At 43.8% G+C, this 132,241-nt stretch overlaps 3 protein-coding genes and 1 pseudogene across 4 annotated transcripts; 1 reads left to right on the forward strand and 3 right to left on the reverse strand.

Moving 5' to 3' along the window:
- Positions 1 to 8,751: 8,751 nt before the first annotated feature.
- On the reverse strand, positions 8,752 to 20,774 carry LOC120053508 (mitochondrial glutamate carrier 1-like). Of its 2 annotated transcripts, XM_039000638.1 has the most exons (10): positions 20,702 to 20,774; positions 19,242 to 19,555; positions 18,864 to 18,986; positions 17,798 to 17,853; positions 17,402 to 17,492; positions 14,102 to 14,217; positions 13,808 to 13,991; positions 11,699 to 11,871; positions 10,053 to 10,128; positions 8,752 to 9,961 (listed from the first exon to the last, which is right to left on the reverse strand). In XM_039000638.1, the coding sequence occupies exons 2-10, from the start codon at positions 19,259 to 19,261 to the stop codon at positions 9,820 to 9,822; spliced, it is 981 nt and encodes a 326-aa protein (XP_038856566.1). In that variant the 5' UTR covers positions 19,262 to 19,555; positions 20,702 to 20,774; the 3' UTR covers positions 8,752 to 9,819. The 2 variants fall into 2 exon arrangements, with proteins under 2 accessions (XP_038856566.1, XP_038856567.1); XM_039000639.1 differs by lacking the exons at positions 17,402 to 17,492; positions 17,798 to 17,853.
- Positions 20,775 to 27,746: 6,972 nt separating this feature from the next.
- On the forward strand, positions 27,747 to 95,754 carry LOC120053283 (cat eye syndrome critical region protein 2-like). The gene is given in 18 exon segments (XM_039000421.1): positions 27,747 to 28,010; positions 67,211 to 67,305; positions 68,836 to 69,019; positions 69,277 to 69,408; positions 69,844 to 70,033; positions 70,443 to 70,603; positions 73,887 to 73,976; positions 74,072 to 74,228; positions 74,870 to 74,999; positions 78,054 to 78,091; positions 78,251 to 78,342; positions 78,482 to 78,608; positions 79,116 to 79,483; positions 79,687 to 79,830; positions 80,004 to 80,835; positions 92,668 to 94,537; positions 94,640 to 94,707; positions 94,826 to 95,754. Coding segments are annotated over 17 exon segments (4,779 nt in total). The 5' UTR covers positions 27,747 to 27,890; the 3' UTR covers positions 94,689 to 94,707; positions 94,826 to 95,754.
- Positions 95,755 to 117,510: 21,756 nt separating this feature from the next.
- LOC120053284 lies at positions 117,511 to 119,281 on the reverse strand (annotated as a pseudogene).
- A 1,343-nt stretch (positions 119,282 to 120,624) lies between these two features.
- Positions 120,625 to 126,887, reverse strand: LOC120053509 (NADH dehydrogenase [ubiquinone] 1 alpha subcomplex subunit 9, mitochondrial-like). The gene is made up of 11 exons (XM_039000641.1): positions 126,815 to 126,887; positions 124,949 to 125,119; positions 124,622 to 124,719; positions 124,379 to 124,470; positions 123,949 to 124,090; positions 123,656 to 123,758; positions 121,832 to 121,902; positions 121,684 to 121,760; positions 121,227 to 121,322; positions 120,979 to 121,045; positions 120,625 to 120,886 (listed from the first exon to the last, which is right to left on the reverse strand). The coding sequence occupies exons 1-11, from the start codon at positions 126,867 to 126,869 to the stop codon at positions 120,716 to 120,718; spliced, it is 1,143 nt and encodes a 380-aa protein (XP_038856569.1). The 5' UTR covers positions 126,870 to 126,887; the 3' UTR covers positions 120,625 to 120,715.
- Positions 126,888 to 132,241: the final 5,354 nt, after the last annotated feature.

Raw genomic sequence — 132,241 nt, forward strand, 5'->3', positions numbered from 1 at the left:
GAAAATGACCTCACTGTAACGCTCTGGGTGTCGGGGGGTGTGAAGTCAGACGCAGGAACAACAGAGCTTCAATACGGTGCTTTCTTTTTAATGCACAACCGGCATACCAATGTCCAATACGGACTTACTGGGTGTCATAAAACAAACGTCCAAACACGAAAGACAAAACCCAGTCCACAATACATACATCCACTCCCGAATCCAAAAGTACAAATGAACAATCCCGCACAAAGAAGCGTACGGGCTGGCTGACTAATAAAGCCACACTAATTGCCAATTACCTAAACCCAGGTGATACAAATAAACACATAAGGAGGGGGAGGAAAAAGAGTCAGTGGCAGCTAGTAGGCCGGTGACGACGACCGCCGAGCGCCACCCGAACGGGAAGGAGAGCCTGCCTCGGTTGAAGTCGTGACAGTACCCCCCCTCTGACGCGCGGCTCCCGCAGCGCGCCGACACCGGCCTCGAGGTCGACCCGGAGGACGAGGCGCAGGGCGATCCGGATGGAGGCGATGGAAATCCCTTAACATAGATGGATCCAAAATGTCCTCCACCGGTACCCAGCACCTCTCCTCCGGACCGTACCCCTCCCAGTCCACGAGGTACTGCAGGCCCCTCACCCGGCGTCTCGAGTCCAGAATGGCCCGTATAATGTACGCCGGGGACCCCTCGATGTCCAGAGGGGGAGGAGGGACCTCCGGCACCTCACCGTCCTGCAGGGGACCAGCTACCACCGGCCTGAGGAGAGACACATGAAACGAGGGGTTAATACGATAATAGGAAGGGAGTTTTAATCGATAACACACCTCGTTTATTCTCCTCAGGACTTTGAAGGGCCCTACACACTGCGGCCCCAGCTTCCGGCAGGGCAAGCGGAGGGGTAGGTTTCGGGTCGAGAGCCAGACCCTTTCCCCCGGTACAAACACGGGGGCCTCACTGCGGTGGCGGTCAGCGCTCCTCTTCTGCCTTCTAGTAGCTTGTTGGAGGGACTCCTGGACGGCCCTCCAGGTCTCCTTGGAGCGCTGTACCCACTCCTCCACCGCAGGAGCCTCGGTCTGGCTCGGATGCCATGGTGCCAGGACCGGCTGGTACCCCAACACACACTGAAAGGGGGACACATTAGTAGAGGAGTGGCGTAGTGAGTTCTGGGCCATCTCGGCCCAGGGAATGTATCTCGCCCACTCCCCTGGCCGGTCCTGGCAATACAACCGCAGAAACCTACCCACCTCCTGGTTCACTCTCTCCACCTGCCCATTACTCTCGGGGTGATAACCGGAAGTCAGGCTGACCGTGACCCCCAGACGCTCCATGAACGCCCTCCATACTCGGGACGTGAACTGGGGGCCCCGATCAGAAACGATGTCCTCCGGCACCCCGTAGTGCCGGAAGACGTGGGTGAATAAGGCCTCCGCAGTCTGTAGGGCAGTAGGGATACCGGGCAACGGGAGGAGACGGCAGGACTTAGAAAACCGATCCACAATTACCAGAACCGTAGTGTTTCCCTGAGAGGGGGGAAGATCGGTCAGGAAGTCTACGGACAGATGAGACCATGGCCGTTGTGGAACGGGGAGGGGTTGCAACTTCCCTCTAGGAAGGTGCCTAGGAGCCTTACTCTGAGCGCATACCGAACAGGAGGAGACATAAACCCTAACGTCTCGAGCTAAGGTAGGCCACCAATACCTCCCCCGAAGGCTCCCCACTGTCCTCGTCACCCCAGGGTGACCCGAGGAGGGTAGGACATGAGCCCACCGAATCAGTCGGTCCCGAACACCAAGCGGTACGTACTTACGGCCCGCCGGACACTGAGGAGGCGCGGGTTCCGCCCGTAGCGCCCGCTCGATGTCTGAGTCCACCTCCCAGACCACTGGCGCTATCAGCCTCGAGGCGGGGATGATGGGAGTGGGTTCGGTGGTCCTATCCTCCGTGTCGTAAAGGCGGGACAGTGCGTCTGCCTTTACGTTTTGGGAGCCGGGTCTATAGGACAACGTGAACCGAAACCGGGTGAAAAACATGGCCCACCTTGCCTGACGTGGGTTCAGTCTCCGAGCTGCCCGAATATACTCCAGATTCTGATGGTCGGTCCAGATGAGAAAGGGGTGCTTAGCCCCCTCAAGCCGGTGTCTCCACACCTTCAGAGCCCTGACCACCGCTAACAACTCCCGATCCCCCACATCATAGTTACGCTCCGCTGCACTGAGCTTACTAGAGAAGAAAGCGCAGGGGCGGAGTTTTGGTGGCGTACCCGAGCGCTGTGATAGCACGGCACCCACCCCAGCCTCGGACGCGTCCACCTCCACTATGAATGCTAAAGAGGGATCCGGATGCGCCAACACGGGAGCATCCGTGAACAGAGCCTTCAACCTGTTGAAAGCTCCGTCCGCCGCCGCTGACCACCGCAACCGCACCGGGCCCCCCTTTAGCAGTGAGGTAATGGGAGCCGCTACCTGGCCAAAACCCCGGATAAATCTCCGGTAGTAGTTGGCAAAACCCAAAAACCGCTGCACCTCTTTTACCGTGGTCGGAGTCGGCCAATTACGCACGGCCTTTATACGGTCACTCTCCACCACCACCCCCGAGGTGGAAATGCGATAACCCAGGAAGGAGACGGCTTGTTTGGAGAACACACACTTCTCAGCCTTGACGTATAAGTCATGCTCCAGCAGTCTGCCAAGCACTTTGCGTACCAGAGATACATGCGCGGCGTGAGTAGTTGAGTAGATCAGAATGTCATCGATATACACAACTACCCCCTGCACGTGCAGGTCCCTGAGAATGTCGTCTACAAAGGATTGGAAAACGGCTGGAGCATTCTTTAACCCATACGGCATGACGCAGTACTCATAGTGGCCCGATGTGGTACTAAATGCGGTTTTCCACTCGTCTCCTTTCCGAATACGCACCAGACTGTACGCGCTCCTGAGGTCCAGTTTTGTAAAGAACTGCGCTCCGTGAAATGATTCCACCGCCGAAGCGATGAGAGGTAGTGGGTAACTAAACCCCACTGTGATGGCATTTAGACCTCTATAATCAATACACGGACGCAAACCTCCCTCCTTTTTCTTTACAAAAAAGAAACTCGAGGAGACGGGTGAGATGGAGGGCCGAATGTACCCCTGTCCCAGAGACTCCGCGACATATGTCTCCATAGCCAACGTCTCCTCTTGGGACAAAGGGTACACGTGACTCTTGGGAAGCGCAGCGTTAACCTGGAGATCTATCGCACAATCCCTACCCGGTCGATGTGGTGGTAATTTCGTCGCTTTCCTTTTACAGAAAGCGATTGCCAAATCGGCATACTCGGGGGGAATGCGCACCGTGGAACCCTGGTCTGGACTCTCCACCGACGTGGCACCAAGGGAAACTCCCAGACACCTTTCAGAACACTCCTCTGACCACCCCTGGAGAACCCCCTGTCTCCACGAAATATTGGGATTGTGCCGGGCCAACCAGGGAATACCCAGCACCACTGGAAACGCAGGCGAATCAATAATATACAGACTGATACGTTCCCTATGATTCCCCTGCGTCACCATGTCCAGGGGAACTGTGGCCTCCCTGACCACCCCTGACCCTAATGGCCGGCTATCTAGGGAGTGCACGGGAAAGGGAGAATCTATCAGCACAAGCGGAACGCCCAACTTACGGGCGAGTCCGCGATCCATAAAGTTCCCAGCTGCACCTGAATCGACTAGTGCCCTATGCTGGGAAGAGGGGAAAAAATAAAGGAACAAAATTGAGACAAACATGTGACCAACAGGGGGTTCTGAGTGAGTTTGGTGCTGACTCACCTGGGGTGATCGAGAAGTGTTCCGCCTGACATCTCGACTCCCAGACAGACCCCCCCAGCACCGATCGGCCGTGTGTCCTCTCCGATCACAGCTGGTGCAGGGGGGGCCTCCTCCTCCGGTACCCCTAGGCGCGGCCCCTCCCAACTCCATCGGGATGGGAGCCGGGGCGCTGGGTGGTGGAACGCACAGGACCCTCTCCGAACGCCCGCGGGCAGCCAGCAGATTATCCAGTCGGATGGACATGTCAATAAGCTCATCCAGAGAAAGTGCGATGTCCCGACACGCTAGCTCCCTGCGGACGTCCTCCCGGAGACTACACCGGTAGTGGTCAAACACGGCACGAAAACGACGGGTAAACTCCGGGTAGTGCTCCTTCGCGGAGTCCGGGCCATTCCAGACTGCGTTGGCCCACTCCAGAGCACGACCCGTTAGGCAGGAGACGAGGACACTCACCCTCTCCGCTCCCGAGGGAGTGGGGCGAACAGTGGCCAGGTATAGCTCCAGTTGGAGTAAGAACCCCTGACAACCTGCTGCCGCTCCATCATAATCCCTCGGGAGCGTAAGACGGAGCGCGCTGGAGCCGGGGGATGGAGATTCCTGGGGGGGGGGAGCCGAAGGTGGAGAGAGGAGCCCACTCCTCTCCCATCGCTCCATTCTCTCCATCATTTGGTCCATGGCTGATCCAATCCGATGGAGGACGGTGGTGTGGTGGAGAACCCGTTCCTCCATCGATGGGAGAGGGTTGGCTGCTGCTCCTGCTGACTCCATTTTAGTGGTGCGGGATTCTGTAACGCTCTGGGTGTCGGGGGGTGTGAAGTCAGACGCAGGAACAACAGAGCTTCAATACGGTGCTTTCTTTTCAATGCACAACCGGCATACCAATGTCCAATACGGACTTACTGGGTGTCATAAAACAAACGTCCAAACACGAAAGACAAAACCCAGTCCACAATACATACATCCACTCCCGAATCCAAAAGTACAAATGAACAATCCCGCACAAAGAAGCGTACGGGCTGGCTGACTAATAAAGCCACACTAATTGCCAATTACCTAAACCCAGGTGATACAAATAAACACATAAGGAGGGGGAGGAAAAAGAGTCAGTGGCAGCTAGTAGGCCGGTGACGACGACCGCCGAGCGCCACCCGAACGGGAAGGAGAGCCTGCCTCGGTTGAAGTCGTGACACTCACACTCAACGTCAACAAAACAAAGGAGATGATTGTGGACTTCAGGAAACAGTAGAGGGAGCACCCCCCTATCCACATCGACGGGACAGTAGTGGAGAGGGTAGTAAGGTTTAAGTTCCTCGGCGTACACATCACGGACAAACTGAATTGGTCCACCCACACAGACAGCGTTGTGAAGAAGGCGAGGCAGCGCCTCTTCAACCTCAGGAGGCTGAAGAAATTCGGCTTGTCACCAAAAGCACTCACAAACTTCTACAGATGCACAATCGAGAGCATCCTGTCGGGCTGTATCACCGCCTGGTACGGCAACTGCTCCGCTCACAACCGTAAGGCTCTCCAGAGGGTAGTGAGGTCTGCACAACGCATCACCGGGGGCAAACTACCTGCCCTCCAGGACACCTACACCACCCGATGTCACAGGAAGGCCATAAAAATCATCAAGGACAACAACCACCCGAGCCACTGCCTGTTCACCCCGCTATCATCCAGAAGGCGAGGTCAGTACAGGTGCATCAAAGCAGGGACCGAGAGACAGAAGCTGTTTTTCAATCTCAAGGCCATCAGACTGTTAAACAGCCACCACTAACATTTAGTGGCTGCTGCCAACATACTGACTCAACTCCAGCCACTTTAATAATGGGAATTGATGGAAATGTATGTGAAAATGTATCACTAGCCACTTTAAACAATGCAACTTAATATAATGTTTACATACCCTACATTACTCATCTCATATGTATATACTGTACTCTATATCATCTACTGCATCTTGCCATCTTTATGTAATACATGTATCACTAGCCACTTTAAACTATGCCACTTTGTTTATATACCCTACATTACTCATCTCATATGTATATACTGTACTCTATACCATCTACTGCATCTTGCCTATGCCGTTCTGTACCATCACTGTCACGTTCCTGACCTGATTTCCCTTATTTTTTATGTATTTAGTATGGTCAGGGCGTGAGTTGGGGTGGGTTTGTCTATGTGTGTTTTCTATGTTGGGTTTTTTGTGTTCGGCCTGGTATGATTCTCAATCAGAGGCAGCTGTCAATCGTTGTCCCTGATTGAGAATCATACTTAGGCAGCCTGGGTTTCACGTGTGGTTTGTGGGTGTTTGTTCCTTGTTAGTGTTTTCGCCACACGGGACTGTCACGGTAGTTTCATTTGTTATTTTGTATCGCATATTGTTTTTGTGTCTATTAAATTACCATGGAAACTAACCACTCTGCATATTGGTTCGATCCTTCTCGCCTCTCCTCGTCCGATGAGGAGGACGACATAGACTATCATTACAGAAACACCCACCACCAAAGGACCAAGCAGAGTGGGAAAGGACAGCAGCAGCAGCGGCAGAAGACACAGGACACATGGACTTGGGAGGAGATCCTGGACGGAAAGGGAACCTGGGCAGAGCCAGTGGAGTGTCGCCGTCCTAAGGCAGAGTTGGAGGCAGCGAAGGCAGAGAGGCGCTGGTATGAGGAGGCAGCGCGGCGACGCGTTTGGAAGCCCGAGAGTCAGACCCAAAAATTTCTTGGGGGGCGGCACACGCGGAGTGTGGCTAAGCCGGGTAGGAGACCTGAGCCAACTCCCCGTGCTTACCGTGGAGTGAGAGGGCGTCGTACTGGTCAGACACCGTGTTATGCGGTGGAGCGCACGGTGTCCCCAGTACGCGTGCTTAGCCCAGTGCGGGCTATTCCACCTCGCTGCACTGGCCGGGCTGGTTTGGGCATCGAGCCGGGTGCCATGAAGCCGGCCCAACGCATCTGGTCTCCAGTGCGTCTCCTCGGGCCGGCGTACATGGCACCAGCCTTACAAATGGTGTCCCCGGTTCGCCAGCATAGTCCAGTGCGGGCTATTCCACCTCGCCGCACTGGCAGGGCTACGGGGAACATTCAACCGGGTAAGGTTGGGCAGGCTCGGTGCTCAAGAGCTGTTGTACTCCTTCACGGTCCGGTATATCCGGTGCCACCTACACGTACCAGTCCTCCGGTGGCAGCCCCCCGCACCAGGCTGTCTCTTCGGGTTCTCTCTAAAGTTGCTCCCGCCTGTCCAGCGCTGTCAGAGCCTTCCTTTTCTCCAGCGCAGCCAGAGTCTCTCATCTGCCCAGCGCTGTCAGAGCCTTCCTTTTCTCCAGCGCAGCCAGAGTCTCTCATCTGCCCAGCGCTGTCTGAGCTGCCTGCCTGCCCAGCGCTGTCTGAGCTGCCTGCCTGCCCAGAGCTGTCTGAGCTGCCTGCCTGCCCAGCGTCATCTGAGCCGCCCGTCTGTCCCGAGCCGTCAGAGCCGTCCGTCAGTCAGGAGCCGCTAGAGCCGTCCGTCAGTCAGGAGCCGCTAGAGCCGTCCGTCAGTCAGGAGCCGCTAGAGCCGTCCGTCAGTCAGGAGCCGCTAGAGCCGTCCGCCAGTCAGGAGCCGCCAGAGCCGCCAGCCAGCCAGGAGCCGCCAGAGCCAGCCAGCCAGGAGCTGCCAGTGCCAGCCAGCCAGGAGCTGCCAGAGCCAGCCAGCCAGGACCTGCCGGAACTGTCAGTCAGCCAGGACCTGCCGGAGCCTGCAGTCAGCCAGGCGATGCCAAAATCGCCCTTCACTCTGGAGCTGCCGGAGGCGTCCTTCACTCCAGCGCTGCCGGAGTCTCCCGCCTCTCCGGCGCTGCCGGATTTCTCCGTTCATTCGGGACCCATGGCTAGGGTTCCCAGGCCAAGGTCGGCGGCGAGGATCGCCGCTCATAAGAGGCCACGGGGGCGATTAAGGAGGCGGACAAAAACATTGTTGAAGTGGGGTCCACGTCCCGCACCAGAGCCGCCACCGCGGACAGACGCCCACCCAGACCCTCCCCTAGAGTTTTAGGTGGTGCGCCCGGAGTTCGCACCTTGAGGGGGGGGTTCTGTCACGTTCCTGACCTGATTTCCCTTATTTTGTATGTATTTAGTATGGTCAGGGCGTGAGTTGGGGTGGGTTTGTCTATGTGTGTTTTCTATGTTGGGTTTTTTGTGTTCGGCCTGGTATGATTCTCAATCAGAGGCAGCTGTCAATCGTTGTCCCTGATTGAGAATCATACTTAGGCAGCTGGGGTTTCACGTGTGGTTTGTGGGTGTTTGTTCCTTGTTAGTGTTTTCGCCACACGGGACTGTCACGGTAGTTTCATTTGTTATTTTGTATCGCATATTGTTTTTGTGTCTATTAAATTACCATGGAAACTAACCACTCTGCATATTGGTTCGATCCTTCTCGCCTCTCCTCGTCCGATGAGGAGGACGACATAGACTATCGTTACAATCACTCATTCATATATCTTTATGTACATATTCTTTATCCCTTTACACTTGTGTGTGTATAAGGTAGTAGTTGTGGAATTGTTAGGTTAGATTACTCCTTGGTTATTACTGCATTGTCGGAACTAGAAGCACTAGCATTTCGCTACACTCGCATTAACATCTGCTAACCATGTGTATGTGACAAATAAAATTTGATTTGTGTGTGTGTGTATTTAGTGTTGAATGGGAATATATTGGATTAGAGAATGGATGAATTATTGTTACTTACCAATGTGATTAATACATACAGAAATGTGAATATTCAGTATTTTCATTTACAGTTTGTTCTCTCCAATTAATAATAAAATGGTTATTCCAGACCCATCACAAAATGTAGTGTTCGGCATTAAAAATGTACAAAACAAAATGCTTTTATTTCCACCATAGAGTTCGCAAGAAGCTAGTGCTTTAAAATGGCTCTTATCATAGGCTTCACTAAATTGTACATCAATACAGACATTCGAACACTTTCAACAATTATGCTGAATTCCAAATGTTAAGATTTACACACAAGTTAAATGTTGTGGACAAGAGATTCCATCAGCAAAATAAGGCTTTATTTTTATTATTTTTATTGTGTGAACCGACATGTCATTCATAGAAGCATTAAAAAAGTTAAGCTAACAGTAATACAGCTAGAGGAGGTTTGCTTCCGAGCCTCAGAGTTGTGGTGAACAGGAAGGTAAGGCCTCAGAGTGCAGGCCCAGCAGTCTAAACTATAGGAGAGGAGCCTGGCTGTTCAGCAGGTTACAGTACAGAGATAGGATTAAAGCATTAACAACTGACCCTATACAGTTAACTGCCAGTGCTTGACACAGAACGATTCCAAGATTACAACTCTGAACTCAAGGATGGGAAAGCAACTCACTGAGCTAATGTGGAGGTTAAGTCCTTTTTCATAAAACAAAACAAAAAGGATCTCTCTCCGTGAAAGGTGAACCATTTGCTTTCAAATGTGGGCCAAATTCTAGTTTAGACTTCTCATCAAACATGGCAATGTAGTCAACATTATACAACATTCATAAAAAGATTTGATAGTTTGAAAACAAATTTCAAGAGGGTTTTGTCACTGAAATAACACGATAGCTTGGCAACTTCCTTAGTGATGGCAAACTCAAGGACCCTTCTGCATAAGAACCATGGAGAGTTAGCTCTCAAATTGAAAATACAACCCTAAGACACCAACCTGGCTGAGACACACCTCCAGATTAGTCACATACATAAACACTCAGAAGCCTATATAACCTATAGAACCCTGCTTAGACATTTTAGAAATCTAGACAAACATAATTAGTGTGCAATGTTTCCCATGTTAGCAGTTAGAGCCTCCCCATCATACTTCACTCTCTTCCTCTTTTTCTCATCATTTGGTTAGCTGATTGTGACCTCTCTCTCTTTCGGTCTTTCTCTCGCTCCATGTACTCCGTGCTCATACAGTTAGGGCTACACTCTCCTCTCTCCCTCCATTCACTTTCACTGCTGAATGAAGCAGTATGTTCTATACTGTAAAGGGTCACATTCTGCTGCTATTCCAGTAGCCCTAGCAACTGCTCTCCTACGCCCAGAAAGTAGACTCCCTGTGCGATGCCAAAGAGCGGAGCAATGACCAGAGCGCGACATGTCGCTCCCTTGAGGAATGTTGCTGGGCCCTCTTTACTCCAGATCCGCCTATGGAAAGGTGAGAAACCTGCTGTCGGTGAAAGGTTTACACATACACATTGGAGCAGCAAACGTGTGGGTTTTCCGGTGCATGCCTTACCGTGTGCAGTCAACAATGCCACGGTATGTGTCCTCCCCCTCCCCCTTCTGCAAGGTCTGTATACGAGTCTTTATGACTGCCAACAAACACACACACAGAAATCAATGTCAACTCAACTGCCCTTCTTTATATAGTACAGACAATGAGGGCATCATTGTGCTCTGGGATTCCTGAGTTATTGATAATACCGTAGTTCATTCCATTGCACTTGGGGTATCATTTAATTGTAATCCGCTAAGTAAATTCAATAGCCTCTGCAACCCCAACCCAACACAGGATTCAGACCTTAAACTGTCCATTTTTAACATCTGCAGTGGCAAGAAAAATGTGAACCCTTTAGAATTACCTGGATTTCTGCATAAATTGGTCATAAAATTTGATCTGATCTTCATCTAAGTCACAACAATAGACAAACACAGTCTGCTTAAACTAATAACACAAACAATTATACATTTATGTCTTTATTGAACACACTGTGTAAACATTCAGTGTAATAACTGGTTGACCCGCCTTTGGCAGCAATAAACTCAACCAAATGTTTTCTGTAGTTGCGGATCAGACCTGCACAACGGTCAGGAGGAATTTTGGACCATTCATCATTACAAAACTATTTCAGCTCAGCAATATACTTAGGATGTCTGGTGTGAACCGCTCTCGAGGTCATGCCACAGCATTTTAAAATCGGGTTGAGGTCAGGACTCTGACTGGGCCACTCCAGAAGGCGTATTTTCTTCTGTTGAAGCCATTCTGTTGTTGATTTACTTCTGTTTTGGGTCGTTGTCCTGTTGCATCACCCAACTTCTGTTGAGCTTCAATTGGTGGACAGATAGCCTTATATTCTCCTGCAAAATGTCTTGATAAACTTGAATTCGTTTTTCCGTCGATGATAGCAAGCTGTCCAGGCCCCGAGGCAGCCCCAAACCATGATGCTCCCTCCACCATACTTTACAGCTGGGATGAGGTTGATGTTGGTGTGCTGTGCCTTTTTTTCTCCACACATAGTGTTGTGTGTTCCTCACAAACAACTCAACTTTAGTTTAAACTGTCCATAGATAAAGTAGCAACAGTGCTGAACTTTCTCCATTTATAGACAGTTTGTCTTACAGTGGACTGATGAACATCAAGGCTTTTAGAGATATTTTTGTAACCCTTTCCAACTTTATGCAAGTCAACAATTCTTACTCTTAGGTCTTCTGAAATCTCTTATATTCGAGGAATGGTTCACATCAGGCAATGCTTCTTGTGAATAGCAAACTCAAATTTTGTGAGTGTTCACATACTTTTTCCCAACCTACACTGTAAATGTTTAAATTATGTATTCAATATAGACAAGAGAAATACGATAATTTGTGTGTTATTAGTTTAAGCACACTGTGTTTGTCTATTGTTGTGACTAAGATGAAGATCAGATAAAATTTTAGGACTAATTTCTGCAGAAATCCAGGTAATTCCAAAGGGTTCACATACTTTTTCTTGCCACTGTACATAAGGATTAGGTGGTGTTATTGTGGGCATTACAGTGTAGGACTGAACAACATGTACTGCTCCTGAATAACGTGTATGTTACTGAATGACACTGTGAATACAGAGGTTTATCTCTGCTTTATGGCGCTCCCCCAGCCCTTCCCTGTCTCTGTCTCTCTCACCGTCCAGTGGGGTGACAGCTACAGCTGCCACTGATCCAGCTGTGCAGCCTGCCATGAAGGACTGCAGGAAGGGGGCCCGCTCCTGCAGGTCTCCATGGCTACTCGGCTCTCCTCGGCCCAGCGCATTCAGGTTGGCGAACATCGGGAAGTAGATCATAGAGAAAGGGACGTCCCTGGAAAATGAAAAATAACAGAGGTATGCCTCAGTCCACAGGAGGATTAACCCTGCCAGACATAACTGCAAGAACCTATTGATTTGCAGTACCAGTCAATTTTGGACACACCTATTCATTCCAGGGTTTTTCTTTATTTTTACTATTTAATACATTGTAGAATAATAGTGAAGACATCAAAAATATGAAATAACACATATGGAATCATGTAGTAACAAAAAAAGTGTTAAATCAAAATATATTTTATATTTGAGATTCTTCAAAATAGTCACCATTTGCCTTTATGACAGCTTTGCACATTCTTGGCATTCTCTCATTCTCTCAGCTTCATGAGGTAGTCACCTGGAATGCATTTCAATTAACAGTTCATTTGTGGAATTTCTTTCCTTAATGCGTTTGAGTCAAATCAGTTGTGTTGTGACAAGGTAGGGGTGGCATACAGAAGATTGCCCTATTTGGTAAAAGACCAAGTCCATATTATGGCAAGAACAGCTCAAATAAGCAAAGAGAAATCGTTACTTTAAGACATGAAGGTCAATACGGAAAATGTCAAGAACTTTGAAAGTTTCTTCAAGTGCAGTTGCAAAAACCATCAAGTGCTATGATGAAACTGACTCTCATGGGGACCGCCACAGGAAAGGAAGACCCAGAGTTACCTCTGCTGCAGAGGACAAGTTCATTAGAGTTAACTGCACCTCAGATTGCAGCCCAAATAAATGCTTCACAGAGTTCAAGTAACAGACACATCTCAACATCAATTGTTCAGAGGAGACTGCGTGAATTAGGCTTTCATGGTTGAATTGCTGCAAAGAAACCACTACTAAAGGACACCAATAAGAAGAAGAGACTTGCATGGGCCAAGAAACACGAGCAATGGACATTAGACCGGTAGAAATCTGTCCTTTGGTCTTGAGTCCAACCGCCGTGTCTTTGTGACACGCAGAGTAGGTGAACGGATGATCTCCGTATGTGTGGTTCCCACCGTGAAGCATGGAAGAGGTGTGATGGTGCTTTGCTGGTGACACTGTCAGTGATTTATTTAGAATTCAAGGCACACTTAACCAGCATGGCTACCACTGCATTCTGCAACGATACGCCATCCCATCTGGTTTGCACTTAGTGGGACTATCATTTGTTTTTCAACAGGACAATGACCCAAAACACACCTCCAGGCTGTGTAAGGGCTATTTTACCAAGGAGAGTGATGGAGTGCTGCATCAGATGACCTGGCCTCCACAATCACCCGACCTCAACCCAATTGAGATGGTTTGGGATGAGTTGGACCACAGAGTGAAGGAAAAGCAGCCAACAAGTACTCAGCATATGTGGTAACTCCTTCAAGACTGTTGGAAAAGCATTCCTCTTGAAGATGGTTGAGAGAATGCCAAGAGTGTGCAAAGCTGTCATCAAGGCAAATAGTGGCTACTTTGAAGAATCTAAAATATATTTTGATTTGTTTAACACCTTTTTGGTTACTACATGATTCCATGTGTTATTTCATAGTTTTGATGTCTTCACTTTTATTCTACAATGTAGAAAATACAAAAAAATTAAGAAAAACACTTGAATGAGTAGGTGTGTCCAAACTTTTGACTGGTGCTGTATTTTGGGCTTGATTAGCCAGTGTGCCAGTCAGACCCGAGATACACTAAGCACTGTACATAGAATGTAAGAGACAACTTATTTACAAAAAATGTCAAATGTTGAACAGAGGGATGCGATATGTGGTGTACGTAAATGAGGTAGCCTTCACCAGAAGTAAATCTGAAAGTCTTTGCCACGAACTAATCACCACTAATGAGACAATGAGACAAATCAGGCCTGACAGTGAGTCTAGCAGGTTACCTCAGTTCACTCAGTTCAGGACTACTCAGAACTGAGCAACAGAAACATGCTGTTGCCTATGTGAATTTGAGAGAAACAGAGAGTGTTTGACCTCATCAATGTGGCTCCTGCTCCCCGGTAGAGGCCAGGCAGGCCGCGTGTTTTCAGTAGCTCCAGGGTGATACGGATGGCAGTGGTCCGTGGTGGTGGGGCTGGCTGGGATGGAGGGGGGGCCACCAATGACGGCACTGGACCAGGAGCTGCAGTGGGTGCTTGGACCACTCTGGTTATGGCAGCTATAACACACACACCACATCAGTGTCAAAAAACTTCAGCAGTAGAGTCATTATCACTGCCTAGCACACACTGAGCTGTGGCCTAAGGACAAATGGTTCACAGAACTCACCCAACCTTCCTGCGTCTTGCAACTGGATCTTGAGCATCTCCATGGGTGTGGTCACTATCACCTGACACGTCCCCGCCCCACATCCTGCCAGTATCTCCCCCCATAGGGGCAACTTCCTGTGGGACACAATGACAGGGTTAGCAGGCTAATAAATAACACATAGCAATGGCACCACCATTTTGATAAATAGACACAGTGCACTGTAGCAATAGCACCTCCGATCGTCTGACTTTATTACAGTAATGTTATGTTAACTAAGTATTATCCATCTGATGACCTTTTTGCATAAATACAGTTGAAGTCGGAAGTTTACATACACTTAGGTTGGAGTCATTAAAACCCATTTTTCAACCACTCCACAAATTTCTTGTTAACAAACTGTAGTTTTTGCAGGTTGGTTAGGACATCTACTTTGTGCATGACACAAGTAATTTTTCCAACAATTGTTTACAGACAGATTATTTCACTGTATCACAATTCCAATGGATCAGAAGTATACATACACTAAGTTGACTGTGCCTTTAAACAGCTTGGAAAATTCCAGAAAATTGTCATGGCTTTAGAAGCTTCACATAGGCTAATTGACAATTTGAGTCAATTGGAGGTGTACCTGTGGATGTATTTCAAGGCCTACCTTCAAACTCAGTGCCTCTTTGCTTGACATCATGGGAAAATCAAAAGAAATCAGCCAAGACCCCAGAAAAAATATTGTAGACCTCCACAAGTCTGGATCATCCTTGGGAGCAATTTCCAAATGCCTGAAGGTACCACGTTCATCTGTACAAACAATAGTATGCAAGTATAAACACCATGGGACCACGCAGGCGTCATACACGTTCTGTCTCCTAGAGATGAACATACTTTGGTGTGAAAAGTGCAAATAAATCCCAGAACAACAGCAAAGCACTTGTTAAGATGCTGGAGGAAACCGGTAAAAAGGTATATCCACAGTAAAACGAGTTCTATATCGACATAACCTTAAAGGCCGCTCAGCAAGGAAGAAGCCACTGCTCCAAAACCGCCATAAAAAAGCCAGACTATGGTTTGCAACTGCACATAGGAACAAAGATCGTACTTTTTTAGAGAAATGTCCTCTGGTCTGATGAAACAAAAATGGCCATAAAGACCATCGTTATGTTTGGAGGAAAAAGGGGGAGGCTTGCAAGCCGAAGAACACCATCCCAACCGTGAAACACGGGGGTGGCAGCATCACGTTATGGGGGTGCCTTGCTGCAGGAGGGACTGGTGCACTTAACAAAATAGATGGCATCATGAGGGAGGAAAATTATGTGGATATATTGAACCAACATCTCAAGACATCAGTCAGGAAGTTAAAGCTTGGTCGCAAATGGGTCTTCCAAATGGACAATGACTCCAAGCATACTTCCAAAGTTGTGGCAAAATGGCTTAAGGACAACAAAGTCAAGGTATTGGAGTGGCCATCACAAAGCCCTGACCTCAATCCTATAGAAAATGTGTGGGCAGAACAAAAAGCGTATGTGAGCAAGGAGGCCTACAAACCTGACTCAGTTACACCAGCTCTGTCAGGAGGAATGGGCCAAAATTCACCCAACTTACTGTGGGAAGCATGTGGAAAGCTACCCTAAACATTTGACCCAAGTTAAACAATTTAAAGGCAATGCTACCAAATACTAATTGAGTGTATGTAAACTTCTGACCCACTGGGAAAGTGATGAAAGAAATAAAAGCTGAAATAAATCATTCTCTACTATTATTTTGACATTTCACATTCTTAAAATAAAGTGGTGATCCTTACTGACCTAAGAGAGGGAATTTTTACTAGGATTAAATGTCAGGAATTGTGTAAAACTGAGTTTAAATGTATTTGACTAAGGTGTATGTAAACTTCCGACTTCAACTGTAAGTACTTCAAGGCAGGGGTTCTCGAAGTGGAGTCCTATGCTGCCGTTTATCTCAATATCAAATCATTTCTGGATAACAATTAAGTACCTTACTGTGATTGTTTTCAATTAAGATTGTGCTATGCAGAAATCACTCCGCCATTTCCTGGTTGCTAAAACTATAATAATTTGCCTAATTTCAGTTTGTGACATAATAAGCTAGTTTAGTGTAGAGAATCATTGTACCATCTAAACCGCTGTGAAATATATTTTCATAACCAAAAATATTGTTGTTACAGCTGCTTGAAGCTGGTGCACAAAACAAAGTAAAAGAGACAAAAACAAAAGCATGGAAATAGCATACATAGAATATACAGTATCTACCGCTTCATAGAGTTGCTTTCAAGTAGAATGATAGATCTATAACTCACATTTCTGTGTCAATTTGGTTGGGTCGCCCACAAATCTACATATTGCCACTTTCAAATGGTCAAAAAGAAACAACATGGCAAAGAGCAATTTCTCACACAATTTTGCTAGGACTGTCTGGGAGTGGTCTGAATGGGGAGGGGAAAACTGAAAATTAGCTGTTATTGGCAGAGAGGTTTGGGATTCTCTTTCTTATTGGTCTATTAACTAATTGAGGTCACCAGGAAGGCCAAAACTCCATCCCACCAAAACAGGCTGAAATTTCAGGCAGCTCTTACACTAAAAGGGCATTATTGTCAATTTCCCAGTATTATTCCAACCTCATAGTGTGGAAATGTATATAAAACACAGGAAAATCATGTTTTTGACTGCACTGGGCCTGACAACAGATTAAACAAAGTTTGGCAGAGGGATCCGTGGAATAAGTTTAGAGGGTGTAATACAATACAATGTAATATTATTAATCTACAATTTATGTTCTTAACCATGGGCAACATGGGTCTGTGAGGGATATTGGTATCCACAGTAATCCACCAATTATCAATTCTGTTTTCCTTACCCAATTTTTTGTTCATAAATGCACTGTATTTCTTTTGCTTTAAAAGTGCAACGTTTTCTCTCTGCCTCAAGGAAAAATCTAAAGTTGCAGGATATTACCTTTAAAGCTGCAACAACAAAACATCTCTCTGCCACATGACAAAATCTGTAGAATTGCAGGAAATCCGCTTGAACTGCAACATTTTCTCTCTGATGCCAAGAGGTGTGCCTTTTAAAATGTTCCTTCCCAGGGCCCAAAACTTTGTTCCTCCTGGCGATGCACTGCCGAAGTCATAGTAAAACTCCTTATATGCTGATTTATGAGGGGGTCCCTGATGAAATTGCTATCACAAAAGGGGTCCCCGGCCCCAAAACGTTTGTCCCCGGCCCCAAAAAGTGTTTCTGTTTATGTATCTTTCAGTTGAATTGTGACAAAAGTGTAGGTGCTGTTCTAGGACTAAATGTGAGTTACCCATCCTTGGAGAGTTTCTGTCTGAAGATATCATTTGCTGCCAGTTTGATGGCTTTCTCTGGTGTGACAAGAGTGAGATTCACTACTGCACCTGAGGAGGGGTAATGGATTATAGCAACACAAAGTACTGTTAACGTCATACACAAAACCTTCCCCTGCACTGCACTGCCATATGATTAGCTCTAGGCTAGTTACTAACTGTGAGCGCTTGATTGGTAGGCCGTCATTGTAAATAAGAATTTGTTCTTAACTGACTTGCCTTGTTAAATAAAATAAATTAAAAAATACTTTAAAAAAAGTACAATACAAGGTTTACCGCAGTTATGTCAATTTAGGTAGTGTTAGCTAAATTCAAAACACAGAATTGTACATTCCATGAATCCAGGGAAATAGTACCTCTATACATCCCAAAGTAGCCTTCCATCTTAACGGTCTTCGTCAAACAGTCCAGCCTTCACATAACAAGGAGAAATATTAAGGTAAAATCAGTTTGGGTGAACTTTCTGAAGAATTCCATCCATGAAATTCATGATTTATTTTATAACATTTATAACTGATGCTTATTGACCATGCATAAACAATGAATACCTGAATGTTATGTAAATGTTGACTGCAAGTAGATTGTATGTTTTAATAATAATAAAAAATGTAAAAATGAATACCATGTAGGTAATTTGCATTTCCTTACAATACAGTGTCTTGTAAATCTTAACATAAACCCTACATAGTTGAATGTTGGTTGTTTGGTATCACTTAAACACAGCTACAAACACAAACATAATTGATGGACACTTTACTTTAATTGGTTCACATTGGGATTATACATTGATGTGATCAACTTCATGAGCAGCTACTAGATTGTTACTTAATTAAAAGACCATGTGTAGTCAGGATGCCAAAGGATCACTCCTGTGCCAACCAGTAACTCACTGGGCCAACATTCTGTCTTCACCAAGGTAAATATAGGCACAATGCCCACTCAACCCTGTTGCCATAGCACTGTCTTATCTGTACAGATGTATAGAGATAGATAGCTGTCTGTACTAGACAACCAGTAGAGCCAAGAATGTCAAGAAGTAATACCATTGAGCCAGGAATAAGCTTTTTTCCCTGTCGGATTTATTGTGAAAGCCACTCTGTAAATATAGCGCTCACCAATACAGCACCAAATGATTGTTTTGAATGCAGATGTGCAAAAACACATTTGACCCAATCTGCCCTCATGGACAGCTTAGTCGGATTACTTGTAAACAATTACTGTGTGTATGAGTCAAAACAGAACTATTTTCTCTTTTCTTCCAATTCAATAAACTGTATTCATCCCACAAGGGAAAACTCCCTCTTTCAAAAGGAGCGTCTCCCCGTCTCAAAGACCTCAAATCCCTGGTGTGAGTCAGAGGACAGGAAGTGTCTCAAGTCCCTTGTGTGGATAAAATAAAAGAGGAGCCAAGGCAGTACTCACATCCCGGTGTAGACTCGGGCACCCTGCTGGTTCTGTAGGCGGGTCTTAGCCAGATCAATAGGAAACACACAGGTCACACCCACCAGCCCTGCCACGCCCCCATTAATCAGCTTAGCAGGTAGGCTGCGGAGATGGAAACCACAAAACACAACCGAGGGAAACGCCGACCGAGGGAAACAAATCCATGCAAAAAACACAGACAAAGAGGAACAGATACATACAAACATACATACATACATACATACACGGAAAGACACAGACATAAACACTATGTAAATGCACAATGTTAACATAGGGCAAAACAAAATGTTTTCTCCTTTCACTCTATTGTTAGATTGAATCCTCAAGGTTCTAGGTGAAGAGATTGTAATTGTGTACCTAACTTTCTGCTCGGCCATGCTGGCTGTCACTGGGCTCCAGGCCCACGTCAGTTTCCTTCCTCCTCCTCCGATCGGCACACCTGCTTAGCCCCAAGGTATCACAACTACCGTACCCTTACCGGCCCACCTGACTCCAGCACAAATGCAGCTTGCCGCCTCTATGGTATCAATGTGGTGTTTGTTCTTCCACAGTGGGGAACCATTGGGGTTCCTCTCCGCTATAATGTGGCACCCACCACCTGAACTTAACCGGTGTCCTCTGGCCAGTCTTCCTGCTCTTCTGTGCTACACAGGAATACAAGTGGTCCCTGTCTGTTCCAAAAGAGCAAGGCCACACCAATGACATGGGTCAGGTTACCTTTTCCCATACCTCAGTATCATACAGAGGTCCTTTTATCTCTGTGTTAACTCTCTGAACTGCAGTGACAACTCTTTATAGCAATAGTTGTTCAGGGTATTGCAGAAATGTAATGTCCACAAACTGAATCAGAATTCTGAAGCCCATCCTGGTTATTATTGAAGCCCATCCTGGTCATTCATTACCAGGGTCCCAGATCTGTTTGCGCCATCATGCCACTCCTTGTCATGTTGGCATTGGACAAGGAGTTGAAGGTTAGCACAAACACGTCTGTTACCCAGGCAGGTCAGTCATAATACTGAGGCAGAATTTCCTGGGTCTCCCACATGTCTTAAGTCTCTCTAATCTTATTGCTAAAAGGGATAAGACTATTTGATCTACATAGGAGGGCAGAACTGAAAGATTTCCTTTTGCCGTGTATGAAAACTTGTAACATTGGTTTGACAACTTTTTTTCTGCCAACAATGAAGCTGGTCTGTACAACATTATTATAGATAATATTACCCAAGATGTAAAATTGACATCAGGTGTTCCCACCTCAAAAATTACCCTCTTCTCCTCTGTCCCCCCCTTACCCTTTTTTCCTTTCTTAATTTTTTCTCTCTCAGCTCCCTAACTAATCTCCCTCTTAATCTCCCCACCTCCATTCCCCTTCGGTCTATTTTTACCTCAGTAAACCTTCCGTCTATCCTCGCTTCTCTCTTCCTATTAAAATACAATCAATTCACCTTTCTCCATCTCTCACCTTTCTGTTGATTTCTCCTCAGTTCTTATCTTTCACCACAACCATCCTCCTCTTTTGAACCGTTCCTCTGGATCCCTCTCTTACTACAGCTCTGTACTTGCATTTCTAGTGCCCAATCACATTCTGCACATGCCTTTCACTGAGCCTCTCTGTGAAACTTTCTTTCAGCTCCGCTCCTTTCACACTAGTACCCTGCCAAAACACAGACAAGAGCGTCTACCCCACGCCAACCTCAAACCTAAAAGCCCCAACTTCTCCAATCTGCACCAGATCATCGAGCTCAGACAACATAGCTTGTTTTAAGTCTGACATTTTTCATTTTTTTTCATAAGAAAGATAGCAATGGGGAACTTACCCCTCTCAGTGCATCCCACAAGCAGGATCAAGCTGTCCACTTTTCTTTCGCTTCAACAATGTGTGCAGCAATGGTATTCAAGCGAGAGCGATCTGAGAGACCTAGTCGCCACTCAGGGGCCGTTGCACAAACACCAGCATTGTCCTCCTGCCTAAGTCCCTCCCTCTTGTGGTGACTCACTGTGACACAGCCCCGGCAACACAGCTCTGCACTAACGCAACGCGACATAAACTCTGCCTATAGTCACACCACAAAGCTACAGAAACTCAACTCCCCACTCACATAACATGCTGACTGTGCAAAAATATTGCTATTATAATCCACAAAAACCTGAGCTGCAATACTAAGGCACTTTATGTATTCAGTAGCAGCACAAACATGACATAATACCGCAGAGACCCAATATGAGCCACAACTGAAAGAGACACTGATATTTAAAATTCAATTAAACAACAGTAAACAAAAACGAATAGTTGAAATTCTATTCAAGCATTTAAAAAATAATTGTAAGAATAATATATAACTGAAACAACCAATGGAATAACAGCAACTCAGCATTACTGCAACAACTGATTCCACTAACACAAGCTCCACCCTGCCCCAACTGATTTATATAAGTATGGATTTTAGTAGTGATTTATGTTAATGAGAAAACAACTTCTGACATTGAAAATCAGTCACATCAACTGGCAAATACTTGCATTCCAGCAGTAAATGTCGCAAATACTTGCATTCCAAAAGTAAATGTCGCTTTTCGATGGATATTTCTCATTTGGGTTACAATCTGTTGTCACGTTACAGTACAAAGACAAATGTAAAAAGGGCTGGTAGAACACGTTTTCTTATCTTTTGGAGTGGTACACAAGTCAGAGTCTGTGAAACTCAAGTGGAAACAGGTGCGAGCTTCATATTATACATTCTGCATGCAGACTGCAGAGACACACTGGACTAAATTTTCAATTGCCATAACAAGACAGTGCTTGCAACCCCTGTTATATCCTATCTACAACTTTTATGTTTACATTTGTTATTATCTCATTATTGAGCGTGTTTATTTTCTTCCACAATGACATGGTCGTTGTAAGAGTGGAAGCATTATGGATGGTCTTTTTGTGGAGGAGAGGACTTGTCTTCTCTGAGCTGGCCGTTGAGCCTTTCAGAAAGCGCCAATGAGAGAGCGGCTCTCACACCAGTGTGTCGCAGTGGGTAAATGTGGCCCCCAGACTGCCTGGTGTCAGGTTACAAACACTGGACACCCCTTAAGTCCTGGTGAAGAGGATTTCACAGCTTTCACAGAGTAGACTGTGATTATGTAATGTATTCGTATTCCAGAGATCCTTTGTTTAGCCATATTGAGTCAGTGAGTTCTGGCTCAAATACTGTACAAGTATGTCCAGAGGAACAGTAGACAAAGTCATCACTGACAACGTCATGGGTATGATATTGATGACCAACCTGGGGTTGGATGCATGATCCACACCTTTCCTATTGCCTCAGTTTCATCAATCAATGTCCTATAAGGTTACACATACAGACAGTACTTAGAATAGCCCAACTATAGAGTACTTACACACTTTTGTCCCTTGCAACTAGAGTGCTTACACAACCAACTAGAATTCAACGCAAACTACATGATGACAAAGATCATGCTCACTGAGGTGACTCATTATTTGTAATCGTGCATGGTCTTTTAATCTTAAAACAATGGTCAGTCTATATTAGGACAAAGCTAGTGAGCTGCATGACATGGTATTGGATAGTCTTTTTGAGGCACATAGATGGCATGTTGTTGATCCCCTCTGAGAGTTGTGACTGGATGTTCTGAAAGAGCCTGGATCATTGAACAAAGTCCACGTTCTAAAATGAGTAGCCTACCTAAGCTCAACCACAGCCACACAGGACAACAGGCAGTCAGGATCTGTCTGTCTCCTAGCAACATGGCAGCACTGAAGGGGCACAGAGGCTCCCAGGGGACCTAAGCCCATCAGACCATTGACAGCACTGTGAAAGCTGTCCACCGCCTAGCCCTGAGGTGACTTCTCAATCAACCCCAGCCCTAATCAAATCAAAATCAAAATGTATTGGTTGCGTACACAGATTTGCTGGTGTTATAGCAGGTGCAGCAAAATTGTGTTTCTAACTCCAACAATGCAGTAGAAGGTCTCACAAATACAATACAAGTAATTTAAAAAAATCCTTATTGATGTCACTTGTGAAATCCACTACAATCAGTGTCGATTAAGGGGAGGAGACAGGTTAAAGAAAGATCTTTAAGCCTTGAGACAATTGGTAGGTGCCAGGCGCACCGGTTTGTGTCAAGAGCTACAACGCTGCTGGGTTTTTCACGCTCAACAGTTTCCTGTGTGTATCAAGAATGACCCACCACCCAAAGGCCATCCAGCCAACTTGACACAACTGTGGGAAGCGTTGGCATCAAACTGGGCCAGCATCCCTGTGGAACGCTTTCGACACCTTTTAGAGTCCATGGCCTGACGAATTGAGGCTGTTCTGAGGGTAAAAGAGGTGGGGGTGCATCTCAATATTAGGAAGTTGTTCCTAATTTTTGGTATACTCAGTGTACATACAGCGTGAGTATACAACAGTATATAAACAGAATATGAGGTTGTCAGCGTTCAATTACTCTACACGGTGCATTCGGAAAGTATTCACACCCCTTGACTTTTTCCGCATTACAGCCTTATTCTAAAATGTTTTAACTTGTTTTTTTCCCCTCATCAATCTACACACAATACCCCATAATGACAAAGCAAACACAGATTTTTGGACATTTTTGCAAATTTATTACAAATAAAAAACTGATATCACATTTACATCAGTATTCAGACCCTTTACTCAGTACTTTGTTGAAGCACCTTTGGCAGCTATTACAGCCTTGAGTCTTCTTGGGTATGACACAGAAGCTTGGCACGCCTGCATTTGAGGAGTTTCTCCCATTCTCTGCAGATCCTCTCAAGCTCTGTCAGGTTGGATGGGGAGTGTCGCTGCACAGCTATTTCAGGTCTCTCCAGAGATGTTAGATCGGGTTCAAGTCCGGGCTCTAGCTGGGCCACTCAAGGACATTCAGAGACCTGTCCCGAAGCCACTTCTGTGTTGTCTTGGCTGTGTGCTTAGGGTCGTTGTGCTGTTGGAAGGAGAACCTTCGCCCCAGGCGGAGTTCCTGAGCGGTCTGGAGCAGGTTTTCATCAAGGATCTCTCTGTACTTTGCTCCGTTCATCTTTACCTCGATCCTGACTACTCTACCAATCCCTGCCGCTGAAAAACATCTCCACAGCATAATGGTGCCACCACCATGCTTCACCATAGAGATGGTGGCAGGTTTTCTCCAGATGTGACGCTTGGCATTCAGGCCAAAGAGTTCAATCTTGGTTTCATCAGACCAGAGAATCTTGTTTCCCATGGTCTGAGGGTCCTTTAGGTGCCTTTTGACAAACTCCAAGCGGGCTGTCATGTACCTTTACTGAGGAGTGGCTTCCGTCTGGCCATTCTACCATAAAGGCCTGATTGGTGGAGTGCTGCAGAGATGGTTGTCCTTCTGGAAGGTTCTCCCATCTCCACAGAGGGACTCTGGAGCTCTGTCAGAGTGACCACCGGGTTTTAGGTCACCTCCTTGAACAAGGCCCTTCTCCCACGATTGCTCAGTTTGGCCGGGCGGCCAGCTCTTGGAAGAGTCTTGGTGGTTCCAAACTTCTTCCTTTTAAGAATGATGGAGGCCACTGTGTTCTTGGGGACCTTCAATGATAGAAATTTTTTGGTACCCTTCCCCAGATCTGTGCCTCGACACAATCCTGTCTCTGAGCTCTACGGACAATTCCTTAGACCTCATGGCTTAGTTTTTGCTCTGACATGCACTGCCAACTGTGGGACCTTATATAGACAGGTGTGTGCCTTTCCAAATCATGTCCATAAATTCATTCAATCCATTTTAGAATAAGGCTGTAATGTAACAAAATGTGGAAAAAGTCAAGGGGTTTGAATACTTTCCGAAAGGCACTGTACATAAGGCATTAGTCTCAAGGTGCAGGACAGAGTACCGAGCAGGTAGCTGGCTAGTGATGGCTGTTCAACAGTCTGATGGCCTGGAGATAGGAGCTGTTTTTAAGTCTCTCTGTGCCGGCTTTGACATAAAAAATAAAAAAAAATTACAAATGAGGGAGAGGATATTATCCTGTTACCACTCACCAGGCCTCTAACCTCCTGCCTGTAGGCTGTCTCGTCGTGGTTGGTAATCAGGCCTTCCACTGTCGTGTCATCAGCAAACTCTATGATTGAGTTGGAGTCGTGCGTAGCCACGCAGTCATGAGTCAATGGGGTCTGAGCACACACCTCTGGGGAGCCTCTGTGTAGAGGATCAGTGTGGTGGAGGTGTTGTTGCCGTGATTGTCAGAAGTCCCTGCCCAGTGACGCGAGCTTACCAGATGAGCTAAATGCCTTCTTGCTTGCATCAAGGCAACCAAAACTGAACAATGCATGAGAGCACCAGCTGTTCCAGACAACTGTGTGATCACATAGTCCCTGTGCCCAAGAATGCCATGGTAACCTGCCTAAATGAGTGCTGGGCCATAGCACTCACATCATGAAGTGCTTTGAAAGGCTGCATCCCAGAAACTCACTACAATTCACATACGGCCCCAACAGATCCACAGATGACACAATCTTCATTGCACTCCACACTAGCCTTTCCTACCTGGACAAAAGGAACACCTACGTGAGAATGCTGTTCGTTGACTCCAGCTCAGCGTTCAACACCATAGCGTCCTCAAAGCTCATTACTAAGCTAAGGACCCTGTGACTAAACACCTCCCTCTGCAACTGGATCCTGGACTACCTGACAGGCCGCCACTAGGTGGTAAGGGTTTGCAACAACACATCTGCAGCGCTGGGGACCCTCAGGGGTGTGTGCTTCGTCCCCTCATGTACTCCCTGTTCACCCACAACCACGTGGCGACACATGACTCCAACACCATCATTATGTTTGCTGATGATCACCGACAACGATGCGACAGCCTACAGGGAGAAGGTCAGTGACCTGTGAGTGTTGTGTCAGGACAACAACCTCTCCATCCATGTGAGCAAGACAAAAGAGCTGATCGTGGACTATATGAAAAGGGGGGCCGAGCACGCCCCGATTCACATCGACAGGGCTGTAGTGGAGCGGGTTGAGAGCTTCAAGTTCCTTGGCGTCCACATCACTGATAAACTATCATGGTCCAAACACACCAAGACAGTCGCAAGAGGGCACGACAACACCTATTCCCCCCTCAGGAGACTGAAAAGATTTGGCATGGGTCCTCAGATCCTCATAAAGTTCTACAGCTGCACCATCGAGAATGTCCTGACTGGATGCATCACCACTTGGTATGGCAACTGCTCTGTATCTGACAGCAAGGCGCTACAGAGGGTAGTGCTTATGGCCCAGTACATCCCTGGGGCCAAGTTTCCTGACATCCAGGACCTTTATATCAGGCATTGTTATAAGGCCCCAAAAAATGTCATAGACTCCAGCCACACTAGTCATAGATCTCTCTGCTATCGCATGGCAAGCGGTACCGGAGTGCCAAGTCTAGGTCCAAAAGGCTACTTAACAGCTTCTACCCCCAAGCCATTAGACTGCTAAGCAAAATAGCCACCCGGACTATTTGCATTGACCTCCTTTTTTATGCTGCTGCTACTTGCTGTGTATTATCTATGCATAGTCACTTTACCCCTACCTACATGCACATATTACCTCAACTAACCTGTACCCCACACATTGACACGGTATATAGCCTCGTTATTGCTATTTTGTGTTACTTTAGTAAAAATAAAAAATTATCTGCATTGTTGGTTAAGGGCTTTTAAGTAAGCATTTCACGGTAAGGCTACACCTGTTGTATTCGAGCATGTGACAAATACATTTTTGTTTTATTTGACATGCCTCTTGTGTCTGAGCCATTCAATTGCGACTCCACTTTGTTCCTGTAATGTTTTTGCCTCATTGATTGAATATAATAGAATACAGCTAGGTTAAATCGAAGGGCAGTTTCCATTTGTTACTGAATATGGCAATATGGAAAATGTTAAACAGATGGTTGTAGTCTGGAAATTGCAGTATTGCCCTTTGTCTTCAATCCATTGTAAAGTTGTGTAGCCTACTTATAAATTTGTGAATTATGCTATGTTATTTTGGTAGTCCATTTTAAGATAGCCGCCCTATAATGGCAGTTCAGAGACAAAATGACAGCGTTTCAGGCCAGTGGTCACTCACCTCCTGATCAGTGCACACTTATCTCCTTTAGGCTACATGCGCTTTCCCCTTCCTGCGATGGGGGGAGCCACCGCTTTAGATTCTAAACGTACTTACTCTCCATTGAAGGAGACTGCCGTTACAAAACAAATGTATTCAAAACCTTTTACTCACTATTCTAGCTAACCAATCTACACTTAACTGTGCTTTTATATAAACTGCAAGTTGAAATATGAAGGCTAATTGCTGGCCTATAATAGGAGTTGAATAAGGAGATTATTACCTAACTCATCATAACTGGACCAGGAAGGACAAAACAAAAGAAAAGCAACATCCAAAATACGGTCCAGTGATCAAATAAATGTAAGTCCATGTGAATGCACCTGCCGCTTTGCTTCAACTCTTGAAAACGCGCAACAGAAGAAGCACTCACAATTTTTATGCAGATACGGTACTTTTGAAAGACCATTCTGAAATCAGTAGCATACCCTTTAAATAGGGACCGGTCTATCAAGTCGAGGTGGTGGTGGATGTCTGCAGAAGATAGCATAAACAAAACAAATAAACCAGATAATCAAATGTTAGTACCAATATATATTAATTTAAGTAGAATTGCAAGTAAACAAATATTTTGATGTGTATTATAAAGGCTTGGTGGATTTTTGTATATTTTAATACGCTGCGTAAGTAACAACACCCCTCCTTGCGCCGAGGTGGTAGCACCACCCCATCTGTTCAGCTCTTGTGAAATTCTGATTGAAACAGATTGTAACTTGCTAGCTAGCACTCTCCGGACCGGGTTGTAATGGCAACTGACTGGATGGAACATCAACAGCAACTTTTGTAATTTATTTGAAGGAAGTTTCAATTAAGGAGGTTTTACACAAACCTTGAGGAAATTATTTCTAATGTGAGAAACCAAGTTATACAATTTTCGGTCCGAAAATGTCCCAGGGATGTACAATTTCTGTGGAAGAGATCCAGTCTTGGTGGGAAGTCCCCGCCATAGCCCACTTCTGTTCGCTGTTCAGGACTGCATTCAACCTACCAGACTTTGAAATTGAGGTAAAGAAGTTCTGGAAAATACATTTAGAATTTTGGGAGACATTTGTTTTCTATTTTTGACTGCTATATTACAATTTCCTTAATTTTTGCCTCGTAGAATGCGTTTGTAGGGTAGTTGAAAAGTACCAACAGTTAACGTTAGGTATAACTTAGCTCATCTTACTATTCAGTATTTCTCTGTTTAACTTACCTACTGTAGCTAGCCAAGTTAGCTAACGTTACTAACTAGCTAGTTGGCTAGCAAGTGCCTACAGTAGCTAGCTAAGTCAGAATGTTTGAAAACTCGTTAAGTCCCAGTTGAAATAAACGTGAACGTTTTATTTCATGGTATGTATGCTGTTACTTTGTATAATAACAAGCCATGTAACGTTAGCTACACCAATGGTTGTATTTTGATAACAACATTAACTAGCTAACGTTTAGTTCTTGCCAGCCGAAACAAAACCATGTGGTGGGATCCATTTGTTTTCATTTGGTGAAATCGAACGTTTCGCTTGTGTTTATAGCCATCCATAGTAAATCGCACGTCTTTGTCCAAATGTTAACCAAGTTATAGATTAAAACAAATGTAAATTATATCACCGTGAAATAGCTCGAAGTTATAGCTATTTGTAACGTAATTTATTAAGACGAGAGCCATAACTATTCTCTTTAGCGAATACTCTCAACGCAATAAATCACATGCACGTGAATAAAGGGTACTGTTACTTGCAGGTTGTATCTTACTTGTTTTTGATCCACTGTTGCCATGTTTTTATCAAATAGTCAAGTTCATGACGAGAGTTTCGAGTTTATTGTCTAGCAAGCCATCTGGCTTGGGTAGCATTTGACATTCTGCCATTGTTTTATTATCTCATGTTTTAACGTTAGAATGATGAAACAGTCGTTAAAAATTGTTTTCTATGAAGCAAACAGAAATGCATGTCGAGCGTCAGCGTACATTAGTAAAGTAACGCGCGAAATGACCGACTATGTGGTAATAATTTTACGTATTACACTTCTGTTACATAATTCAACTTTATCATCGGTTTCTAGCAATTCCAACAGAGTGGTTTCGTTTGTAGTTTGCTGCTCCATAATGAACACTGCTTGGCTGATTTAGTATGCAATAATGGGGATTGTTTGATCCATCGAAAAATGATGGGACTTGAAGAAAATGTGTAAGGTCAACAGCCCCCATTACCCATCCACCCCCACCCCTCTCGGGAGTGAAAATCACACGCAGGCATCGCTTTGTTATTGGATGAAGGATAGGGTGGGAAACATCACCTCTAGTTTGTAGGAAAGTTGATATGATCTTTTATAACTGTTAACAGGATATATATGAATGCATGTGAATATAAAACACAATACTGCAGCAATCGGCGAGTGATATCATGATACAAACGCCCCGATTCTGTAGAACTCCGTTTTGCACAATTGTGTTTTACGCGGTGCGCGTCTTGCAGCCACTGCGAGCGATTGACTGTCTATCTTTAACCGCATCACTAGGCACAGATCACTTGTGCTGCCTTGCCTGCATCCAATGTAGCTGATTTCGAGGAACATCTTATTCGATGGATCGTGTAATCATTGACGCATATCAATAACTACATCTATGATGGTGAGGTTTTGATAGCAGATATGTCCTGCGCAAATGCGCACCATAAACCGAGCCACCGATTTGTGACACTTTAATTTATAGATTTGAAGTCTTAGTCAGGCACACTCTTTGTTGTCCAAGGTCACACGTCTATTGTGCTCTGGGCAATAAAGTTAAGAGTAGAACCTATATTTCTGAATGAATGTCAAAGCCCTTCACTTAATTGATATAGCCAATTCAATCTACATACCACTTAAAGTGGTGAAAATCGACTTACCTCCATTTCAAAAATACTTCTGGGATTATGTAAAGGAAGAGTGTGCATACTCTAATCTGTCTTTGTCACTCTTAATTGCTAGAAGACAACATTGTAGAGAGTACAGATTGTATTGTGCTGTCTTTGAAACATTAATTTAGTAGATAACACTATCTGGTGCATTTGTTAACATGTGGAAGGAAACAGTTCTTCTCAGAATGTGCTTAACTTTGTTATGCATATTAATAAATGTGCCTTCTCACACCGCTACGGTGTGCAATAAATCCCTGGTACGCACCGTCTTTTGTGTGTTAATGCTCACTTAACCACTTTGCTTTCAGTATAGACCCAGTCGGTATTAGAATGCAGCCCTGTCTACCTGTGGGGAAAACAACCTGTGGTTACCCCATTGGTTTACAGCAAAAACTAAATTTAAGTCTAAAGATTACTTTTCAACATTCCCTGCTCCCGAGTGTTCTCAGTACTTAGAAAAACGTAATATTGTAGGGCTTCTTATGCCCCTTTTCACAAAGGTGCTAGCAGTCATGTGAGTGATTGCTAGCTAGCCAAGACCAACAACACAAACAAACTGACTATACAGATACAAATAGTGAGTGGAGTTTAGTATAGTCTGTTTTATAATAAGTTAAATGTCTTACCTGTGATAATGTTTTCCACACACATAGCTACATGTAGCCTACTTGGACACCGGGTCCACACATTTCTCACTCTTCCATGTCCCTACGTGGGAGCATTGCAAACCATAGGTCGGGGTATTTGACCTTCTTACATGTACATTGACCAACACTCCAGCTTTTCAGCAGGTTTTGTTAATTCTGTATAACTAAAAGCTCTTTTACAATGGGAAATGTTTGTTTCCCTCTAAATTGTGGTTGAGGGGAATTCCTTATTACGTCAATATATCTCTTGTTTAGCTATAGAGAATCAAGCTTTCTGTGATATTGTAATGCAATGACAGATTTAGGGTGTGTTTGTAAATTAGCTCTGGCTATCTACTCCGATTTCAGAGTAGTGATAGTGCGCTGAATAACTGATGAATTAACGATTGCTCAACACCTGTTGAATATGGCCTGTGTTATCAAAAAAATAAAAAAAATTGGTGCCTGCAGCACAGTTACATGCTGACCAAACCGCTCGCATACGCTCGCTTTGCAAAATAAATGTACACATGCATGTTATTCAATCATTGCACCCACACTGCTCGCGTGCGCCAACGAGTGTCTGCGTTGCCAGGCGCAAAAATAGTCAGTTCTATTCGTGAAGCTGAACGCGAGGCAAGTCCTGCCTCTCCCATCTCCTCATTGGTTTATAGAAGCAGATACCCACGTGCCATCTCCTTATTGGTTATCCCCACGTGGGTGATTGAAAGATGAACTGAGGTCGTCCGGTTGTGGGAATACACCTTAATATGAAAGTTCGATGCCAATCGCCGTCGAAATGGCCTGGAAGGAGGAGAGATTGTTTTGTGTGGCTTAATTGTCAGAGTAGAGGACCTTGTGCATTTCAGGTAAAATAACAACTCAACGTTTATGTCCCAGGACAAATTAGCCAGCAACAGCAAGCTAGCTAAATTGGACAAATTAATGCTAAATTGCCATAAATGTTTAATGCTTTTTCTTTTATTCATATTTTTTTTTTTTTTACCCCCAATTTCGTGGTATCCAATTGGTAGTAGTTAGTCTTGTCTCATCGCTGCAACTCCCGTACGGACTCGGGAGAGACGAAGGTCGAGAGCAATGCGTCCTCTGAAAGACAACCCAACCAAGCCGCACTGCTTCTTGACACAATGCACATCCAACCCGGAAGCCAGCCGCACCAATGTGTCGGAGGGAACACCGTACACCTGGCGACCTGGTCAGCGTGCACTGCGCCCGGCCCGCCACAGGATTTGCTAGTGCGAGATGAGACGAGGATATCCCTGCCGGCCAAACCCTCCCTAACCTGGACGACGCTGGGCCAATTGTGCGCTGCACCATGGGCCTCCCGGTCGCGGCCGGCTGCGACAGAGCCTGGGCTCGAACCCAGAATCTCTGGTGGCACAGCTAGCACTGCGACGCAGTGCCTTAGACCACTGCGCCACCCGGGAGGTGTTTAATGCTTTTTCGACCTGTCCCAAAATTAACATAATTGGTTCGGTGTTTGTTTTGATATTTCAACCTGCGTGTTGTGATCACGTTTGGTGTGGGGGGACAAAATCAAGTTGTGCACGATGGCTTCCGGTTTGGGCATGGTGTTCGTCAACAACGCTCTGGATAACAACCTAACCAGCTCTGCCTGGGTGAGTAAAATGGTCAGTGAGGTGTCCTGTCATTTGTGTGTGGAAGTAGCTAGCTAGCTAGCCTACGTTAGCCAGTTAGAACGGCAGTCAAGCACTCATGCTGAGGTCAGAACGCTCGGAAACAACCCTACTCCTCAGCCAGAGCGTCCAGTGTGCGCTCTGAAAGGGAAACGCTCTGATTTTATGTAAGGCAATCTGACAACGCTCTGAATTTACGGCACTCTGGCACTCCATAGTGAATTTACAAACGTGCCCTGAGACTCCCTGACGTATCAAAAAGTTTGTTCTGAAGTGTCTGTCCTATATCTAATGACAAAGTGAAACCTGTTTTTGCTTTGTCATTATGGGGTATTGTGTTTATTAATTTGAAATGTTTTATTTAACCCATTTTAGAAAATGGCTGTAATGTAACAACATGTGCAAAAATTCACGGGGTCTGAATGCTTTCCAAATGCACTGTATATAGCTATAGCCAACGTGATATCACTCTCAACCAATCTGATATATTCATTGCATAACATGACATTATGTGTTTAGGGGCTCTGACATCAGTCATTTGGACATTATAATTGCAACCTAATTGAACCTTTTTTGTTGAAGCATTTATTAATAAAAGCAAGGATTGTCTGAAAGCCTTACACAGGTAGGCTATTTATACACTGGCCCAAATGGAACTGAGCAGAAAGATTGCCGGTTCTCCTCACTGTTTGAGACAAACTAAGCCCAATCAGTGAATTGTGGTCCTGGGTGATCTAATGTGTTACATTAGCTTGCCTATAATGGAACAGAGCTTAGTGGATAGCTCTGTTCCTCATTTGGTTTGTTCTGTTTTTAGTCCTAATGTCTGCTCTTAAATGGCAGTGCTGATAAAAGCAGGTGGCTTGCTCAGTAAATAGCACACAAATCCAGGTTTAAGAGGATCTAGTGTCTTTGATGTGTCCTTGTCTATGGGGTGATCGTATGACCAAACCGGAGTAAATTATCAACTGAGATGAGACTAAACCTGTGTCTCACTTGACTGAACGGAGAGCCCAAGCACTTTAGGAGATCACTTCAAGCTCTTCCTGTATTCACCAGCATGTATACATATGCAGCCTAAATCACCTGTTGCCCAGACTAGATCTAATTACAATATTTTAATTGAAGGCTGCATTTTAGCCTTTAGGCCCACTTCTGGGATGTGAGTTCGAGTTTATAATGCTCAGTATATCTGCGAAGCCTTGAGGATATGTGGCCACACAGCTAGGATGTTCAAACTATGTTCGACCTGTTTGGATGGACTCCATGGTTTAGCGTATGTTTGAGAGAGCCCCCTCACTGGTGGTGTGGAGAGAGGGGTTCCTCTGAGGGATTTCTCCTGGGGCTCGGTGAACACTCTGGGGCTCTGTGTTAAGGCAGGGGGGACACTCTATATTTTTTTTAACGCTGCATACCATGAGATACCGTGGAGGCAAGCAGGCCTACAGTAACATGGTAGTCTTGACGAGTCCAGTCCACCATTGTCTCTGTCTTGAAGAGTAGTCCAACCGAAATGTTCCTTGTCTTAAATGTTTCCGGTTAAAACACCTATTTTTGGGTTTGATTAATTACGGCCAGTGAATAGAATGTTATTTCTTATCAAATCCTAGAACGTGAATAACATTCTTTACATAGAAGATGCAACCAGGCTGTTTCTTTGAACTCCACCACCACAGATCTTAGAAGATACTCATTTCCTGTGTTCGTACTGTCTGTGTCTTAGTGCTGCACAGAGCTAAGTGCCACCATCTGTGAGCATTGAGGTTGGGTTAGTGAAAGGAAAGATTAATCTATTTTGAATATTATCATTTTTGTGCATCTCTGAGCGATGTTCTATTGATCCTCGGGATTGTTTCATGTCTTCATGTGTATCTGAGCTATTGCCGTTCAAGCAAGTATAAATACAGCCGGTATGATGATTTTTGCATCTTTCCTTTTTAAAGAGTTGATGTGGAGGGAGGCAGGAAGTGGCTGTCATTCCCCTGACAGAATGGTCCGTTCTTCCTCTGGTATCGAGTGCTGGGTGATTTGAGTCAAACCTAGGTCAACATTTCATAAGTCTGTCTGTCCAGCATTTTGGACATAGCAACGCATGTCTCAGGGAGGCTGGTGTCCTGTCTTCCACATTCTCTAACACTGGATGCACAGGTTGGTCAACATTGTGTCCACTGAGCACTTCAACCAACTGTCCCTGACACATTCATTGGCTCTTGTTAATCTTCTGTTCTGGTTTTGTCCTCTTCTGTCAGAATTGGCAGTTGGGAGGAAAGCAGGGGTAGACGCACGTCTAAAATGCTTCGTGTTGTAATTTGTGCTTGGCATCACTCATTTTGCGCATCAGTTGCAGTTCTGTATTCGGATGGGAATTCACAAATGGGCATTCAATCGGCAGACAGCGCTCTGACTGTGTAGCTACTTTTCTTCAGTACTTTTTTCTCAGTGTAGCCTACTTTTAATAGGTAAAATATAAGATTTACTTCAAGCAAAACATTAGGAAATGTAGCTGGCTACATTCTGTCTATGATAAACAATATGATGGCCATGCTCATTTACTTGTGTGGCTGCTAGCCAAATAGCTTTGTGTTTAAGTTGTCATCTGATGAGAATTAAGCTATTTTCTGCCGAAATATGTTGCACTTATGTATTATCTGTGGAGGAAAACTATATTTGCACGTCGATCTCTTGATGTTCTGCGTTTTTAAAAATGCATATTTTTGAACTAGCCCTTATGAGTAATGGGCTTCTTGTGTGGAGAGAGTGTAAAGAACAGTTTTAGGCCTATTTTGATACCGGTCATCTCTGCAGAGGAAATTATCAACATGCTAGAGAGGCAAACGTGTAAGGATTGACTTAAAGAATGTATGTAATGCCTTTTTCCCACAAGCTCTACATGGGTCAAATAGCTTGTCTCTTGGTCATAAAGCTCAGGATGGCGGGAATGGCTCAGTGGGAAGAATGCACTGTGGATTTTTACCAGGAGCCCTCTTATGAATGTCACATAGCAGAACTTTTGTACCTTGTGAAATCGCTACCAACTGGACATTAACAAATCCAGTGGGGAGGTGGTGTTGTCGTCGAGCGGCTCTTCTTTTCCGGGCTGTGGTTCCGGTGGGTGGTGATGGAGATTTTTCTTGGCAGGGTCACAAAACGGCCCCTTGCACTTTGTTCCCCTGTTACACTTCACTGTCGCTCCCAGTCTCCCCTGGCCAAAGGGAGAGGGACTCTGCAGGAAGAGGCCTCGGCCAACCTGGCCGTCCCCCTGCTTCTTTGTCTCCGTGGAGGCACGCTTGATTTCCTGGCAGTGTGGCTGTGAAATGAGCCCTGAAATCTCAGAGCCTCCGAGCCTCCCCTGGATCCTCCAGGATGTGCCTTCCACCACCAGCACTGCCAGCCAGAGCCTATCCTTCTACTGGAGAAAGTTACATATCAGGATATTATTTTTGACAATATATCGTTCTGAAAATATCACACTATTTTTGTGCTAGTTTGCTGTCCCTGGACCAAAACTCCAGTATTTTTCATTCCTAGCTTGTTCTCAATCTTTTTAATTAGGGAGCCAATTTTAGTTTTTAGCGCTTTTGTTTCTATAACTGATCAAAACTTGTTCACATGGCTCTCTTGTCCCTCTACAGCAGACATAAACTCAGCAAAAAAAGACTTGTCCTCTCACTTGTCAACTGTGTTTTATTTTCAGCAAACTTAACATGTGTAAATATTTGTGTGAACATAAGATCCAACAACTGAGACATAAACTGAACAAGTTCCACAGACGTGTGACTAACAAATGGAATAATGTGTCCCTGAACAACTGGGGGATCAAAATCAAAATTAACAGTCAATATCTGGTGTGGCCACCAGTCGCATTAAGTACTGCAGTGCATCTCCTCCTCATGGACTGCACCAGATTTGCCAGTTCTTGCTGTGAGATGTTACCCCACTCTTCCACCAAGGCACCTGCAAGTTCCCGGACATTTCTGGGGGGAATGGCCCTAGCCCTCACCCTCCGATCCAACAGGTCCCAGACGTGCTCAATGGGATTGAGATCCGGGCTCATTGCTGGCCATGGCAGAACACTGACATTTCTGTCTTGCAGGAAATCACGCACAGAACGAGCAGTATGGCTGGTGGCATTGTCATGCTGAAGGGTCATGTCAGGATGAGCCTGCAGGAAAGGTACCACATGAGGGAGGAGGATGTCTTCCCCGTAAGGCACAGCGGTGAAATTGCCTGCAATGACCACAAGCTCAGTCCGATGATGCTGTGACACACCGCCCCAGACCATGACGGACCCTCCACCTCCAAATCGATCCTGCTCCAGAGTACAGGCCTCGGTGTAACGCTCATTCCTTTGACGATAAACCCGAATCCTACCATCCCCCCTGGTGAGACAAAATTGCAACTCGTCAGTGAAGAGCACTTTTTGCCAATCCTGTCTGGTCCAGCGACGGTGGGTTTGTGCCCATAGGCGACGTTGTTGCCGGTGATGTCGGGTGAGGACCTGCCTCGGTCCAACCTCTGTCCGCAATAGGCTGAGAGTCTGAGCACTGATGGAGAGATTGTACGTTCCTGGTGTAACTCAAGCAGTTGTTGCCATCCTGTACCTGTCCCGCAGGTGTAATGTTTGGATGTATCGATCCTGTGCAGGTGTTGTTACACATGGTCTGCCACTGCGAGGACGATCAGCTGTCCTCCCTGTAGCGCTGTCTTAGGCGTCTCACAGTACGGACATTGCAATTTATTGCCCTGGCCACATCTGCAGTCCTCCTTGCAGCATGCCTAAGGCGCATTCAGGCAGATGACCAGGGACCCTGGGCATCTTTCTTTTTGTGTTTTTCCAGTCAGTAGAAAAGCCTCTCTAGTGGCCTAAGTTTTCATAATTGTGACATTAATTGCCTACTGTCTGTAAGCTGTTAGTGTCTTAACGACCGTTCCACAGGTGCATGTTCATTTAATTGTTTATGGTTCATTGAACAAGCATGGGAAACAGTGTTTAAACCCTTTACAATGAAGATCTGAAGTTATTTGGATTTTTACGAATTATCTTCGAAAGACAGTCCTGAAGAAGGGACGTTTCTTTTTTTGCTGAGTTTATATGGTGTGCAATATGTTTATGTTTAACATCAAGTTGCAATGATCACAGTATTGAATTGAAATGCATATTGAATTGTGAGAATCGCAAAACATATCGTATCATGATAATATCGTATCGTGAGTTTCCTGGACATTCTTAGCCCTATTGGAGATGTGTTTGTCACTGTGCTGGTATTTGGTTCAGCGTGTCTGATTCCATACATCTTCATCAGCTGTCTGACGTTATCTGGAGAGCAGCAGGGAAATTGGCCTCTTTCTGGGGCTGTTTATTAAACTTGAGACAGGCAGAGGGATGAGAGCGAGGTACTAATTTGCTTTGAGGGTGAATCGATTAAGAGCCACGCTGAAGGCGGACGAGGCGGAAATCTGTCTGCTTCAGCTGCTGCTATCTGCACAGACGATACACTGAAACAGGTCCTGGTCCGTAAAAGATCAGGGGCATTCTGTTCTTTCCATTCTTTATGGAGCCAACCTACTGTGGAGAAGAGCCACAGGACCTGACCAGGCAGTTCTCAACAAACTGAAATTAACAAGTAATGTAGGTTTCTAGGTCCTTTTACCATTTTGGATGTTGTTTATTGGTCTGAAGCCGTTGAAAGTATTTCACAACCACTGCGTTCTAATTCCTACTTTTAAACAAACTCCTGCCGCCATTAGGGCTGGGAATTCCCAGGGACCTCACGATACAGTATTATCACGATACGTAGATTCCGTTACAATATGTATTGCGACTCTCAAGATTATATATCAATTGCAATTTGATACTGCGATTGGAACATCAATACATTTCTCACTATATATATGGTTATCCACTAACTGCACACAGTGGGTAAATAAGCACTTTAGTGATATCACTCACTATTTGATATTAAACTCTCCTTAATTAGGTCTTTGATCTTTGTGAAATACATCAATCAGAGAACCTAAAGTTCTCAAACAGCCACATCAAAAGTGATTTGTATTTTGTATAGAGAAGGAGAATCCTCATCCACCCTACTAGTGAGGCCTCAGAGTGCAGACAGTCCAGTGTATTTTACCAAGACCCATATAGGTATTCATGTTCTGAATAATTCAGTGGGTCTTTCAAATATTTCATTAACAGTATATCCAAAAAGTTAGATTTTGAAACCTAATACATCCGATAATAAGCACCGAGCTCTGACAGAGCGGTGCAGCTTTCTTGCCACCACTTTGGACGATTTTACATATTGTGGTGGTCGTCTGCAAGGTTGTTTCTGCAGGTTGCAACAGAAAAGTGAGCCTGTCAGGTAGCCTTCGTTCTCGCACAGCATCCAGCCTAGCTGATGCGACATGAAGCATGAAAATGCTAATATACAGTGCATTCGGGAAGTTTTCAGACCCCTTAGCTTTTTCCACATTTTGTTATGTTACAGCCTTATTCTAAAATGGATGAAATCATTGTTTTCCCTCATTAATCTACACACAATACCCCATAATGACAAAGCGAAAACGGGTTTATAGACATTTTTGCTTTTTTATCCATAATAAAAAAGATACCTTGTTTACATAAGTATTCAGACCCTTTGCTATGAGACTTGAAATTGAGCTCGGGTGCATCCTGTTTCCATTGATCATCCTGGAGATGTATCTACAACTTGATTGGAGTCCACCTGTGGTAAATTCAATTGATTGGACATGATTTGGAAAGGTACACACCTGTCTATATAAGGTCCCACAGTTGATAGTGCATGTGAGGGCATAAACCAAGCCATGAGGTCAAAGGAATTGTCCGTAGAGCTCCGAGACAGGATTGTGTCGAGGCACAGATCTGGAGAAGGATACCACAACATTTCTGCAGCATTGAAGGTCCCCAAGAACACAGTGGCCTCCATTCTTAAATGGAAGAAGTTTGGAACCACCAAGACTCTTACTAGAGCTGGCCGCCCGGCCAAACTGAGCAGTCGGGGGAGAAGGACCTAGGTCAGGGAGGTGACCAAGAACCTGATGGTCACTCTGACAGCGCTCCAGAGTTCTTCTGTGGAGATGAGAGAAACTTCCAGACAGACAACCATCTCTGTAGCACTCCACCAATCAGGCCTTTATGGTAGAGTTGCCAGACGGAAGCCACTCCTCTTTAAAAGGCACGACTGCTTGCTTGAAGTTGGCCAAAAGGCACATAATGGACTCGGGCCATGAGTAACAAGATTCTGGTCCTTACCCTGTAAGCAGTCAATGACTAACTTCTCTGAACAGGGAAGAAGAACAAAAATAACATCACAATTCTCTGGGATTACATTACATAGGATGAAGAAACTACTCTGAGCCGCAGCCCCATACTACTTGTTAGACAGAGAGCTGATACTATACACAGTGTGCAAAACATTAACAACACCTTCCTAATATTGAGTTGCCCAGAACAGCCTCAAATTGTTGGGGCATGGACTCTACAAGGTGTCACAGGGATGCTGGCACATGTTGACTCCAATGCTTCCCACAGTTGTCAAGTTGGCTGGATGTCCTTTTGGTGGTGGACCATTCTTGATACACACGGGAAACTGAAAAACCCAGCAGCGTTGCAGTTCTTGACACAAACCGGTGCGCCTGGCACCTAGTACCATACCCCGTTCAAAGGCACTTAAATCTTTTGTCTTGGCCATTCACCCTCAATTGTCTCAAGCCTTAAACATCCTTTTTTTAACCTGCTTTAACTTCCCCTTCATCTATACCAGCGGTCACCAACCACTCGATCTTGATCAACTGGTCGATTTCCAAGACATTCTTAGTCAATCGACAAAAATGGAAAAAGCACAACAATAAAGTCTTGCGTTCCTGTTTTTATTTATTTGTCTCGTGCAGTTGGCGGTAGGTGCACCCCATTTAGCTGCCCTGCACGCCGCTTAGGCAAAGTGTTCTCATTTGGAACCAGGTGGACCCTCAGTCTGCTGCTCTCTCCCTCCGCTGAGACTGACCATCAGATGCAGGCACTATCAGCCCAGTATAATCGAAAGCAAATTATTGAAATGTTTCTCACTCGGCTGTGCCTCAAGTAATACAATGACTGATCTATTACCGGTGTCATCATATAGTCTACCTCAAATTTTCCGAACAACAATGCATTGGCAGGGATTGCAATTCAAGCAAAGCCAATATGCGGTGATAATGTATTGGGCCTATAGCCTACTGCACAAACCTCATTTGCTACAGTACTGGTTTAATAGGTTAATTTAGCATAGGCTTGCTTTTTAAGTCAAGATTAAAAAAAAATATATATATATTTTTTTTAAGCATGAGTGGTTGATCTTGGCTTGCATTTTGACTCTGATCTTGACTCAAAGTTAGTGTCCACTGATCTACACTATTGAATTTAACCATTAAGAGATCATAGCTTCCACTCGGATTCACCTGGTCAGTCTGTCATAATGTTTTGTACAGTGTGTGTGATTGGTGTTGGGGGGGGGGGGGGTCTGTGGATGGCTTTTGACAAAGTTTGGTCCAAATCGAATGTTGGGTACTATATTTGAGTATTATATGAATCCTATCTTTAAATGGCTTTTTACATTTTTTGGGGGTGGAATCATTAGCTTAATTTCTTAAATTATATTTCAACAAAATGATGCATGAATGTTAATCTGATTCTAACAAACTATTTCAGAACAATCTGATGGTGGATGTCAATCCTTTTTATTGTACTTTTTGAGGTGGACTGACCCTACTAAGTTGAGTACATTTTTGAATATTATGTTTTAATGTCTGGATTCTGTCCGCATTCTCCGCACCACAGGTTTTTATAGGGCCCATGTCTCCCCACCCAACTTGGGCTGGGCTGTTCAGTGTGCCAGCGCTAAATAGCCTTTTATTCATCTAGCCACCAGAGCGGAGCGGCTCCAGCCCTGGCATCACCATGACTAAACCCCAGATGGTGGCTCTTTCTTTGCCTTCCCTCTGGAGGGTGGAGGTGCTGCTGACTGGGTGCTGCTGCAGCCTGTCTTGACTGGGTGGGGGCTTCTATTCTTCCTAGGCCTGCGCCTGATTGGAAAGGAAGATTTAGTCCTATTAGAGCGGGGAGCTGAGTGAGCAAGGCCTCTTGTCTAAAAGCAAATGGATTAGAGTGAAAGATCTATAGAGTTTGTGACGTCCCCCAAGTTTAGACGGTGCCCTCTGGTATCCGCTGATTTGCAGTGTGTGGATTATAAATCGGAGATAACAGTCACTTAAAGCGTGCTGCTGGAGTCTGGGTTGAATTAAGGGCTTTGATGTGAGGGTGGGGGGGGTCCTCAGTGGAGCTTCTGTGGTTTTTGGGAGGAAGTGAGCGTTGGTTGTGGGATCTGCGCTATCAATAAGGAATGGGTCAGCTGGCCATGTTGCAGCCAGCATAACGCTGCGTCTTGAAAAAGATCAGCGGTCATAGCTTTACCTTTTTTAACCCTGGCCTGCTCAGCTCTTTTGTCAGCCATACAACAATAATGAGCTTTTCATCATCCGTGTGTTTTATCGTACCGTCTCAGCTGAATACATCCAGAGTTCTCTCGTAGCTCTGCGCTTCACACCACCCAGCCTCCCAACACATCCCACTCCGACTCATCCTCTGAATGTGCCACACCTGCAACCCTCACACAGCTATGTTGGGTAACTCAAAGCGCAATCCTTTTCACACCCTGCTGTAATCCCTCAAGGATATGGATCCTTCATTAATACACAGGCACTCATACACACATTCTTAGTCCTTTAGAGTGCATGTCTCTCTAACAACCATGCCCAGGCATATTGTAAGAGCCAGCTTCCCTCCCCCAGCTGTGATTGACAAGTGAGAGGAGCAGTACATGCATGAGATGGTTTCACATCAGGAGATGGGGGGTGAGGGTCACGTACACTGGGGTTTGTTTCAACCAGCTCCATTGTTGCTGCTCCCCATGGCTCCCTCTCTCTGTCTCCAGTCTGGGGCAGCCTCTACCCTCGCTGCTCTGCTCTCTCAAGGGCTCCTCTTGTTGTTGGCTTGTAGAGAAGATCGAACATGGTAGAAGGTACGTTACTTATGAGCTTCTCTGAATCAGGTCTTGTCTAGGGGGATTCCTTGAAAGCCAGCAACAACTAAGCCTAACTAATATGTATTTAGTGTGCCTGGCAGCCGTGTGTTTGCGTGCCACGCTCAATACAGTGTGATGCAAGATCACATTGAGCAGGTAAGAGCGGGGTGGGAAATCTTTCGGACAGGAGGGCAGTGCTGTTCTTCCCTCAAGACAAGAGGGGAGAGTGTGTGTTGGTGGGGGTGAGTGCATTAACCAGCGGGAATCTCCCCACCGCCTCAGACTGGGAGAGGGGGTTTGCTGTTTGTGTGTGAGGAAGGCGTAGATTGGGGAAGACGTGTGGGACTAGGGCTAAGGGAGGAGGGTTTAAGGTGGTATGGATGGGTACAGGCTTGAGTCTGTAGTCAGAACGACCTTAAACAAAGAGTGTTCTAAATGGTTCTGTCAAGCATGCGTTTCTCTGTGATTTGTTTTAAGTCAATGTTTCCTTGTCTTTAGTAGGCTACATGATGTTCCCTGTAAATTATGCTGTGTTTTTAGTTTCACCTATTGCTCCTCCCTAGTTCCTGTCTCACTTCACTGTTCCGTTGTCTCACTTGTTGCCGTTTCCCCTGTCTCACTGCTGCTGTTCTCATGTTGCTGCAATTCTAGTCCTACCTCTGTTCTCCCATCTGCCTCGTGGTGTTTTCTCTGGCCCAATGCTCCCTCCCTCCTGCCTCCTCCAACCACATTGGTCAGATTTGTTTTTCTTCTTTTTTCTAAATGTTAATGGGCCCTGTGAGTGTGTGTTGGTATACAATGTGGGAAATGAGACCATAGGTGGTTGGCGTAAAGCAGGAAACTCCAGTTCTGGGGGGAGGGGGGGGTTAACTTCTTATGGCTGCAATTCCTTTAACGGGGTGATATGACAACAGCCAGTGAAAGTGCAGGGCGCCAAATTCAAACAACAGAAATCTCATAATTAAAATTCCTCAAACATACATGTATCTCATACCATTTTAAAGGTAATCTTGTTGTTAATCCCATCAAAGTGTCCGATTTCAAATAGGCTTTTCAGCGAAAGCACCACAAACGATTGTTAGGTCACCACCAAGTCACAGAAAAATTCAGCCATTTTTCCAGCCAAAGACAGGAGTCACAAAAAGCAGAAATATAGATAAAATGAATCACTAACCTTTGATGATCTTCATCAGATGACACTCATAGGACTTCATATTACACAATACATATATGTCTTGTTCGATTAAATTCATATTTATATCCAAAATCCTCCGTTTACATTGGCGCCATGTTCAGAAATGCCTCAAATATCTGGAGAAATTGCGAAGAGCCACGTCAAATAACAGAAATACTCATCATAAACTTTGATGAAAGATGCATGTTTTACATAGAATTAAAGATACACTTGTTCTTAATGCAACCGCTGTGTCAGATTTCATAAAGCTTTACGGCAAAACACAATATTCAATAATCTGAAAACAGCGTTCAGCCACAAAAGCAAGCCATACAGTTACCCGCCCAAATTGTGCAGTCAACAAAACTCAAAAAAGCATTATAAATGTTCACTTTGTTGATCTTCGTCGGAATGCACTCCCAGGACTCCCACTTCCACAAGAAATCATCATTTATGTCCAAATAGGTATTTTTGTCGCGTGTTTGGTATACAAATCCAAAGTCTGGGAAGTGCGTTCACTAAAACCTGACAATGTCCAAAAGTTCCGTAACAGTCCGTAGAAACATGTCAAACGTTGTATTGAATCAATCTTTAGAATGTTTTTAACATAAATCTGGATAACGTTCCAACCGGAGAATTACATTGACTTCAGATGAGCGATGGAACGGAGCTCCCTCTCATGTGAACGCGCATGGTCAAAGAATGGTCACCTCATGGCAGACCTGACTAATTCTCCTCTCATCCGGCCCCCCTTCACAGTAGAGTCATCAGACAAAGTTCTACAGACTGTTGACATCTAGTGGAAGCCGTAGGAAGTGAAAACTCATCCATATCTCACTGTGAATTCAATGGGAGCTTGGTTGAAAATCTACCAGCCTCAGAATTTTCACTTCCTGTTTGGATTTTCTCAGGTTTTTGCCTGCCATATGAGTTCTGTTATACTCAGACATCATTCAAACAGTTTTAGAAACTTCAGAGTGGTTTCTATCCAATATTAATAATAATAATATGCATATATTAGCAACTATGACTGGGGAACAGGCTGTTTACTCTGGGCACCTCTGTGCACCTTTCTTCCAAGCTACTCAATACTGCCCCTGCAGCCATAATAAGTTACCGTGTTTACCCGTGTGGTTGTGTAGGAATGAGCGTTCTGATGCTGGCCTCCCATCTCCTGTGCTTAATGATCCACACCCAGGGGGCTCTGCTGTCTGCACGGCAGTGAGCACAGCCCAGGAAAGATCTGCCCAGCCACCGGTCACAACTGGCCCTGACCATTGACTGCAATGAAAATCAGCCGGAGCCCCTACTTGATCGATGGGAATCAGCAATTTGCTAAGTGTGTATGCCTCTGGTTTACCTATGGTCATTTCCGTGTAAAAGGACCCATGAGCACCAACATGTGAAGTTTATAGCATGTCAAATCTGGTGTCAAATGAAAGATAAGAGACCATATTTTTAAGAAAAGGCATATCCATTTTTCAATTTTTCTCCATCCTACAAATTTGGAATAAGTAAAGGCTTTGATTTCTGGTCAAGCAGCTGGAAAAGGAGTCTTAGACAACATCTACCAGAAAGTCGTTAAAAAGGTATTAGAAATGCATAAATAGCCCTGCCAACTAATATCAACACTTGTAGTTTTGGATAAATGTTTCTGCCTTCTGTAAGTTTAAGAAACGTTGCCTCCTTTATGTAATTTTGTAACTCCTCTCCCTCATGAGGGAGGATAATGAAAGTTCGTACGTCTACCTTTAAGTTGTTACTTCTGTCAGTTTGTTAGTGTTTTCACTGATATCAATCTTTTTGAATTATTAAGTGATTAAAACACAATTCCGTTGCCAAATAGATAACGGAATTTCCGAAAAATCTGTAATGGAATTTTTGCAGTCGAGTTGGCCACAATGGGAATTCATAGTAGTTACAAACCACAGTTGGCTTCACAAGTTTTGACAGTACATCACAGTAAAGAAAAGTAGAATAGAGTACACTATAATGAACTGAACTATACTCTACTTTGCTGTACTGAAACCTGCTGTACTGCTCTCTGTCCAAACTTGTGAAACACAGATGTCTATGATGCGTTCGGAATTGGTCGGGACCAACAAATGTGGTCTTATTTGGGGGCAGAGCGCATTAAAATAATAGCCAGTGTGTAGAATAATACCCATTGTAGGTGAAAAAGTCCAATACCGTGGAATTGCCCCTATGTGTTATATGGTAAAGTAGTAGTAGAAGATAATTCACATGTAGAAGAGAATTCACATGTAAACAGTTTTGTTAAGTCCAGTCATTGTTTTCAGGGGCCAAATGGAGACCATAACCAGGTAGCACAGAGGGCATAATGTTAAATGTGGCAACATTGCTCCGGGGCTTCACAGCTTGCAGCAGTAAGTGCGAGATGGGCGGACCCATCACAAGTTCCAACGAACTCATTATGCATCCGGGATAGGTGGTATGCAGGCAAGGCATCCATCTTATTTATCTATCTTCTCAAGGTCAGGTATGCAACTGACTTCTCTCGATGCTCTCCAGAACGAATGCATGGCACATCCTGAGGATGTGAGGGCGTCTTCCTGTGTTATGGTGTGGGCTTTGCTGCGTGTCGTGTGGGAGGGGAGGGTTGAGTGTTGTCAGTTGATGGCTCCTGGAGGAGAGTAGGGGGAGGTAAGTGAGAAGATAAGAGCTTTCACACAACGCAGATAGGCCTCCCCTCCCCCAACCCCCTCGTCTAACTGCCTGCTTGAACTCCTCCTGGAGCTGTAAACGGCACTGGCATGGAAAGCGTCTGGTGTGAGGCTCTTCAGAGAGAGGCCAGCCTTGATACCTCGGCCTCTCTGGGTCTGCTAGAGCTCTGGGGCCGCCAGATACAGACCCAGCGGCAGGGCTTATCACGCCAGGCTTTCTCTCCTTCACAGATATGGATTAGGCCACACATTGTCGTTGGGACACGAGCAATGATTGGGAGAACTGGGTGCGACTTATTTTTTTTTAAATCTTAAAATGCACCTACCATGCTCCTCAGACTTTTCTGTTGATGAGAGGATCAGGCTTGTGACTGACTGAGCACGTGTCCTGTTTTCTCTGTAGTTTGGTCATATGGCAGATGACCATCCCCAGGAGGAGGGAGGGGGGGGCTCTCTAAATGGGCAGTGGTCTTTGACCCCGGGCTTCCCTGGCTCTACCTGGGGTATCTGCCAGCCTGTGGAGCGAGGAGCTCTGGGCCCTTTGTGCTCACTTCCAGCCAACCTGCTGTGTTAACCCACCACAGAGGCCCTGTTTACACAATCAGCAAATGTTTGTGAAGCATGTGGGTGTTTTTCTCTCTGACCAAGAGGCTTGTGGTGGGGTTAGCCCATCGTTGACAGGAAATATGTCTTGTGTTACACGTTATGACAGTTCTATGCACCCATGACTGTAAGTCGCTTTGGATCAGGGGTGTCAAATTCATTCCATGGAGGGCCTTGTGTGTGTGCAGTTTTTTTCTTCTTCTTTCAATTAAGTCCTAGACAACCAGGTGAGGGGAGTTCCTTACTAATTAGTGACCTTAATTCATCAATGAAGTACAAGGGAGGAGCGAAAACCTTTAGATACTCGGCCCTCTGTGGAATGAGTTTGTCACTTGTGCTTTGGATAAAAGTGTCTGCTAAATGGCATATATTATGCTGCTGATTTGCTCATGGCAGAGCCTGGGGTTCCTCTGCTGTGAGTCAGAATGCCGGACGCCAACCTCTGACCCTGTAGTCCAGGTGTGAAGCTGCAAGTGACCCCTGAGAAATAGCTGTCCAGGAGAAAAAAAATCCTATTACAAAATAATGCTTTTTAGCCTTTTCATTGATGGAAATACATTTGAGTGGTCATACTTATCGGTCTATAGGTTAATTTGTGGGAATGTGCATCTAGAAACATGGGCTGCGATACAGTACAGGAACGATACGTTTTACTTTGAAGCGATTTGGTTTGATTAGGGGAAAGAAGTGATCCAATACGGTTCGATACTATTCGATGCGCTAAAATGTTTTGCATGGACATTTTCCATTTATATATGTAAAATCTGCTGCTAATGGGAGCTCAAGAGCTGTGCCTCTCTGAGCTGGGATGACTTCTCTAAACTGTGTGTGTGTGCACCTGAGCGGAGCCAAAGCGCAGACTGAGCATCTACCATCCCACAAATCACCCACTGATTAACTTGTTATTTTTGCAGATTAAACATGTTTTGAGCTAGTACTATGTCAATATTTATATTTTATATACAGTTGAAGTCGGAAGTTTACATACACTTAGGTTGGAGTCATTAACTTGTTTTTACAATCACTCTACAGTTTGTTAACAAGAAACTTGTGGTTTTGGCAAGTCGGTTAAGACATCAACTTTGTGCATGACACAAGTAATTTTTCCAACAATTGTTTACAGACAGATTATTTCACTTATAATTTACTGTATCACAATTCCAGTGGGTCAGAAGTTTACATACACTAAGTTGACTGTGCCTTTAAACAGCTTGGGAAATTCCAGAAAATTGTCATGGCTTTAGAAGCTTCTCATAGGCTAATTGACATCATTTGAGTCAATTGGAGGTGTACCTGTGGATGTATTTCAAGGCCTACCTTCAAACTCAGAGCCTCTTTGTTTGACATCATGGGAAAATCCCCAAAAATCAGCCAAGACCTCAGAAAAAAGTCTGGTTCATCCTTGGGAGCAATTTCCAAACGCCTGAAGGTACCACGTTCATCTGTACAAACAATAGTACGCAAGTATAAACACCATGGGACCACGCAGCCGTTATACCTCTCAGGAAGGAGACGCGTTCTGTCTCCTAGAGATGAACGTACTTTGGTGCGAAAAGTGCAAATAAATCCCAGAACAACAGCAAAGGACTTTGTGAAGATGCTGGAGGAAACGGGTACAAAAGTGTCTATATCCACAGTAAAACGAGTCCTATATCAACATAACCTGAAAGGCCATGCAGCAAGGAAGAAGCCACTGCTCGAAAACCGCCATTAAAAAAGCCAGACAACGGTTTGCAACTGCACATGGGGACAAATATCGTACTTTTTGGAGAAATGTCCTCTGGTCTGAGGAAACAAAAATAGAGCTGTTTGGCCATAATGACCATCGTTATGTTTGGAGGAAAAAGGGGGAGGCTTGCAAGCCGAAGAACACTATCCCAACCGTGAAGCACGGTGGTGGCAGCATCATGTTGTGGGGGTGCTTTGCTACAGGAGGGACTGGTGCACTTCACAAAATAGATGGCATCATGACGAAGGAAAATTGTGGATATTGAAGCAGCATCTCAAGACATCAGTCAGGAAGTTAAAGCTTGGTCGCAAATGGGTCTTCCAAATGGACTAACCTCCATCCTATAGAACATTTTTGGGCAGAACTGAAAAAGCATGTGTGAGCAAGGAGGCCTACAAACCTGACTCCATTACACCAGCTCTGTCAGGAGGAATGGGCCAACATTCACCCAACTTATTGTGGAAGGCTACCAGAAACGTTTGACCCAAGTTAAACAATTTAAAGGCAATGCTACCAAATACTAATTGATTGTATGTAAACTTCTGACCCACTGGGAATGTGATGAAAGAAATAAAAGCTGAAATAAATCCTTCTCTCTACTATTATTCTGACATTTCACATTCTTAAAATAAAGTGGTGATCCTAACTGACCTAAAATGGGATTTTTACTAGGATTAAATGTCAGGAATTGTGAAACTGAGTTTAAATATATTTGGCTAAGGTGCATGTAAACTTCTGACTTCAACTGTATTAGCATGGCATTTAGCCAATTTAATTTAATGCACCTTTGGATTTTAACCGGTCTCAAAACAGAATGGTTTGTAATTTTACGGAGAGCTTCTCCTGCTCTCACCTATGAATACATGCAAATTACCCTGTTCAATGAAAAATGACCAAATACACTGACTGTTTTTAAAGCAAAACTACCAAAACTATTTCTTAAGGTGAACAATCCAAAATTAAATCTGAATGATTGAAAACCCCCAGTGAGCATTTTGTGTTGTCTGCTCCGGTAGGCTACATGACTCAGATAAAACACTATTTTCTACAGTACATTTGGTAACGATTACTCTGCAAATTACATTGGTTGTCACTCAACTAATAAAGCCCATGATTTGACATTCTGTAAGCCATTTTACAAACATCTGAATGAAGCTGTATGAATGGTTTATTAGAACAGGCCTAGGTCTCGCTGGCGTGAGCAGCTGTGCCTCCAGCACTGTGCGCTTAGTTATCTAACAGTCATACGCAGTTACATGCATAAAATGTCTAAGCTACTGAACCGAAGTAGAGGACTCATTTCAGTCACAAAATGAGAGGTATTTTCGGGAATGAGCTGTAGCAGCTGATGAGTAAAAAACATTAGTGGAACCGGTAATTCATAACATTTCAATCGGTGACCGATGCATGCTTAGTTTGGATTGGTTTGGGCTCCCGTGGAATCGTTATCCCTATTAATTTAGTTGAATTAAATTGGTGTGTGCATCTTCGTTAGTCCTTATGAGTCTTATCACATGTGCACATCATGCAAATACAGAGCCTAGAGAGTTCCTTTTTGCAGCGCTTCAGATTCCACGCGAAGTTATCGATAAGATCCAACTTGAACGTGTACACCGCCTCGGACAGAGAGGGCAGAGGTACGAACGCCCAATTGTTGCCAAATTTGCTTCATTTAAAGATAAAATAATGGTTAAAAGCCTGGGTAAAAGACTTGCTGGGACCAAAATTGGCATGAATGATCAGTTTCCGAAAGAAATTGCAGAACGGCGCAAAGTTCTGTATCCAATTTTCAAAGAAAATAGATTAAAAGCGAAACGAGTAGCTCTCGTCTTTGATAAACTATATATTGATAACCAGTTGTTCAGAGACACAAAGATTACTCCATGGTTATTTTAAAAATTACAAAGTTCTCATAGATGAGGAAAATAAACACAATTCAAGCCCGGTTACTGATTGTAACAATACAAAATATAGCTTTTCTATAAATCTTCACATATAACTAATTGAACACAAGCACTATTTCTACATAGTGAAGATAAAAACTAAGTAAACAGAAGGCACAGTATGTGTGGATGGTGTGGTGTGTGTTTATTTTTATTTGTTATGTTTGGAAAGTTGAGTGAGTGAGTAATGAAATAGTTGCATATCCCAGAGCCAGTGTATTGCTGTGGGCCGGGTATGAGAGGGCTTTCAATGTTGTTCAGATGATGGATATACTTTTATAATGAATTATACGTCTTATTTATTTATTGTCCTATCATGGGGAACTACATTTTTAAAATAAATTATATCTAATTATTTATTATCCTATTTTAATGGTACGGTCCATGGCCCTATACCCTAAACACCCACATGAATGGCCCAGATACTAAGGAGAAGTCCCTAACTGTTTTATGTGCATGCTGTAAGCGGTCTGTATGCAGCCAAAATGAGGTCAGGGACCAAGAGCAGCACTGCCCCCTCAAGATTCTGAGCCTGCTTGGCAGGGTTGGTCCTGCAAAGCCAAAGCCCCCTAAAGGGAGAGCATAATAAACAAGGAAATTCTCAAAGCTGCTAATGAGAACCTTGACGACCTTGTACCTAGCCGGTGGGGATTCCGGTGGGGTGCCCCCACCCAGGCAGTGGCAGTGCTGGCAACACTAGCTGCAGTAACCCATGGGGAGGGGGTCACACTCGGACATCCAGAGAGGGGGTATATTGTTGTGGCCCTGGTGGCACGAAACCAATCGGACTGCATGGAGATGCTTGGGAACATGGTCAAAATGGATGACCGTATTGTGGGTGTTTCAGGAAGAAGGTGTACATTTGACCTCCATCATCTAGGATGTGACAATGGTAAATAAATCTCTACATTTATGCTCATTTTTTGCGCGGTCTTGCAGGCCTTCTCATGCAGCTGCAACTGCAAGTACATTTGTAAATCATGACCCATCTTGAGTTGGGCTCTGGGATGGTGCAATTGTTGAGAGGGTGAGCTTATGGTTGTGTGGGGGTAAGGGCTGAATGTGTGTGGGTGTATGTGTGTATCCCACAACTGTTGCGAAGGAAGAAGTAAAAGATGTTAGGGACTATAGAGGATGATTCACAGCAATATGTAATAAAAATCGAGGTGAGGGCGATGGAAATGCATTTGGCAATGGATCTGCTTCGGTTCGGTGGATGGCGCTGTGTGCACTTTTCGAAGGATGGATCCCAGTCGGTCCGGGGCTGTGCGATGCGGGGGGTCGGGGGTGGTCTGCCGGGCATTGGGATGACAACCCAACTCGAGATGGGGGCTTTTGGCGGGTGGAATAGTGGGGACCAATTGGAGGTTTGCTTAGTGGAGATGCAAATGTCATGGTACAACTATATAGAAACTCAATCATTATGTTACTTTTTAATAGGACGTTTACAAACATATATTTTGATAAAAATAATTGAAAGGTGTGTCTCATTATGGTAAGTGGTGAAATAAGTATAGCCAGTTACAATTGTAATGGCTTAGCAGATAATAAGAAAAGACGATCAGTATTTACCTGGCTAAAAGAGAAGGATTATAATATCTACTGTTTACAGGAAACCCATTCGACAGTTTTAGATGAAGTTTTGTGGAAAAAGAACTGGGGGGGCGAAATATATTTCTCCCATGGGCAAAGAAATTCAAAAGGGGTGATGGTTTTAATTAATAATAACTTTGATCCAAATGTGCAACTTGTCCAAACAGATCCTCAAGGTAGATGGATTATTTTAAATATGTTATTGGACAATAAACATATATGGCTTATTAACCTATACGGTCCGAATAATGATGATCCAAGCTTCTTTGACAATATATATAAGAATGTATCAACTCTACAAGCAACACTAGACTCTATTATTATAGTGGGAGATTTTAATACGGTCTTAAATACCTCTATGGACCGGAAAGGAAATCACACTACAAACTATCACCCTCAGGCACTTAAGGAAATCAGGAATGTCATGGATATATTGGAATTAGTGGATATATGGAGACTTAAATACCCTGACCTAGTGAGATATACATGGCGGAGGCTTAATCAAGCTAGTCGCCTTGACTACTTTCTTATATCATTCTCTCTGGCACCAAAAGTTAAAAAGTGTTTGATAGGGGACAGAATGCGGTCGGACCATCACATAATTGGCATATATATTACTCTTACAGAATTTCCACGTGGGCGAGGATATTGGAAATTTAATCAAAGCCTACTAGATGATAAATTGTTTAGAACTAGGACAGAAGAATTTATAACTGACTTTTTTAGACATAACATAGGTACAGCAGATCCCCATATTGTATGGGACACTTTTAAGTGTGGCTTTAGAGGCCATGCAATTCAGTACTCATCTATAAAACAAAAGCAATTTCGATCAAAAGAGTCCATATTAACAAAGGAAATTGAAGGACTAACAGTACAGTTAGATAATAATAAAAACGGTACCATAGAGGCACAGAATAAGTTAGAGGAAAAACAAAAAGAAATGGAGGAACTTATTCAAGAAAGATCCAGTGTAATATATTATAAAAATAAAGCGAACTGGATGGAATATGGGGAAAAATGCACCAAATTCTTTTTCAATCTTCAATATAGAAATGCTACCAAAAAAAACTTATTAAAACTTGTTACAAATGATGGAGTCACGCATGATTCACCAAATGATATTTTGAAAGAGGAAGTAAAGTACTTTAAGAATATATTTTCGTTTCAGGCTCCTCCATCTCCACTAACTGAAACTAATTGTATGGATTTTTTCCCTAATAATAATGTAAAATTAACATCTGTACAGAAAGACTCATGTGAAGGCCTAATTACAGAGGAGGAACTACTTGATGCAATTGGGGCCTTTAAGGATGGGAAAACTCCAGGACTGGATGGCATACCAGTGGAAGTATACAAACATTTTTTTGATATACTCAAAGGACCATTATTAGCTTGTTTTAACCACTCCTATATAAATGATAGATTATCAGACACGCAACAAGAAGGTGTGATATCATTATTACTGAAACAGGACCCAAGTGGTATATATAAAGATCCAGTCCATTTAAAAAATTGGAGACCTCTTACACTTCAGTGTTGTGATGCAAAAATCCTAGCAAAATGCTTGGCGCATAGAATAAAAAAAGTTTTGTCAGATATTATTCATCCTAATCAGACAGGTTTTTTACATGGACAATACATTGGAGATAATATAAGGCAAGTACTGGAAACAATAGAACACTATGAAATATCGGGGACACCAGGCCTGGTTTTCATAGCTGATTTTGAAAAGGCTTTTGATAAAGTACGACTGGAGTTTATATATAAATGCCTGGAATATTTCAATTTTGGGGAATCTCTTATAAAATGGGTAAAAATTATGTATAGTAACCCTAGGTGTAAAATAGTAAATAATGGCTACATCTCAGAAAGTTTTAAACTATCTAGAGGAGTAAAACAAGGTTGTCCACTATCGGCATATCTATTTATTATTGCCATCGAAATGTTAGCTGTTAAAATTAGATCAAACATTAATATTAAGGGATTAGAAATCCAGGGCCTAAAAACTAAGGTGTCATTGTACGCTGATGATTCATGTTTTCTTTTAAAACCACAACTAGAATCTCTCCACGGCCTCTTAGAGGATCTAGATACATTTGCTATCCTCTCTGGATTAAAACCAAATTATGATAAATGTACCATATTACGTATTGGATCACTAAAAAATACACATTTTACATTGCCATGTAGTTTACCAATTAAATGGTCTGACGGTGATGTGGACATACTCGGTATACAAATCCCAAAAGAAAGAAATGATCTCACTCCAATAAATTTTTATAGAAAGTTAGCAAAAATAGATAAGATCTTGCTACCATGGAAAGGAAAATACCTGTCTATTTGTGGGAAAATCACCCTGATTAACTCTTTAATCATATCACAGTTTACCTATTTGCTAATGGTTTTGCCTACACCTAGTGACCTGCTTTTTAAATTATATGAACAAAAAATATTCAATTTTATTTGGAACGGCAAGCCAGATAAAATTAAAAGGGCCTATTTATATAACGAATATGAATTCGGAGGGCAGAAATTATTAAATATTAAAGCATTAGACCTCTCACTAAAGGCATCAGTCATACAAAAGTTATACTTAAATCCAAACTGGTTCTCTAGTAGATTGGTACGAATGTCTCATCCTATGTTCAAGAAGGGCCTTTTTCCCTTTATTCAGATTACACCTGCTCACTTTCGGTTGCTTGAAAAGGAAATAATCTCCAAAATATCTTTATTTTTTAAACAAGCCTTAGAAAGTTGGTTGCAATTTCAGTTTAATCCACCTGAAAGGACGGAACAAATAGTACAACAAATCTTGTGGTTAAATTCAAATATAGTAATTGATAAAAAAACTGTATTTATCGAAGAAATGTTTAAAAAAGGTATAATTTTTGTGAATGATATCATAAATAGGACTGGTGGAGTAATGTCACACATGCAGCTAACACAGACATATGGAAATGTCTGCTCTACCCAAAATTACAACCAATTAATTGCAGCATTACCACAAAAATGGAAGAGGCAGGTGGAAGGGGATAAAAGTAAGGAACTTGTATGTCGGCCTTATATTAAAGAACATAAATGGTTAAAAAAAAGTGTGATAAATAAAAACATATACCAATTTCATTTAAGGACCAAAAAACTTACAGCTGTGCCATATAAATTGCAAAATAGTTGGGAAGAGATTTTCGATGTACCCATTCCATGGCACATGGTTTATGAATTGATACGCAAAACAACGCCGGATTCAAAACTTCGAATTTTTCAATTTAAATTATTGTACAAAATTCTTGCAACTAATAGAATGTTATATATATGGGGGATACAATCTTCCCAGCTCTGTAGATTCTGCTGTGAGGAGGCAGAGTCATTAGACCATTTATTTTGGTATTGTCCGCATGTAGCTCGTTTTTGGTCACAGGTCCAGGAATGGTTGAAGAATTGCAACATTTGCGTAGAACTAACGCTACAGATAGCAATACTGGGGGATTTGAAAAGCCATAGTCAATCAATCAATAATATAATAATTATTTTAGCAAAAATGTTTATTTTTAATTTACAATCCGTGGAAGCTATGAGAATAGGAAGATTCAAATCTTTTGTGAAGCATCACAGCACAGTTGAACAATATATGGCAAATAAAAATCCGAAATGGATGATGTTGGAAGATAGATGGGAAAGGTTGAGTGGAGCTGAAGGGTGGGACTAATAACAAGATAAACAATGTAGGGCATACGGGATCTGTGAAATGTGTATAGGTGCGGAGCTATTGTGAAATAGCACAGTTACAAGTGGAAATCAAACTGGATGGACAACAGAAATAGAGGAAGGACTAAGAACAAACAAGAGAGAACTATTATAAAGTAGACTGTCTGTAAAATGTGTATAAGATGTATAAATTGAAGGTAAAAACAGAAATGTTTATCAGTTTACTCCAATTGGGGGATCGGTGGTAGGGTTTGCGGGGAATAATAATAAAGGTATACTCTTTAAAAAAAGTATGTATGTCTATGTAGGTATGTGTATGTATATATGTGTATATGTATGCATACGTGAATGGATATATATATTTACCCAAAAAAATATGGGGGATTGGAAATGATGCAGACAATTACATTGGAAGCAACATTCTTTCCGCAATATTAAGCTGATCCACCCCCCAAAAAAAATAAAAAAAATAAAAAAAAATACAGAGCCTAGTTTGAGCTGAAAGTCTGGTCAGACGGCGTGAGAGGTGCTGCTACAGCTCCTGTTGCTGCTGGAGTGTAATGTGATTTTTATAAGCCCAATCAGCGCAACAATTCTAAATGTAATCGCGTGTTAACAGTTTTGATGGCAGTTATTTAAAAAAAGTTTACTGTTTTTATTTCTCAACTGGTAATTGAAGTACGCTTCCCATTCACCATTCAAGTGCTTAGCAACGGTAGGCAGGCTTCAGCGCATCACACCACTTTGCAATGTGAGCTGAAAGCATAATGCCTTTTTGAAAACGTATACTTAATTGTGTGAAACCTTAACGTTTTACTTCATATTATGAGGCATTTCTTATCTTGCTTCAAAGTAGCCGAGACAAAATCCACTTATTATAAAAGTGGAGGCAATTATTTAATCAAGACTTCCATAGGCCATTGAAACCAGTAGCCTATTTCACATGTTCTACTGGATTTCAAATCAACCTTTTGTCATTGTCCAATAGCCAAAGTCCCAATCTTAGTCATATTAGCAACTGAAACTGCTCGCATGTGCAGTGCGCTTTTGACAATTGTGTTTTCTAGGCTTGGGTGGTATACCCTATATCGGGGCATTTGGATACTGTTAACTTTCTTTGCATTTTTTTTTTTTAAGTATACATGTTTATTTGTAGCTACTTAAGTAAATACCTGCAGTCAACTTGTGCAATATGTTAGGAGATAAAGATGCTTGTGTTCATTTCACCTTTAACAATTTTTAATTAGGAAACTTACCGGTAGTCCCCAGTCACATGATGTTTGTTTACAAGCCTTGTTAGTCACTCACTGTTGTGTTGTGCCGCCAGGTGATCTACACTAGAGGTCGACCGATTTATGATATTTTTTTCAACGCGGATACCGATTTATTGGAGGACCAAAAAAAGCCGATACCGATGAACTTCTTATGGGCAGGTGGGACGTTAGCGTCCCACTTGGCCAACATCCGGTGAAATTGCAGAGCGCGAATTACAGAAATATAAATATTTAACATTCATGAAAAAACAAGTATTATACATCAAAATAAAGCTTAACTTGTTCATCCAACCGCTGTCAGATTTCAGAAAGGCTTTACGGTGAAAGCACACCATGAGGTTATCTGAGGACAGCACCCCGCATACAAAAACATGAAAAACATTTTTCAACCAGGCAGGTGCGACACGGAAGTCAGAAATAGCGATATAATAAATGCCTTACCTTTGAAGATCTTCTGATGGCACTCCAAGGTCCCAGTTACATCACAAATTGTCCTTTTGTTTGATAAAGTCCTTTATATCATAAAAACTCAGTTTAGCTATAATCCACTGGTTTCCCTCCAAAATGCATACAAAATGAATCCCAAACATTACCTATAGACTTATCCAAACAAGTCAAACAACGTTTATAATCAAACCTCAGGTACCCTGATACGTAAATAAACTATAAAATTTAAGACTGGAATAGTATGTTCATTACCGGAGATAAATAACAAAGAACGCGCTTTCACCCATGTGCATGGAAACACTACAGCCAAAATGGGAACCACTTAGAAAAACTACAACTTCTAGCTTATTTTTCCAAAAACCAGCCTGAAACTCTTTCTAAAGACTTGACATCTAGTGGAAGCCCTAGGAACTGCAATCTGGGAGGACTTCACCTCATAATAAACATGAAAGCCATTGGAAACAGTGGAAGGCTGAAATAACATTTTTGGGGGTGGTTTGTCCTCGGGGTTTCGCCTGCCATATCGTTTTAGAAGCTTTAGAGTTTTCTATCCAAATCTACCAATTATATGCATATCCTAGCTTCTGGGCCTGAGTAACGGGCATATTACCTTGGGACGCGCTTTTCATCTGGACGTGAAAATACTGCCCCCTACCCAAGAGGTTTATCGGCCGATTTATAATTTATTTTATATATATTTGTAATAATTACAATTGCAACGATACTGAATGAACAATACACACTTATTTTAGTTAATATAATACATAAATAAAATCTATTTAGTCTCAAATAAATAATGAAACATTTTCAATTTGGTTTGAATAATGCAAAAACGGTGTTGGAGAAAAAAGTAAAAGTGCAATATGTGCCATGTAAAAAAAAGCTAACGTTTAAGTTCCTTGCTCAGAACATGAGAACATATGAAAGCTGGTGGTTCCTTTTAACATGAGTCTTCAATATTCCCAGTTAAGAAGTTTTAGGTTGAAGTTATTATAGGAATAGGACTATTTCTCTGTACCATTTGTATTTCATATACCTTTGACTATTGGATGTTCTTATAGGCACTTTAGTATTGCCAGCCTAATCTTGGGAGTTGATAGGCTTGAAGTCCATAAACAGCGCTGTGCTTCAAGCATTGCTAAGAGCTGCTGGCAAACGCACTAAAGTGCTGTTTGAATGAATGCTTATGAGCCTGCTGCTGCCTACCACCGCTCAGACTGCTCAAGTCATAGTTAATTATAATCTAATAAACACAAATACAAGCCTTTGGTTATTAATATGGTCAAATCCGGTTAACTATCATTTCGAAAACAACATTTTTATTCTTTCAGTGAAATACGGAACCGTTCCGTATTTTATCGAACGGGCGGCAACCCTAAGTCTAAATATTGCTGTTACATTGCACAACCTTCAATGTTATGTCATAATTAGGAAACAGGAACGAGCCAGGCGGCCCAAACTGTTGCATATACCCTGACTCTGCGTGCACTGAACGCAAGAGAAGTGACACAATTTCCCTAGTTAATATTGCCTGCTAACATGCATTTATTTTAATTAAATATGCAGGCTTAAAAAAATATATACTTCTCTGTATTGATTTTAAGAAAGGCATTGATGTTTATGGTCAGGTACGTTTGTGCAAAGATTGTGCTTTTTTTCGGCAATGCGCTTTTGTGAAAACATCACCCGTTTGGCGAAGTTGAAGTAGGCTGCGATTCGATGATAATCAATGCGGTGCCTGTTAATTTATGTGCAACACAGGACAAGCTAGTTAACTACACATGGTTGATGATATTACTAGGTAAGTGATTGTGAAGATTTGTTTTTTATAAGATAAGTTTAATGCTAGCTAGCAATTTACCTTGGCTCCTTGCAGCCACAAGGTCCTTTTGTCGCTGCACTCGCATAACAGGTGGTCAGCCTGCCACGCAGTTTCCTCGTGGATTGCAATGTAATCGGCATCCAAAAATGCAGATTACTGATTGTTATGGTAACTTGAAAACGGCCCTAATTAATCAGCCATGCCGATTAATCGGTCGACCTCTAATCTACACTGAACAAAAATATAAACACAGCATGTAACGTGTTGGTCCCATGTTTCATGAGATGAGATAATGTTCCTTAAGCACAAGCTTATTTCCCTCAATTTTGTGCACATATTTGTTAACATCCCTGTTAATAACTTCTTAGGGCTGCAATCCCGGTAACGGGATCGATATGACAACAGCCAGTGAAAGTGTAGGGCGCCAAATTCAAAAACCAGAAATCTCATAATTAAAATTCCTCAGACATACATGTGTCTTATACCATTTTAACGGTAATCTTGTTGTTAATCCCACTAAAGTGTCCGATTTCAAATAGGATTTTCAGCGAAAGCACCACAAACGATTATGTTAGGTCACACCAAACCACAATAAGCACAGACATTTTCCCAGCCAAAGATAGGAGTCACAAAAAGCACAAATAGAGATAAAATTAATCACTAACCTTTGATCTTCATCAGATGACACTCATAGGACTTCATGTTACACAATACATGTATGTTTTGTTTGATAAAGTTTATATTTTAAAAATCTGAGTTTACATTGGCGTGTTACGTTCACTAGTTTCAAAAACATCCAGTAATTTTGCATAGCCACATCTATTCAACAGAAATACTCATCATAAATGTAGATGATAATACAAGTTATACACATGGAATTATAGATATACCTCTCCTTAATGCAACCGCTGTGTCAGATTTAAACAAATCTTTACGGAAAAGCAAACCATGCAATAATCTGAGACGGCACTCAGAACAATAGTCAAATTAGCCGCCATGTTGGAGTCAACAGAAACCAGAAATTACATGATAAATGTTTCCTTACCTTTTGATGTTCTTCATCAGAATGCACTCCCAGGAATCCCAGGTCCACAATAAATGCTTGAGTTGTTCGATAATGTCCGTTATTTATGTCCAATTAGCTACTTTTGTTTGCGCGTTTGGTAAACAATTCCGAAGTCACGAAGCGCGTTCCCTAAAAGCTGACGAAATGACCAAAAGTTCAGTAACAGTCAGTAGAAACATGTCAAACGATGTATTGAATCAATCTTTAGAATGTTGTTAACATAAATCTTGAATAACGTTCCAACCGGAGAATTACATTGACTTCAGATGAGCGATGGAACAGAGCTCCCTCTTATGTGAACGCGCATGGTGAAAGCATGGTCAGGTCATGGCAGACTTGACTAATTCCTCTCTCATTCGGCCCCCCTTCACAGTAGAGTCATCAGACAAAGTTCTACAGACTGTTGACATCTAGTGGAAGCCGTAGGAAGTAAAAACTCATACATATCTCACTGTGAATTCAATGGGAGCTTGGTTGAAAATCTACCAGCCTCAGAATTCCCACTTCCTGTTTGGATTTTTTTCTCAGGTTTTTGCCTGCCATATGAGTTCTGTTATACTCAGACATAATTCAAACAGTTTTAGAAACTTCAGAGTGGTTTCTATCCAATATTAATAATAATATGCATATATTAGCAACTATGTCTGAGGAGCAGGCCGTTTACTCTGGGCACCTCTGTGCACCTTTCATCCAAGCCACTCAATAGTACCCCTGCAGCCACAAGAAGTTAATGAGCATTTCTCCTTTGCCAGTACAATCCTTCCGCCGGACAGGTGTGGCATATCAAGAAGCTGATTTAAACAGGATGATCATTACATTCTTAATTCCATTCTTTTACTTTTAGATTTGTGTGTATTGTTGTGAATTGTTAGATACTACTGCACTGTTTGAGCTAGGAACACAAGCATTTCGCTACACCTGCAATAACATCTACTAAATATGTCTATGTGACCGATTTTGACAGGTGCACCTTGTGCTGGGGACAATAAAAGGCCACTCCTAAAATGTGCAGTTTTGTCACAGAACACAATGCCACAGATGTCTCAAGTTTTGAGGAAGTGTGCAATTGGCATGCTGACTGCAGGAATGTCCACCAGAGCCATTGTCAGAGAATTGAATGTTCATTGCTCTACCATAAGCTGCCTCCAATGTCGTTTTTAGAGAATTTGGCAGTACGTCCAACTGGCTTCACAACCGCAGACCACTTGTAACCACCAGAGCAGGACCTGAGACCAGCCACCCGGACAGCTGATGAAACTGTGGGTTTGCACAACAGAAGAATTTCTGCATAAACTGTCTCAAGGAAGCTCGTCTGCATGCTCGTTGTCCTCATCCTGGTCTTGACCTGAGTGCAGTTCGGCGTTGTAACCAAAATCAGTGGACAAATGCTCACCTTCGATTGGCACTGGCACACTGGAGAAGTTTGCTCTTCACGGATGAATCCCAGTTTCAACTGTAACGATCAGATTACGTTGTGTGGGTGGGTTTGCTGATGTCAATGTTGTGAATAGAGTGCCCAATGGTGGTGGTATGGTAAGGGCAGGTATAAGCTACAGAAAACGAACACAATTGTTTTATCGATGGTAATTTGCAGAGATACTGTGACGAGATCTTGAGGCCCATTGTCATGCCATTCAGCTAACACCATTACCTAATGTTTCAGCATTATAATGAATGGCACCATGTCACAAAGATCTGTACACAATTCCTGGAAGCTGAAAATGTCCGTTCTTCCATGGCCTGCACACTCACCAGACATGTCACCCGTTGAGCATGTTTGGGATGCTCTGGATCGACGTGTACGACAGTGTTCCAGTTCCCGCCAATATCCAGCAACTTCGCACAACCATTGAAGAAGATGGGGACAACATTCCACAGGCCACAATCAACAGCCTGATCAACGTTATGCGACAAATGTGTTGTGTTGTGCTGCATGAGGAAAAGGGTGGTCACACCAGTTACTGACTGGTTTTCTGATCCATGCCCCTAAGTTTCTAAAGTTAAAAAAAAAAAGTTATCTGTGACCAACATGCATATTGGTGTTCCCAGTCATGTGAAATCCATAGATTAGGGCCTGATGAATTAATTTCAATTGACTGTTTTCCTTATATGAATTTTAACTCAGTAAAATCTTTTAAATTGTTGTGTTTTATATTTTTGTTCAGTGTAGTTGCAGTATGGAATTCACAGATAAATGTTTGCCAGCTAGATATCTTAAAACTATTAAGTTAACTGTCTAAAATGTGCTAAATGCTCTGGATCAAGAGGCTTACTGTCTGTTTTTGTCATTAGCATTTAGTTATAATTCTCTTTGATTTTACATGTACTCTTTAGCATTGCTAACTGTCGGATTACAATAGCGCCCCTTATGTTCAGTGCCGGTATTACCGAATATCCTGGTATGGCACAAGGTCGGTATGACAATCCGCCCAAGCCTAGTGTTTTCTCGCTAATTGCATTATGGAATGAACATTCACGTGTAGCCTGCTGTGTGCGCGTTGCTGTGCAGCTAGAATGTGAAGTAATTTTTTTTACAACATTTTAAGCCAGAGTCACAACATTTTCTGAGTCAAGATCACTTTCACAGTCAAAAAGCAACCCGAGATCTACCGCTCAGATTTGTATTTTTTTTACGTGACTTACAATGTAACATTAACCTAATAAAAACAGTTATGTAGGGATAAGATTTGTGCAGAAGGCTTAATAGGTTATCACAGCGTATTGGCTATATGCCTGCCAATATTGTTCTTCAGACCATATATTTCAAATCTCGAGCTTTGATAACAAAGTAGATCACTCGGTGTAGCAGTTGAGGCACAGCTGAACATAAAGTGAAATAATTTGCTTTTTTATTTTACTGGACTGGTGGCGCTTTCAAGACAATTGGGAACTCGGGGGTGGGGGGGGTGGGGGGGGAGGAGAAGAAGAAACTAGGTCAAATCATGACGTCAGTGATCTTTAGTTTGGAAGGTCGGAGCTCTAGAAAGTTTGACCATTCAAAAAACATTTTCCCAGGCATTAGTCTCAGCGGAGGGATGTAGAGTTAAACTCACTCATAAAAACAGCAGCGCTTTGCTGTGTTCTTTGACAGTATCTCTGGTCATGGTTTTAAAAGTTATGAAATCTAAAGTAGACTATCAAACTTTGCTGTGGCTAGGTCATGGAATCTGTATGCACTGGGATTTGAGCTATCCGATTTGACCAGCGCAACTCGATTTTGCCACAAATCTCCCGGCCTCTGGGTAGGCAGGGTTTGTCTTTTCAGACAAATTTGATGGTTCACAATGGGAACAACATTTGCCTACCTGGTGCGCATGGCTTCTGAATCCAGTACACCCACCGCCAACAGCACAACACACATTCTAATGGAGCGGAAGTCTTTTATCATTGGCTTTTCTACAGAAATGTTTGGTGATCGACTAGGAATGCCTTGAAGGTAGATTGTGATCAACCGGTTGGTGACCACTGTTTTTTAAGGTTCTGATCTGTTGCATCAGTCTCAATGCTTTTTAAAGTTATTTTGATGTACTGGTTGTATACATTTGGGATCTGTCCCAGAGTTTGTTTGGAATAAGCTATTTTATTTTCCACACAACGACAAGCTGAACAGTAGAATAGGTCAACTTTTCTATGGGAGACAGTAGATTGACATAGGCTAGTGATTTTGCTGTTGGCTGAGCAAGAACATTTGGACAATTATTCTAAAATCATGATGCGCATCGGAATTCGGTAAGTGGCATGTTCTGTTAAGATGAATTATGCCGTGGGTGGACGACATAATCAGGTTACACACCCAATGCGTAGGCCTATATGTCAAATTTTGAAATGCTTCCTGTCAAATGTCCAGCGCCACCCTGACACGAGCACACTCGCATTACTCCTCACTCTCATTTGCACTCTCCTGCTTTGACAGTGAGCCAGGCCAGCTACACTACCCTACCCTCAGTTTAGCAAGCTACAGCAGAGCCACTGACAGGCCTGAGGGGGTTTAGTGCTTTAGAGGATGTAACACACCTTTGACTTAACATTGACTCACCCTCCAATCATCCTTCAAGCATTTGACTCACTTGAGTGTTTACCAGCCTGCTGTCTAGTGCCTCGTGATAAGTCTGTCAACCGTCTGTGATTTGGACAAAGATGGAGATGGGCATATCTTTGTCTTAGACCAAGGATATCTGTACCATGCACAGATCATCGGAGCGCTTCGGCGAGCGAGGCGTGTCCTCACTTTGTTTGCGGGGACCAGTGTGAGCTCCTTGCATGAGCGCTGCAGTGAGTGTCCCTCACGGCCCTTAATCAAGCCTTGTGTGTGCTTATTTTTTACGGTGAGCTCACAGAGGGATCTCCGCCATGCTGTGCACACACCACATTAATTTCAATCCTTTGCATTCTGAGCTGCCGAGTGGCACTTCAAAGGTGGAGTCGGGTGGTGTTAATCCAGGGCTGCTCCACTGGACTGGGCCCCGGCTCTCCCAGCCGGCCCCAGGTTTGAAGTGTGATCAAAGTGCAGCCTGCCCCTGATTGATGGGCCCTCTCCGGCCCAGGGGCTGGCTGTCAGGGGACCAGGAAGTGCCAGGAAGCGTGACACAGGATCTCAATGTCCTCCTGTTGACAGGAAGGGGGAGACCAGATCAGAATCAAGAGTCCTCCATGATAACCCCTACATACTGAAATGGGGGAAGACCCTACAAACTTACTGTAAGGGTCATCATGGAGGACAGTTGGTTCTGGTCTCCCCCTTGTCGACAGGAGGACACTGAGATAATGTCACTCTCCCTGGCACTTCCTGGTCTCCTGAGACATGGGCACAGACTTTTGTTCACAAGCCTGTACACACCCGCTGCTACACACAAGTTTTTGTTATTGCACATGTACACATACTGTACATGTGCTATCATAACACTGTGAGCGTAGCTGTTGAAAGAGCCCCATGTTCTATGACCGAAATGGCACTGAGGCTAGAGAGGTGCCTTTTTGATTAGGCGGTTGATGCACATGTGCAAATGCCATTGAATACTAAGCAAATCTTGTCTGCTAAATGAACCAGTGTAGCCCACAGCCGTAAGGCATAGCCATATCGGGGCCTAACATAAGGACTACTGTGTGCTATTCTGTAATTCTGAAATAAACTACATTTTCGTCATATAATGTTTCTTTAGACCTGTCAAATAACTAATGGATTTATTGTGATGGTGTAGGCTATATTTAATGGAAAATCTACATTTTTAAAACATCTAAATCCAAAGGTCTGCATCAGTGGCTTGTAGGCTATGCGTGGACGCCAGGAGATGCTAAACGTGTTTATGTTAATTAACAGTCAATTACCCTGAGACGGGCAAATATTTGCTTAACAATCACCGGCTGACAAAATTGAATGACCCCCACAGCCCTACTCCCACGAGCTAACCATGTTATTGTAGATTAGTCCCAGGCCCTCCCAGAGTTGTGATATCCCCCTCCCAGGCTCTTCATATTGAATTATTCTGTAGATCCTTTAAAATCTTTCTAATTTGCCACGGTAAGCAGATTGATCAATAACTTTTTTTGCCATTAAAATGTGCTCAAGAAGCTTAATGAACTCTGTTTTGAATAAAAGGACTTGGAGATAATCAGCCCAGGCAGCTCCTCTTGCATGCTTCTGCTGCAGCACCAACCAGTCCTGAGTAGCTGTCTGAGGAGTTTTAACCCCAAAGCAGATGCATCCATCTTATCCTGTTTTTCAACCCCTCCCACCCTCCATTTTTCATCCTGCTGACTCCTGTCTTCTGTGCCTCTCCACAGCCGGGAGGTGTGGAGACTGACCCCCAGTGACCCGGCACTCACCGTTTCTCTAGAGGGGCAGCAATCTGTAGGCTGCACAATGAAATGGGCCTCCTTGCCCTTGAGTTTATTCTGGACTGTCAACATGCTTTTTCTTTGGGGAGGTGGAGGGGTGATGTGTTTTATGCAGAGAATTTGGAAGTGAGTTCTTTAGCTAGAGACCGAGGGGCAGTCGGCTGCAGGCAGATTCCTTTTTAAAGAGGAAGGGCCAATGCTGAAGAGTCGCTTTGCATCTTGGGAAACGGGGGAGGGGTTAAGTGAAATGGACAGTTGGTTGATGGAGCACTTTTCATTAGCATTTTTTGCCCTCTCAGCCTCCCTTGTCTCTCCCCCGCCTCTGCTCTGTAGCCGAGGGCCTTTGGGTATCCCGGGGAGAGAGAAAAGCATGCTGGGTAATGGTGTGGGGTGCTGTGGCCTGGTTGGTCAGCGGAGGAGGGGGGGGCGCGGGTCTGTAGCGGTGACCTTAGTCTCCTGCTGCCGTCTCTCCTTGGCTCTTTGAGGGCCTTTAGAGTTTGCTCTCCCGGTTACTGCCGCTTCATAAGCCCTAAACGGCGGCCACACAATGCCAGGCAGGAGAGGGGTCAGGGTTGAACTTGAACCTCGGCTCCAACCGCTGGCAGAAAGGACTCCTCTGAGAACATGTCTACTAATCCCTCCCACAGCAACTCAAACAGGTCCCCTACGCACAGCCTACCTCATACACACGTTCTATATGGTTGTTTGTCATGATCAAGAGTGTTAGACTCAAAAGCGTTAGAATACTGTCTGGTATTCTGGTCCCCTATGGCTCTTACAATATAAGTTACTAGTTCCAATATCCACACTTCAACCAAGTTTTGCTACAAGAGCTCCTGTTTCTTTGAAAATGTCAAACTATGTCTTGGAAGCCCTAAATTCCCATCACCACCTATGGTTTTACTCCAGGGCATCCGTATCACTCTGGAATCTTAATGCTTTTTTTTAACTGCACCGACCTGTGACTAACACCAACCATTAAATGTTATATGCCGACTTTAAAACTGAGATTTTCATGTGCCTTTAAAAAGTGGATCTCCATATAACTCAAAGGTTGACCTCTTGGCTGTGTCTCTCTCTCTGTGTGGTAGGAGCTGGAAGAGGCGCTACAGAAGCAGGACACAGACTTTCTGGCTGACCTCCTCGTCTCACTGCTGCAAGGATGCTACCAGCGCACAGATATCACGTAAGTAGTGCCCCCCAGGTTTCCTACATTCTTTATTTATATGGGAGTTCAATATTCATAGTTTTTCTTTCTAGAGAGCCTCAGAACTAGGCCTAACTTCTTAGCTCGCCAGCACACAGCAGCACATCTCTTTACCTTCTTTCTAACAGACCAGTCTTGGTGACAACATCCAGGGGCCGTATGGGCCTGAAACGGGAAGTTTGAGTCAAACCCTGTTTAGTAGTGAGCACATCAGTGTGCACAGCTTGTGTTGAAATCAGCCTTTGCAACTGAGTGAGGCTTCTCACAAAGGAAACTGGGGTTAGGCGGATTTTTCCCTGGGAGGGGGGGGGGCAGTTCCTTGATGACTAAATGTGAGCGAGAGGGAGTGGGAAGAGCAAAGGAAAGTGAAATAAATGTTCCAGCCCTGAAGGGGCCCCCACCCACCACCGCTACCTCCTCCTCTCCTGCTCTTGCTCCATCAGCACCACTGGGGTAGGCACCTATCAGCCTGTGACTCGGGAGGGATGAGGGAGGTTAAGGCTGATAGTTTCCACACCCAGGCATGCAGTAACAGGACAACCTGCCTTATTGGACAAGACAGCCGCTGGCATCCCGGGGGTGGCTCTGGCCTTTCAAAGAGCTGCCCTTTTCATCCGTACGCGTTAAACGCTCCGGCGGAGCTGGGGAGGGGGGCGGGGGTGTTGGCAGAGGAGGAGAAGGGGAGAGATGGGATAGTGGGGGGGCCTGCAGCTGTGTGAAAGTGCAAACTGCTCTTTCAAGATAAGCCATTTTTTTTCTCCTCCAGTTTTTCTCCTTTCTTTTCTGTTGTTGCATCGGCACTCACCCCTGCCCTGAGCCCTTGTTTCTGTTCGTCTGAGCAGGAACTGAAGGGTTCCAGATTAATCAGACAGATCTGACCCGGAACCAACATTTATTTACCAGCATCCAAAAGAACAATGAAACAAACCCACTCAAGTGCAAAGATATTGCTGTCTTTTTCCCCTCCTTTTCTCTCCAGAACCACTACGGTATGGCAGCTTGAATTATTTCTTGACTGTCTCTTTCACAATAGACAGCCTGTTGAAATTGAGAGGTTATATGCGCTTGCTTTACAAAGCACACTGTAAGGACAAGCATTTGCAAGTGAATGAATAGCGGTGCGCCATATTGTCGGATCCCAAGGACTCTTTAAAGGGCTATGTAGTAGCTCGACAAAAATAACAGCAATCGCCCTATCTCCCAATCAGCTTTTCTTTTGTTGTGTTGATTGGTATCAATACGAAGCACATGTTCCTTTTGACCTTTTGACACAGTAGGCGTTTGAGAATGAATGACTTCTAGTTGAAGAGATGAATGAGGTTGTGACATGAATGGGTTAGAAACAATTAACCTAGGCCTAAATTCTCACATTTTGTATGGGATCCTTGAATAGTCCGCACCAACCAAATTCACTGCAGTAGATCTCTCTGATTTTCTATTACCCACCCCTTCTCACTACTGTATTGTCATACTAGCATATGGGACTAATCACTGTCCCGCCCCTCTTAGTCCCCAGGCGTTCAGCAGTTATCTGGACGACATCATCAACTACCGCTGGGAGCTGGAGGAGGGGAAGCCCAACCCCCTGCGCCAGGGGCCCTTTGAGGAGTTGACCCCGCGCACACAGGTGGAGCTGCTGCACAGGCTGTGTGACTACCGCCTGGACGCCGCAGACGTCTTCGACCTGCTCAAGGTGCTACACACACACACACACCTTGTACCGCAAGCCTGCACCTGTTTTAAACTCCCGTTATTATGACCGTTTCAGAGTTAGCATGGGTAAACGGGCAAAACTGGGGAAACACTCATGTTTTGGTACCTGTAGTTTTGGTGATTTTTATTGGGATGCAGTTGATGGTGACTGACTTAAAAAAGTGCTGTCTAACCTGACGTAGTGAATTAAGTGGAACTGTAATATGCATCATTAATCCATGCAATGTTTGATCCCAGGGCCTGGATGCGGACAGCCTGCGCGTGGAGCCGCTGGGGCAAGATGGGAGCGGTGCCCTCTACTGGTACTTCTATGGTACCCGCATGTACAAAGAGGAGCCGGTCAAGAGGAAAGCGGAGCAGCTCGGGTAAGTGGGTTGCACCATCGGGCATCAGCTGTGGACGTTGGATGGTTTTGCTTGCCTGTAATTCACAGATAGAGGTCACAGAATGTGAACGCTATGCTGGTATATAACCAGTCATTTTTGTATCGATTCTCTGATACTCAGTGTATTGTTGTGTCTGCATTATATTATGTGTTACTGTGTATATATGCTCTATGGTTTCTGTAAGGCTATGAGATATGTAATATGTAAACAGTAGCACTTCCTACTGCTAATTCTGTTTTCTAACGAAGGACAAATTGAGCACCAACATAGTAATTACTATGTACCTACTAGCCTGTTAGAGGTTAATCATATGGGTCACTCCAGTAATAGCTACCCTGGTAAAAGGCCTGTGTAATTTAAAGTGTGGGCGGATATTTGTTTTTCACTCTGTTGTTGTCCCTGTAGTGAAGCCCCTGAGATCAAACCAACAGAGAAGAGGAAAAGGGGAAGACCTCCAAAGAAGAAAGTGGAGGAGATCCAGCTAAGGTGAGACCAGCAGCAAACTCTGTCCTTAGTGGTCTCGCGTTCTCTCCACTCTCAAACGTCTCCAGAGACGTTCACCACCTTTATTCCCCAGACCTTGTTCATGCAATGCTTTGGAGTGGATGGTAAATACTGAATGGGCTGGCCTGTTGTTTTTTTCAGTGAGGTGGAGAGCGAAGTGAAGAAGGAGAATGGACTGGAAGGTCTACACTCAGGCACAGGTGAGAAAAAAGGCAGAGCTATCAGAAACATCTATCTAGATCGACTCCAACTCCTGATATTGATGCTGACGATTGAGACTTGTTTAAAAAAAATGAATCGAATCAAAGTTTATTGGTCGTGTACATAGATTTCCATATGTTATCACAGGTGCAGCGAAATGCTTATTTTTCTAGCTCCAACAGTGCAGTCATATCTAGTAATACAATGACCATACACACAAAATCCCCTCCCCCTCAGAATGAGCAATATCAGAATGAGCAATGTCAGAGTCCGGAGTATGTTGGCCATGATGTTGTCTGTCCGTCCGTCCAGACCGGGAGCGCGGTGCCTGGTCCTTGGTGTGTGACACGGAGGAGCAGTGGGCCAGTCTGGCCGAGAGCATCAGAGAGAAAACGTCTCCCCAGGACCGCCACCTCTACCGCATCATCAGCCAGAACTTCCTCCCTGAGATCAGCAGCATGATCGAGCACAAGGTCAGTCAGCTCTCTTCTTAGTCTCCTCCCTCCCCCTCCCCTTCTCAAGCCATCAATCTTCATTCAGACACTGACTCAGTCAGCTGATGTGCTCTGTAAGGGCATAGCGTCTCAAATGGCTGCCTCCAGGAGGAATTGGGAAATGGAGGCTGTGTGGCGCGGCTGCAGGTGTGTGGAGGCAGACTGGTCTCTGCTTGCCCAGAACACTAGCTTCTAAACCCATCTGAGCCCCGGGCCCAAAGCCGGACTGTCCAGTCTCTCTCATATCTGTGGCCCTGTGTGCAGCTTCTGCTGGAGTGACGGGCGAGGCTGGGAGTGCTGATTTGTCGCATGGTTTTTCTTCTGCGGAATGAGTCGCCTCAGAGATTGTTGACACTGTTTTAACTGTTCGAACTCTGCCCTTTTTTAATACATTGCATGCTCATTTATCTTTTGAGTATACATAGCTAGACAGTAGAGAAGGACCAATGTGGATTTTTTTTTTTGATACCTAGGAAGCCTAGGAAGCGGATGGAGGATAATTTCGATTAAAAAAAAAACAATTATGACAAAATGTCATTAATGCATGCATTTTTTAAATAAAACGATAAATCTCTTAATTAACTGGGTAAGTTTAAGATGCATAGGCCTACTTGCAATATTGGTGAATGCATATTCAATAGGAGTGTGTGCATTGAGTTATTGATATTGTTTTGGCTGATCAGTGGAGTCTATGGTGCTACACGTGACAATCTGTTTGCCTTTCATGTGGGACTTATTATCCTACTGATCAACAATCTTCGCATAGACTCTTCACTCCAGCATGTCATGCCTGTATGGAAGGGCATCATATATGCACTGCTGTTAGTTTGAGAATATAAAATAACATCTATTCCATGCCAATGGGTACAACATAATGATTTGTGATCACGGATGCTTATGAAACTAGTATTTTTAGTCACTTTTCGTGATGGGACACATCTCTGAACAACTCAATTGGCTCGTTCAGCTATCTGTCAAGAAATGGGCGGGTTGTAACTTGATCCTACTGCTACAATTGGATAGAGCGAGGTTTTAACGCCGCTCTTTTTCACATCTCTCTATCGCTCATATCATTTACTTGCTACTATGAGAACTAGCTCAATGGCAATTACATGTTCTACAAAGCCATAAATGTGCATATTATCTAACAAGCAGAGCAAGGGTAGAGAAAAAATATGAAACGATTCATGTTTTGTGTGAATGACTCCAATCTGCCCATAGTTTGAAAAGTGAAAAAACACACGCACGCTGATCTATAGCTATCTTGGTCCATAACATGAAGAAAGACTCTTAGGTAGCTAAACCTATTGCCAACCTTTTAATTAGGCATTTTTAAACACTTTCCCTGTTACGGCAATCATCTACTCCAACTATCAATTGTCAATTTACAGATACGATTGTGGCTGGTCAGATCAGCAGCTGGCTTGTTGCCGAAAAATGATAACCAGCTAACGTTACCTAGCTACGTTGGCCATTAGCTCTTATCTGATATCTTAGCACCATGTTTAGCTACCGAGCTAACACCACAGATGAAAGGGTTAGTTATCGTAATCTTTGCCAACAGGTCTCATAGCGATCTGCTTAGCTAGCTAGCTTGCTTATTAAGTGCATGTCCAGGCACGTCGACACAAGCCTTATGCATTAACACAAGCTGAATGCAGATTTACGTAATTCTGTAGTGATCAACGGGACCTTTCGCTTTAGCCATCCCTGTGATCGGGTCCGATAGAAGCTATAGAAACCCAACACAGCCTGCCTGTCCTTGTGGACTATGACGGTCAAAAGGTTTTTGGCCATTCTGTCGGCATGGGGTCATTCTCTAATGGTCATCCGATGGTGATCTGTCCTTCACGGCCAGCATGCCTGCCTGGCTGTTATCTATCTGGACATATTCACAGTTCTCAAGCTGCTGAACATTCCCACTGGATGCAGGCTCTGGCAGTACAGAGCAGACATCTGGGATGTCTGTGTGTGCGCATTCGCAGCATTATTGTGTGTGAGTGCGCACACAGCCATGGAGTCCTCCAGCTCCTGTCCACAGCACTGGCTGTCACAGCCATTTCGCGGGGCGCTGACGGGAGGCAGGCACTCACCTTGAGGCGGGATGGAGCCACTTGATTGACGACCTGCTGCGCTGCAGGATTGTCGACTTCTTAAGTGGCGACACCAGAGGCAGTCCATCTCCTGTGTGCGATTTAAGTGCTGTGGGTAATGCACAGAGCAGAGGCAGGGTAGAGGAGCCCCGGGACACGCCGGTGCAGAGAGACAAGACTGGGGGATGGGAGCTGTAGCACATTCAGCACTTTGACAGCCCCTCTGGTGGTGGCCACCACTGGCCCAGTGGAGGAAGAGCAAGGCAGCTATCTAACACGTCCCCATGCTGCTGGCAGGCAAAACTCTACAGCGGGGGGAAAGGGCCTCTTGGTGGTGTTCACGCGGCCTGTCCTGACATTTGAGTATTTACATTTGAGTCATTTAACAGACACTTTCATTCATCTTAAGGTAACTAGGTGACAGAACCATATCAGTCATAGTAACTACATTTGTCCTCAATAAAGAATATAAAACATAACAAATAACACCACAGAAACAAAAGGCACAGGAGGTGGTGCAGCCCAGGAGGCAGGCGTCCATCTTGTTTCCCATAACGTCCAACGTACCAGACTCCATTACCCCCATGCTCTTGGAAACAACCATACCTTTTGGACTGCATTCCCTGACATAGATACTGCCTGGCCCAGATGGTTCTGCTCTGACTGCAGCTTCCTGCTGTTTTTTTTCCTTCCATGTTGTGGTTTGTATTCTGCAACCAATTCTGCTGCTCATATTAAGTATGTAACTTTCTAATTGCTACATTATAGGCTATTTCATCAAGTGGCAATGCTGTGGTCAGTTTGCAAATACAAGCACACGCACGTTACCGCCCGCTCCCCCAGCTTTTAGTGGAAATCGTTACGTGTGATTATTGTCACAGGGAGCATGGAGGGGTTTGATTTGTTTGGTTAGTCAGTGACCCACTAGGAGAGGGGTAGCAGGGTGGGTGGGATTTAAAGGGAGGGTAGTCGGGGGAGGAGGAGCAGAGCCTGGATCACCACTTCTCTCCTCACAGCTCTGCTGGAAGACCACAGCGGATTCCCCGGGGCCTGCTTGGGTATTAGCTCCCGTGGATGCGTTACTTGATCAAAGCGACTGTGTGTGATTTTTGTGTGAATAATGAAACCACTTATTTGTGTTTTTAATCTTGATTCTTTTGCCTCTGCAGGTGAATGAGCAGAAGCAGAGGCTGCTGGATCCCACCCCAGTAAGCAGCTCTTACCGGCTCTCTGAGAAACGCATGAGCCAAGAGGAGGAGGTGAGACCAGCTGCGCGTGTGTAATTTATCGTTCTTAGTGTATGTCCCGTCTCCTGTGAGACCCAGGGGACTGATGGTTTCCTGTTTGTGTCCAGGACACGCTGCAGGCCATAGCCAACAGGGAGCAGCAGAAACAGAGGGATGAGGACATGGACAGGCAGGCCCTGCTAATGGAGCAGAGACGAGAAGAGGAGATGCTGCTGCAGGAGGAGCGCCAGAGAGAGGAGCTGGAGAGACTCCAAGCTGTGGAGGGTGAGTAGTGGAGCTGGGTTAGTGGGCAGGGTGGGGCTCAGGGTGGATTCTGAAAGACGGCCAACCCCGCACACACCTCTGCATTTGTATTGCCTGTACCGTTGAATGATCTATTGCCCTGGTTGTGAATTATATATTGCAATATATTACACGTATTGGGCTGCGAGTGAGTGGGAATATATAGCCCTTTGAATCACAGGAGTCCTTCTGATGTCACCTGTCAAGGGTTAATTAACTGGTGAAGGACCCTCATTAATGTATTATAGATGAACAGTGGGATCGGGCTGGGCTGCCTAGTCTCTGGTGGATCAGAGCAGTTGAATCCACCCTCCAACATATTTTAATCCGCACAGCAGGCGGGCGGCAGCCCGCAGCCTTTCATGTTGAGAGATAGTGTTCCTTTCTGTTCTCGCCTTTTTTTTTTATCAGCTAAGCCTGCTAAAGGATGGTCAATGAATCACTCATCTTCTCTGAACTCCTTCAGTCTCATGTTGTTCGGCCTGGTTTTTATTGACTCTGTGCACCAGCAGGCGGCCGGATGGCCAACAGGTGCCCTTGAAACTGTAGTAAAGTACAATCCCTTATGCTGCTGCTGTTGTGTGTAATTAATTGTGGTTCCTGTGTTCTGCTGTTTCCCTCAGAGCGAGCGCGGCGGCGGAAACTGCGTGAGGAGAAGGCCTGGTTGATATCCCAGGGGAAGGACCTGCCCCCCGAACTGCTGCACCTGGAGCCCCACTCACCCATCCGACGCTCCCGCAGGACAAAAGAGTTGTAAGAGCCACACACTACTTCTCAACACTAGAGTACTGATAATTTATGGACAGCAAATTTTTGTTTCTTAAATGTTCTTGTTTTTCAAATCAGCAAACAAAACGCATTCCACATTCACAGATGTGGCAGACATAAGAAACATAATAAAATACATGTTAGCTATTTCAGCTTTAGCTGAGACAACGAGCAAATCATTTGTTTTACAGCACCTTACACAACATGTGTAAATACACACACACATTTCCTTAATCGCCCCATTCACTCTGTCCAATTTGAAATATAGTTCGGTATTGGAGATCAGAGTCTATCAAACTTGGGCTGTCTCTTTAGCAAAGTATATGATAGTCATAAACAAATGAGTCTCGCTGGGGTGTAATAAAATTGTCTTATTTGAAGATATCAACAACAAAAAATGGATCTTGGCACATTGAATTCACTGCATAGCTCTTAAAAGGATTTCAGAGTAGTTGGGTTCTGATGAAACAGGCCGGAAAAGGTCCTGATCCATAGAGGATGCCAAAGATGAAAGTTGGCATCACTCAGGGCTTTTGGCAAATCTGGGTTGTACACTATAGGCGAGTGGGAGCATATCTGGGAGGAAATGCCAAGGTATTTCTTAGTCATTCCATGCTAGTAGGGTGGGATAAATCACAAGGGTTTTGGGTATGTTGCCCACTTCACTAAAGTTATTAATGAATATAATTGATCTTAGGGGCAATGAACCACAGGATTGGGCCTCTATCTGAATCCACGTTGAGTCTTGTCTGTCTGTGATCCATGTTAGGATGTTGAGGATTAGGGCAGACCAGTAGTACAATTGAAGGTAAAGACCACCCTTCGATTCAGGTTTTGATAGAGTGGAGAACTTGATCCTATTTTTTTTTTTTTATTGCCCCATATACATTTGGTGATGCTTTGGTTGGTTGGTTTTTAAAAAAGAGAAGAAACTGGGCATCTGGATTTGAGCATCTGAAATAAATAGGTTTATCTAGGGAGGATGTTCATACGGTTAACATGGACTCTTCCCACTAAGCTAATTGGGAGGGAGATCCACGTTTGGAGATCTGGCTTTACAAAGATTCCAAGGTATGGAAACACCTGTGTTTTACATTGGAATGGACAGAGTGTCTTCATAGAGCTGGTCAGTGTAAGAATGAGGGTGCAAACAATGGACTTGTTCAAATGCATCTTATATTCTGAACTTGCTGTACTGAGCAATTGTCTGAAATGGGAGGGAGGGATTTCTCAGGGTTGGATAAGTAGAGCAAGACGACATCCGCGTAGAGCGAAATCTTGTGCTGAAGGCCACCTGCAGAAACCCCCATAATACTTGGATTGCTCCTTATCAACTCCGCCCCCAACAAGTAGAGCAGGGGGGACAGCGAGCATCCCTTGTCTTGTGCCACATCCCAAAGGGAATCTGTCAGAGTTCAGACCGTTAGTAGACACCATGGCATTTGGATGAGAATATAGGGACCTAATCCATTTAATAAAGTTTGGGCCCATATTGAACTTTTCTAAGACTGAGAACAGAAAGTTGCACTCCATCCTGTCGAACGCCTTCTCAGCATCCAGTGAAGCCAGCAAGACAGGTGTCTTCTGTCCGTTTACTTGATCAATAATATCAAAAAGACGGCGAATGGATAGTCCGCTTTTATAATTTTGGGAAGAAGAATGTTTAGTCTTTTGGCCAGTAATTTGGTAATTATTTTGTAGTCTAAATCCAACAAGCTTCTGGTCCGGAAGGATTATCAGGATAGAGGCTCCTTGTCTTATATAGCAGCACTGTAATGTGGACTGTGTACATAGTTTGGGAGAGCTCTGTTTTTGCAAAAATCATCCAGCATTGGCATGAAATTAGGGCTAAGCTGGGGCCAAAAAGCTTTGTAGAAGTCTCTGGGAAATCCATCTGGGCCTAGGGACTTGTTAGGTGGCATGGAGATAATTGCCTGTAGAACGACCTCGGGAATGAAGAGGGAGTTGATCTTCTTGGTCGGTCTCTGATCGTTTTGGTATCGAGATTCCCTCTAGGAAGGAATAGAGTTCTGCATCTGTATGTTTTCTCTCAGAAGTATATCATTTGCGGTAAAAGTTACACTTGTCTTATTTGGATCATATGTGACTTTGTCATCTGCTGTTCGGATGGCCATGATTGTACGTTCTGACTTCTCTTTTTTTCAGTTGGTATGCAATCAATCTGCTATACTTATTGCTGTACTCATGGTGTTTTTTTTAGTAAAGATCACTTTTTATTTAATAAAGTTTAGTTTGGCTTTGGCTGCTTTAAGTTGACTCCAGGAGGTGCTGTCTGGAGATTGTTTATGTACATTTTCGCAGTGTTAAAGCTCCCTCAACATCTAACCTGTGTGTTTCCGTTGATTTTTTCTTAGAGGAAGCATATGGAATTAGATGACCTCTTAGTGTGGCTTTGGCAGAGTCCCACATTATGGCCAGAGGAACAGGATAGTCTTTGTTGTCTTGTGTGTAGTTCTCTAGCCATGTAGTGACCAAATGTATGGAATGCTTTGTTTGATAACATGGAGGTGTTGAATTTCCAACTCTTTTGACCTCGGGATGTTTTTACAGAGGTCAAAGCGGAGGCGGACAAAGGCGTGATCTGAAAGCGCTATGGGTCCGATTGGACAAGTGGCAGAATTTGTGAAAATCTTTGGGATAAAAATGTAATCTATAAGAGAGTAGGTGTTATGGATATTGGATTAGTATGTATAATCCATAGAATAGCTATTAGTCTCTCTCCAGATATCTATCAGCCCCATCTCTTTAGTAAGAGTTTTCGATCTAGGGTTTGTGGTAAGGACTTGAGATGATTTGTCCAGAGTTGAGTTGAGAGTACAATTAATATCAGCCAGCCAGCCAGCACTCCAAAGGAAACAATGCTCATTGAACAGGGATATCATTTTCAACATGAAAGCAGGAGTATCTGTGTTAGGGGCATATATATTTAAGATAGCAATTGGTTGCCCATACAGTGACCCAGTTATTAGAATAAATTAGTGAATTTGTTTTGAACATTTTCTCAATCTTTTATTACAGCTATGAAATTGATGATGATTATACGGCGTTGTACAAAGGTAATGTATATTCCCTGTCATCTATGCAATCATCACTGTATAATGTCTGCATGTGTATAGCATATTGACCTGCACATTTTTCTGGACAGCGAGCCAGGAGATTTCCTCTGTTCTGATTCCAACTGCCTTGGTCCTCCTCTCATTTTGCTCTCCCCACAGTGTTGGAGGCCCTGAGAGCCCACAAAGATGCCTGGCCCTTCTTGGAGCCTGTGGATGAATCCTATGCCCCCAACTATAATGCGGTCATTCAGGTGAGTTCACAGTGAAAAGGAAGGTTCCAAACTGTCAAATGACGTATGACTGGGGCATCTAACCGAGTTTTTGTAGTTGTAATTTGAGGTCGTCAATTTCACAATTAGTCATTTATGTTTGCCCTGATTTTTTTCTCAGACTCCGATGGACCTGTCCACCATCGAGACTAAGCTGAATGAAGGGGAGTATATTGCCAAGGAAGAGTTTGTGTCTGACATGAAGCTTATGTTTGAAAACTGCATCGAGTACAATGGGGAAGACAGCGGTAAATACACACACCTCTTAATTTTGATCTAAAACCTCATTATTTTTTGTCAAATTTATAATGTCCCAAAAATGCCTCTAGAATATGCAAATGGTTTTTGGGTTGACTTTGGACTTGATTTATGAATATGAGATAGATCAATTTGACTAAGTGCACATGGTGGAGAGGAGGAGAGAATGGCTGTGTTGGGGGAGAGCTCTGTGGCTCTGTGTGACAGTGATGAATGGGGAGTGATTGAGCTGTGCATCAGGCCCTGCAGCATCCTGCCTGCTTGCCAGAGACATTCTAGCCCCTAGTTAAGCGCCCTGTCTGGAGCCATCCATCCGTCTGAATGCACTCCCAAGGGAGAGGCATGGGGGCTAGGGGGTCAACCACACCAAGGCCCTCTGAACAGGTCAACCTGCCGGCCAACGCTGGGGTCAACATCGCCTGGCCCCACAACAGACGAGTGCGTGTCTGTGTGCGTGGCATGCAGATAATACTCATGGTGCCTGTGCTTTTCTTCAGAGTACAGCATCATGGCAGAATCCCTGGAGCGTTGTTTCAGCCGGGCGCTACTCAAACACTTCCCGTCGGAGGACGGCGACACGGACGAGGAGTTCCACGTGAGCGGCGAGGACCGTGAGAGAGATCGCAAGGAGAAAAAGCGAAGCAAAGGCAACAAACAGGCAGGGCCAGAAAGCTTGATCCGAGCCACCGAGCAGGCCTCACGCAAACGGACACATCCAGGGGGCAAGGGCAGCACCCCAGTGGAGGAGGGGAATAAGCCAGCACAGCCACCCCCTCCCCCCCACTGGGCCAATGGACCCCCACACCCCCATGGCATACCTCATGGACAACCCCATCCTGGGAACCTTTACTACACAGCACAGCAGGTAGCTGGCCATGCATGTCAAAAACAATATTTCACATAGGAGAAAGTATATTTTACTGCTTTAGGAGTTGGTAATGAATGAAGAGAAAGCGTCTAGGGTTTTTCCCCCCCTTTTACAGAGGCGTTAAAAGGTAGTTCTAGATGAAGACAAATGAATGCATTACATTTTAGACATGAGATGTTGAACTGTCATCCATTCTGCAGCAGCTCCAGCGCCCCACTAATCCCCACGGCCCACACATGTACGGCCAGAGGATGGACCCCGGCTACGCCTACCCTGGACAGGGACACATGCCCCGGCCTGGGGACCCCAGTGCTCACCACATGCCTCAACATTACAACATGCAGGTGAGATCAGCTAAGAAAACAATCGAAGGAGGTTTCACACATTTAATTCGGAGCTATCCAATATCTGCTGTACTCACACAATCTGCTCCGACTGAACAATGTTTTGTGTTTCTGATCTGTCGGTTGATTTTATATTTGCTGCTATGCACATACTAATAGATGTTGTATTCCAGCCACACATGGGGGATGGACACCACGTTGGCCATAGATACCAAATGGGGCCTGATGGCCGGCCTCTTCAGCCACAGCACCACCGGCAGCAGCACCCCTACATGGGTCCCACCCATGGTCCCTCACTGGGCCCCCGTCCCGTGGCCCTCCAGTCTGGGGGCCTCTGCACCCCCATGCCCGACAGCAGCATGTACTTGTCCCGCCAGCGCACCAACGGCCACCCCCTACACCCCGGAGGGAACTGCTACCCCGGGCCTGACGTCCCACCACGACACAACTACCCAGCCTTCCATCCAGGCATGGGCATGCCTCGTAACATGTGGTCAGGGATGAACCACCAAGGCCAGGAGAGGCCCAGCGGACCTGGGAAACAAGTGCAAAATATGGCTAACCACCAGCAGCTCTCTTATAGCCACGGGGGTCCACGTCCCATGGGCCCCAAACCCTGGCCAGAGCAGCCTGGGGGCCCCGGAGGGTACCCCTCTCATCCTAATGGCCAGTACAGGATTTCCACTGGCATCACCAGCTCCCCGGGACCCATGGCCCTGCGGACCCCCATGCCTCATCAGGACTCCAGGCAGTGTCTGGCCTCCATGCTGGAGAGCCCAGAGATGATTGCCCTGCAGCAGCTGTCTGCCTCCTCCACCGGACTCCCTGCTGGCTCCTCTCACCAGGACATGGGCAACTTTCAGCAGCAGCCCCCACAGGGTGTTGGCAGCGCCCCAACTCACCCCTCGCCGTACCACCCTCCCCCTGAAATTCAGCTGCTGCGTCCTGCCAGGGACAATGGCCCGGACAGCCAGACTGCCCATCACGCAGATTTGAAGCCCAAAGGTAGGAATGACCTAATCTGCTTTAGAGCTCTACCTCACTAACTTTATGAAAATTGACCTTTTTTAAAACATTTTAATTCAGGACTTTTCTGTCATTCAGTCTATATTTCATAAGCAAACCCCTCAACTCCCCTCAACAATGCGATAATAATAATATTTCACAGTAAGTGACAAATTTAAATATTGACCAGTTTAATGGAGTGTCTCGACTTGCTTTGAGAGATGACATGTCATCACACTGCAGCAGTGTTAATTTTATCAGTCTTTTTTATTTTTATTTAGTCTAGTCATTTAGACTAAAATGGTATTAAAGATGCACTATGCAGAAATCGCTCCATTTGCTGGTTGCAAAAATTTGAATAGTTTGCCTAATTTCAGTTTGTGACAAAACAAGCAAGTATAGTGTAAAGAATCAATCAAATGTATCCATGAAGCCCTTTTTACATCAGCCGATGTCACACAGTGCTATTAGTGCTAGGTTCCAGCCTAAAACCCCAAACAGCAAGTAATGCAGATGTAGAAGCACGGTGGCTAGGAAAAACTCCCTAGAAAGGCAAGAACCTAGCAAGAAACCTAGAGAGGAACCAGGCTCTGAGGGGTGGCCAGTCCTCTTCTGGCTGTGCCGGGTTGAGATTATAACAGTACATGGCCAAGATGTTCAAACGTACGTAGATGACCAGCAGGGTATAATCATCATCAGTGGGTTTAGAGGGTGCAACAGGTCAGCACCTCGGGAGTAAATGTCAGTTGGCTTTTCATAGCCGAGCATTCAGAGTTAGAGACAGCAGGTCAGGGTTCCATAAACACAGGCAGAACAGTTGAAACTGGAGCAGCAGCACGACCAGGTGGACTGGGGACAGCAAGGAGTCATCAGGCCAGGTAGTCCTGAAGCATGGTCCCAGGGCTCAGGTCCTCCGGGAGGGAAAGAATCAATGTACCATCTAAACCGCTGTGAAATATCTTTTCCATAACCAAAAATATTGTATTTTCAGCTGTTTGAAGGTAGTGTATAAAACTGAAAGTAAAAGACGCAAAACCGGAAGTTAACAGAAAGCATAAAAATAGCGCACATTGAACAGATCTACCGCTTCTTTGACTTGCTTTCAATGCGAATAACCAATCTATAACCCACATTTCTATGTGAAGTTGGTCTGGTCGCCCAGAAAGTTACATATTACAGCTTTAAGTCTGTCACATTTTTGTAATTTGAATAATGATTTAGTCAAGTTGTGAAAATAATGAAAACAGTAGGACATTTTAGTCAACTATAAATGCCCTTTCATTTTAGTCACATCACATTTGTATTGCCTCATTAACCTGTAGTAAACATAAGTCACTGACTTGTATACATAGCCTTGTCTAACTAACATATTTTTCCGCATGACATTCTATTTTATGATTCTATTCCCAACAGCTAAATTAGCAGAAGAACACATTACTCTGCACCAGGTTAAAAATCACACCCCTTGACAGGGCTCCAGATGAACATTTTCCCCTGGTGGCACTAACTTTTTCCGTTTTTGGCACCAACCCATGATTTGATGGCACCATATTTTCCCGCGGCATCAAACAATAGAAAATGTATTATTCAAGATATTTTTATCTGCAAACTAATCCAATGATTGTCATGAATTGTGGGGTTGACAATAAGGTATTGTTATATTTTACTGTTAAAGTAGGGCTCCAGAAAGTTTATTGTTCAATAGAGATATGGCTACATCTTTACATGCACTTTATCATTGGAACATTTATTTTGGGGCTAATTCACCACATGAGGAAGTGAGAACTCAAAACACAGCTAGATCGCTAATGCTAAATATAATACCCACTGCTAGTAGTCCTGTATTAATCTAACAGTACATTTAATGTCCTAAAAAAACTTGAGTTGTAGCCTTCTACCCTATGCACGCGCAATGGCTATTGCGCAGTTTGCAGTTCATATCTTAAAGCCATATCAGATATCTTGGTTGTAAAATAGTTGCTATTGAGCTCAATATTAAGAGATGACAAATACAAATCATACCCACAGAAAGCTGAGAACAACAGTAGTTGCTTCCAAAGCTATGTATTTCCCCGCAATTGGATTCTGAAATGTTATACAATCGAATGCCTTTTCTTACCTAAGAGCCCATCAAGTGGCTCGCTCATCACAGCAGCAGGCCCCAGCGAAACAGACCTAGGGGCTGGGCAGACACTCTCATTACAGGAATCATGAGGATAATGCACTTTACTGTTTTAACAGACAGAAATTAGGACGTTTTACAACTTTGGAGTGAGGTGATCATGTAGACCTAATGAATGTTCAGCTCGCACTGATGCAACCAATTAAAAATGTAATTCGCACAGCCAAGTCAAAGGGTCGCAAAAGGCAACTAAATGGTAGCAGTCTGGAGCCCTTCCCCTTTACATATTGTAGCTGTATTGTAGGCCTAATCAAAGTTCTGTCTGATAGGTTGCAGCAAACTAACTAGCTAGCATTATCAATATTTTATTACCTGATTGTGTGTATATATAGTATATCACAAAAGTGAGTACACCCCTCACATTTTTGTAAATATTTGAGTATATCTTTTCATGTGACAACACTGAAGAAATGACACTTTGCTACAATGTAAAGTAGTGAGTGTACAGCTTGTATAACAGTGTACATTTGCTGTCCCCTCAATAACTCAACACACAGACATTAATGTCTAAACTGCTGGCAACAAAAGAAAAACTAACAGGTCTGTGAGAGCCGGAATTCTTACAGGTTGGTAGGTGATCAAATACTTATGTCATGCAATAAAATGCAGATTAATTACTTAAAAATCATACAATGTGATTTTCTGGATTTTTGTTTTAGATTCCGTCTCGCACAGTTGAGGTGTACCTATGATAAAAATTACAGACCTCTACGTGCTTTGCAAGTAGGAAAACCTGCAAAATCGGCAGTATGAAATACTTCTTCTCCCCACTGTGTGTGTGTGTATATAATATATATATATATATATATACTGCTCAAAAAAATAAAGGGAACACTTAAACAACACAATGTAACTTCCAAGTCAATCACACTTCTGTGAAATCAAACTGTCCACTTAGGAAGCAACACTGATTGACAATAAATTTCACATGCTGTTGTGCAAATGGAATAGACAAAAGGTGGAAATTATAGGCAATTGGCAAGACACCCCCAATAAAGTAGTGGTTCTGCAGGTGGTGACCACAGACCACTTCTCAGTTCCTATGCTTCCTGGCTGATGTTTTGGTCACTTTTGAATGCTGGCGGTGCTTTCACTCTAGTGGTAGCATGAGACGGAGTCTACAACCCACACAAGTGGCTCAGGTAGTGCAGTTCATCCAGGATGGCACATCAATGCGAGCTGTGGCAAAAAGGTTTGCTGTGTCTGTCAGCGTAGTGTCCAGAGCATGGAGGCGCTACCAGGAGACAGGCCAGTACATCAGGAGACGTGGAGGAGGCCGTACGAGGGCAACAACATCAGGACCGCTACCTCCGCCTTTGTGCAAGGAGGAGCACTGCCAGAGCCCTGCAAAATGACCTCCAGCAGGACACAAATGTGCATGTGTCAGCATATGGTCTCACAAGGGGTCTGAGGATCTCATCTCGGTACCTAATGGCAGTCAGGCTACCTCTGGCGAGCACATGGAGGGCTGTGCGGCCCCACAAAGAAATGCCACCCCACACCATGACTGACCCACCGCCAAACCGGTCATGCTGGAGGATGTTGCAGGCAGCAGAACGTTCTCCACGGCGTCTCCAGACTCTGTCACGTCTGTCACATGTGCTCAGTGTGAACCTGCTTTCATCTGTGAAGAGCACAGGGCGCCAGTGGCGAATTTGCCAATCTTGGTGTTCTCTGGCAAATGTCAAACGTCCTGCACGGTGTTGGGCTGTAAGCACAACCCCCACCTGTGGACGTCGGGCCCTCATACCACCCTCATGGAGTCTGTTTATGACCGTTTGCGCAGACACATGCACATTTGTGGCCTGCTGGAGGTCATTATATACACAAACAAACTCAGCAAAAAACAGGACCCTGACTTTCAAAGATAATTCGTAAAAATCCAAATAACGGTTTAAAAACTGTTTCCCATGTTTGTTCAATGAACCATAAACAATTAACGAACATGCACCTGTGGAACGGTCGTTAAGACACTAACAGCTTACAGACGGTAGGCAATTAAGGTCACAGTTATGAAAACTTAGGCCACTAGAGGCCTTTGTACTGATTCTGAAAAACACCAAAAGAAAGATGCCCAGGGTCTCTGCTCATCTGCGTGAACGTGCCTTAGGCATGCTGCAAGGAGGCATGAGGACTGCAGATGTGGCCAGGGCAATAAATTGCAATGTCCGTACTGTGAGACGCCTAAGACAGCGCTACAGGACGGACAGCTGATCGTTCTCGCTGTGGCAGACCACGTGTAACAACACCTGCACAGGATCGGTACATCCGAACATCACACTGCGGGACAGGTACAGGATGGCAACAACAACTGCCCGAGTTACACCTGGAACGCACAATCCCTCCATCAGTGCTCAGACTGTCCGCTATAGGCTGAGAGAGGTTGGACTGAGGGCTTGTAGGCCTATTGTAAGGCAGGTCCTCACCAGACATCACCGGCAACAACGTCGCCGATGGGCACAAACCCACCGCCGCTGGACCAGACGGGATTGGCAAAAAGTGCTCTATACTGACGAGTTGCGGTTTTGTCTCACGAGTCACTGACGAGTCACGGTTTTGTCTGTACTGGGCTGTACGCACTACCCTCTGTAGTGCCTTGCGGTCGGAGGTCTAGCAGTTGCCATACCAGGCAGTGATGCAACCAGTCGGGATGCTCTCGATGGTGCAGCTGTAGAACCTTTTGATGATCTGAGGACCCATGCCAAATCTTTTCAGTCTCCTGAGGGGGGAATAGGTTTTGTCGTGCCCTATTCACGACTGTCTTGGTGTGCTTGGACCATGTTAGTTTGTTGGTGACACGGACACCAAGGAACTTGAAGCTCTCAACCTGCTCCACTACAGTCCCATCGATGAGGTTGGGGGCGTGCTCGGTTCTCCTTTTTCCTGTAGTCCACAATCATCTCCTTTGTCTTGATCACGTTGAGGGAGAGGTTGTTGTCCTGGCACCACACCGCCAGGTCTCTGACCTACCTATAGGCTGTCTCGTCGTTGTCAGTGATCAGACCTACCTCTGTTGTTATCGGCAAACTTAATGATGGTGTTGGAGTCGTGCTAGGCCGTGCAGTCATGAGTGAACAGGGAGTACAGGAGGGGATTGGACACGCACCCCTGAGGGATCCCTGTGTTGAGAATCAGAGTGGCGGATGTGTTGTTTCCTACCCTTACCACCTGGGGCGGCCCGTCAGGAAGTCCAGGATCCAGTTATAGAGGGAGGTGTTTAGTCGCAGGGTCCTTAGCTTATTGATGAGCTGTGAGGGCACTATGGTGTTGGATGCTGAGCTGTACAGTCGTGGCCAAAAGTTTTGAGAATGACACAAATATAAATTTTCAGTCTGCTGCCTCAGTGTCTTTAGATATTTTTGTCAGATGTTACTATGGAATACTGAAGTATAATTACAAGCATTTCCTTACTGTCAAAGGCTTTTATTGACAATTACATGAAGTTGATGCGAAGAGTTAATATTTGCAGTGTTGACCCTTCTTTTTCAAGACCTCTGCAATCCGCCCTGGCATGCTGTCAATTAACTTCTGGGCCACATCCTGACTGATGACAGCCCATTCTTGCATAATCAATGCTTGGAGTTTGTCAGAATTTGTGGGTTTTTGTTTGTCCACCCGCCTCCTTGAGGATTGACCACAAGTTCTCAATTGGCTTAAGGTCTGGGGAGTTTCCTGGCCAAAATATCGATGTTTTGTTCCCCGAGCCACTTAGTTATCACTTTTGCCTTATGGTAAGGCTCTCCATCATGCTGGAAAAGGCATTGTTCCTCACAACTGTTCCTGGATGGTTGGGAGAAGTTGCTCTCTGAGGATGTTTTGGTACCATTCTTTATTCATGGCTGTGTTCTTAGGCAAAAGTGTGAGTGAGCCACTCCCTTGGCTGAGAAGCAACCCCACACATGAATGGTCTCAGGATGCTTTACTGTTGGCATGACACAGGACTGATGGTAGCGCTTACCTTGTCTTCTCCGGACAAGCTTTTTTCCGGATGCCCCAAACATTGGGAAAGGCGATTCATCCGAGAAAATGACTTTACCCCAGTCCTCAGCAGTCCAATCCCTGTACCTTTTGCAGAATATCAGTCTGTCCCTGATGTTTTTCCTGGAGAGAAGTGGCTTCTTTGCTGCCCTTCTTGACACCAGGCCATCCTCAAAGTCTTCGCCTCACTGTGTGTGCAGATGCACTCACACCTGCCTGCTGCCATTCCTGAGCAAGCTCTGTACTGGTGGTGGCCCGATTCCGCAGCTGAATCAACTTTAGGAGACGGTCCTGACGCTTGCTGGACTTTCTTGGGCGCCCTGAAGCCGCCTTCACAACAATTGAACCGCTCTCCTTGAAGTTCTTGATGATCCGATAAATGGTTGATTTAGGTGCAATCTTACTGGCAGCAATATCCTTGCCTGTGAAGCCCTTTTTGTGCAAAGCAATGATGACGGCACGTGTTTCCTTGCAGGTAACTATGGTTGACAGAGGAAAAACAATGATTCCAAGCACCACCCTCCTTTTGAAGCTTCCAGTTATTCAAACTCAATCAGCATGACAGAGTGATCTCCAGCCTTGTCCTCGTCAACACTCACACCTGTGTTAACGAGAGAATCACTGACATGTCAGCTGGTCCTTTTGTGGCAGGGCTGAAATGCAATGGATTTTTTTTTTGGAGGATTCAGTTCATTTGCATGGCAAAGAGGGACTTTGCAATTAATTGCAATTCATCTGATCACTCTTCATAACATTCTGGAGTATATGCAAATTGCCATCATACAAACTGAGGCAGCAGACTTTGTGAAAATTAATATTTGTGTCATTCTCAAAACCGTTATCCAGGTGGGAAAGGGCAGTGTGGAGTGCAATAGAGATTGCATCATCAGTGGCTCTGTTAGGGCGGTATGCATGTTTCCCTTCATTGAAGTCCCCGGCTACTAGGAGCACCGCCTCTGAGTGAGTGTTTTCCTGTTTGCTTATGGTGGAATACAGCTCATTCAGTGCGGTCTTAGTGTAATCATCAGTCTGTGATGGTATGTAGACAGCTATGAAAAATACAGAAACTCTCTAGGTAGATTGTGTGGTCTACAGTTTATCATGAGATACTCTACCTCAGGCGAGCAATAGCTCGAGACTTTCTTAGATATCGTGCACCAGCTGTTATTTACGAAAATACATAGTCCGCCGCCCCTTGTCTTACCAGACGCCGCTGTTCTATCCTGCCAATACAGCGTATAACCATGTTGATAATGTCAACGTTCAGATATTATAGTTTTGAATGTCTCGTTGGTAGTTTAATCTCATCGATTTTATTTATTTATTTATTTATTTTTTCTTCCCCCCCCCCCCTCCAAAGATTGCACGTTTGCTAGCAGAATGGAAGGAAGTGTGGGTTTATTCGATCGTCTACGAATTCTCAGAAGGCAGCCCGCCCTCTGGTCCCTTTTTTTCTCCGCTTTCTCTTCACGCAAATGATGGGGATCTGGGCCTGTTCCTGGGAAAACAGTATATCATTCACGGCAGACTCGTTAAAGGGAAAAAAGGATTCTGCCAGTCCGTTGTGAGTAATCGCAGGTCTGATGTCCTGAAGTTCTTTTCGGTCATAAGAGACCGTAGCAGCAACATTATGTACAAAATAAGTTACAAACAACGCAAAGAAAATAACAAAAAAACACAATTGGTTAGGAATACGTAAAACGTCGGCCTTGTTCTCCGGTGTCATCTTCACCGCTAATGGTGGTAACACAATGTTAAACATTGAAATTGTGTTATTACAAGTCACATTGTTCTAAAGTAATCTCATTTTCAACTGGAGTATAAAAGTCAATTAATGTGTGGCTCCATCCCTCTGGAGCAAGATGGAAAGGAAAGAGAGCAGATCCATCAGGAGTCCAGTACATCAAGAGTTTTACTCTACTAATCAATCACTACTCTTATTATTTGATAGTCAGCAATGGAGTTCATTGGTTCCTCTCTGTCCTCACCTCTGTACTGCTGCTTGCCGCTCTCTCTCTCCATGGACTTCAACTTTCTGGCCAATGTTGGCTAGCTAGCGTGCTACGTACAGGGCTCAAGACTAACCTTTTTCCATCACCGTCCCGAAGTGCAATTAGAACCGTCCCAATTGACATAATGTATAAATAAATAATAAATGTAGGTATCACACACAGAGTACCAGTCACACCTACTCATTCAAGGGTTTTTCTTTATTTTGACTATTTTCTACATTGTAGAATAATAGTGAAGACATCATCTATGACCAACATATGGAATCATGTAATAACCAAAAAAGTGTTAAACAAATCAAAATATATTTTACTTTCTTCTAAGTAGCAACCCTTTGCTAAGTAGCAACTGCTTTGCACACTTTTCACATTTCTCGTCAACAATGGGGGAGTGGTTACTTCCTACAAGTGTACATTTCTAGACATCTTTGAAAAGCAAGTCAGGTAAAGAGCTTTTTTATGTCTTAAAGGGGCAGTGTTGTATTTTGAGATGGTCTTGAATAAGCTAAGTAGCCAATAGGCAGAGCGTAGTATAATTTGTCTGATTCTCTGTAATAATGGAAAATAATCTTTATATTCCTATTCTTGTAAAGTGGTTTCTTGCATCAAACAACACATTTTCTGTCACCTCCTTGTCTGAAGGACAAGTGGATAAACAGGTTAATGTCAAGCCCTGCATGTTTTTTCCAAACGTCTCATGAAATGTAGGCCTACATTGAACACCACGCATTGGCTGCTACTGTAGGCTGAATGATAGAACAGCTATTTCCATGTTAAAATATTATGGTATGCATTTTCTCCATTGTTTTTGATGGTAGGCGACTCTGGTAGGCATACATTATGATCAAATAGACACAGTAGCCTACTTGGCCACTGTTAAAACTGTAGCTTAAAGCATGTATGGCCTCCGTGTTCATATTAAACGCGCGACGGAAGTTGCACAGAATTCAAGTTTGCACAAAGCAGACCTGAAATTTGCTCATTGCCCAAAACAATTGGAGGGAACATTGCTTGTAGGCAATGTCATGGCGACATTGGCTAGCTAAGCTCATGCATCGAAACACGTCATTGGGTCTAACAGTCGTTTCATGCCGAACTGAGCATTTGCAGGCCATCAAATCAAAGGCACTCCTTTGATATAAAGTTGTTTTTGACTATAATGAAAACATGTTAGTTTATCACTGTCTTGAGGTTGGATTAATAACATGTTAAACTACTGAAGACATTGGCTTGAATTTAGGTTGTGCCTTCAGATTTTGAGGAAATGAACAACTAAGGAAGAATTCTTAACTTTTCTCATTGACTTCTCAAACACCTAAACCCAGCTTGATCTGTTTCGCAAGCATTCCCGGACGTCTCACAATGTTGCGCCTCTGGGTTTAGAAACTGTGTGGCGTGCTGCTCTCCTCTCACTCACGTGACTCAGCTGCCTATTGCCGTGCTGTGCTCAACGTGCGCGCGCGCGCACACACACGGCCCTCCCTCCCCACAACAACACTCAGCAACAGCCTGCCTGACAGTCAGCAGCAGCAGGTCAAAGTGAAATTATTATATATTTTTAAATGCCATGGCGCAATTTAGAAGTAGCCCAAAAACCTGCAACCCATGACCAATACATTTTCATCCACAACAGTTTTCAAAGTATCCCAATTTAGCCGGAAAACCGCGGACATGACAACCCTGCCAGGCAAAGAGGTGACTCGTGAATGACCTGGGCATGAAACTTCGGCACTTTTTCAATACTAGAACATGAAAAACAGTTCGATACTAGAATTTTTGTTACTTTCAGTACTTCTGTCAAATATCTCATGTCATATACGGATTGAGAGGATAGTCTGTCTAGTAATTTGTTTTGAAATTTCAAGGGGGCAGTAGTAAGCTGGCCAGGCTGCTTGTGCACGCAGCTGACACAAGCTCCAGAAGCGAACTTTGGGAATACTTTGCTTACAGAGCAGATGGTGAGGGCAAGCCCACCGAAACAACTATGCAAGAGGTGTTATAAAGCAGTGCAAGGGAGGTTGGGTGGCAAAACGACAAACTATTTTAGACATGACATTTGCATTGTACTGCTATTCTACTAGCAACTAAATTATAACTATGAGTGACAATGCCATGAACATATATTCAGCGTGACATTCATGTGAGTACTGAGCATTATAATATGATTACAACCCAAAAGTAACGTGAAATGCATTCAACTTAGCAATGACAGCAATATATTTAGACTACTTCGCATTTGTCTGGGATTAGTAACAGTAGCCAGCCAGCAGCCCTAGGTGGAGCATTACACCTTGGGAGTTGAAATGCACTCTGGGAATCGTAGTATGCTGTGTAAAATCCATAGTATTTCTATGGTGTGTAAACTATTGCAATATAGAAGCTTCAGAAATGAGCTTGAAGGTGTTTTTTATGTAGTTTTGGCACTAAACTATTTATTTAATATATTAAGTTATTTCGCTTTAATGAATCACAGGTCTAATGAATGTCATTTGATCTAATATTATGGCCATTTTAATTAACCCTGACATGTGTAAAATTAAATGTTGAAACAGTTGAGATTTTGTGGGCCTCCCGAGTGGCGCAGCGGTCTAAGGTGTTGCAGTGCTAGAGGCGTCACTACAGACCCGGGTTCGATCCCGGGCTGGATCACAACAGGCTGTGATCGGGAGTCTCTTAGGGCGGTGCACAATTGGCCCAGCATTGTCCGGGTTAGGGGAGGGTTTGGCAGAAGGGGCTTTACTTGGCTCATTGCGCTCTAGTGACTCCTTGTGGCGGGCCGGGCACCTGCAGGCTGACCTCTGTTGTTGGTTGGACAGTGTTTCCTCCGACACATTGGTGCGGCTGGCTTCCGGGTGAAGCGGGAGGGTGTTAAGAAGCGCGGTTTGGTGGGTGATGTTTTGGAAGACGCATGACTCGACCTTCGCCTCTCCCGAGCCCGTTCGGGAGTTGCAACGATGAAACAAGATTGCAATTGGCTATCATGAAAAGGGGGTAAAATGAGAAATTTTTAATTTTAATTGGTTATCAAGATATTGTTCAATGTATAAAATATATATATATATCCCAGTGGTTATTCTGTGTTTAACTAATACCCTTTTTAAATTGTATTTTTTATTATTTTTTGCCGTGGTATCGTTTCGGTATCGAGTATCGTGATATTAAACCTGGTATCAAAGTCAAAATTCTGGTATTGTGACAACACTACCGCAGTGCAACATTGCAATGAGAAAGCCTTACAATTTCACTAATGTCATAAAAAAGCTCTCAATCTCTCCAAAAACTATTGTCCAGTCCACTTACTAGTCAGATTTTAGTCAAAGATAATTTAGTTGTTTGTTTTTTCTGGGTCTATTTAGTCTGGTCAATTGCCACTGAAAAATGTATTTCCGTTACTTTTTTCATTGACGAAATTAGCACTGCAGCTACCCTAGCAAGATGTTTTGATATGGAAGGATGAACCCAACATTTTTCACGTACAAATGTAATCAAAGATCGTTTAAAAAAAATTGTGTATCAATTAATTTGACCATTTTGAGTCTGTGCCAGGAAATGTAATAGGACACGTTCTCAGTCTTGAGGCATTCATTCAGATGCTGTTCTACAAATCGATTCTTTGTTTTCACTGTAATAACCTTCCACTCACTAAATGATCTGTCTTGACAGGGTCCACGTCAGATCCCAAAACATCCAACAACCATGCAGGAGCTCGGGTAACCGCCGTCCCATCTGAACAGGAACGCACCTCGTTCCCCAGTCCCACAGAGCCTCCCAGTCGCCCCACTCGGGGCATGCAGAGCCCCTCTGCTCCAAACTGGGGCAGATCACAGGAGAGGGTTAGCGGGACCCGGGAGCAGGCTGCGTCTGGGCTGGGACTCCCACAGAGCTCAGAGACAAACGACAACCAAGAGGGGGAGAGCAGAGGACAATCTGTCAGCCAGACTCCCCCTCATCAGAACAACCCTTCCATTGTTCATCCTCCTCACCCCCAGAATGCAACTCACTCCCAGAACTCTCCTCACTCCCAGAATGCTCCACAGCATATTACCCAGAGCCCCCCCCAGCAAATCCTAGAGAATGCCACTCGCCTTAAGAACGCCCATCAACACAATACCCAGAATGCACAGCAACAAAACATCCCTCAACATATCACTCGGAATGCTCCACAGCAAGGATCCGAAAACCCCCACCAACAAAACTCTCAGAACACACCTCCACATGTGGCTCAGAATGTCCCTCAACCAATCTCCATGCATGGAATGCCACAGAACGCCCCCCAGGGGGCCCAGCCTGGCCCTGGTCCACCCCAGCCAGCACCTCTCACCTCCCTGCCCCCCAGCCACCCTGTGTCCCAATTGCCTCCCCAGCCCAGCCCAGCCGACCAGGGTGACCAGAGGCCAAGCGAGCCCACTAGCAGGAGGGACTCTGGAGGCAGTTCTGGTAACTCCAGCATGATGAAGTCTGGACCTCCAAATGGCATCTATAAACAACAGTCGTTCAGTCCCAAGGCACAACAGACACAGCCCGGTAACCAGGGGCCAAGGGGTCACAACCCAGCCATGGCTCCCCACTCCCAGGGCCAGGACAATGGAGCCATGGGTCAATATGGCATGGGCAGCCCAACACATCTGCACTATGGTCAACCTATGGGCAAACCCATGCCCCCTTCAAATCAACAGCCTTACCCGAACCAAGCTGTTTCCCAGACCATGAACCCCCACCATAACCCTGCCGGCTACCCCACCTACCACCAGCAAGGAGCTTCCTATCCATACCACATGGCCCAGCAGCAGCCTCCCCAGGGCCACCCTAACATGTACCCCCAGTACCAGCAGCAACACTTCTACCCCCAGCCCCAGGGCAACAGCCGGGGAGGCTACCCCTCCGAGGAGTGGCACAGGCAGCAGCAGTACCAGCCTCGCCACCCCATGCCCTCCAACACCTACCTGCTTGCAACTAGTGCCAATGTCAATGGGTGCCTGAAGGAGGGCAGCAGCATGGGCTCCCCCCTGGGCTCTGAGGGCTCCGGGGGCAGCCTGATGTCCCCCAATCCCCTGCCCGAGGGCCCCCGTGGAGGATCTGTGGAGAAGGAGAGTAGGGAAGCCGGCAGCCCTGTGAAGCAACAGCCTGCTCGGGTGGAGGAGAGCTCAGAGCGGCCAGAGAGCCCCAAAGAGATCCTGGACCTGGACAGCCACAACGCTGCCACACGCCGCCGGAGTGCCCAGCCCCCACCTCACGTGGGCAACTTCCTGTACGATTCCCGAGCAGTGCATACTGGGATGCAGCAGGGCGGGGCCCCGCCTCCCCACATGTCTCATGCTCCATACCCCAACCAGCCAGGTTACCCCAGTGGACACTACGCCCCCCAGAGACCCCACCCCCACCTCATGGAAGCCCTGCACCGGCCCCAGCACCTTCCCTTTCCCCCGGGGCAGACCCGCATGGCGATGTACAGACATCCCCAGGCCGGAGGCCACTTCCAGGGCATGATGGTCCAGCAGAGAGGCCTGGCGCCCGAACACTTCCTTCACCCAGGGTAAGAAAGAGCTACACTGGAGATTCTAACTGTTCATTTATGTTATTTTGCTTTGATGGCTAGGAAGAGGAGGTTACTGATATCTATTATATAATGTTGTAGGCAGCAGATGATGTCTCCGAGTGGTCCCAGCAGTAAACAGGGAGTTTGAGCAACTCTGTGGGCGCAGGGTGAGCGATTATTCAATGGCGGAGGAGGGTGAAGGGCTATCACCAATCAATATTTCAGAATCCCAGTCATGTTTCAATGATTAATCTCATTTTTTCATTCCTTTTCCCCACAATCCAGGTAAAGGACAAATGCAACAAACACCTGTACACAAAGCAGTGCCTGCATATCATCCATCCATGACGATTGCCTGTGTCTCCTGTCATAAGCCTTTAAAATGTGACTGTGCTGTTGGAACCATGATGTTCTCTGCTGTGGAGCGGCTCAAAATGGAGTCTTGTCCGTTGTCTTTTCTCTGTCTGTGTCACGGAGCACCAGTAACTACTGCTCTCACTGCATCAGACAGAAGATATGCAGTGTGTGCAGACAAGGGAAACATATTTATTTGAGAATCTCTTTAGGGAATGAGTTCTTTGCCCCTCGGGGATGTCTGTCTGCTTCATGTGGAACCCTCACTGAGACATGGCCCTGTCTGCCAGTGGACTTCCAGTTCAGACTGTGTGTACAGCTGGTCCCTTCCTGCAAGAACATCTGGAGATCCTCCTCCTCTGTCTGCAGCCTCACACTGGTTGGACAAAGCTACTGGTCATTGGGTTTTGTCTGGAGGAAGGCTCTTCCCCTGACTATAGCTCTCCTATGGACCTCCAGCCCCTTCGGTCCTATCAGAACCTCTACAGAAGAGAAAAATGGATCCGGTGATGAGAAGAGAGGGCTGGTGTTATTGTTTCTTTGGGTTTTTTTCCCCAAACGTTTTTAAACTCAGGTGTAGAAAAGGAGGAACTTTAAGACTGTAGAGAAGCCGTCATCAGAACCCTGTCGACAGACAGGCCTTGCCGTTTCCTTTTTGTTGAATGTATGTGTGAATGATAGATATAGACCTGCAGAGAGCCTTCTCTGCTATGCACTAGGGATAGTCTACACATACTGGAGTGGCCTTGGAATTTTTACGTTGGTGCTTGTTTTATATATATAGTTGAAGTCGGAGGTTTACATACACCTTAGCCAAATACATTTAAACTCAGTTTTTCACAATTCATGACGTTTAATCCCAGTAACAATTCCCTGTCTTAGGTGAGTTAGGATCACCACTTTATTTTAAGAATGTGAAATGTCAGAATAATAGTAGAGAATGATTTATTTCAGCTTTTATTTCTTTTATCACATTCCCAGTGGGTCAGAAGTTTACATACACTCAATTAGTATTTGGTAGCATTGCCTTTAAATTGTTTAACTTGGGTCAAACGTTTCGGGTAGCCTTCCACAAGCTTCCCACAATAAGTTGGGTAAATTTTGGCCCATTCCTCAGGTTTGTAGGCCTCCTTGCTCGCACAAGCTTTTTCAGTTCTGCTCACAAATGTTCTATAGGATTGAGGTCAGGGCTTTGTGATGGCCACTACAATACCTTGACTTTGTTGTCCTTAAGCCATTTTGCCACAACTTTGGAAGTATGCTTGGGGTCATTGTTCATTTGGAAGACCCATTTGCGACCAAGCTTTAACTTCCTGACGGATGTCTTGAGATGTTGCTTCAATATATCCACATACTTTTACTCCTTCATGATGCCATCTATTTTGTTAAGTGCACCAGTCCCTCCTGCAGCAAAGCACCCCCACAACATGATGCTGCCACCCCCGTGCTTCACGGTTGGGATGGTGTTCTTCGGCTTGCAAGCCTCCCCCTTTTTCCTCCAAACATAACGATGGTCTTTATGGCCATTTTTGTTTCATCAGACCAGAGGACATTTCTCCAAAAAGTAGGATCTTTGTCCCCATGTGCAGTTGCAAACCATAGTCTGGCTTTTTTATGGTGGTTTTGGAGCAGTGGCTTCTTCCTTGCTGAGCGGCCTTTCAGGTTATGTCGCTATAGGACTCGTTTTACTGTGGATATAGATACTTTTGTACCTGTTTCCTCCAGCATCTTCACATGGTCCTTTGCTGTTGTTCTGGGATTGATTTGCACTTTTCACACCATAGTACGTTCATCTCTAGGAGACAGAACGTGTCTCCTTCTTGAGTGTTATGACGGCTGCGTGGTCCCATGGTGTTTATACTTGCATACTATTGTTTGTACAGATGGACGTGGTACCTTCAGGCATTTGGAAATTGCTCCCAAGGATGAACCAGACTTGAGGAGGTCTACAAATTATTTTCTGAGGTCTTGGCTGATTTCTTTTGATTTTCCCATGATGTCAAGCAAAGAGGCTCTGATTTTGAAGGTCGGCATTGAAATACATCCACAGGTACACCTCCAATTGACTCAAATGATGTCAATTAGCCTATTAGAAGCTTCTAAAGCCATGCCATCATTTCCTGGAATTTTCCAAGCTGTTTAAAGGCACAGTCAACTTAGTGTATGTAAACTTCTGACCCACTGGAATTGTGATACAGTGAAATAGTCGGTCTGTAAACAATTGTTGGAAAAATGACTTGTGTCATGCACAAAGTAGATGTCCTAACCGACTTCCCCAAACTATAGTTTGTTAACAAGAAATTTGTGGAGTGGTTGAAAAACGAGTTTTCATGACTCCGACATAAGTGTATGTAAACTTCCGACTTCAACTCTAACTCTTCACTGTAGTTGACCTCTTGTCTCAAACTAGGGAATTATGTTGGATGGTTTTCCACACTTCCATGTGTCCTGCTGGTTGGTATACGCACTAAGTGAACATGAGTTAGAATCAACAATTGATGTATGCTAAGGCCTTTTTTTTATGTTGTCATCTTTACAGCCCATTTCTTTTAACCTGTACCATGTATTGCATTCCATACATTTGGCGAAAAATAATACCTAACACGGTAGTCCCACTGTAGCTCCTTTTTATGGTGAGTTTTATTATTCTATTCGTAACGGTGAAGATTGTATCCACAATTGCACCCATGCATGATTATTTCTTCACGTCAGTGCTTCATCCTCCCCAATTCAATTAACCTTTTATATGTCCTCAGGGTGTACAGTTTTATACGGGTATTTTAATGAATTATTTGAAGGACAAGAAAATATGACTGGAATTGTGACAAATGAATCAATCTAATTTTATGTGAAGAAACTGATAAACCAATATTGTTTTTGCAAGATTCGGTGTTATTTTCAGTCCTCTTGTGACAGTGGGGGTCTTGCTCACTGCCAACCTGTTTGCTTTGTTTGGGGTTAAATAAAATGTCTATTCCGTTTTGTACTAATTGGAATAGTTGAGTTTTTCGACATTCCAGTTTGTTTTTTGTTTAATATTGTTGCTCTTGTCATTGCCACTATACAGTACCAGTCAGAAGTTAGGACACCTACTTATTCAAGGGTTTTTCTTTATTCTTACTATTTTCTACATTGTAGAATAATAGTGAAGAAGACATCAAAACTATGAAATGACGCATATGGTGTCATGCAGTAACCAAAAAAGTGTTAAAATCAAAATATATGTGATATTCTTCAAAGTAAGCCACTGTTTGCCTTGACAGCTTTGCACACTCTTGGCATTCTCTCAACCAGTTTCACCTGGAATGCTTTTCCATCAGTCTTGAAGGAGTTCCCACATATGCTGAGCACTTGTTGCCTGGTTTTTCCTTCACTCTGCAGTCCAACTCATCCCAAACCATCTCAATTGAGTTGCGGTTGGGTGATTGTGGAGGCCAGGTCATCTGATGCAGCACTTCATCACTCTCCTTCTTGGTCAAATAGCCCTTACACAGCCTGGAGGTGTGTGGGGTCATTGTCCTGTTGAAAAGCAAATGATAGTCCCACTAAGAGCAAACCAGATGGGATGGTGTGTCGCTGCAGGATGCTGTGGTAACCATGCTGGTTAAGTGTGCCTTGAATTCTAAATAAATAACTTACCGTGTCACCGGCAAAGCACCCCCACCGTCACACCACCACTTCCATGCTTCACGGTGGGAACTAGACATGCGGAGATCATCCGTTCACCTGCTCTGCGTCTCACAAAAACACCTTGGTTGAAAACAAAAATCTCAAATTTGGACTCATCAGACTAAAGGACAGATTTCCACCATTCTAATGTCCATTGCTCGTGTTTCTTGGCCCAAGTAATATTCTTATTAGTGTCCTTTAGTAGTGGTTTCTTTGCAGCAATTTGACCATGAAGGCCTGATTTCACATGGTCTCCTCTGAACAGTTGATGTTGAGATGTGTCTGTTACTTGAACTCTGAAGCATTTATTTGGACTGCAATTTGAGGTGCAGTTAACTCTAATGAACTTGTCCTCTGCAGCAGAGGTAACTCTGGGTCTTCCTTTCCTGTGGCGGTCCTTATAAGAGCCAGTTTCATTATAGCGCTTGATGGTTTTTGCAACTGCACTTGAAGAAACTTTCAAAGTTCTTAATTTTCTGCATTGACTGACCTTCATGTCTTAAAGTAATGATGGACTGTTTGTCTTTGCTTATTTGAGCTGTTCTTGCCATAATATGAACTTGGGCTAACTAATGTATACCACCCCTACACAACTGATAGACTCAAATTCATTAAGAAGGAAAGAAATTCCACAAATGAACTTTTAACAAGACACACTTGTTAATTGAAATGCATTCCAGGTGACTACCTCATGAAGCTGGTTGAGAGAATGCCAAGAGTATGCAAAGCTGTCATCAAGGCAAATGGTGGCTACTTTCAAGAATCTCAAAACATCCAGGGCTGTATCACATCCGGCCATGATTGGGAGACCCATAGAGCGGTGCACAATTGGCCCAGTGTTGTCCGTGTTTGGCTGGGGTAGGCAGTCATTGTAAATAAGTCAGTTAAGAAAAAATTATCTAGTTAAATAAAATAAATAAAAAATCAGCATCTAAGAAATATATTTTGCTTTGTTTAACACTTTTTTGGTTACGACATGATTCCATATGTTATTTCATAGTTTTGATGTCTACACTGTTATTCTACAATATAAAGAAAAACCCTTGAATGAGTAGGTATGTTCAAACTTTTGACTGGTACTGTACACTGCGAGTGATTTTGTCTTTGAACAATTGATCTGTGTAGATTGAAGTCTTCCCCATCTTATCATATCCATGTTGCGCCTGTGAGTCCCACAGGTATAGTGATGGCAACGAATGAATCTACCTCATAGCCAGTCCACTGGCATCCACTAAGTCCCTCCACTCACCAGAGTCAGTCCCCAGCACACAAATGGCCTAACACTACTATTGTCATGACTATGTCTAATTTTCCCAGTGCCAAGTCATGGTACTGTCCTGATCAAAAGTGTAGCGGACCCGTCCATGGAACATTTTATTGTAAGGTTATTTGTGTCATCGCCGGGGGGGAGTTAAAGGGCATATGTCTGAGGTCATCAGAAAAGGGCTCTTTTAAATATGATCTTGTCTCATCAGCTGTATAGATTGCATGCCTTCCTGCCACAGAGTGAGGTGAGTAGACAACCTGAGCCGTGTGCTTCTACTGGATCTGTGTTAGGCACATAGAGTTGGCAGTGTAGTTCCCTCAATTATAGACACCTAATGCATTAAAAGGAAATGTGCTCAAGGAGGGATGAATATAGGAAAATACTAGAAGCTGTGAGACATTATTGATTTGTCCCAGGATACTGTATAACAGGGATCATCAACTAGATTCAGCCGCAGGCCAATTTTCTTTCTTGAGTGGATGGTCGGGGGGCCGGAACATAATTACAAATCATTTGTACACTGCAATTTGACCGTAAGAAGCCCAAAAATATATATTTCACTTAAACTTCATTTCAAACCTTGCTTACATTTGTATACGATCACATGTATCTCTCTATTATGTGTGGGAATTCTTAGGAACAAGTTTTGCTCAGAAAACTTGGGGGGACAAATAAAACCACCCTGCGGGCCGCCAGTTGGAGAACCCTGCTGTTTTAAGGATGTATTGTTTTACTTGCTTGGGATTTTTAGTACTAGATAAGGTCTTCTCGGAGGTAGTGATCATTTGCGCTGTCCATGTATGAAGGACAGTGTAGTTGTAAATGGTCTGTGAGGTTATCATACTGTTATGCAGCTTTGTTGTCGCTGATGTGTAGTCTGCACAAGACATGGAAGTCTGTATGCCACTCACTTCACTCCACTTCTACTCTGTCATCCAGTTCGTCTGCACTAGTAAAATATCTAGATTTGATTAAATGTGAATCATATTTATTTGCTCTTAAATGTTGTACATTGTGACTTTTTTTATATAAATGTTATCTCTGGTTGTTTTTTGTTTTTAAGCAGTTGACATTTACCTCTGTAGTATAGCAGCATCAAAAAAGACCCTGTATGTTTCATCTGACTGACATAGATTATTTTGGAAATGGACTGAAGTATTTTCTATACTGCACATTTCTTAGAATAAATAACTTTTCCTGAATTGAAGTATGTTGCTTGTTCTCCATTTTCTTTGGTAGGGGAGGGAGAGCTGAGGCTTGGGTGATGTTACTGAAATATGCTTAGGTCTATCAAAGGACAGTTTCTTGTAAAGGAGTATCCTATTGGATAGGCCTACTGGTATGGCAGATAAGTAGGTGTAAGGCTTCTGAATTGATTATTTAAATAATGCAAGACTGTTTATGCCTTGATGAATTGGGGAAAAAACTAAGACCTGGCTTCTGCATTGATGTTTCTGTCTTGAAATGTTCGTCAGTGTCCTCGTTTTAGTACACTTTTATAATCAATGTTAAATCAAATAATAAAATGGGATACTCTTAGCCATGGTCAGAATTCCAGCGTTGTATTCATGTACAGTAACTGTGGATCCATATGTGCAAGGCATGGACTTATGGACCTGCAACCTTATAACTGTCAAAAAATCAATACACAATATTTTTCACTTTTTTTCCAGAGCTTTTTTTTTTTTTTCATGTAGGACCAGGCTTGTGCCTTGATGGATATTTGTCCTGATGAAGTACTTGATGGTGAAGTATTCAATCTCCTCTCCAGTATACCTATACATACTTGTACTTGTGGGAGCGCAGCCAGGTGCTGTAGTACATGGGCTGAGCAGCATAGTAGGGTAGCCACAGCGATAGGTGGGCTGGCAGTGGTCGCCCAGGTGTGTCATCTGCTAATAGATCTCTGGTTTCTTCACCGGCATGCCATTTGACCATGTGCCCAGGGTCTCAATCTTCAGAAGGGTCTCTGGGTTGAGCTTTTCTTGAAGGCTGCGCCGGTGTCCTGGTTGCCAGGGCAGGTAGTGGCCGCACTTCACCATCTCACAGATTTCTGTAGTCAGGTCCTTTGCAAAGAGTCTCAGGAGACAGCCAGTCACTGCCAAACAAAATGACATAAAATAAATGTTTCTCGTGTTGTTCATGGTCACTATACCTGCTTGGCACACCATTAAAGTAGCCTAGTTGAGAGACTATGACCAACTGAATATTGGAAAATGGTGCACAGAAATACATTTAATAGGCTAATAGAAAGCAGTGACCCTGCTATTTTAAGTGGCCATCAACTGCTTTCAAAAGTGTTTTCCCACAACTGTTAAGAAATGTGCAGTCGCTGGGCATGGATGTTTCTCCCTCTGGCACTTGCAAATTTTAAAGCGCCCCTGGGGGAATATTTCTTGCATAGAGTTCGACAAGCTGACCAATTGAATAGGTAAACCATTCTGATTTTGCTGTTGGATACTCGTGTTGTTGGCTGAGGAAAATTAAATGTGCACAACAATTTTCATTAGATATTGCAAAATTTGCTTAACCAAAGGTACCGGACTCAGCTCTGCACCTGGCTCTTACTGGCTGCTGGTCTCAGAGCATTTCGTATTATTCTGTACATAAATCTGAGACACTCCGTTTAGTATGATGTGTTATGTTTCGTATGGTATGCATCATCCATTTCGTATGATATTTTATGAATAACAATTCGTATGATATGTTATGAATTTGCAAAACATACAATATGTCACATTTCCAAAACATGTTATGTTATAAATTCCAATTTGTTGTGGCTAACGTTAGCTAGGTAACTAACGTTAGCTAGGTTAGAGGACGGGTTAGCTAAAGGGTTAAGGTTAGGGGAAGGGTTAGCTAACATGCAAAGTAGCTAAAAAGTAGTTAAAGTTGCTAATCAGCTAAAATGCTAATGTCTGTAACGCAACACCCCAACCAACCACCGTCCTTTCGTTTTTTGCCTTAAGTGACCTTCTGTCTTATGTTACATTTGGTATGGTAACATATCATATTTACGTTTACTATGTTACGTCTAGTCTGATGCCAGGCTGCTCATTTGGAGTATAGCTGCAGGATCTCAGCCCCAGACCAATTTTTACCCCTGGTAGCATAAGTAACAACACACGAGAAATTACAGTGTGTAGTTTGTGAGTGACATGAAGGTCTTGGTTCCAAAAGTGTCAGGAAGGCGTATTGTATTGGCATGGTCTGTTTGTGGTGCTCTATCTGACCTTTTATAATGATTTCTCTCGCTTTATTAAGTCAATCAGGTTTCTGAAGGTGTCACAAATTAATTATTCAGTTTGCTAAAATGCAGTTATCTTTTTTCAGTATAACCATATAAATACATGTTCCTACACTAAATAACAACCTTTGAAATGAAGGTTAATTAGGTTCACATCATTTCTGATTCTTTGTATCACTGACAGTCCGTTAAAATAACTGAAAAAATGGCATCTATTGAAATGCAAACAGACAAAACAAGAGGACATCTGCGACACAAAGCATTAATCTATTGTGGCACTGCATGTTGTCTTCTCTCATCAGCTTCATCCACTTGACATGTGAATCAACCCCCCTCAACGAGCGAGACCGGGTGACCCGCTGTTTTGGGAAGTGAGTAGGAGGTAGTGGTACACTTGTAGGCTACAGAACCGAAAACAGCTAGTTATCATTGAGCAATATAGGAGCACCAATTCATCCCTTCACTTTCACGGACAGGTTTCTTAATAAGTGTTGAGAAACATTGTCTAATAATAATGAAGGCACTGGGGCAATGTTCAACAACATGTTATATGTATCCATCTGTTCAGTGTGAACGCGATCTCTGTTACTTTGTTACACGTTTGAATTGTTGTTAAATACATCATTGTTACGTTGGTAGTTGCATTGAAATCGCCAACGTGTCAAACCATCGCGTAGCCCAGCCTGGTCTCATTGCAGTCGTAGCCCTTAACTTTAAACTGAACAACATGTATAGGCGACCGGCTGAAGCATGGGGTGGTCAAGCTCAACAACTCAACTCTGTTACATGAAATAAAGAGAACTATTACTTATCAAAAGATTTTTTATTGCAAAATGTATGCAATTTCAAAATTTCATGCATGCCATGTGGTCTCCTGTTCTTCAGCATATGAGCAGCAGTGGCCATTTTAAGGTGAAAAACTCAACCCCATCTCACTCACCGCCATTACTTTTTGATCAATAACAGGGTTGTGAGACTGTGACAGGCTTGAGTTTGTCACTATATGTGAAGTTATCCAATTATTCAAATTCATTGTTATTGTTCATCTTCATTCTTATACATGCATATGTTGGCTGTAATGTCCACGTTAAAGGTCCAATTTTGGGCCAAAACACCAAAATAACAGCTTTAAGCTATAACTGATCATACCAGGGTTTTTAATGCTTAACCGATGAATAAAAAATTATTACAAATGTTGAATACGATATTTGGCTACTGAAGTGCAATTTCTTACCGATCTCTACAGCTTCCATCCAAAAACAAATCATGTGAAATGACGTTAACACATACTGGAGGAGTTACTGGGTAGCTACAACGGCTAGCTTAGCTAACAAGCTAACTATGTTGGTTGCGGCGTGTATGATGAGAATGAAGCATCGATAAGCCACCAAAGGGACAACCCATTTCTGTTTGAAAATTGAGAAAGAGGTGGAGTTGGACCATTTTTGTGCCCAAAGTCGACCTTTAAGAATATATACTGTAGTCCACAGGCCTATTTGAGTGAAGTCACTGGAGAATCCACTTGTATATAGGCCTATTGAGTGAAGTCACTGGAGAGCATCCTATTCGTCTATCAACATTTCTGCTTAGATCTTCACATCTCAGTCTAAAGTAAATTGCCCTGAAATCAGGATTAGGGTTTAATATTTTCCCGGTATTTTACAAATGTTCCATCCTGAGAATAAGTCACTTATCCCGGTTAACCCGGTATTTCCCGCCAAAACCAGAAGTCTCCTTCTAAAGCATTATGAAGTATATACATAGTCCTATGTCTGAATTTGATTTGAGCTTTGATTGAAAATTCAAGCTGATGCTACCTGAGCCTGATGAGCCACACATTAAATACATTTAATGAGCCCAAGCCCAAAAGAGTCAAAATGATGGTGCCGTTATCCTATAGGCCTACAGTATGTATTGGATATACTGTAGGCTACTGCACAATACGCACAATAGAAAAACATAAAAGCCCACAGATGTAGCTAGCTATATGCTCTCTCGGCTAAATAAATTAAACTTGCTACAGTAGGTTAATCTTTTTGATTGTGAACTGTATTACTGTATTATACTGTATTATATTAATTGTGCACACTGATCAAACCATGATAAAGCAGAGAGAGAACATTTTGGTGCTGCACATGCGGCCTACAAAGTTAGAGTATAGGCTAGATTGTATTTCATACAGTTGAAGTTGGAAGTTTACATACACCTTAGCCAAATACATTTAAACTCGGTTTTTCAACAATTCCTGACATTTAATCCTAGTAAAAATTCCCTGTCTTAGGTCAGTTAGGATCACCACTTTATTTTAAGAATGTGAAATGTCAGAATAATAGTAGAGTGATTTATTTCAGCTTTTATTTCTTTCATCACATTCCAGTGGGTCAGAAGTACACTCAATTAGTATTTGGTAGCATTGCCTTTAAATTGTTTAACTTGGGTCAAATGTTTCGGGTAGCCTTCCACAAGCTTCCCAAAATAAGTTGGGTGAATTTTGGCCCATTCCTCCTGACAGAGCTGGTGTAATGGAGTCAGGTTTGTAGGCATCCTTGCTCGCACATGCTTTTTCAATTCTGCACACAAATTTTCTATAGGATTGAGGTCAGGGCTTTGTGATGGCCACTACAATACCTTGACTTTGTTGTCCTTAAGCCATTTTGCCACAACTTTGGAAATATGCTTGGGGTCATTGTCCATTTGGAGACCCATTTGCGACCAAGTTTTAACTTCCTGACGGATGTCTTCATATGTTGCTTCAATATATTCACATACTTTTCCTGCCTCATGATGCCATCTATTTTGTGAAGTGCACCAGTCCCTCCTGCAGCAAAGCACCCCCACAACATGATGCTGCCACCCCCATGCTTCACGGTTGGGATGGTGTTCTTTGGCCTGCAAGCCCCCCCTTTTTCCTCCAAACATAACGATGGTCATTATGGCCAAACAGTTCTATTTTTGTTTCATCAGACCAGAGGACATTTCGCCAAAAAGTACTATCTTTGTCTCCATGTGCAGTTGCAAACCGTAGTCTGGCTTTTTTATGGCGGTTTTTGAGCAGTGGCTTCTTCCTTGCTGAGCGGCCTTTCAGGCTATGTTGATATGGGACTTTACTGTGGATATAGATACTTTTGTACCCGTTTCCTGCAGCATCTTCACATGGTCCTTTGCTGTTGTTCTGGGATTGATATACACTTTTTGCACCATAGTACGTTCATCTCTAGGAGACAGAACGCGTCTCCTTCCTGAGCGGTATGACGGCTGCGTGGTCCCATGGTGTTTATACTTGCTGTTAGAGCCGATTTGGACATATTTGTATAAAAGACTGAACATACTGAGCTCCATGTACATTTGTGTAAATATATTAAATATTAATGTATATGATGAAATATTAGGTACGTACCTTTATGATTTATAGTTACCTGATTGAGATATATTCATTTGTTGTTAGTGTAACTCTGTTTGGCCCCACCTCTTGCCCATTCATTGTACTGTGTTAATTGTGTTAGTATAAAGGCAGGAAGTTGGGCCTTCGGGGGGGGGGGGGAGTCCTTGCTAGACGCGGGAGCGGTATAGTTTTTTGACCATACAGACATACATACAGACAGGTCATATTATGTATTTGCCATAGCAAGTAATCTCTGCTTTAAGTTGATTGGAGAATAATTTTTTGTTAGATATAAGTAGAATAAACATTTTTTGTTGCACCATATCCCTGGATCTCATTGAATGTTTGGCCTTTTGGAAACGTTGAGTGTGGACTGTATGCGTCCGAAACAACCCCGCTTCAGGCTTGGGCAGTGGCTATGGTAAAGAGGAAAGGAAGCCACTACACTTGCGTACTATTGTTTGTACAGATGAACGTGGTACCTTCAGGTGTTTGGAAATTGCTCCCAAGGATGAACCAGACTTGTGGAGGTCTACAATTTTTTTTTGAGGTCTTGGCTGATTTCTTTTGATTTTCCCATGATGTCAAGCAAAGAGGCACTGAGTTTGAAGGTAGGCCTTGAAATACATCCACAGGTACACCTCCAAATGACTCAAATGATGTCAATTAGCCTATTAGAAGCTTCTAAAGCCATCATTTTCTGGAATTTTCCAAGCTGTTCAAAGTCAACTTAGTGTATGTAAACTTCTGACCCACTGGAATTGTGATACACTGAATTATAAGTGAAATAATCTGTCTTTAAACAATTGTCGGAAAAATTACTTGTCATACACAAGTAGATGTCCTAACCAACTTGCCAAACTATAGTTTGTTAACAAGAAATGTGTGGAGTGGTTGAAAAACAAGTTTTAATGACTCCAACCTAGGTGTCTGTAAACTTCCGACATCAACTGTATACAGTATATAACCATGCAATGAGGACAATATAAATTAAGCAAAAAAATAAACGTTCCTTTTCAGGACCCTGTCTTTCAAAGATAATACTGAAAAATCCAAATAACTTCACAGATCTTCTTTGTAAAGGGTTTAAACACTGTTTACCATGCTTGTTCAATGAACCATAAACAATTAATGAACATGCACCTGTGGAACGGTTATTAAGACACTAACAGCTTAGACGGTAGGCAATTAAGGTCACAGTTATGAAAACTTAGGCCACTGAAGAGGCCTTTTTACTGACTCTGAAAACACCAAAAGAAAGATGCCCAGGGTCCCTGCTCATCTGCGTGAACATGCCTTAGGCATGCTGCAAGGAGGCATGAGGACTGCAGATGTGGCCAGGGCAATAAATTGCAATATCTGTACTGTGAGACGCCTAAGACAGTGCTACAGGGAGACAGGACGGACAGCTGATCGTCCTTGCAGTGGCAGACCACGTGTAACAAAACCTGCACAGGATCGGTACATCTGAACATCCCACCTGCGGGACAGGTACAGGATGGCAACAACAACTGCCTGAGTTACACCAGGAACGCACAATCCCTCCATCAGTGCTCAGACTGTCCGCTATAGGCTGAGAGAGGTTGGACTGAGGGCTTGTAGGCCTATTGTAAGGCAGGTCCTCACCAGACATCACCGGCAACAACGTCGCCTATGGGCACAAACCCACCGTCGCTGGACCAGACAGGATTGGCAAAAAGTGCTCTTCACTGACGAGTTGCAATTTTGTCTCACCAGGGGGGATGGTAGGATTCGGGTTTATCGTCAAAGGAATGAGCGTTACACCGAGGCCTGTACTCTGGAGTGGGATTGATTTGGAGGTGGAGGGTCCATCATGGTCTGGGGCGGTGTGCCACAGCATCATCGGACTGAGCTTGTTGTCATTGCAGGCAATCTCAACGCTGTGCCTTACAGCTCATCCTGACATGACCCTCCAGCATGACAATGTCACCAGCCATACTGCTCGTTCTGTGCGTGATTTCCTGCAAGACAGAAATGTCAGTGTTCTGCCATGGCCAGCGAAGAGCCCGGATCTCAATCCCATTGAACGCGTCTGGGACCTGTTGGATCGGAGGGTGAGGGCTAAGGCCATTCCCCCCAGAAATGTCCGGGAACTTGCAGGTGCCTTGCTTGGTGGAAGAGTGGGGTAACATCTCACAGGAAGAACTGGCAAATCTGGTGCAGTCCACGAGGAGGTGATGCACTGCTGTACCTAATGCAGCTGGTGGCCACACCAGATACTGACTTACTTTTGATTTTGACCCCCCCTTTGTTCAGGGACACATTATTCAATTTCTGTTAGTCACATGTCTGTGGAACTTCTTCAGTTTGTCTCAGTTGTTGAATGTTGCTATGTTCATACAAATATTTACACATGGTAAGTTTGCTGAAAATAATCACAGTTGACAGTGAGAGGACGTTTATTTTTTTGGTGAGTTTACAAATTTTGAAGTCCATAACATACCGTCTTGGTGGAATGATCTATTTATAAAATGTATATTTTGGTTTAACACATTGATCATAACCTTAAACAAACAAAAGTATTAGGCATAAGCCATCAACCGTATTCACAAGTCAACAACACAAGGTCTGTGAATCACAAAGCGGTTTGTTGACAACCAACAGCTGGTGATGGTGCTGCTGTCTTTGACCACATCCACCACCAGGGCGCACTAGACTACTAACAGACAATTCCTGAAATTGGCTACAATTACGCTCAAAACTATATTTAATTAATTAATTGAGCATGTATGTATCAAATTCAGATGTAAATGCAACCTTTGTAGCCTCTGAGGTCCTGCAGACCCTCTACTCTAAATATTAAATATTATTCCTAGGAAGCTTTGATGGGAAATGGGAACTAGACCTCAGTAAGCTATTGGTTGAGACTTTTTGTTTGTTTCAAGAGGAACTAAATGTTCTGAGGAAGCAAGCATAAGAAAGGAATAATGAGGATGGGGATGTTTTGAATGTTCTGCAAAGCAGTAAGCTTACACTAAACCACATCCACTGGGCGCAGACATCAATTTAATGTCTATTCTATGTTGGTTCAATGTAATTTCATTAATATTATGTGAAAACAACATTAATTCAACCAGTGTGTGCCCAGTGGACAAGCTCTGTTGATCTTGTTTTCGCACTAGATTACCTTCACCATATTTTTCTTTCTCCTTTTAGCTTTTTTATTCAGTGTTGACCAACATTGATTGGCCACACCTTCAGCATGCTGTGCTGGCCAGAGAACCACCAAGTGTCTGTGTTGTCAGTCTTGCTGTGCTGGTGCAGCCCTGACCCTGGGCTCAGAGTCTCTGATGCAGCAGGAGGCCTCCCAGACAGGGGGCAGGCTGCTGCTTACATGGGAACTACTGTGACTGAGTGCACAGCTGCACAAAGGAGCAGGAGATGGAGAGCTCAGACTTCCCTCCTGCCTACCGCAGAGGATGCCCAAAGGTACACCTGATCTCAAATGGACCCCCACCCCGTCCTCTTTGCATTTGTGAGGATCTGAGAAGATAGGTGTAAGCAATAAGGGAACACAAAATAATGAAAACACTTGAGTAAATGAAGGATACAAAGTTTATTGAAAGCAGGTGCTTCCACACAGGTGTGGTTCCTGAGTTATTAAGCAATTAACATTCCTTCATGCTTAGGGTCATGTATAAAAATGCTGGGCAGGTCATTATTTTGGCTAGCATGGCTATGCCCCCATAAGATGATGATAACCCCATCTACAGGGCAAGAGTGGTCACTGAATGGTTTGAGGAGCATGAAAACGATGTCACCAGATTTTAAATCAATTGGACACTTATGGGAGTTTCAGGAGCGGCGCCTGAGACAGCGTTTTCCATCAACAAAACACCAAATTATGGAATTTCTTGTGGAAGAATGGTGTCGCATCCCTCCAATAGAGTTCTAGACACTTGTAGAATCTATGCCAAGGTGCAATGAAGCTGTTCTGGCTTGTGGTGGCCCAACGCCCTATTAAGACACTATGTTGGTGTTTCCTTTATTTTGGCAGTTACCTGTATATAATGTACTTTGTAAGCCACACAGGTTACGATTACCTCTTATCTGTTTTAGGGGAAGCTCTTCATGTCCATGACTTCTCCATGGTGGGAGTGGAGTGGCTGGTGAGGAATGTGACGTACCGGCCACACCATGTGCTTTACATAGGACCAGTCAGTCCGGTTCCTCTACTGCTCTTGGCAACCAAATCCAATACCTCAGTGCTCCTCTTGTATGCTGCTGGAGCAGTGGCAATTTTAGCATTTACATCTTGGTGGGGCAAACTAATACAAATGTTTTAGATGCAAAGCCACAACACTAAACAATACATTAATTACATTAATAACAGTGACAAACGGTGCCCACAAACTATATTTTTTATTTTATTTAACTAGGCAAGTCAGTTAAGAACAAATTCTTATTTACAATGACGGCCTACCAAAAGGCCTCCAGCAGGGACAGGGGCTGGGATTAAAAATACAAATAAATTAAATAAGAGACACAACACTACATAAAGAGAGACCTAAGACGACAACATAGCATGGTAGCAACACATTACAACACAGCATGGCAGCAACACAACGTGGCAGCAGCACATCATGGTACAAACATTATTTGGCACAGACAACAGCACAAAGGGCAAGAAGGTAGAGACAATAATACATGACGCAAAGCAGCCACAACTGACAGTAAGAGTGTCCATGATTTGAGTCTTTGAATGAAGAGATTGAGATAAAACTGTCCAGTTTGAGTGTTTGTTGCAGCTCGTTCCAGTCGTTAGCTGCAGTGAACTGAAAAGACGAGCAACCCAGAGATGTGTGTGCTTTGGTGACCTTTAACAGAATGTGACTGGCAAAACGGGTGTTGTATGTGGAGGATGAGGGATGCAGTAGATATCTCAGATAGGGTGGAAGTGAGGCCTAAGAGGGTTTTATAAATAAGCATCAACCAGTGGGTCTTGCGACGGGTATACAGAGGCCGGATTACAGAAGAGTATAGAGTGCAGTGATGTAAGGAGCAGTGGTGGCAAATCTGATGGCCGAATGGTAAAGAACACCTAGCCGCTCGACAGCACCCTTACCTGCCGATCTATAAATTACGTCTCCGTAATCTAGCATGGGTAGGATGGTCATCTGAATCAGGGTTAGTTTGGCAACTGGGGTGAAAGAGTAGTGATTACAATAGAGGAAACCAAGTCAAGATTTAACTTTAGCCTGCAGCTTTGATATGTGCTGAGAGAAAGACAGTGTACTGTCTATCCATACTCCCAAGTACTTGTATGAGGTGACTACCTCAAGCTTAAGGACAACAAAGTCAAGGAATTGGAGTGGCCATCACAAAGCCCTGACCTCAACCCTATAGAATATGTGTGTGCAGAACTGAAAAAGCGTGTGCGAGCAAGGAGGCCTACAAACCTGATTCAGTTACACCAGCTCTGTCAGGAGGAATGGGCCAAAATTCTCCCAACTTATTTTGGGAAGCTTGTGGAAGGCTACGCGAAACGTTTGACCCAAGTTAAACAATTTAAAGGCAATGCTACCAAATACTAATTGAGTGTATGTAAACTTCTGACCCACTGGGAATGTGATGAAAGAAATAAAATATGAAATAAATCATTCTCTCTACTATTATTCTGACATTTCACATTCTTAAAATAAAGTGGTGATCCTAACTGACCTAAGACAGGGAATTGTTACTAGGATTAAATGACAGGAATTGTGAAAAACTGAGTTTAAATGTATTTGGCTAAGGTGTATGTAAACTTCCGACTTCAACTGTATTAACCTTACCATATTTTAGGGTGAGGCACATGGGCTACTAACAGCCTACTACACAACATACACTTAGTATTACTTAGCTACAGTGTACATATCTCCCTGGCATATTACATAACTTATGCAGCAGCATACAAGACATTTTTGGACACACCTTGTTGTGCTGTGCTCACTTGAACAGGAAGGTGGTGCGGCGCTCCTTGTGGGCAAATTTTGTCATCAAAGTCTGGCATTCTCTGGTTTTCTGGTGCGTTCAAGACAACTGGGAACTCTGAAAAAAAACAAGGTTGAATCATGATGTCAGTGATCTTCAGGTCAGAGCTCTAGAAAGAGCATTCCCGACTTGGAATTCCGAGTTGGTTGACTGTTCAAAACATATTTTCCCATTCGGAGCTAGTTTTTTATCGAGTTCCCAGTTGTCTTGAACTCACTGAAGTCTGAGTTTTCCCAGTTCCGAGTTTCCAGTTGTATTGAACGCCGCAGAAGTCATGCTGGATTGACAGCATGAATGTTTGTCCTTTTAAGCTTGGAAAAGAGAATCTTAAACCCAGACTTGGACCACACATGCACTCCACTGAATAGCAGACTAGTGATTGCTTTGCAATGCTTGCAGTTAGCCCCTGATTCCTTCCAAACCACTCATTGTTGAATTTGGGATTTCCAACTTGTTGTGTAATGTTTATGTCCAACGGCCGATGAGCACCGATACATTAGATCTATAATTTTTCTTCATATGACAATGATTGAAAAGGATTTGCCAGTAGATTGTCAATGTGATTCATGAAGATGACTGCTTGTCTAGCTTGCTAGCTATGATTTTTAAAGTATGATGTTGACATGATCACTCCAATCAAAGCTATGGTAGATATAATGTGATTTTATTTGTGGCCAATGACCTTGAGCCTTCTTGGATTGGCACTTCTAATGTAACTCTATGGCAGCACCCAAGGGGCTTGAATTTTCAAGCTCTCCCTGTAGATTTTGCGGTGACGTAGTGTCCCCATGAGTGACAGAACACTGAGCACGGCGCAACTAGAGAACATTACCAACCCCTACGCTCCGTATTTGCCGCTGGCTGCCCCACCACCACAGAAAGCACTGAAGTAGGTTGTAACACCTATATTTTGGAGCTGCCTTGCCCAAGAAAGCAAAAAAGAGACCATGTTTGTATTTTTTATTTAACTAGGCAAGTCAGTTAAGAACAAGTTCTTATTTTACAATGACGGCCTACTCCGGCCAAACCCTCCCCTAACCCAGGAAGACGCTGGGCCAATTGTGCGCTGCCCTATGGGACTCCCGATCACAGCCGGTTGTGATACAGCCCGGGATCGAACCAGGGTCTGTAGTGATGCCTCTAGCACTGAGATGCAGTGCTTTAGACCGCTGCAACACTCGGGAGTGGATTGTGTATGTGTGCCATTCAGTGGGTGAATGGGCAAGACAAAACATTTAAGTGCCTTTGAACGGGGTATGGTAGTAGGTGCCAGACACACTGGTTTGAGTGTCTCAAGAACTACAACGCTCATAGCTGGCGGTGCTGAATTATCTGCACTACAGACTGCTATATTGGTCAACCAATACAGGACTAGTAAAGGCCCAGTGCACAATTATAATTTATTTCTATTTCTTTTTAATTCCGATTTATTTCTATTTTTTTGTAATGTTTTGGGGGGTACTGCCTCACTCTCAGCACCCTTACTTCCCATGGCTATGGCAACGCTGCTAAGTTTTTCACGCTCATCAGTTTCCCGTGTGTATCAAGAATGGTCCACCAGAAACTCAATATTAATGTTTTGTACATTCAGTGTATAGGTCATTAAATGCCATTACATACTTTTGCATATATAGTGTATGTGGACACCCCTTAACATTTGTGGATTCGGCTATTTCAGCCACACCCATTGTTGACAGATGTATAAAATCGAGCACACAGCCATGCAATCTCCATAGACAAACATTGGCCTTACTGAATATCTCAGTGACTTTCAACGTGGCACCGTCATAGGCTGCCACCTTTCCAACAAGCCAGTTAGTCAAATTTCTGACCTTCTAGATTTGCCCCGGTCAACTGTAAGTGCTGTTATTGTGAAGTGGAAACGTCTATGAGCAACAATGGCTCAGCCTCAGTGGTAGGCCACACAAGCTCACAGAACAGGACCGCCTAGTCCTGAAGCGCGCAACGTGTTGCATCACTCACTATCGAGTTCCAAACTGCCTCTGGAAATACGTTCTCTGGAGTGATGAAGCACGCTTCACCATCTGGCAGTCCGACGGATGAATCTGGGTTTGGCGGATGCCAGGAGAACGCTACCTGCCCGAATGCATTGTGCCAACTGTAAAGTTTGGTGGAGGATGAATAATGTGTTGTTACTGTTTTTCATGGTTTAGGCTTGCCATTTTAGACAATTCTGTGCTTTTAACTTTGTGGCAACAGTTTGGGGAAGGCCCTTTCCTGTTTCAGCATGACAATGCCCCCGTGCACAAAGCCAGGTCCATACAGAAATGGTTTGTCGAGATCGGTGTGAAAGAACTTGACTGGCCTGGACAGAGCCCTGACGTCAACCCCATCAAACAGCTTTGGGATAAATTGGAACGCCGACTGTGAGCCAGGCCTAATCGCCCAACATCAGTGCCTGACCTCACTAATGCTCTTGCGCCTGAATGGAAGAAAGTCCCCATAGCAATGTTCCAACATTTAGTGGAAAGCCTTCCCAGAAGAGTGGAGGCTGTTATAGCAGCAAAGGGGGACCAACTCCACATTAATGCCAATGATTTTGGAATGAGATGTTCAACGAGCAGGTGTCCACATACTTTGGTCAAGTAGTGTATTTTATGTCATTTATATGTCATGGTCATACTATGTCTACTCACACAAGCATCTCCCTGGGGGAATACATACACAATTGATTTTGTATTTGACCCACATATTTCCTATTTCATGGATTCTTCATTTAATCTGGTCCTCCACTGAAGATCCAGAGACTGCATACCCCAGCCAAGACGTCATTTGGAAGAGGTTTGAGCAGGCCTTCATTATGTCTTGGGGACTAGTCACCTACGCTACTGTATTCAAGGACTTACTATAAGGGCCTGAGCTGAGGTCATTGGTTCCAGATGTAGACAATACACACACACACACACACACACACAGAAATGCATGTATATTGTTCAAGCCATGTTATGACTTTAGTTGTGACTGATTAAGTTGTTAGAATCATTCCAAACACAAAATAGATTGAGTTAACCAACCATTTTCAAGTTTTGACCCAACTGTATTGTCACATAAAATACACTGTGTAATTCTTACATGTTTATTACTGATGCGCAGACATACAAGCTGGATGGGAGCACACATGACAGTGCATGGGGCTTCAAGACCTATCAGGACGAGACCAGGCAGTTTGTGCCAGAACACCCAGACTTCCTGGGAGCTCGGGTCCTCTTCACTGGGCACAGGTGACGATGTAGGTACATCCTTTAATCACAAGACTCCTCAAAATTGTCTAATCTCTTTTAGGGGAAAAAAATATGATTTATATGGACTTCATTTATTAATTACTTTCATTACTAGGTTTATTACTAAATAGGTATAGGTTGTGCAGGGTGTTGTTGACGTGTCTGATGTTTTCTTCTGGTATTTGGTGGAAGACCACTCTGGTACTTCAAGGAGGCTTTGTCTCTGCCAGGTGAGAGAAGAGTCAACCATCCCTACTTCCATGCAGGAGAAACTGGTGAGCACATGAACCCTTACATCACATCTGAAGTGTTCGTATTAAGTCTAAACTCATGTAATAAGTCTGTTACAGTATAAGCCAATTGATCCCTTGTAGTATTTTGTGTTGAGAATGAAGTTTGTACAGCACAGATAAGTGATTACTATCATCTACATTGATGACATTGATTGACCTCACTGTCATTCGCAGATGAAGACGGCACTGATATGGATGGGAGCCTACTGGATGCTCTACTGTTCAACGCGTCTTGCACCGGCCACAGCTTTTCCCTGCTGCGCCACCCAGTGGCCAAGGAGTTCTCTAGGAAGAGAGGGGTGGTGTTAAAGGTGTTGGAAGGCCCAAAGGGTTTCCCAAACTCTCAAGGAACTGGCTATGAACTCCATCAGGTGAGGCCAAGCATCGTACAAGATTGGTGGAATATCCTGGACTTGCTTAGTTACCTGCAACCGTTTATGTCATGGTATGATAGAGTAAGAATTCTGACTTTAAATGTTTTCTGTCTATGTTCCAGGTATAGCTCTGTCTCCACAGCTGAAGGACAAAGCCTTGACCTTGTGGCAGAGAAAATGGGAAACATTTGTCTCAGAGAACTCACGATGGAGACCTGCTTGGGGAGAGGCCTGGGGCAGAGTAGTGGTCATTTGGACGCTGACTGTGACAGTGGCATCACCTCAGACCTTGAGCCTGTTGCTTGTGCCCCATAAGTGTTATCATATGAAGGGAAGGATATTTGCCATGGTGTTCCCAAATGACAAATGGACACAATTAGGACAAGGTAAAGGATGCAGTTGTTATTTAAACATTATTTCATATGAATACGGAGCTCCAGACAGTTTGGCAAATTAAGTTTGAGAAGAAAAAGAACGAGCTCATATCGCCCTCCAGTGGATTTGGTTTGTATAACACTCCTGTAAAAAAAACAATCAGCAGACCACACTGCTGTCAGTTCCCACAAAATGGAGGCCCCTGACAAGAGTTGACAGGAGTGAAATTCACTAGTCAGATAGTCATGAAAGGACGCTGTTTGTCAAATGCCTTTGTATGAAAACAATTATTTTTCTTCTGTTGCGGAAGATTGTATTTGCATTTTAATTGCGAATTCAGGGAGGCTCTATATGGTAATAGTGGCATAAGGTGCACTGTGTGAAAATGCTTACACTGTATAAACTGACCAGCTAGTCTTTGATTTATTTAATTGTGTTGGAGGCCGATAATGTATTTAAGAAAGCAAACATGATTTTGTTATGGGATTTAATGGAGAACATGGTCATTTTATTTCTTTTTCAGATTTAGTCTGGAAATAAGCTACATTTCATTCATTATACCTATTTTAACAAGGTATACACGTTATGACAAACTAATGTAGGCAGCCTTAAGCATGGACACACAATTCTCTATGAAGATTTTTGATTGTATTTGGTAAGTAGTGAAAACGTTTTGAGTAAATTGAAGGAAAACATCAAAGATTAGTACTATTATAATTTTTTTGCTGTGTTACAAATAATTTATTATGCCCATTCAATTTATTTCCATAGACAATAAATGTATCTCTCCAATAGTGCACGACCCTATAAACCTTTATCGACTGCTGGTGTTGAACTGGGAGAAGTAACTGTCATCTGGGATGTTAGTGTACACATTATCCAAGTACTTTTTCCTGAAAAGAGAAGAAAAATGCATTTGGCATTTGATAGTGTATGTCATCTATTGTTGGGCAGGTCAGCACATTGTTGTTGATTTGTTCCGTCCGCTAATCCTGTTGGTGACAGTTTCTTCTGCCCAATTTAATTCACAATTCAAAATAAAATGACTGACATCAAGCATGTGAATGATACTGTACATTAATGGACTGAAAACAACAAACAGATCAAAAGGTGTACAGGTGTGTCCATGTGTCTAAACCTAATCCATGTGGAAAGCTTCTTACTGCTCACGGTGGGCCTCAGACAGCTGTGCGTTGGCGTTATCCAGGGTGTGACGGAGCTGCTTGTTGATGCAGGCCTGCCGTCTCTCCAGTAGTAGGGCGGTGCGAGCTGAGGTCACACAGAACCGATCATGGCGGAGCTCCTCCTTCTGCTGCTCAGCCTGCACAACCAAACATGAAGAGAGAGTTTCATTCCATTCGATGCTTCTCGATGAGAAAAAATAAGAATTGGAATTTAATTTTCATTCCTGAATTGAACTGGAATTGACCCAAAACCTGGTCTCCATTCATGGTTGTTGCTATCCACCCCATTTCCTCTTTTAGAAGTGTTTAATTGTCAAATATCTTTGACTGCTCAACGCAGACATCTCAAAACAGGCAAAAGAAACAGACAGATGTGGCAGATGTACACTCTTCTCCTCTATCCGTTGCTGATGGCAGTCGATGACGTGCTGCAGCTGCTCGTTTGTGAGGCTTTGCAACTGTCAGGCCCGAGGTGGGGTAGACCCAGCACACTGATGCCCTGCTCCTGGCTCTTACTCAGCAGCTCCCCCTGAAGCTGGTTTAGGATGTCTGTCCTGTTGTCCTCCTGCTGCCACTTTTTCCACTGCTTCTCTGCATTCTCTGCTGCCTACAAACAGAGACAATGTCACATAGTAAACATATTTTGACAGAAGGATGTCCTATTCCACTACATACAAAGAACAGGAATGACTGCCACACCTGGTTAGAAAAGGCTACTGTACTACCAATACTAATAACGCACCTTTGCCAGTTTGACAACCACACCTGGTTAAGCATCAGGTAAAGTATAATGACTCACCTTTGCCAGATTGAAATCCTTTGTAGCCAGGGCTGCGGCTCTCCTCCTCGATCTTCTGGAGCTGGAGAGCTTGGATGTCCAGCTCCACTCTGTCCTGGTCATACTGCTGCTCTGCAATGGTGAGGCAGAGAGTGTTTGAGATGAGGCAGTGTGAATGTATGAGAGTCTAGCGACAGGCCAGTTGGTGTTGAGTTGTTTCCTACCTTCCAGTCTCTGCTGGTGTCGTGCTGTGGCCAGCTCATGTTGCTGCTGGACGGACCACTCTCTGAGCTGCTCCTGCTGCTGCTTCAGCCTCCCCTGGCTGTCTGGATCCTCACCCACAAGCCCCGGCAGCATCTGGATCCCGTCCTGATTCATAACTTTGTCCGGATTGCTTAAGTCATACTCTCGTCGGCTCCACCTCGGCTGGAAGTCCTCTATGGCTCCCTGCAGCAGACGCTCATCCTTGAGTTGGCGTTGTTTAAGTAGAGAGGCAGCCTTGTCGTTACACACCGCATCTGCAGCTAGAGGGCATGCATTCGACAGACAGCCTATGACACTAGCTACTAAACAGAATTCCATTGAATCTCATGAATAGAAGCTTATAGAGCTCTATTATAGGCCTATCAATCATCACATTGAATTGAAACACCTTAGTCCTTTGTGTTTTTGCCAGATATAAAAACGTCCGCCCATACTGTATTTTATTGCACTTACCATATGCTTTTAGTGACTCTGGCTTTTCTTTTTTCTTTCTTTCATTCACTTGGGATTCAAGAGCCACTTTATCTGTCAGTAAGAGAAAATTGTGACAAAATGGCTTTACAACTAACATGAATGGACAGATGTCACAGCCGGTTACAAAGTTGTAATAATTTACCCCAATTGTTCTAACTTTAGCATTGAAAATCCTATCTTGACGTTGCGCCTCTCCAAACTATCCGCAGCAATGCGGTCCGAAAGTAATTCTATATTGTACATTTTCTATCTTGTAATGAGGTTTTCCCGTACTGTCTCGCTGCAGTTAGAATCAAAGAACGATGGGCCGAATGCACTCCGCCAACATATTCGTTGCTAGGATACCTGGCTTCCCGATACTTTCAGGTCTTCTGGGTCTCAAACTAGTATTCTGCCAGCGACACAAATGACGTCACCTTTGTATGGTAATGAAATCAAAGCTTGCCATGAGGTACTTGAAATACTCAGTAGGGTTTCTACTAAGCAAATATGTTTAGTTTGAGGGGTCGGCCTGCTGCTGGCTTTTCACTCCGCCCCCAATGCAATATTTTTGGGGAACTGGCTCTATGCACACTCACTGCACTCTACCCACACACATACTACACTGACACTCCAATACACACACACACACACATGCTGCTGCTACTCTGTTTATAAATTCTGATTGCCTTGTCACTGTTACCCCTACCTACATGTACATACTGTATTACCTCGTACCCCTGCACATTGGCTTGGCACTGTACTCCTTGTATTGTCTTACTATTACTTTTTAACTCTGCATTCTTTGGAAAGGGCTCATAAGTAAGCATTTCACGGTTAAGTCTACACCTGTTCTATTTGGCGCATGTGACCATTTTGTTTATTTGATTACATTGTAATAGACTGTACATGGGATATATTTAGCTTGAAGAGAACTCTTCTGTCTCAGCTAAAATGGGGTGAGAAATACTCAGTAGGGTCTCTACTAACCAAATAGTTAGTTTTGGAAGGTGAGTGTCCTACATATCCTGCAGCACTTTGTTCTCCATATCCCCCAATGTAATATACTGTACATGGGATACATATTGGCTTGTAGAGAACTTTTCAACACCTCTCAGCTAAAGTGGGGTGACTTTTTTGCTACACAATGAAAGTCATTTTCATGGATCCATGGAATCCATTAAAGACTAAACACAGTCATGACAAAATAGTTTGACTCATTTATTTATGTACAGAATATTTGTATAGGAGGATCAGCCTGTGGCTATAGTGGTGGTGCTGGGCTGATAGACAAGCTACTCAATAGTTAACTGTCTTGGCTGGCTTGGTATCGGCCAGCTCAGCCTCCAGGAAGCGGAAGCGGCGGTGGCGACGCAGGACCTCAATGGCCTTCTGCTCTACAGAGGCAGGGACGATGCCCAGGTCCTCCAAGCCAGGAAGCCCTGGATACTTCATATCTGTGGTGTGGAACTAGAACAAACACATTCATGTCATCACACAAATCCATCATAAGACAGTGTAAAAATAAGCTTTACAAGGCTGTTCATGTTGCTTTTTCTTACCCGATCTACTTTGTCAGGAGTTGTCCAAGGCTCGAATGGGTTCATTGCAAAGAAACTTGCAACAAGACTGAAACCAGAGACAAAGGTAAGACATTTTTATCACAGTATCTGAAAGGATTGCATTTAACCAAGCTTCCTTGCCACCTCAACAGCTTGGCACACAACTTTATCAGACAGCCTATACAGTACATTTTCTTCTGAGACTAATTGAGGTTACCATGCAGAACCAGCAGTGGGTGCATACTCACTGATAGAGAGGGCGTGGGAGTGGGTAGGGCACAAAGGGCCTGTGTGCCACAGCATATACATACTCCACCAGATCATGAAGGAGATAACGGTTAGGTCTGTGTGATGGAAAAACAAATCTAACCAAATGGCTGAGAAACAGGTTGGTTGCTACTGACCTTTTAAAAATAATGTACTGCATGTGTGAATGAAATTGCCATTGCACAATCTATTTTATTTTAGATTCAAGAAAAGTCCCATATCCTGGATGAGAACAAGATACAAACCAATGGCACACAAAGAGCAACTCATCAATGAGATGATCAATCGTTTATGACTTATACTAGGTTTACCTTATATTCATTGATAATGAACAGTTTCTAGTCAACGGATTGAATGTTACTTCATTCTCTGAACTGATTAATGCAATTGACACATCCCTAACAAAACAGACAAGTCAAGCCCATAACAAGTCCTTACCCGACTAGTGCATATGTCTTTCCATTAGCATCAGGGTCTTTGATGGCGTTGATGATAGCCTTTGCCACATCCACCACCTGAGAAGAGCAGAAGCAGAGTGAGTCTGTTGAGTACACAGGGCTGACATCATGAGGACAGACACACTCACATGAACAGGCTGCTTCACGGTCTTCTTTCCCATGGAGATAAGAGGCACAGCACTCCCAAACCAACGCATGTCTGTGCAATGGGGGGGGACAAATTCAAAACAATGACTGAGAACTCATCCTGTTTTAAACGACAATAGCATTGCATCAAGACCAATTGGAACTGTTAGATCACCTTAACTTCTTATGGCTGCAGGGGCAGTATTGAGTAGCTTGGATGAAAGGTGCCCATAGTAAACTGCCTGCTCCTCAGTCCCAGTTGCTAATATATGCATATTATTATTCGTATTGGATAGAAACCACTCTGAAGTTTCTAAAACTGTTTGAATGATGTCTGAGTATAACAGAACTCATATGACAGGCAAAAACCTGAGAAAAAATCCAAACAGGAAGTGGGAATTCTGAGGCTGGTCGATTTTCAACCAAGATCCTATTGAATTCACAGTGAGATATGGATGAGTTTGCACTTTCTACGGCTTCCACTAGATGTCAACAGTCTTGAGAACCTTGTCTGATGCCTCTACTGTGAAGTGGGGCCGAAGGAGACAGGAATTAGTCAGGTCTATCATGACCTGACCATGCGCGTTCACATGAGAGGGAGCTATGTTCCATCGCACATCTAAAGTCAATGTAATTCTCCGGTTGGAATGTTATTCAAGATTTATGTTAAACATTCTAAAGATTGATTCAATACATTGTTTGACATGTTTCTACTGACTGTTACGGAACTTTTGGACATTTCGTCTGCTTTTAGTGAACGCGCTTCCTGACGTTGGATTTGTTTACCAAACACGCTAACAAAAATAGCTATTTGGACATAAATGATGGACATTACCGAACAAAACAAACATTTCTTGTGGGAGTCCTGGGAGTGTATTCCGACAAAGATCAGCAAATGTAAGTGAAGATTTATAATGCTTTTTATGAGTTTTGTTGACTGCACAATTTGGCGGGTAACTGTATGGCTTGCTTGTGGCTGAACGCTGTTTTCAGATTATTGAATATTGTGTTTTGCCGTAAAGCTTTTTGAAATCTGACACAGCGGTTGCATTAAGAACAAGTGTATCTTTAATTCTATGTAAAACATGTATCTTTCATCAAAGTTTATGATGAGTATTTATGTTATTTGACGTGGCTCTCTGCAATTTCTCCGGATATTTTGAAGGCATTTCTGAACATGGCGCCAATGTAAACTGAGGTTTTTGGATATAAATATGAACTTTACCGAACAAAACATATATGTATTGTGTAACATGAAGTCCTATGAGTGTCATCTGATGAAGATCATCAAAGGTTAGTGATTAATTTTCTCTTTCTGCTTTTTGTGACTCCTGTCTTTGGCTGGAAAAATGACTGTTTGTCTGTGATTTTGCGGTGACCTAACAATCGTTTGTGGCGCTTTCGCTGAAAAGCCTATTTGAAATCGGCCACTTTGGTGAGATTAACAACAAGATTACCTTTGAAATGGTATAAAATACATGTATGTTTGAGGAATTGTAATTATGAGATTTCTGTTGTTTGAATTTGGCGCCCTGCACTTTCACTGGCTGTTGTCATATCACCCCGTTAACGGGATTGCAGCCATAAAAAGTTAAACAAATCTTTATTTTGGCCACACTGCAAATTCAAGTGTTCAACCATGCAACAAACAGCTCCCTCCACAGTTGTCATTCCTATACAGTCAACGAAGGCTGTGTAATTATGCTAACATGATCCCACAAATATTGACACTGTCTGCTTAGCATTCTGACAAGTCACAAATAAAAGATCATTTCACTTTTGAACTGTTTTTACACTGAAATTAACTCTATGCTCTGCTAACTCACTGGCAAAATGGTTGAAGAATCTGTCTTCCCTTCCAAACATCTCAGAGGGCTTCATGATGATGGCATCAGGGAATTCTTCTCTCACAGCCATCTCACCTACTGCCTGCAAGGTAACATCACACATGACTTCATCATGACATATTAAACCAAATGTCAAGCTTTACCGATTTTCACCCATCTGAATATTCAGAATTGTTACGCATATCAGGCAAATAAATCAATATTTGAACCTAAAATGAAATATGTTCAAATGACACTGAAAGAGTTCAACCGTGCCCTGCATTGGCCAGTACCTTGTTCCTAAGGTATTTGGAGGGGCTGCGGATGTCAGCGTTGAGGTGAGATACGTGGATCAGCTTTGTGATGCCTGCCTCCCTGGTGGCCTTGGCAATCTGCTGAGGGATGCTCACATAGGTGTCCTCAAAGGGATAGTTCCTTTATACACAGGAAGAGGAAGAACAGAACACTGAGTACAGCCAAGTACATCAAACATTTTCCAGAAAGCTGTAAAATAAGTGTACCCAATGGTGGAAGCACTGTTGAGGTCCTTTGCTCCACTAAGGAGTAAGTCAAGCCTCACTGGTGTAGTTAAAAGTAGGGAGATTCATATATTGATGGAGTGATGGAGCAACTCTTTATAAGAATGTTAACCACCAGTGGGTTCTTTTTAGGTACAATGTATTTCTCAAAAATATTTTCTGTGTTTAGTCAGTTGGGCCATACTTCGTCTCCCACTCTCGTCCCACCAAGTTGATAACCACATTGGAGTGCGCCAAGGCTTCTCTGATAGAATCCTTGTTCCTGGCATCCCACTCCTGAAATAAAGTAAGATGGAGGGGAACATATGAGGCGTGGCATAACTTGGCATGAGAAAAAAACAACACTTAGCTAACAAATGACGAGATGAAGGGACTTCAAAATGAAATGGTTTGAGATGTCACACCTGATAAATAGTATTTCTCTCACCATAAAGATGATCTGGCCGAGATCCCCCATGGGCCTGAGGTACATGAGGTCATACTGGTCACACCGGTGAGGAATCACAATCTGAGAACCCATACGACCTGCAAAACCGCTAGACAGGTCAACAAACACATAACTGCTCCATAGGAAACCCTTGTATGCAGTCACTACAGTGTATCCAAAAAGGATTAGCACATTACCAAACAAATGAAGGCATCCCTCACAATCACATAGAAACATAAGACATAAGTAAAAGAAGACCAAGGAGCTGCTATGTCATTTGAAAGGTTATCATGTGAAGCCTTTGGGACAGATGATGGTGAAACTTACCCAGGCGGTTGACAACATATCTGCCCAGGAAGCCGGTGGCTCCGAAGACTGTGGCTGCTACCCCACTGGAGGAGGAGCGCCCCCCTTTCCCTCTGGGGATGACAGCATGGTGGACCTTCCTCTGCTGGACTGTCAAAGGGATGGCTGACAGCACCACAGGGGAGCAGGATCCTGCAGGGGGAGCAGTGCAGAGGACGCTGTAGTCAAATTGCCCAAATCAGAAATTGTCAACCAACCAAAAACATAGGCCTAGTTAGCGATGTTGCATGAGATCACAAACAGATCTTAAATTACATTTTTTACCCCTTTTTTCCTCCCCAAATTTGTCATATCCAATTGGTAGTTAGTCTTAGTAGAAAGAGGAGGAAGGGAAGCACTACTAAGGTACACAATAGTATATTTGGTATACAGAAGGTGCTCTAAAAGGGGTAAATTGGTAATCAAAAAGAAAGGAGGACCAAGGCACTCTTAATTATAATTATATGAAGAGTGCCTTGGTCCTCCTTTCTTTTTGGTAGTTAGTCTTGTCCCATCGCTGCAACTCCCCTACTGACTCGGAAGAGGCGAAGGTCGAGAGCCATGCGTTCTCCGAAACACGACCCTGCCAAGCCGCGCTGCTTCTTGACACACTGCTTGCTTAAGCCGGAAGCCAGCCGCACCAATGTGTCAGAGGAAACACCGTCCAGCTGGCGACTGAAGTCAGCTTGCCCGCCATAAGGAGTCGCTAGAGCGCGATGAGACAAGGAAATCCCGGCCGCCCAAACCCTCCCCTAACCTGGACGATGCTGGGCTGTGACACAGCCTGGGATTGAACCAGGATTTGTAGCCTCAAGCACTGCGATGTAGTGCCTTAGACCGCTGCGCTTCTCAGGAGGCCACAAACAGATCTTTTAACTACTTTTGGGACACAACATCAGGAGTCTGTATTTGTTGGATTCCCTGAGTTGTGAATCCTTCTGGTGGGTGGCGACAGAAAACAACCCTACCAGAATATAGCCGGCTACACCCCCCCCCCAAAAAAAAATCCTGTCAACAAAGGCATATGTATAATCTATAGGAACTCTACTTACCAGATGTAAAGTGAAATGTGACCCTCGCTATCAAATAAAAGTCTGAATCCAACTTTTGTCCAAAAGGCACCATATTCCTGCTATGTAGACAGTGGTCGATTTTGTGGTAGGAAGTCTTGCGTGAAATGCGTGGTTTAATGGCAGCCCGCTGTCTAACTCAACAGGAATATGATACACAACTCAGGGAGCCCAACCAATAGACAGACTCCCGATGTTGTGTCCCAAAGCTACTTTTAACTAACCTTAGTATTGGTCACTGGGATACAACGAAGGTCCACTAAATAGGTACCACAGTAAACAGCAGACATAACCTGGCATGCATATTGACAACCACGGTCTGTCTAGACGAACTAGCTAGGTAACGTTAGCTAGTTGGCTAACTAAATGGGGAAATTGGGAGATAACTAGCTAACTGTTTGGCCGTGGAGTTAATCCAGTGAAAGTGATGCAAATAACTTTATAAATTGGTCATGACTGCCAAAATGGATATACAGGACTGTCAGGAGCATAGCTTTTTACTGGTTTACATATGACATGGTGCTAGAAACCAGATCGCTACGTAGTTAGTCGTATTCGTCGGCAAGAGTTAGCTAGCTAACCGGCTCCTGTTAGTTACCTAGCTAACGTTAGCTCGCTATCTTAGCTAGGTCATAGAACAAACAGCGTCACAGATGGTTGCAACGTTGCTTAAAAACAATTATGTGTTCAGGATAAACATTATTGTTCCCACTCTCGCAACAGTGCAGCTATCAGTGCATTTCTATAATATAAAATTGCATGTTTTGGTGTTACTCACTAGAAAACCTGGGAAGGACACTCGCAGGACGGCTAACGAGCACAGCAGCCGCCATGTTTCTTGCTACGGTATGACAGACCGGTCAAAAGCAAATCAACCGAAAAATTCAATTCTGCGTTTTTCGTGGAGGTAATAGATTTCTGCATGTAGGTATGTATCTTGTTTGTATAGGTACCTTGTTTTATGTTTGTTTGAACATTGTATAATTAACGTGTTGACAATGTAAATGTCGGTAATTTGCTATAATGTAATCACTGTTTTGAAACGTTACCAGCCAGCCAGGGGCTGAAGATGGAAATTATCATAGTGATCCTATTAAATTACTAGTATTCCAATTCATAATGCTATGGAAATTAGCCTGTCGTCAAATATGGTGTAATATTAATAAATTCTATAAAAAAAGATTGATCATCAGGTATTCTTACTGATCTTATAATATATTTTTGCTCTTGCAGTGCATTGTTCTTCTGTGTTATTAAGGTGACCAAACCGGTGTGATGATGATATAACTTGATCCGGTGGAATCGATACGAGCGCTCCGTAAGCCACGCCCCAGTGGGCAGAGCTAGGCACGTTCAAATCAAATCAAATGAAATTGTATTGGTCACATATACGTGTTTAGCAGATGTTATTGCGGATGTAGCGAAATGCTTGTGCTTCTATTTCCGACCGTGCAGCAATATCTAACAAGTATTATCTAAAAATTCCACAGCAAATACCTAATACACACAAATCTAAGTCTAAGGATTGGTACATGTTTTAATATGATGAAAAGCCTCTCATTTTACAAAAAAGTGGGTCCGCCATGGTTCTGTGTAGCCTAGTTTTGCTAATATATTTGAGACCAGTGTATTGCAGTTAAATTCGTCTTTGATTTAATAAGTCAAATATATTTTGACTAGTAAACAGGGAAACAACAACGAGTCTCCGGGCATCGCTTACTAGGCTACCTAAATTATTGGGATCATCTGGTTACCACAAGTCTTACAATACATTGAGCCCGTTGACAAAACAGACCATGGAACGCCTTTTCCCAATAAAGTCCGCGGTGCGTCTGTGTAAATTATGCGATTATAATGGAGACAGTTTTATAGCAGTAAATGGCATCTATTAATTTACTCATACAGTATTTCTAAGTAGAAGCCATATGAGCCAGGGAAACTAATTGTTCTCACTTTATGATAGAACATTCAGATTTGTCTGTCTGACTGTTGGGGTTCTGTACCGGAATTATTGGAAGTTTCTTGTGATCACGACAAAACTACCTACATTTGCTCAAATAGAGATATAATTTAATTGTGTTTCAATGAAACGATGGGCCTGGATGAGCATAGAACATTCCGTTTTCTGCCTAAGTGTGGCGCTGTTTACCGCATTTATCTGGATTATCTTGTGACCAGAACAAAGCGATTTATTTGACTCAACTATAGACTGAAATAAATGGTGTTTCTTAATGAAAAAATAATAATAAACAGGACATTTAATGATACCTGAATTGACTCAGAAAAGTAACATAAGAAGGCTTACAGTATCACAGCTAGGTCAAACAGGTGTGCCTGAGGCTCTTGGACTGCTACTAGCCTGTTGTTTCCTACATTGGTTCTTTCTCCCCCTCAAGTCACTGACCCCACACAGACAGAAACTTGCATTCCATTACTTACCATGACGTCTTTATGAAAAGCCATCTTTCCAGCTGACCAGGGCTCAGGTCAAAAGTCGCGCATTATAGAGGGGAAAGTTATAGGGAATAGGGTGCCCTTTGGGACCCATAGCCTGTTGTATTTATTATGAATCAACATTAGCTGCTGACAACAATTAAAACGTTACATTTCATATTTCTGTATTTTGAAAGTTACATATCTTGATGGCTAAAACATTCTGGGACTATGTCAACAATAGACTAATTAAACAAATTCCAAAATATAGTTTTGGGGTGGAATTTTACTTTAAGTATGTGCGCTCAGGCCACTACTCTACAACACAAAATCCATGTGTATGTGTATGTGTATGTAGGTCTGTGTATGTGTGTGTCGCTGCACAGTCTCCGCTGTTCCATAAGGTCTATTTTTATCTGACTTACTGCTTGCATGACTTACTTGATGTTGAATAGAGTTCCATGTTGCAGTAGTGTAAAGTACTTAAGTAAAAATACTTTAAATCAAATCAAACTTTATTTGTCACAAGTACCGTATACAACAAGTGTAGACCTTACCGTGAAATGCTTACTTACATACAAGCCCTTAACCAACAGTGCAGTTCAAGAAGAAAATATTTACCAAATAAACTAAAGTAAAAAAATAACACAATAACATAACAATAACGAGGCTATATACAGGGGGTACCGGTACCGAGTCAGTGTGCGGGGGTACAGGTTAGAGGTAATTTGTACCTGTAGGTAGGGGTGAAGTGACTATGCATAGATAATAAACAGTGAGTAGCAGCAGTGTAAAAGCTAATTCGGGGGGGGTCAATGTAAATAGTCCGGGTGGCCATTTGATTAATTGTTCTTCAGTCTTATGGCTTGGGGGTAGAAACTGTTAAGGAGCCTTTTGTTCCTAGACTTGGCGCTCTTGTACCGCTTGCCGTGCGGTAGCAGAGAAAACAGTCTATAACTTGGATGACTGGAGTCTCTGACAATTTGATTTGCTTTCCACTGATACGGCCTATTATATAGGTCCTGGATGGCAGGAAGCTTGGCCCATTGATGTACTGGTCCGTACGCACAACCGTCTGTAGTGTCTTACAGTCAGATGCCGAGCAGTTGCCATGCCAGGTGGTGATGCAGCCGGTCAGGATGCTCTCGATGGTGCAACTGTAGAACTTTTTGAGGATCTGGGGACCCATGCCAAATCTTTTCAGTCTCCTGAGGGGGAAAAGGTTTTGTTCTGCCCTCTTCACAACTGTCTTGGTCTGTTTGGACCATGATAGATCGTTGGTGATGTGGACACCAAGGAACTTGAAACTCTCGACCCGCTCCACTACAGCCCCGTTGATGTTAATGGGGGCCTGTTCGGCTCGCCTTTTCCTGTAGTCCACGATCAGCTCCTTTGTCTTGCTCACATTGAGGGAGACGTTGTTGTCCTGGCACCACATTGCCAGTTATCTGACCTCCTCCCTATAGGCTGTCTCATGGGTGTCACATTCATGACACCCAGGTTAAAATACCAAAACCAACTGGGAACTATATTCATTTGGGGAGGTCAAAACACATATGAACATAACTTTCATAGACGTTTAGCTAGCATGCTGCTGTTAGCTAATTTATCCTGGGAGATAAACATTGGGTTATTTTACCTGAAATAGATATGGTCTTTTTTTTTGCTGGATCTTTTAAGGATTTTGACCTATTTTGATTAAAACAAAATTGTGTGTTCTCTACTCCGACAATTAATCCATAGATAAAAGGGGAAACCTAGATAGTATTTAGTTTTCTTTTATTATTCTCGCCTCGTTCGTTCTTCTTCTGTTGATTTTATATGGAGGTTGGCAACCAACTTTAAAGTGCATCACAGCCGCCAACTGGACTAAAGTGTGGACCTCATTCATCTTCTTCTTATTTGAGATTTGTTTGGCGGATCCCATCCACCTTTTAAGGGAAATACACCGCCATCTATTGTACTGGAGTGTGATGCAAGTCATTGCCTACCTACATTAAACTCTCTTCATTAGTCCTGTTCCTCTAAGAAAGGGAAATAGAGCCCTAGACACCACTTCCCTCTCCTTTCCTCCCCCCACTACACCACCCAAACCCAACCCCATCCAGTCTGTCGAACCCTTTCATACAATCTCTCCCTATCTACATCATGCAGTTCACAAAATATCAACACATGCTCCACCGTTTCCTCCAGTAAACACTCATCACACAGATCTGCTTCCACCTCTTACATTGAAATCTGGGATATACACCCCTGCCCCCACCCTACCACTGACTGGATCCTTTCAAACATCTGTATATATCTTTAAAAACAAATTAAACCGATTATCTATATATCTCTCCACACCCCGTCTCACCTCCTCACCTCGTTCTCTCCTGCCCTCAATCATATCCACGTCTACACTTGATTTCGGGAAACAGACACAGAGGAACGTTCCCTAATGCAATTGTCGGCCCAATCTCTCTCTCTCTCCCCAGTCCATATTCTACCACTTTCTGCCCAATTGTCCACCCATACGCCCTCTGCTTACTCACTCCTCGCTCCCAGCATTCCCCAGCTGCTGTTACCGCAGGATGTCCTTCTGAACTCGCTTTCAACCTCGCCCAGTACACTAATGCAAGTTTGTCTCTCCTTATCCTCAGTGGCAGTTCTCCACTATCCACCTGCAATGCCTCAGCAGGTGTCATCCTGAAGGGACCCACACACAATCTCAGGGCCCTTGACTGTATCCTATCTAGGCGCTGTGGTAACGTTTTGGCTGTCAATTCATATACAAAGCCACCCATAATCCAAAGACAACATGATCAATGCCTGATACATACACAACAGTGTTTGTCTATCTGACCTTCAATCATATCCTCCCACTGCCCTCATGGGGTTCAGCACCTTCCTATACTTAATATACTCAACATGTCTCTTCCACGTAAGCCTCTTATCAAACCACATACCTAAATACTTAAACTCAGACACCCTACCTATATCCTGGCTGTATATTTGCAGCCTAACATCTTTAACCTTCCTCATAGAAAACACCATAAAGCAGGACTTGGCCACAGACATCCTAAACCCCCATGTTAGAGGCCAATCTTCCACAACTCCCACAGCTTCTTGCATCTTCCTCATCACATATTTTACATTCCCACCACTCTTCCATACAGCCCCATCATCAGCATACAAGACCACACCCACTCCCTGTCCCACCATAAAAATGTAATCTATCATCAGGGTGAACAACACTGGACTAACCACACTTCCCTGAGGAGTACCAGTGTCAACTTCAAACCACATTGACAATTCTGACCCCATCCTCACCCGCATGACCTGATCGAACAGGAAGTCCATGATACAGTTATACAGACATCCCCCAATGCCTAATGTACTCAACTTGACCAACAACCCTTCCCTCCATATGGTATCGTAAGCTTTCTCAATGTCAAAACTTGTTCATCTTTCAATCACCCACGTGGGTATATGCTCGTAAATAACCAATGAGTAGATGGGAGAGGCGGGACTTGCAGCTAGTCAATTATATAAAATAGAACAAGTTCTGGTGCCTGGCTACGCAGATGCTCGTTGATGCGCGTGAGCAGTTTGGACAAAATGATTGAACATGTACACTGAACAGAAATATAAATGCATAATGCAACAATTACAGTTACAGTTCATATAAGGAAATCAGTCAATTGAATTAAATTCATTAGGCCCTAATATATGGATTTCACATGACTGGGAATACAGATATGCATCTGTTGGTCACAGATACCTTAAAAGA

Source organism: Salvelinus namaycush, chromosome 9 (genome assembly GCF_016432855.1).
Source record: "Salvelinus namaycush isolate Seneca chromosome 9, SaNama_1.0, whole genome shotgun sequence".
NCBI classification, from domain to species: Eukaryota; Metazoa; Chordata; class Actinopteri; order Salmoniformes; family Salmonidae; genus Salvelinus; species Salvelinus namaycush.

Bases quoted from the DNA above. Each gene is read 5' to 3' on its own strand.
- LOC120053508 (XM_039000638.1), bottom strand. From the start codon at position 19,261: ATGGCCGAGCAGAAAGTTAG. The intron at 17,854-18,863 runs GTGAGTACTGCC...TGTTATGTGAAG, and splicing joins GCCCGAGTCTACACCGGGAT to GCTGGACTGTTTGACGAAGA. The intron at 14,218-17,401 runs GTAACTCACATT...TGTGTCCCACAG, and splicing joins CAGAAACTCTCCAAGGATGG to GAAGTTGCCCCTATGGGGGG.
- LOC120053509 (XM_039000641.1), bottom strand. From the start codon at position 126,869: ATGGCGGCTGCTGTGCTCGTTAGCCGTCCTGCGAGTGTCCTTCCCAGG. The intron at 124,471-124,621 runs GTGAGAGAAATA...ACTTTATTTCAG, and splicing joins TCGGCCAGATCATCTTTATG to GAGTGGGATGCCAGGAACAA. The intron at 121,323-121,683 runs GTAAGGACTTGT...TCCATCACACAG, and splicing joins AAGACATATGCACTAGTCGG to ACCTAACCGTTATCTCCTTC.